The 138,094-nt window shown below is 60.5% G+C and overlaps 2 protein-coding genes and 1 long non-coding RNA gene across 6 annotated transcripts; 2 read left to right on the top strand and 1 right to left on the bottom strand.

Moving 5' to 3' along the window:
• Positions 1 to 7,595: 7,595 nt before the first annotated feature.
• Positions 7,596 to 33,432, bottom strand: ITGB2 (integrin subunit beta 2). The gene is made up of 16 exons (XM_047099819.1): positions 33,291 to 33,432; positions 23,759 to 23,819; positions 23,333 to 23,421; positions 20,594 to 20,774; positions 19,447 to 19,617; positions 18,652 to 18,893; positions 16,982 to 17,137; positions 16,498 to 16,593; positions 14,222 to 14,311; positions 13,282 to 13,422; positions 11,599 to 11,786; positions 11,263 to 11,507; positions 10,753 to 10,972; positions 10,356 to 10,561; positions 8,242 to 8,408; positions 7,596 to 8,083 (listed from the first exon to the last, which is right to left on the bottom strand). The coding sequence occupies exons 2-16, from the start codon at positions 23,814 to 23,816 to the stop codon at positions 8,021 to 8,023; spliced, it is 2,313 nt and encodes a 770-aa protein (XP_046955775.1). The 5' UTR covers positions 23,817 to 23,819; positions 33,291 to 33,432; the 3' UTR covers positions 7,596 to 8,020.
• On the top strand, positions 25,515 to 27,120 carry LOC124526694 (uncharacterized). Its single transcript, XR_006965721.1, has 2 exons — positions 25,515 to 25,961; positions 26,623 to 27,120. It is a non-coding gene; the product is annotated as an uncharacterized LOC124526694 (long non-coding RNA).
• Positions 33,433 to 49,569: 16,137 nt separating the features above from the next.
• On the top strand, positions 49,570 to 86,797 carry SLX9 (SLX9 ribosome biogenesis factor). 4 transcript variants are annotated; one of them, XM_047099806.1, is made up of 6 exons: positions 49,570 to 51,160; positions 58,094 to 58,202; positions 75,002 to 75,070; positions 81,269 to 81,419; positions 84,265 to 84,336; positions 85,498 to 86,797. In XM_047099806.1, the coding sequence occupies exons 2-6, from the start codon at positions 58,106 to 58,108 to the stop codon at positions 85,619 to 85,621; spliced, it is 513 nt and encodes a 170-aa protein (XP_046955762.1). In that variant the 5' UTR covers positions 49,570 to 51,160; positions 58,094 to 58,105; the 3' UTR covers positions 85,622 to 86,797. The 4 variants fall into 4 exon arrangements, with proteins under 4 accessions (XP_046955762.1, XP_046955763.1, XP_046955760.1 ...); XM_047099807.1 differs by having other exon boundaries at positions 49,570 to 50,600; XM_047099804.1 differs by lacking the exon at positions 49,570 to 51,160 and adding an exon at positions 52,184 to 52,394.
• The last annotated feature ends 51,297 nt before the right edge of the window (positions 86,798 to 138,094 follow it).

Consider the following 138,094-nt stretch of genomic DNA (forward strand, 5'->3'; position numbering starts at 1 on the left):
GCCTTCTCGGGAGCCTGCTCGAGGAGGGATACGTACTGCAGGAGGCCGCTCGCTCTGCAGACTGTTTCCGTGACCAAAGTGGAGGAGGACGTGGCTGGTGTCCGGGGAAGCGGGCCATGCACCGCCGTCTCCCCCAGGCCCCGGTGGGGGGGGGGGGAGGGCTCGTGGCGGGGCCCACGGTGGGCCACCCGCCAGCCTGCTGTTCCCGGCCCCCACGCTGTTCTGTTCGCAGGCATGTGGCACTGCTGCCCCACACCTGCCTCGGCGGCAACTCCGGCGAGCTCCGCAGTGTAACGTGAGGATCAAGACCAACGTGTGGCCTGGAAGCTTCCATGCCTCCCCCCCGCCCCGGAATGGGGGGCCCACAGCCCTTAGAGTTTAGCTTGCCCTTAACCTCCAGGGCCGGGGTGCAAGCACTGTTCTCAATCAAAAGAGTAGTTGGTAATTGTGTATTTGTGCCTCCTTCTGTGTGCAAGGACCGAAGGCAGCACCCCATCATCTCTGTCCCGTCATTCCGTCATGGAAAAGCACCCAGAGGGGGTGGATAACTGGCCAAGGTCTCAGGGCTAGAAGAAAGAGGTGCATCAAGGGCTAGCAATGAACCTGGCCAGGTTCTACCTCTATGACACCCCCCCCCCCAGGTACCCAGTCTCTGTGAGCTCACAGCAGTACTGACCATCATGAGATCACAAGATCACACACGGGGAGGACCCACAGCCTCAACGTTAGCTCTTCCCATCTTCCACTTCAGGGCAGACCCAAGTTAGCCTGGGTGCCCATGGTGCTGGTCTTGGTCTGCGGCGCAGAGGATGAAAGGATGAAGACCACGGGCCCGTGACATCGTGTCGATGCCAGCGTTGGATGTTTTAATGAGTATGTCTTCAACTTTGTTCAGACTTTTCATGAAGTGACAAGGATTCCTGTACGGGTAAGGCAGCAAAGGCCCCTTAACTGTAGTAAACTGACCCACTTCTCCTACTGCAAATACCTCCAAATATCTCCACGTGGATCTGCTGTTTAGGTGAACAGACGTTTAAAAGCTCCATTTCCACTGGAAATGGAATAAACACCTACCTGGGTTTAGATATATGGCCCCAGAAACCAACACGTTTTCGTCCTAACAACGCAAACACACAACAAACAATTTAATGATGGTCGAAGGACATTGGACGTTTGTAAACCAAGACCCCGTGGACACTGCTGCATTTGAAACGGCGCCATCAGCACTGGCATGTTTTTTAAGGAGGCGTCACACCCAGCGTGGAGCCCAACATGGGGCTTGAGCTCATGACCCTGAGATCAAGCGTTGAGTGCTCAACCAACAACTGAACGACCCAGGCACCCCAGCAGTAGCATTTTTTTTTAAATACCCAGCAGTAGCATTTTAAAACCCAACTGTGTTCTGCAACATTTCAACAACATGGATGTTCAAAAAATACTTGGCATCTAGAGTCCATTTCCTGTTTTGAAAGCGGGGAGGAAGTGGCAGCGTTACTTCAATTGCATTCAGTTGTCAAAGAGCTTTAAGCTTCCAGGAGAGACTCAAGCAGCATCAGGAGAAGCACGCCCGCGATAACTTTTCAGAGAAATGGAATGACTCCTCTTGGCCACGTGCAATTAAAAGCGTATGACTGGGGCACCCGGGTGGCACAGTCGGTTGAGTCTGCGACTCTTGATCTCAGCTCAGGTCATGATCTCACAGCTCATGGATTCCAGCCCCACATCGGGCTCCGTGCTGATGGCGTGGAGCCTGCTTGGGATTCTGTCTCGCCTTCTCTCTGCCCCTCCCTGGCTCATGTGCACGCGCTCTCAAAACAAATAAATAAACTTAAAAAAAAATTTTAAAAAGAGCGTATGATTTTTCCAAGAAAGATAGCCAAAGAATCAGACCGCACAGTCACAATGGCATCAATTGAGGGGAAGTGATGGTCAAATCCTGCACGACGGGAAAGGCTGTCCTCCAACACCAGACTGGTCATTGGGTGGAATCCAGAGCCATGGTGATTCCACATTTCCAGGGTCCCCACCCTGGAGTTGTGCATATGGGAGTGGCTTGCTGGGCATTTTCACCAGAGTTGTTTTTATTTGTGGTCAGTGTGCCTGCCATCTGATTTTATTTGTCATCAAGAGTACATTCCTCTTGGGGCACCTAGGTAGCTTGGTGGGTTGGACATTTGACTCCTGGTTTTGGCTCAGGTCAAGATCTCATGGTTCCTAAGACTGAGCTGTGTGTTGGGCTCTGTGCTGACAGTGCAGAGCCTGCTTGGGATTCTCTTTCTCCCTCTCTCTCTGCCCCTCCCCAGCTGGTGCTGGTGCACATGCGCATGCTCTCTCTCTCTCTCTTTCAAAAATTAATAAATATTAAAAAAAAGAGTACATTTCTCTTAGTAAGTTAAGGAATTACTTCCAAAAGGCCCTGTAAAAAAAGAGCAAAGCTACTACCTGAAGCAGGTAACACATTAGATCTCTGTGATCAGCTGAGGACACAGGGAGCACTTGAGGGCCTGGGACTTTGGATGGCCTTGGAGGGATCTTAGGAGCTCTTGGATAGGCGGGGGCTCCGAGGGCCTCTGGAGCGGAGGGAGGGATGGACACAGCCCATTTTCCATGGCTGGATCAAGGGATGTTGCCTGGACGCGCGGCGACTCCAGAGAGAGCTACAAGGGGCTCTTACCTGCTTGGGTTTTGGAGCTGGTCCTGGTTCCTGCCGTGTGGGGCCTGGACTGAGGCGTGAGACCCGGAACACTCTGGTCAGCCATCCCCTGTGAGCGGTCTCGATTCTTAAAGTGTTTTTCTGTGTCAGCCTCTCAGGGTCCTCAGAAGCGGGCAGAGGGGGCTCTAGTGACCCTCCACCCGTAATTTGACAAGACAGGAAACAACTTTTTCAAGGCCACGCCGCCAGCCAGAGGCAGGGCTAGACTTGGAGGCGGGGCTTCAACCGAGTCCCCTCCAGCTCCTCTCCATCCCACGGGCACAAGGTGCGAAGTTCTCAAGAGGATCGTTGGAAAACTATTGGGAATATGTCACAACCAGGACAGGGCCTGAGGGCAACCAATTCTACAGTCCGTGTTTCCAGAAACTGCCTCGGGGTATCAGCTCAGGCCTGGCTTCGGCCGGCCCTGCCCGAGAAGGCGCCCAAGCAGGGCTGACCCCTCCCGAGGGGGCCTCCCCGCTGCACACACCTGTATTCCTCGCCCACACACCCCGCCGTTCCGTCCATGATTAGACTCGTCCTCCGGTTTCGCCCAGCGCTTCTCAATCATGCATCAGAAGCGCATGCAGATCATGACAAAGCCAGACTGTTAAGCTCACCGCAGAGCCCCTGACTCAGCAGGTCTACAGCCAGGCCGAGGGTCTGCGTCTCTAACAAATGCGCAGGTGACGTTGGGCCTGCGGTGAGGAAACAGCCTTTGAGAAGCGGGGCTCTGGGTCACCGAGTCTCCACCCGGCCCGCTGCGCACTGACACGGCCGGGGCGCACTTACAGGCCGTGCTGCAGGCGGTCTCCCCCCGCCAGCAATGAAGCCCGAGCCTGAGAGGGACACTGACGTTTGACGCTCCGCAGGTGCAGGCCAGGCTGAGCCCCCTGAGCTGCCAGTGCTGCCAGCATGGACCTTTCTAGTTCCCCCACCTGCCCAAGTAAAGGGTCCCAGGTCATATACAGCAAGAGGCCCTCACACAGTTAGCATTTCCGATAGAAGTCAGGAACCCAAAGCCAGGTGCCCCCCACGGGTGCGGGTCTGTGGCAGGGTGGGGGGTGCCAGGGTCGTGGGGATATATAGGATAGGATCAAAAATTGACATTTGGTCTTAATGTTCCTGGCACAGAGCTCCTAAAACCCTTGGAATTTCCTGGATAGCAAGGGTGATGAAGGTATCTTTTGTTACTTATAACAATCCTTTCAAGTGCATCTGAGTTTCTGTTAAAGAGGGGACTTTTGGAAAGCACCAAAGCCTGGGGACCAACCTTGTGAGCAGAGGCTGGAATTTTCAATCCCACCCCACTGACGGAGGAGAGAGGAGCGGGGAGGGGCTGGAGGTTGGATAGTCACCAGTGGCCAACAAGGTAATCATGCCTGTGTAATGAAGCCTCCATAAAAACCCCAAAGGACTGGGGTTGGGGGAACTTCTGGGTCCGGGACGGTGTGGAGGTGTGGGGAGAGTGGCCCCCAGGATGCAGAAGCCCCACACCCCTCCCCCGTTCCTGGTACACGTCTCTCCATCTGGCTGTTCGTTCACATCCTTTGCAATAAGCCGGTAATCCAGAGCGGGAGCTGTTCTGAGTTCTGTGAACCACCCTAGCAAATTAAATGGATCTCTGATCTGTAGCCAATTACCTGAAGCACAGGTGACAACCTGGCATCGCATCTGAAGGCCGGGAAGCAGTTCCGTGGGACTGAGCCCCTCACCTGTGGCATCTGATGCCACGTCCAGGTATCTGGTATCAGAATCAAGTTCGATTTGTGGGACATGCAAGTCAGTGTCCTCAGAGAACTGAGTCACTCGCTCGATGGTGTGGAAGAAACACCCATGTCAGAGGTGGCCAACCGTCCAGGTTTGCCTGGACTGCATGATTTCCTGGGAGGGAGGACTTTCAGGGTCAAGGCCGGGACATCCCAGGCCCACCGGGATACTTGGTGTGAACAAAAGTGAACAAAACTTGAGAATCTCTAAAAGAAAGAAAGAGAGTTTTCTTTGAGCCCAGGTTAGGACAGCTGTCCGGGAAACACGGTCTTCACAGGGAAGGAAGTGCTCCGGAGAATGAACAGTTTTTACCAGAATTATATGCTTTTTTAAAATGTTTATCCTGAGAGAGCGAGAGCACCTGAGGGAGGGTAGGGCAGAGAGAGAGAGGAGAGGGAGAGAGACACAGAGAGGGAGAGAGAGAATCCCAAGCAGGCTGTGCACTGTCAGCACAGAGCCCGATGTGGGGCTCGATCTCACAAACTGTGGGATCACGATCTGGGCCGAAAGCAAGAGTTGGAGGCTTAACCGATGGAGCCCCCCAGGTGCCCCCACATTTGTATCCTTTTTGACATCCTGTGAAAGCTCGGGAGATCGTAGAGCAGTGTGTAGGCAGGAGTCACAGGTTTTGTCGTAAAGGAACGTGGGGAGCAGGAAAGTTGATCAGTACATCAAGGACGAGATGGTCTTCCTCTAGCGTAGTCATTCCCAGAGCAGGCGCCCGGTGCAGGGGCGGCGGGCTGAAAATCAGGCTCTGGGTCCAAACAGACTTTCCCTACAGTCGAGCTGACTGAGAAAGAAATCTAAACTGCCCCCCCCCTCGTAAATCAGGCCCTTAGAGAAGCCGTGGCTTGCACCCAGGTCATTCTGACACCTTCCCTCTCTTCTCACCCCGTGTTTGCCACCCGCCGCTCTGGACCAGCCACCGACTTGTGTCCGGGAGCCCCGAATTCTGGATCAGCCACCGGCCCGTGTCCGGGAGCCCCAAACTCTGGATCTGGGCTGGTGGGCTTGCTTTGCACAGTTCTGCACTGTTTACCACACAGACCCCCAAGAGCTGGAAGCCGGGCTCACTCCCTGCTCTGAGCCGCCCCCGGAAGGTGGTTGGGGGAGGGCTAGGCCCTACCTGACCTGTGGGGTTAGCAGCGTCCTAGTTTTGAGACAGGTCGCGTGGATGCCAAGACTGATCTGGTGAAGGAGAAACGGCCAAAACACACCCACGGTACACTCTCACGGTATCCCTTCCACTGAAAAGGGATAGAACAAAACCCACTAGATGTCAGCTCATTGAAGTGCATGCATATTCTAGAAACAGACATCAAGTTGCTTAGATAAATGATGGATGGTTTTGGTCTTGAGTCTCAAAGCCGTCTATAAATAGGAAGGTGAAAGAGAACAGTCCCAAAACTGGAAGCTCTTTCTTTTTTTTTTTTTTTTTTTAATTTTTTTTTAACATTTATTTGTTTTGGAGAGACAGAGAGAGGCAGAGCATGAGCAGGGGAGGGGGAGAGAGAGAGAGAGAGAGACAGAATCCAAAGAGGCTCCAGGCTCTGAGCTGTCGGCACAGAGCCTGACACGGGACTCGAACTCACGAACCATGAGATCATGACCTGAGCCAAAGTCGGACCTCAACTGACTGAGTCACCCACGCGCCCCTGGAAGCTCTTTCTTTAAAAGAAAAAAAAGTTTATTTTTGAGAGTGAGAACAAGCAGGGGAAGGGCAGAGACGGGGGGACAGAGGATCTGAAGGGGGTTCTGTGCTGACAGCAGAGAGCCCGATGCGGGTCTCGAACTCGTAAACCATGAGATCATGACCTGAGCCAAAGTCGGATGCTTAACTGACTGAGCCACCCGGGCGCCCCTGGAAGTTAGTTCTTGACAATTTTTCCCATAGACAGGTGTGTACCTTTAGAGTGAGTGGGAACCCCAGCTGGAGGTCTGGGGATGGAGGGGACACAGGGCACCATGAGAGAATTCCAGCCCTGGTTGTAAGAAGGGGAAGTGAGATTGCCACCCAGTGTGTGTAGACACAGTGCACAGGGAAGGCACCCCGAGGAAGGAGAGCAGTTTGGTGGAAAGATGCCCGACGTCCCTCGGATGTGACCGGACTTGAGAGGAAGGACCCCGGGCAGGCAGGCCACGTGTGAGATGGGCTCGACTCACACAGGGGCGCCGTTGAGGTCACAGTGACTGGGCAGGCAGGGCCACCAACATTCATAGGGCGGGGAGCCCGGGGGTGACCACAATTCCATTTTGTTCAACTGGATTTTTAACAGTTCGGAGGAGTAGAATAAAGCCTGGCTCTTTTTTCCCAGGCCCGGAAGGATGTGGCGCCCCTCGTGTGGGAAAAGGCGACTTTGCTATTCTGTTTCAAACGCGCCGTGTGAACAGGGCCGGTCTGGAGTGGGACACGCGATTCTGGCCCATTTCTAGGGGACCTGGATGGGGTGGGCCGTCAGGCGCGGCCTGGGGAAGGGGAGGCGTGCGCCCCGGAGGAGGAGGACGGCTGTCGCCGGGGCTGGCATGAGGCCCGGAGGCACAAACGGGCAGGAGATGCTGGAGCGGCCCGGTGTGGCGTCCACGCCCTGGCGGGAGAGGGGGAGGGGCAGAAGGAACCACCAGCAGCCGAAGGTCAGTGTGCGAGGGGCTCGGCTTCGCGTCTTTAAACCTTGCTCTAAGCTCTGTGTCCTACGCTGCTCCAACCCTGGCCCACACCCAGCCTGCCGACCTGTGCCAACTGGCGGGAACTTACGCGTCCAGGGCACCACCGCTGGGTACCGACGCGCACAGTGATCCCGCGACACCGGGCCGTTTCACTCGGTCGTGTGGCACTGGGCGGGCAGGACTTCCAGGTCAGCCCTGCCCAGCCCGCGAGACACAAACGCTCCTCTCGGCTTGCCTTCCGCTGCCCCACCCCCAGGAGCAGGTGCAGACAGCTGGGGGGGGGGGGTGGTGAGACGCTCATCTCCCAGCTCCCCACACGGCCCCTGAAGGCTTAGGAGGTGGGGCAGGGACAGGGGCAGAGAGGGCCATGGACACAGGCCAGGAGGTGAGGAAGGAGGAAAGAGAACAGACCCCCACAGCACGACCCACAGTCAACTCGTATCCTCCAAGTGTGCACAGAGCCCACAGATAGCCTCTTCTGAGGTTTTATTGTTTCTACACACGTGACTGAAAAACAGTATACTCAATGGGATGGAACCTTATACCCTGAGAAGTTCAAGAATAAATAAATTTGTGCTGCCTTTAATGAGCCCACCACTCTTTTATGCGGGAAAATGTATCTAACCTTGAAAGACCCAAGCAATTCCTTCTTCCAGTCTCTACCGAAAAGGTCAGACACATCAGAAGGGGGAGGCTGTTCCTTCTGATGGGTCCCTGTTGTCACCTGGCCATATCTATTGTTCTGAGAGCAGAAAAAAAACAGTGGATTTTTGGTTAATGGGTGAAATGTTCAAGCATCGTAAGCTGTGTCCGTGGAGGACCCGATGGAGGAGATGTGATTCGGGGGTGGTCCCATCTGGTCGGTTCAGACACCATTGTCTTCACCAAGTGCTCTTAACTCTCAGCAAACTTTGGGTTCATGACTGTCGTGGTGGCGCTCTTGAAAAGGGGGTTGTCCTGGTGGGAAAAGCGACGCGACTCGTCAGTGCAGGAGAAGAAGGAGCCAGGAGTGGGGGTGGCCTTCCCACAGTCCCAGCTCTAAGGATGAGCTTCGGGGACAGGTGGGCAGACGTCACGGGGGCGGGGGGGGCCTGACCCCCAGGACAGCCACTCACATTGTTCCACTGGGACTTGAGCTTCTCCTTCTCAAATCGCCTGTACTCCCTGAGGTCACTCACGTGGGTCAGAGCCTTCCAGATGCCCAGCAGGAGGATGCCGATGAGTACGACCCCCGCCACGATGCCCCCCACGATGGGGGCAACTTGGGGGCCCGTCGCACACTCTGAGGCAAGGGAGAAGTACGCGCTCATGAGTGTCTCAGGCCCCACGTGTGCCCTGCCCCAGGACACGGTCCGGTGCTTAGGGGGACACGGCTTTCCCACCCCTGGGCTCACCATCAAGGCAACAGGTGGGGGAGTGAACCGCAGCCCCAGGCCCCGGCCAGGGAAGGGGCAGGGCAGGGCACAGACCAGGCCCTGCGGTTCCGGACGAAACTTAAAGGCCCCTCGTTTACACGGGAAGAAAGTGGGGCCAGGACGCCAGCCTCCTGAGCCAGCTGCCACCATGGACGGCCGGTGGCCCCGTCACCAGAACCTACTGAGACCGAGTCGGTACTCAGGCAGGTGCGGTGCCTGAGGCCCCCGACACACCCGGTAGCAGAGGTTAGGGAGGAGGACTCGCCTAGTGAAAGCATTCCTGAGGAAACCGACGGCGGCATCCTGGGGCCCCCACCCTCCTCCTCCAGGGCTCTGGGCTGCAGTGTGTCAGGCCTCAGCCCCTGACCCGGGGAACAGGGCCCTTATTTGCCTGACCCTGGGTGCCCGTGTTTTCATGTGCTCCATCATCCTGACCTTTCTAGCGGGCCTCGGCGTCCTACAGAGGTCAAACAACTTGGCCAAGGGTGCACAAAACCACGTGTGACCCAAATCTGCCCATCAAAGAAACCTGGCGAGAGGTGTCCACCCTGGCAGGCCGGAACCCGCAGCCCCAGACTCAGGCTGTGAGCTCCAGGCCACACAGAGGGCCTGAGCCCCACCTGCCCCTCTGGGGTTCCCACCGCGGGGAGGGGAGCTGGGTGCGGGTCTCAGTCCCACCTGGGCACTGACGGATGCGACGTGCCCACCCCTGCTGCATTCGCCTGAGCGCCTCGGCCCCCCAGCCTCTGTCTGTCCCCTCAACCTCTCTGAGCAGGAAAGGAGTGGGGTGCTGAGCGTCTGTGTGCCCTGAATGCCCCTGGGGGCCACCCCAGAACGTACCCCAAGGGGCATCGGGGTCCCTAAGTCCCAACACCCACACGTGCTTTGTCACCGTCACCCAATGTGCCCCCTAAAACCTGACCCGACCCCCACACACCATCCGCTGCTCCCGACCCCGTCCCCGTGCTCCACTCAAGCGCAGGCTCTGTCCCCACGCCCCACCACCTCCACACCTATCCTTGTCAGCGCCTCGGTGCCTGCGTCACGCAGAGGCCCTTTGTGGGTCCGCATCCAAAAATGCAGCTCAGAGTTGTCCCTCACTCTTCTGAAAACTGCCAACAGCCTCTTGGTATGTTTGGAGAGAGACCCAAATGCCTCCCGGGACTCACCGGGGCCCATAAAGACCCAGCGCCAAGGGCCTCTGGCCCCCCAGCCTTCACTTTGGTTTGTGTGGCTGCCCTCATCCTGCGGTCTCAGCTGCAAGGGTCCTCTTCCCAGAGACCTTCTGACCTCTGACCTCTGGGGCACCGCCCCCCTCCCGTCTTTGCACCTCTTGACCCTGACCACAGTCCTGCGCTGTCTCGGGTACTGGCATTTCAGGTGTTGGCCCAGCGTGTCTCCATCCCCTTGGAAGGTGAGACCCCACAAGAACAGGATGGGCGTCCTCGTGTCCTTAGCCATTACTGGGCCAGGGACGGCCCTGGGCTGCAGCGACAGACTGCAGGCAGCGTTTAGAAAGCTGACCCCCTCCAGGGCTGAGATCTCAGCGCGGGGATCTCCAAAAGCCCGCAGGGGTCCTCACACAGCTGTCCCTCGCTCAGTTCTCGGGACCCACAGCTCCAAGCCCCAGTCAGCTGTCAAGTAGGAGGTAACCAGCCTGAGAACCGTCCCCTGGCTCGGAGCACCGCCTCTCAGGTGTCACCGGTGAGGCAGGGAGGGGCCGGTCCAGGAGGACCACAGCTGTGGACACTCGCCAACCCCCCCAGGCCGGCCTTCTAAGTGGGGAGACATTGTGGCCACCCCGGAAGTCTCACCTCGGCTGTCATCCACGTAAATGTCATAGCTGTCCCTGCCAACCCGCTGCCGCAGCGTGTAGGTGATCCAGCAGCCGTCCGCGTCCCGCTCCTTGCACGTGCGCCCCTTTTCCGGGGGCTTGTTCAGCAGGCCCACGTTCCCGCACACCGAGGTACAGTTACTCCCCGAGTGGCTCGGGTCAAATTTCAGGCACTGGGCACACAACCTGCGGAGGAGAGGAGCGTGGGGCTGAGCGCAGGTGCACGAGGACTCAGGCGCCAGGAGGGCCCCCGGGTGGGGGGACACGGGTGAAGGCTTTGGGGAGGAGGAAGGGGCTCCCGGAGGAGTCCGGGGGCAGAGCTGCGGGGACCCGGGAGCCGGAGAGCAGCATGGGTGCAGGCGGGGCGGGGCACTCACAAGTAGCGGCCGCAGGGCGACGGGCAGCCCAGGCACTCCAGGCACAGGGGCGGCTGGTAGCCGGTGTCACACTCACACACGTTGCAGACACAGCGGCCGCGCCCGTTGCACTCAAAGCCGTCGGGGTTCAGGCAGCCCCGGGTGGACCTGTCACACTGGCACGCGGAGCCCTCGAAGCCCGGGTTGCAGGAGCACTTGCCGCAGGAACAGGTGCCCCGCTCTGCAGGACAGCAGCCGAGACTCGGCCCCACCCATCCGGCCCGCACCCGTCCATCCGTCCACCTGTCTGTCCGTACCTGCTTAGCCCCAGGCGGCTGCATGGGGCTCACTGGGTCCTCCCGTCCACGCCCCCCGCTCACCCGGGTCCCCCCCACCCCCCCCCCGGTCCGCCCCTCCCCCTTTCCCCCCTCCCATCCTCGGCCCCGCTTACCTGGCTCTACCCGGGTCCACCCGTCCCTCCGTCCGCGTCCCCGCTCCCCCTCACCCCAGCTCTCCCTCACCCCTGCTCACCCTTGCCCCCGCAGACCAGGCCATCATAGCGCTCGCAGTTGACGTTGTCGCACTCGCAGAAGCGCCCGAAGATACTCTTGTTGGGGATGTCGCTCTGGTGGCACACGCACTGCCCGCACAGGCAGTCCCCCAGCCCCGAGCAGATGAGGGAGTTGTTGTCCCTCCGGCAGCTGCCCTCCAGCTCCTGACTGCTCCGGCCCTGCGTCTGGCATTCACAGTTCTTCCCGATGTAGCCGGCGTCGCACCTGCAGCGGGAGGGGCCCCGGGTCAGGCCCCCTTCTCCCAGAGCTGCGGCCCTGGGCCACACCTGCCCCACACCTGCCTGCACCACTTCACCTGCAGATGCCGCACTCCATGGAGCCCCTGTCACCACAGAGGCCGCGGTTCTGGCTCATGTCCCTGCACGGGCACTCGCACTGGGGAAGGACGTGAACGGTCACCGTGTCTGTGAAGCCCAGGGCCCGGATGACAAAGGATTGCTCATGGATGCACTCTGTGGCCGTGACCTTCACCTGGAAGGTGATCTGCGGTGGAGAAGAGCAGGGCTCAGGCAAGGCCGGGACAGCAGGCTCCCACCCCGCTCCCGTGTCCTCGCCCTCGCCTGGACGTAGGGGTTTGTCCCGGGGCCAGGCCCGAGTAGGCAAGGGGTGTGTGCTTGGTCCCAGGCCTGGAGAGTACCAGCCCTTGTAGGGGCCCTTGCAGGGGCCCCGGAGCCAGAGGATGGAAGAGGGAAGAACACGAGACACCTTGCGATTCTCCAGGACTTGGGACTTGACATGAGAAAAGAGAAAGGGCGTCGGGAGAGCCGGCGTCCGCGGTGCCAGAACGTGGGGGCAGCAGGCCCACCAGAGCCCTGCCAGCCCGTCCCGATCCCTGCGCCCATCCCTTAACCCGAGCTCCTCCTCGCATCCCTTCACCCTAGCCCCGCCCATTCACCCTAGCCCCGCCCATTCCTTCACCCGAGCCCCGCCCATCCTTTCACCCGAGCCCCGCCCAGCCTGCCCTGCCCCCCCCCCCCCGCCCCCCACGCCCATCCCTTCCCGCTTGGACTCGGGCTGGGGCAGGGGGGGGGGGGCTCTCTAGAATTTTTTTATCACACACGTGTTAATAAGGAGATATTTTCTCCTTATGTCTGGTATGCTAGGATGTCAGAATCCCACAGGAGGCCCTAGATCCTGGGTATGGACTTGTGCTCTGACCCCGAATACAGGCCCCGCAGGAACCGGGTGCGACAGCACAAAGCCCCACCACCCTCCCTGCGCGGGCAGCCAGCACAGAGCTCAGGGGGGCACCGGCTTGTCCAAAGCAAGGCACGGCCCAGACCAACTTAAATGAATTGCCACTGGGGCCACGAAGGTAGAGCAGAAATATCAGGAAAAATATATAAGAAGCAATCACCAATCATAAGATTGAATAAATCCCTGTGTGGGTCCACCCAGTGTGAGGGGAGATACTTCAGCAAAAATTTATGTGCGACATTTAGCGAGTAACATATCTGAAGGAATTCCAATGTCACATTTAAAACTGCAATAAAAGCAGTATTTTGCTGAATATTAGTTCACAGCCACAAAAAGGGAAAATTTAATTCTCATGGTCATAATAAATTCAAAATATTATGGAAATAACTTAAATATCAACGTCTTTAATCATCTGTGTTGCCCGTGCTTTAGTATCTTTGCAAAACACACAGCACACAGCGCACATATATACACACACCACACACATATACACACAGCACACACACGCACACACACACACACACACACACACAAATCAGGAAACCGGACCAGACTTGAGGTGTGTGGAAAGGAACTCTGCTCCTTGCTGGACGCACTGCCCAGCATCTTGCCCCAGGGGGCGCTGCCATCCCCTCTGTCCTCCTGCACCCGGGAGCCCTGTGTTGAGCAGTGTGCTGAGGGTGATACCCCCTGCTTGTCCCTGTGCTTGCCCCGTGTGCCTGGGTGCACTCCTAGCTGTCCCTGGGAGAGAACCTTCCCGACAGTCGGAATGGGGCCTCACCGGGACGTTGATCTGGACTCCGTCACAGTCCCCTCTGGGCTGGTCCACCTGTGATACTCCATTACTGCAGAAGGAGTCATAGGTGACTTTCAGGGTGTTGGGGACACTGTTGTGGTCCAGAAAGACCCTGGAGGAGAGTTTCTGCCGGAAAAAACGGCTACAGATTAGGGAGCTTCCTCCCGCTGTCCCCAGGCCCTTCCTGGCCAATGGCTCTGAGGCCTCTCCATTTCTCACCCCTCCCTCCTCCCCCCACATGCCCGCTGAGAGCTGGGGAGGCGCTAGGTCCTGTGCCCCGTGCAGGTGCGAACGAGGTTACCAACGCCATGGCCCCGCGAGAGGCCAGGAGGGCACAGATGGGGACAGACGCAGCCATGAGAACGGGGACTTGACAGTCCCGCCCACCACTGAGTGCCCAGTGCCTGGCACAGGGTAGGAGCTGGGAAACCCACTTAAGGGAGTGGGAGACAGGGACAGAGAGGGAGAGAGAGGAACAGAGTCAGAGTGAGTGAGCGGGGACAGGTGACCGTGCCATCGGTGTGTAGACAGAAACACTGGGCAGCGGCTGGTGCTCAAGAGGTACTGCTCTGGGGGTTAGGGGCTCTGCAAGGGTACATGGAGCACACAGAACCCCCTCGACAGGGCTGTAACTCGACACCCTCATCAGGTGCTCTCGCCACCAGGAACTTTGGCCTACAAGGGGGCTCCGTATCCGGGAGGCGAGGTTCGGGCATGGGACGAGCTGCTCCATCCCCAGGGAGGGCATGGCTGCCCTTCGGGAAGAGCCAGGCTCTTGCCCGTTGCCCGTTGCCCAGGAGGCCTGACGGTGGCCCCAGGGGGCAGGGCACTTCTGTCGGGCCCACCCTTCTGTTGACCTGCAGCAGGGAGGGCGGGGTGCCTGCGACAGCCCCAGGGACCCCGGCTGAGTGCCAGGGGGACTCACATTGTAGGCGTTCTTAATGAGCTGCACCACGTTGCTGGAATCCTCTGACAGCTCCCCCACCGCTGACTTGGGGATGACCTCGGTGAGTTTCTGTTAGGTAAACAGACCACACGGTCGCAGCTGCAGCCCTGGGGCCACGGAAGCCCATGGTTCCGTAACACCCCAGTTTCCTTCTTGCTCATAAAATGGCCCAGAGAGTCCCCCACCAGATATCTTATCGCGTTCAGTTAAGACAGCGTGTGGTCAGTGGCTCAGAAGCTGAGCACTTTCCGATTTCCTCGCTGTAAACACGCCTCCTCGGCCGAGTTCAAGCTCGTGACGTCACTGAACGCAGAGCTGGGAAGAGCGCGCCTCACCGCCGTGAGAGTGTCCCCACCATGCGGCTGTATCAGGCGCAAACAACCAAGGGCACAGAGTCGTAGGACGTGCCAAAACCACCAGGAAGGGATAGGTTCTGAGCATTTTAACGTGTTGATATAATTTAATTTTAATAACGACTGTGTGGGGGCGCCTGGGTGCCACAGTCGGTTAAGTGTCCGACTTCGGCTCAGGTCATGATCTCGCGGTTCGTGAGTTCGGGCCCCTTTTTAGGCTCTGCACTGACAGCGTGGAGCCTGCTTGGGATCCTCTCCCTCGCTGCCCCTCCCCTACTCGTGCTCTCTCTCTCTCTCTCTCTCTCAAAATACATGAATGAACTTAAACATTTTTTTTAAAAAAAAGACTGTTAAGCAGGACTGTAATAATGGGCTCCAGTAGGACCCGGGTCAGCTGGTCCCGTGGCACCTGCACGTGGGCAGCGTGGCGCACCTGGACCGCCCGGACAGCTCTGTGTTCCCTCCTTCCCCTCACACTACCTTTCCCGGAAGATTGCATCATGGCTCGCTTACAGAACTGATGGTTGAGTCACTTCTCTGACCCAACGCCCTCCCGTAACTCCCCGGAGAGACTCCAGTCACCTCCACGGAGCCCACAAGGACTGTCACAGCCTGGCCACCAACGCCCTCTGGCCTCTGCCGCCCTCTCCCCTTCACCCCCGGGGCGGGACCCCACCGTGACTCCGGGAAGCCGGGCTCCTGTCCTCTGACCTGCCTCCACTCTGGTGCGGGTGTACCAAGGACAGTGCCACAAATGCTCTCCTCTCAGGCTCTGGGTCACCTCGATGTCCCTCACCCAGAGCCCCATGAGTCGGGGTCAGGAAACGGGCTCAGATCTGCCAGGGCCCTGTTCGTGCTAGTGGGTTTGGGATTCAAATCTCCTGCTTCAGCTTCTACTCCATCACCACCCTGTCCTGCCCCAATAGCAAATTACTGGGACCTGCTGCGTCTGGTAGGACGGCCTCCAGGTCCCGACCTGCCCATGCTCACGCAGCCAGCACACGTGGGCAATCTTCTGTTACGAAGCCCCCGGCCATCGGCCCTGCGCTGAGCCACTGTCCCTGTGGTCGGGCAGGCTTCCACTGCCCGCCTGCCCCAGGACGGCTCCTAGACACCTGCCCCTCCCCCTCCTCTGTGTCCCCTGCAGGGTCCTGTCCTCCTTTGGAGTCTGGAGAACTGACAGCAGGCGCTGCTGACTCTGCGCCGCCCCCTCCCCAGCGCCCCACGCCTCCCACGGAGGGGGAGGGGCTGGCAGGTGCTCTCCCAGCCCCGCAGAGCTGAGAGGAGGCCAACCCGGCTCAAGCCGGCTGTGTACACACGCAAAACAAACACGGTGCCGGACCGAGGGCAGGAAGGACGGAAGAGAAACTGCCCCAGGAACAGAAAGTTCCCCATGTTCTAGAAGGATGGAACAAGAACAGTAATTCCGTGAAATCAGGACCGACCCAGGGTTCCCAAAGCAGAGAAGGAAGTGTCAGTGTGCGAGAGAGTTGGCTTCTGAGTGGCGGGGCAGCTCTGGCGGGGGGCCCAGGGCTCTGCAGGGTATCCGGGGGTGCTTCCTGGTGAAATCCCGCCGGCCTGAGGTCCTGCACTTGCCCCTATGGCCTGATAAACGCGTGAACCGCTCACGCTCAAACGTATTGGGACATAAAACAAGAAGGAAGCCTCTGATCTGCAGAAAGACTTTCTATGTTGTAGCAAAAATGGAAACATGGTGACTGGATTTCACCAACAGAGAACATCCTTCTTCCTTCCTCCAACCGCACGGAGCCCAGAGTGGGCACCCCCGCCTGCCGTCGCCTGTCGCCCGCCCAAGCGCAGCTCAGCCCGTAGAGACGCAGGGTGCCAGCACCACTCACGTGCCCGTGCCCGCCCTGCTGCTCAGGACCCGATGCCACCGACCTCATAGGTTTTCACCATTCTCCTGGTCACGGCGAAGATGGGCTGGATGTTACTTTCAGCCAGTTTGTGAGCCAGCTGGCCCACCGACGGGTAGTCCTGGTGGGGAGACAGACGCCTGGTCAGCCGGCCCCGGGGGTCAGGACACACCACCAGGCCATCCGGCCGCTCCCACCTGGGGCCCAGAGGCCCAGCCTCCCACCCCCGGACGATTCCACGGCGCAGTCCGATCCACTGCAGGTGAGGGCAAGCTCCTGTGACAGGTGCTGACCTTTCCAGACCAGAGGATGCCCAGCTTCCCCGTGCTGAGGGGCGGTGTGCCCCACGAGGAGCTGTCCCCGCCTGAGGTGTGGCCCCCTTGCGCCAGCCCCCTGGACCCCTAGCGCTGCCTCCCTGCTCCCCTGGGGCGGAGCCCAGGTGGGCCTTCCCTCCCAATCCCCCCCCCCCCGTGCTGCCCACTCCCTCCCAGGACCAGAAGGCCACGTACAAATTCATTGCTCCTTTTGTACATGTTGTCCTCCAGGTGACAGCGGCCATCATTGGGGGTCAGGATGGCGCCCAGCTTCCCGTCACCCGCAAAGTGGAAGCCGTCGTCCGTGGCGAACACCAGCAGCCGAGTGACATTGCGCCAGCCGATTTCCTCCTGAGAACACAGCAGAGTTAGCGGCCTCGGTTTCCCCAGTGGGCAGAGCGCAGCGTGGGGGCTGGAGCCAGGCGGCCCCTCTCACACAGCACCTCCGCCGGCACCGGCCGCGGGGCTCGGGGTCCCCGTGTCCAGGCCGAATTCTAGCACCGTGGCCTGCTCCTGAGGTGTCTGCGGGACAACCTCCCAATGGCCGCGCCCATGCACAGGACGCGGTGGGGGTTCAGACCAGGGACTGGGAAATACCCCACAGGAGGAAAGAAAACACTCACGGAAATGTTTACTACCATGTAAAAACGTGGCAGACACAAAAGATGACAGAACCTGAGGACACGCAAAGGGACAGGGCAAGCCCGGGGACGTTAGCGGCCCGTGTCGTCCACAGGACAGCACGCGGAAATGGAAATGTGCGTCTGGGGTGCAGCAGGAGACACTGGGAGATTGGAATCCTCCGAGTCGAGTTGTGCATTTACATCATGACCAGCAGGCGGGAAGGCCGGGGTCAGCAGGGGGCAGGGGGAGGCCTGCTGGGGCCAGGGACGGCAGACACGGCCACTTAGCGCACATGCCTGGGGACGCCTGGCAGGGGATGCTCCCTCTCCCTGGGTTTGGGGGCGTTCTGGGGAGCAAGGCTGGTCGGGGCCTCCCCTTGGGTGGGGGGTCTGGGGACAGGGGCGGGGCTTCCCCTTGGGTGGAGTCTGGGAACCAGGGCTGGGCGGGGCCTCCCCCTGGGAGGTCTGGGGACCCGGTCTGGGCGGGGCCTCCCTTTGGGTGGGGTCTGGGGATCTGGGCGGGGCCTCCCCTTGGGTGGGCTCTGGGGACACTGGCTGGGCAGGGCCTCCCTTGGTGAGGGTCTGGGGACCGGGGCGGGGCTTCCCCTTGGGTGGAGTCTGGGAACCGGGGCTGGACAGGGCCTCCCCTTGGGGGGTTCTGGGGACCAGGGCTGGCCGGGGCCTCCCCTTGGTGGGTCTGGGGACCAGGGCTGGGCGGGGCCTCCCCTTGGGGGGTTCTGGGGACCAGGGCTGGCCGGGGCCTCCCCTTGGGTGGGCTCTGGGGACACGGGCTGGGCAGGGCCTCCCTTGGTGAGGGTCTGGGGACCGGGGCGGGGCTTCCCCTTGGGTGGAGTCTGGGAACCGGGGCTGGACAGGGCCTCCCCTTGGGGGGTTCTGGGGACCAGGGCTGGCCGGGGCCTCCCCTTGGTGGGTCTGGGGACCAGGGCTGGGCGGGGCCTCCCCTTGGGGGGTTCTGGGGACCAGGGCTGGCCGGGGCCTCACCTTGGTGGGTCTGGGGACCAGGGCTGGACAGGGCCTCCCCTTGTGGGGTTCTGGGGACCAGGGCTGGCCGGGGCCTCCCCTTGGGTGGGCTCTGGGGACACGGGCTGGGCGGGGCCTCCCTTGGTGAGGGTCTGGGGACCGGGGCTGGGGGGGTCTCCCTTTGGGGTTGGTCTGGGGACCCGGGCTGGAAGGGGCCTCCCCTGGGAGGGGTGTGGGGACCCGGGCTGGGCGGGGCCTCACCGGACAAGCTGCGACTTGCATCATGGCGTCCAGACCGCCCTCGGGGGCGTCCAGGTTTCCGGAAATGAGCTGCTTCCCCACCTCGGTCTGGAACTGGTGGGAGTTGTTGGTGAGCTTCAGCACGTGCCTGAAGGCGAACGGCGCCTGGCACTCCTTCTCTTTGTTGGGGCACGGGTTCTTCAGCTTCTCGGGGTGCGTGTTCACGAAGGGGAGCACCGTCTTGTCCACGAAGGAGCCGAAGCCTGAGGGGTGGGCGGGACGAGTGGGGTGGGCAGGAAGCCCGCCCTGGAGCCTCTGTTTTCCTACTGCGCAGCAGGGCACGTGTGCACGAGTGTGATCGTGTACGAGTGTGAGCACGTGCACGCACGGTGTGTGAGCGCATGGGCACGGACGGAGGGTGTGCCCGTGCGTCCCTGCACACGGCTCGGGAGGAGGCAGACGGGGGAGTCAGGCGTCTCCTTTGCCTTACGCACGTGTGTGCCCGAGACTCGCACGTGGCAAGTGAGTTAGTGCAGGTCAGGACGCTGCCGGTTTGCCGGCTTCTGTCTTTGCCCGCGTGACTGCTGTGCGGCCGGCCTACTCTGCTGACTTTTCTTTTTTTTAATGAGTAGCACGGTAGAGGTCAGAAAACAAAGGAGAAGGAAGGAGAGGAGGTGGAGGGCCGGATGGCGTTGACAGCGCCCGGGGGTGGCCCCCGGGGTGGCCTGCGTGGGGCCCTGGCAAGCCCCCCCAGTGCCCTGCCTGGCAGAGGCCCGGGGCAGCAGGGCCGGCCAGGACTGAGGGGGGGAGCCTCACCGATGCGGCCCGACTCGGTGATTTCGTTGAGAGCCCGGAGCAGATCACCCCCCAGCTTCTTGACGTTGATGAGGTCATCCAGCATGGAGTAGGAGAGGTCCATCAGGTAGTACAGGTCGATGGGGTAGCCCTTGGCCCGCCGGAAGGTCACGTTGAAGGCAGCCGCCTGACCTGTCGGTAGGGACGGGGCAGAGAGAAGGCATCTCAGGGGCACTGACCTGCCCCCCACAGGTCCCGAAACGTTCACTATTGCCCCCTTCTCCGTGGCCCATGGACGAGTCACAGGGCGCCCAGCTAGATGGAGCATTCGGACACGTGCACACCGCTGAGCGCTCGTTCATCAGGCGCTGTCGAGATGCACGTCTACCTGGCTGTCCCTGCAAGCCACGCTCTGCGCCCCCAGCATGGGGCAAACCCAGCCATCCCGGTGCAGGCCCCCTTCCCGATCACGTCCCCTCTGGCCCCTGTGTGAGTCACAACACGTTCTCATGCGATTGCCGGCTTATTTGTCCCAGACCTAGGGCGCCCCGTCACATAGCAGATGCTCAATAAATCACCAAAGATCAGGGACGGCGTGACTGAGTTGTCTCTGTCCCGCTTCCAGCCCCCAGCTCCCTGCAGGACTGCCATCACAGAGGTGAGGCTGAGGGACAGACTCCACCCCGTCCTGCCCTGGCCTGTCCACTGCATGGTCCTGCTCCTTCCACCACAGCTACCTTCCCAAAGGGCACTTCTTAGGGCACTGACCGGGTTCTGCGGTCAAGTCAGTTTGAGCAACACTGATTTCAACAGTCATTCGAGTTCCTTGGCTACAGGACTTATCAGAGCCTTTGCTCTGCCAAGAGCACCTGGCATTCTGAGAGTGGGACAGAAGAGTGTTTCCCAGATGGTTGCTTCTCCCTTTTGGAAAGGACGCAGAGCAGAGGCACATAGCCACAGGTGGTGGGTGTGGGGGCTCCCTCCTGCAGGCAGAGGGGATGGGGCCACGGGGGTGCTCAGACTCCATCCTTGGGGTTTCCAACCGTCCTTGGATTCCTGCCCACCTTGCTGTCCGACCTGGCACATGGACACTTGTGCCATCGGTCGGCCCTGGCATCCAGAGCAACCGACACACATGCTACTCGTCTGTGGCCGAGGCCACGCCTACCTGGTCTCAGGTAGAGTGTCACTTTCTGTGGGGACAGCTGCTTCTGGACGCCCTCCTGGTCGTCGTGGGTCTCGGCCAGGCTCCTGGGGTCTATGATGTCGTCAGCTGCACATCCCTTCAATAGCAGCTGCTCCCGGGTGTCGCAGCGAACGGAGTCTGGCTCCCCCAGACCGGTGAAGTTCTGGGGGTGGGACCGGGGGTCAGGAGTCAGGAGGAGGGTGGAGAAAATGTGGGGGCCACACCGTGGGTGCTGCATGAGACTGGCCCTCGGGGTCACTGGAGGAGGCTGACCCGCCTTATTCCCACCTGGGATTCAAGACAGGTGTCCTTGTGGGGGTGGGGTGGGCGGGAGGCTGGGCAGCCGGGGACACCTGCCTTCCAGTGGCCTCTCCGTGGGCCTCCTACGTCCCCCCCGGTCTGGGAACCAGCCGTCTGCCCTCCACTGCCTTCGGCAGCAGAGATGACGGAAGGACCGATGTCTCCAGCCCCAGGCTGGCCCATGGCGGGGTCCCTCAGCAGCCCCAGAGCCGGGAGCACCCGGCCAGGGGTGTCCACCTTCAGCAGCCTTCATCGGAGGCTCTGCCCTGAGAAAAGGCACGTGGCACCCGGGGAGCCCTGGGTCCAGGGCAGTGTCCTCATGACCCCACGAAGACCCCTGGGTTCTGACAGCACGGGGCAGGAGAAGGGCCCGCGTTCGGTGGCACCAAGGGAGGACACGCTAAAGACACGTGTGCGGCTCTCTGCTCCTTTCACAGAAGGAGGCTCAGGAAGGGTAAGGCGGCCACGCGGGAGGCCGGCCAGGTACAGCCGGGGCCACGGAGGGGCCACGAGGGCTGGCGCTTCCTGGGCTGCCCGTCTGTCCCTTTGGAGCTCTGTCGGTGCATGAAGTACTTGAGACATAAAGCGAAATCCACAGGAACAGACAGAGTCCCAAACGTGATCCCCGTGGAAGGAAGCGAGGCCAGCTGTATCCCCAAGGAATGGAACGAGCCCACGAAAGGGAAGGGAGAAATCCAACTGGCTGGCAGAGGTTTCAGCCCCGGGCTGTGGCCGTGCCGCATCCGAGCAGAGAGACCCCACCACACCCCACTTCTCTGTAGGCTGCTGGTGGCCGGGGTGCGGGCTGGCAACTCTGAAGCCGCTGCCCCTGCCTCGTAGGGTTGAGAAAAGGAGGACATGTACTGCAGCTATCCGGAGGCAGGCTTCTCGAGAAAGGGAACCAGAACCTTCAGAGCAATGTCTGATCCCACCCTTGGGGCCAGGAGAGTGCGGCTGGGCCTGGAGCGTCTGGTTGTTCTGGAGTAAGAAAGTGCTCAAAAAAAGTGATGAGGGCACAGGCCAAGGGGGAGGGGGAGGGGGAGGGTCCCAGTGGCCAAATGTGAAACCATTTGAGCCTCAGAATGACGGCGATAGATTGTAAAGCTATTGAATAAAATAAAAATCTACGGGGTCCACACTGATGAGAGAGAAGAGACTGTAGGAGCCGTTGCGGGAGGCCGTGAAGTGGACGCCACCACCTGGCAGCCCTCCAAGTGATAAGTGATTCGTGCCCGAATCACCTACGGGTGCCAACCTGAGCGGGTGTAAGCCTGACGGGGAGCGGAATGTTTCCTGGCCTCGGCGCATCTCCTCACAATTACTTACTAACCGCAAGGAGTGAATAATGACATCATGGCAGAGACGCCGGGCAGTCGCCCCCTCGGCTGGGCGGTCCACACTGGCATCACCAGTGTTGGGACGCGGTGACAGCACGAGTCCCGGGCAGGGCTCCGGCCAAAACGCACGCGCTGGGCCCAATCGGAGGGGAGGCCGGGCAAGCCCACGCTGAGGGCTTGCACACACCTGCTCCCCTGAACTCCGGGGAAATGTCAATGGCGTGATGACGCAGAGCGAGGGGCGCCCTGGATTGGAGGCGACTAGGGGGACAGAACGCCTACGTGCAGAGCGTGACCCTGGGTCACCACACAGACAGAGGGAGATGCCATCGAAGGCATTATTGGAACAACTGGCAAACTTTGTGTAGAGTGTGCAGGGGTGATGAGGTGCCACGGGCAGTGTGGAGACTTGGAAAAGTGTTTTGTGGTTCTCTGAGGGGATGCATTGTGGTTAAGGACCCTTGAAGTATGAAGAATTAAGGGTCCCCCGGGGCGGGAGGGCACGGTCAGGATCCGGGGGTCCCCCAGGGCGGGAGGGCACGGTCAGGAGCTGGCTGGCGGCGTCCCAGGGGAGGCGGATGTGGTCAGGAGCTGAGGGTCCCTCGAGGGAGGGGTTCTCTCTAGGAGGAGGGTGGGCCTGGGACAGGAACTGTCAATTTAGGGACTGTGCCCTGGAGGTCTTGTCATGGGTAAAACATAAAAACGAAAAAACACAGCGGAGGAGTTAAGGTCCCGACACAGAACCGCCCACAACTTCTCCCCTGAGAGCTGTGTCCACTTCCCTGTGTGTCTCCTCGTGGTCTGTGGCCAGGGCTTGTGCCCGGGCAGGGGGCACAGAGCAGGGGTCCGCCTCCCCTGGGGCTGCCCCGGGGTGGGGCCAAGTCTGCCCGTCCCTCTGACAGTCCCGTGCCCCTGGGCTGCGCCTGCCCCCCCCCCCACGTCCCCCAGGAAACAGAGGGGTGGGCGCCCCTGGGTGCCAGCAGCTCCAGAGGCAGAGAGAGGGCGCCCGGCGGGGTGGTGGGAAGGCGGGAAGGGCAGCCAGGCGTGGGGGCCCTCGGCGGGCGCAGCCTAAGGCGGCTCTTACCAGCTTCTGGCACCAGGCACAGCCGGGGCCCGACTCCACGCAGTCCCGGCAGTTGCTGACCTTGAACTTGGTACACTTCTGGCCGAGGGCTGGGGGCAAGATGAGGCGGCTCCGTGAGCGGCGGCGGCCTGCGCTGGCCAACCCCACACGGAGCCACGGGCACTCGGGGCGGCGGAGATGGGTGCGGGTCAGGGGGTGGGTGGGGGAGGAGGGGCAGCCGGAGCACCAGGAGGGGTGGGAGGAAACCAGGCTTCGCGGGAGGGGGAGTGCGGGGGGGACTGAGGCCCGTTCCTGGGCCTTGTTCCCAGGGGCGCCGCCCCTCCAAGGCTGGAACTCGGCCCTGGAGGATGCGGGGGGGGGGGGGCGGGCCCCTTTCTCTCCCCCCTGCCGGCATGGACCGCATGGCCCTGCCTGTGCGGAACTCACCGGACCAGAGGGCGAGCAGACCCACCAGGGTGAGGAGTGGCAAGTGCCGGGGCAGCATGTCCTGGGGAGGGAAGGGGTCTCAGTGACGGGGCCTCGGACCCCAGGCTCTCCAGACTCTCCGGCTGGCTGGCCCACAGACGCGGCGCCCGAGGGCCCTGTGCCTGCTGCCCCGGGGGGGGGCCAGCCCCCGGGAGAGGCCGACGCGGGCCGCGCCTGCTGAGTGCCCGAGGGGGGTTGTGCTGGCAGCAGGAAAGGAGGCCCGAGCGGCGTGGGGCTCACTGCTGAGCCCACCAGCCTCCCGGGAGGAGCAGGGAGTGGGCCTCCCTCCAGGGACGCGTGTGCACGCAGGCGCACACCCGGGACCCCCCCCCCCGATGTACACGTCACACACACTGCGCACCGCACGTGTGAGGCTGCACCCGTGGACGGGGGCTGCGGCCATCGTGTGCCCGAGTCCTCAGTGAACTGAGTGCCGATCTCAGAGCAGAGCCTGGGCTGGCCCGGGGCCTCCTGGCAGCTGCAGAACCAGTATGATGGGAGCACCTGCCGGGAGCCAGCCTAGCCAGCCGCCCCGCTCAGACGCCCCTGCGGGAGGGGAAGTGGGTGCTGTGGAGCCCACTGCTGCCCTGTCCGAGGCCACAGCCCTAGGCCGCCAGCATTCCGTGTTTCCTGACGCACACCTGCCGTCCTTAAACACCCAGCACCTGACGTTCCCAGATGCGAGGTCGTTGGGGCGAGGCTGAGGACGGGTGTTCAGGTCAAGGCGGACCCGGCGCCTTCTAACCCACCGCCCGATGGGCAACACCTCCCTCGCCAGGATGCCACCCTCCCCTGAAGGCGCCCCGGGTTGGGGGCTGCCGGACCCCGGCTGGGCCCAAAGCACCGATGCCCCCCGGCCTCAGAAATCCTCAGCTAGCTGTGGTCTTTCTATCAGACCAAGAAGGCAAACAAGGTGTAGGGGAGCCAGGAATCAGGAGATAGCAGGCAGGAAGGGGGTCGCATTCTACCAGAAGCAAATATCCAGGGGCGCCTGGATGGCTCAGTCGGATGGATGGCGTCCGACTTCGGCTCAGGTCATGATCTCACAGTCTGTGAGTGAGTTCGAGCGCGGCGTCGGGCTCTGTGCTGACGGTTCAGTGCCTAGAGCCTGCCTCGGGTTCTGTGTCTCCTTCTCTCTCTGCCCCTCCCCGGCTCACGCTCTGTCTCTCAAAAATGAATAAACATTAAAAGATCAATACTCCCCACCCAGAATGTCACGTGAAGGCCAGCTCGTCTCCCGAGGGCAGGCCTCTGAGGCCCTGGGGCTCCCTGCCCCCTGACACTGCCTGGTGGTGGCCGGCCAGGAGGGCGACCTCGGGGCCAGCAGAGGCCCTGACCAGGGCCCATGGTCCCTGCCTTGCCTGCTGGGCTCAGATGCGGCCTGTAGGTGGGCCCCCGTTTGCGCCCCTGTAACCCGTGTCTCTGCACCCAGAGGCTCCGGGTGAAGGAGAACCAGCCGGGGCTCCCCTGCTCCCGTGGTGGGGTTCCTGTGTGTATTAGCCCCGTCCAGTCTCAAGTTCCCATCTTTTTGGAGGTGCCCCTGCTCCCTGGTCCCCACCAATATTATGAGCAGGACCCAGAAATGTCAAAACAGAACACTCCATCCTTCCTGTTCAGGGTCAAATTGCAGAAGCCACGTGGCACTGTGGCTTCCTGGGTCATAGCGGTGGCCACATGGGCCCGGGCGGCAGTTTTCAGTTCACTCCGGCCAAGCCCGTTCACGAAAGAAAGCCCCTTGTCTCCCACTGTGGGTGCGTGGGGCTCAGGCGAGGCTGGTCCCAGTTTCCATCTGGCCCCTCCAAAATTCCACAGCTGACCGCCGGTGCAGACCAGCCCGGGGCTGACCTGGCCACCGCCCCAGGCACATTCGGCCTGTGGGTAGCCACCCCCTAAAGAGGCCGCTCCAAGCGGAGGGTGGAGGCCCTCCCCAAGTGCCCAACCATGCCTGCGCTCCCGCAGGGCAAGCCCGTGCCACAGCCCCGAGGAAGGGGCACGTGCTCTCCTGTGGCCACAGACTGAACCCCAAACATTCACAACAACCAGCACGAGAGCTCCTGGGGTCCTCGCATGGGAAACGGAGACCCGAGCAGCGGCAGGATGTAAACCTGGGTTCCCGTTTTCCCGACACACTCCTCCCACAGAGAGGGAGGGAGCCTTGATTACGGTAAGACGGCCCACAGGCTGTGATGTCCTGACATTGACCACAGGAAGCCGGGTGGGGGCTGTGGCTGCCCTCTCTCCACGCGATCCTGGCCTGCAGGAGATGGGGGCGGCCACGGAGGACCCGCGTGTCCCCCAGCCTGGTGGGGTGGGGGCGGGGTGCCCCGACACAGGGTGGCTCTGGACTGCAGCCAGCCCTCCTCTCAGCCTCGGGCGGGTGGGGGCGGGTGGCGGCGGGTGGAGCCCCCTCCCCCCTGGGCCTCAGGGGGCGGGGCTGCGGTGCACCTGCCCGGCAGGCAGGACTGGCCCTCAGAGGCCAGGCCTCGCCTGAGACCAGCATCCTGGAGCCACACAGACCGGGCCCCCTCTGAGCGCAGTCCCGCAGCCTGGCTCCCGCTACAGCACAGGGTGTGGGTGCCCGAGCCCTGATGGCCGCCCTGGCACACTGCCTCGGCTTCCTGTGAGACCGCAGCTCTGGGTGGGGGCAGGCTTGGAGAGCACTCCAGTGCACCCCAGCACCCGGCACCCATGGGCACCCGACTCGTAAGGACCCTGGCTCGGAAGCTGGAGGGCAAGTGGGAGGCCCCGGCTGAGCAGGGCAAGGAGGGGGACCCCAGGCTCCAGGGCCCAGCCAGGAGTCCTGAGGCGTGGGCACCCTGCTCCAGCAGCCCCCAGGCCTCACCTCCCCGGACCCGGACCCGAGCGCGGCCCCTCCGGTGCAAAACCCGAAGTCTAGGCAGCTTGAGCTACCCCAGGCCCTCCACGGCTGTGAGGACTCTGCCCTCGAGGAGGCTGCTGGCACGGCCTGGGTCCAAACTGCAGGAAGTGGTGACTCCCGAGTCACGGGCAGGGTCAGCCCCTCCAGACCCAGAGACCCGGGCCCCGAGGCACCCAGCGGACGCAGCTGACCAGGGTCTCCTTTGGCAAGAGTAAAGCCCTTAACCGCCAGGTGAGAGGGCAGGGAGCATCAGAAGAACAACACGATACATTCCTCCCCAATCTCTCACACACAAACATAACCCATATTTGGTAAAAGACAAGAAAAAGCAGAAACATTAGAAAGAAAAAAACTTCGGGCAGCATGCCGAGGGAGTGCACAGTGTCTGACTCAGGACAGTAAGCTGGTGTCAGATCAGGTTTCCCGTCAAAGAGGAGGCGGAAAACAGGCAAAAAAAGTGTGGGGGTGCCTGTGTGGCTCGGTCGGTTGAGCGTCCCGACTTCGGCTCAGGTCATGATCTCACGGTCCGTGGGTTCGAGCCCCCCGTCGGGCTCTGTGCTGACAGCCTGGAACCTGGAGCCTGCTTCGGATTCTGTGTCTCCCTCTCTCCCTGCCCCTCTCCTACTCGCACACTGTTTCTCTCTCAAAAATAAATAAGCGCTTAAACAATGAAGAAGAAAATCCCTTCGGAAACTTCTCTATCTCTACCCACCCAACTTAAAAGTATATAACCAATTGTTCCTGACGCCCCCAGTACCCCTCTTTCTGCCCACGGTCCTGTGCCCGTGCTTTTTTTTTCAACGTTTATTTATTTTTGGGACAGAGAGAGACAGAGCATGAACGGGGGAGGGGCAGAGAGAGAGGGAGACACAGAATCGGAAACAGGCTCCAGGCTCTGAGCCGTCAGCCCAGAGCCCGACGCGGGGCTCGAACTCACGGAGCGCGAGATCGTGACCTGGCTGAAGTCGGACGCTTAACCGACTGCGCCACCCAGGCGCCCCTGTGCCCGTGCTTTAATAAAACCACCTTCTTGCACAGAAAACGTCTTAAGAATTCTTTCTTGACCGTTCCCTCCCGGCCCACATCACATCAAGAGACGGAGGTTTTGCAAAAGTGCAAACCCTCACGTTAGGCCACTCGAGGTCCCCAGGGCTCACTGGCCATCAGAACGGCTCAGGCCTGTGGGGTCACAAAACCCACTGACCTGGGTTTACGGGCCCGAATCAGGTGATGGAGGGCGGGCGAGGGGGAAGGCTCTGGCGAGGAAGTTCAAAGATGGGAGGCAGCCACCCCCCCCCCCCGCCCCCACGCGGTACTCACCCCCGGAGCCTGCGGACTCAAAGCCGTTTCATGGTGAAAAAGCCCATGTCTACCAGGGATCTGAAACAGGCACCAGCCTTTTTAAACCAAAAGGCAGAGTGTGGATATGGAGTCGCTTCTGCCTTCTATAAAAACACAGAATGGACAGAAGCTGGCTTCCGCGGGGGCGGCTGGAGCCACCACCTGCTGAGCACGGAGGCTCCGGACAGACCCAGGGCACAGAAAGGGCAGTGAGGCCAGAGGACGCAGGGCCCGTATGCTCCCTGGACCCCCAGCCCTACAAAAGTGTCCGCGAGGCACGTCGACCGTTGCCCACCTCACCCTGCGAAGTCTGACGGCACACATTGCAAGGGCCGGTTTCTTGGCATGTGGAAGAAGGCGAGACACCCTCCCACGTATCAACTAGACATTTTAAAGAGCTCAGGGGCGCCTGGCTGGCTCAGTCAGGAGAGCATGCGACTCTTGACCTCAGGGTCGTGAGTTCCAGCCCCACGCTGGCTGCAGAGATTACTTAAATAAATAAAACTTTGGGCACCTGGATGGCTGTCGGTTGAGCGTCCGACTCCGGCTCAGGACGCGATCTCACGGTTCGTGGGTTCGAGCCCTGCATCGAGCTCTGTGCTGACAGCTCAGAGCCTGGAGCCTGCTTCGGATTCTGTGTCTCCCTCTCTCTCTGCCCCTCCCCTGCTCTTGTGCTCTCTCTCTCTCTCTCTCTCTCTTTCTCTCAAAAATAGGGGCGCCTGGGTGGCTCAGTCGGTTGGGCGTCCGACTTCGGCTCAGGTCACGATCTCACGGTCCGTGAGTTCGAGCCCCGCATCGGGCTCTGGGTTGATGGCTCAGAGCCTGGAGCCTGCTTCCGATTCTGTGTCTCCCTCTCTCTCTGCCCCTCCCCCATTCGTGCTCTGTCTCTCTCAGTCTCAAAAATAAATAAACATTAAAAAAAAAAATTAAAAAAAAAATAAATAAACATCAAAAATAAATAAAAAGACATTAAAAAAAGAAATTTTAAAACAATGTGCTAAACACCTCTCAGGTCAGAGAGGAAGTCAAAATGATATTTGCAGACAACATCCTCTGTGCAATTCCACCTCTGTGCGGTGAAAACCCTCTGTGCAGGATGGGACGTGAAAACAGTTGCCTGATGTGCTTTGGTTGCAGGTGAGGACAGGTGCACGTACGGGGACGGAAATGCAGAGGTGGGGGAAAGAGCAGGAAAGCTTTGGTAAGGGAGGCAGGAAATACACAGACGAGGGCAGAAGTCATGAATGGGAAAAGCGAACAAAAAAGCGAAAATCGACAGATAGGACCTGCTTCCTGGGAAAAGGCAACGACCTTGGTATGATGATTGCCAAGCAGCTTGGGGAAGAAGGGTCAAGATGGCAGCAGTGCTGCTGGGGGGGGGGGCGGGGTGACCCTGGCCCGTGGCCCGGGGCTGAGTCAGAGACAGGGAGTGGGTTGCACCCCAGCCTTCAAAGGGGATGAGCAGAAGTGGGGGTTCCCCAGGAAGGGGCCTCCTTCACACCAGAGGCTGCGTAAACTCCGTGGAATTTGGGGACATAAAATGATAACGGAACCAGAAGAGTGTATCTCTGAGTCAGGAAACCTTCTGAGCATAAAACTAAGGAAGGAAATACCAAGAAGACAGACTCAAAACGGGTCATGATCTCACGGTTCATGAGATCAGGCCCCGCGTCGGGTTCTGAACTGACCATGTGGAGCCCACGTGGGATTTTCTCTCTCTCCCTCTTTCTCTCAAGATAAATAAACTTAAAGAGTCAGTGACAAAGAGGCAAATGTCCCAAGAAAGGTGGTGGGCAGTCGTCACAGCCGGCTGACAAACATTTGACAACGTGCGGCTGGCTAGCAGCCAAGTAGCCGACCCAAAGAGCCGGGCTTCCCGTCCACCTGTGCAGCTGGACGACGGCCCGTGAAGGCCGCCCTGTGGGCCCCGCACAGCGGCGAAAGTGGGCAAGCGCCCGTTCAGGGCAACTCAAGGTTCGTGGAAAAAAGAAAAAGTGGATATATCCCAACGGGCCACGTTTCTGTCCGTCTGTGCCGCGCGGGGGACCCGGGCCGGGGGCTCACGCAGAAGCCGGGCTCTGCCGGCTCCCTGACCCCCCCGGGAAGTGGGGTTTGAATTATACATTCGATTGTGGAGTCAGTTGGAGTCTGAACCACCGGTGGCCCTTGTCACGGGTGGGGGGCCTCCTCCGGGGTGCACACAGGTCCCTCCCATCCCCGGAGAGCAGGCGGCATCCTCGGAACAGTCTGCAAGGCCCGTGGTCAGTGTTCCCGTCTCTCGTGAAACCCCCAGGTGATGACCGTAATTTGCCCTGGGCCTCCTGCTGCCGCACAGGGCAGGCCGGCCACGGCCACGGCCACGGCCACGGCCACGACTGTAGGGCAGGGAGCCCCACCCAGGTTTCTACGGAGGCCAGAGGCTGAGCCTTCGGGAAATGCTTTACTCTACCGCCTCGCATCCTGAGCCGCCCCCCCCCCAGCCCTCCCACCCGGTCCTCTCCCCGGCGGAGCTGATCCCTAACCTCACAGAAACCCCACATGGGCCACTGGAGTCAGCACAACCCTCAGTCACCTGGACATCAGGTGCCCACAGAGGGAGACCCTGTGCCTGCCTGGGATGTAGCACCGAGGTGTGGGCTCGGCCGCTGCCACCACGGTCCCCCCGCCTCCCACCCCGCCCCTGGCTGCCCCTCCTCCTCGCCCACTCGGGGTCCCAGGTGCCCCCAAAGGAGGGGAGCCCAGCCGGGGACGGCAGAGCAGGACCCCAGCCCTGGGTTGGGGGAAGAGGACGGGCGCCAGGACGAGGTGAGACCAGGGGACCGAAGGGCGGTGTCGGCCGGGATCCAGGGGGACCCCGGGGGCCAGACGCGGCTCCAGGCCCCCCACTCCCAGGAGGCCTCCGGAGAGGCCCCCAGGAGCCTGGCTGTGGGAGGTTTAGTCACACACCTATGTCTGTCCTCCAAAACTCAGCTCTCACACGACACCTTCACAGCATTCGGCCCGAGCTCGCAGACCTCTGACGGTCTGAGAGAAGCGGTGGACCCCTCAGCAGGAAAATGCACACGTACCACATGCACACCTACACACACCTACACCCCCCCACACCCATGCACACCTACACACATGCACGCTTACAAGCACACACACGGTGCACACCCCCACGCACCCCCACGTCCACACACACCTACACACGCCCATACACACATGCACACTCACACGCAAGCACACACACAACGCACACCTATACACCCACACACGCCCATACACACATGCACACTCACACGCAAGCACACACACAACGCACACCTATACACCCACACACGCCCATACACACATGCACACTCACACGCAAGCACACACACAACGCACACCTATACACCCACACACGCCCATACACACATGCACACTCACACGCAAGCACACACACAACGCACACCTATACACCCACACACGCCCATACACACATGCACACTCACACGCAAGCACACACAACGCACACCTATACACCCACACACGCCCATACACACATGCACACTCACACGCAAGCACACACAACGCACACCTATACACCCACACACGCCCATACACACATGCACACTCACGCAAGCACACACACAACGCACACCTATACACCCACACACGCCCATACACACATGCACACTCACACGCAAGCACACACACAACGCACACCTATACACCCACACATGCCCATACACACATGCACACTCACACGCAAGCACACACAACACACACCTATACACCCACACACGCCCATACACACATGCACACTCACGCAAGCACACACACAATGCACACCTATACACCCACACACGCCCATACACACATGCACACTCACACGCAAGCACACACACAACGCACACCTATACACCCACACACGCCCATACTCACATGCACACTCACACGCAAGCACACACAACGCACACCTATACACCCACACACGCCCATACACACATGCACACTCACACGCAAGCACACACACAACGCACACCTATACACCCACACACGCCCATACACACATGCACACTCACACGCAAGCACACACAACGCACACCTATACACCCACACACGCCCATACACACATGCACACTCACACGCAAGCACACACACAACGCACACCTATACACCCACACATGCCCATACACACATGCACACTCACACGCAAGCACACACAACACACACCTATACACCCACACACGCCCATACACACATGCACACTCACACACAAGTACACACAACGCACACCTACATGCACCCCCACACCCATACACACGTGCACACACACAAGTACACACGTAATGCACACCTACACACACACACACCACCTACACACCCCCATACACACTGCACACTCACACATAAGTACACACCATGCACACCTACACATGCCCAGACACACACGCACACTCACACACAGGTACACACAACGCACACCTACATGCACCCCCACACCCATACACACCTTCATACACACACGCACACTCACACACAAGTACACACACAACGCACACCTGCACACACCCACATACCTACACACGCCCGTACACATATGCACTCACACACAAGTATACACACAACGCGCACCCACATCCCCCACACCTCCACACACCTGACACACAACACACTCTCACATACCTCATGTGCAACACATACACGCCTCACACTCAAATACTTATATAAACACACACATTTGCTCACACAATGCTCTCACACGCACACACGTGTGCACCCTCTCACCCTTCCACAGGCACCCCCGCTCTCGCCCACACTCACCGCACACACCGTGGGAGGAGAGACCACCCCAGCCAGCCTCAGAGGCGTGGGGAGGAGGGTCTCGGGCAGGAAAAGGGAGGTGAGCCGGGGCCCGCCAGCGCTCCCACGGCCCGGCCCCTCCGGGGGGGTCTCGCCTGCCCCCCAGCCTCCTCCAGGCTCCACGGCCTCGCAGCCCCCGTGTCGGGGACTCAGGAAGTGCGTGTGGTTTATCGAGAGCCCCTAGACCCAGCGACCGAGGCCCGGAGCTGTGCCCCGTCCTCCCGCCTGGGTCCTGTCCCCAGTTACAGCCGTCCCCGCCTCTCTGTGGCTCTGACCACGGGGGGCACAGCGCTCCCCCTGGCTGGAGTGGACGAGCCCAGGGTGGGTGGCGGGGACCAGGGCCTCCCCACAGGGTTGGGCCGCTCCCCTGGGGAAGAGCCGCGGGGCCCAACCGGTCCCCCTTTAGGAAAGCGACCCCTGTCCCCCCCCCCCCCGTCCCCTCACCTCGCTGATGCCCTGGCGATCTCAGTGGGGTGTCCCGGCTGGGCAGGGAGGGGGCTCCGCTCTTTACCGGGCTGGGCTGTCGCGCGGCGAAGATGGCCCGCGAGCCCCGACGGCGGTGAGGGCACAGTGCTTCCTGTTCCCACTGCTTTGGAGGAAGTAGTTGCAAGTGGCTGATTGCACCACAGGTGGCCCATCAGACCCCAGCCCTCGAGCTCTGCACGGGCTCCCTGTGGGGGTGTCCCAGGAAGCCGGCCCAAGCCCACTCGCCCTGCCCTGCGCACGCGCCACCGGCGAGGGGCAGCGAGAGGGGGGAGCACGCCGCGGACCAGTGTGGTGGCCCCGAGGGCCCGCCCCTGGGCAAGGCCGTGGCTGTGCCCTGCAGGGACGGAGGACCTCGGGCTCGCACCCAGGGGCAGGGGCCCGGCCCGCAGACTGCACTCACAGGAGAGGCGAGAGGGAGAGGTGCCGGGGACCCGGACCTCGGTCGCGGAAATAAAAATCACGACAGGGACCGAGGAGCAGAATGACAGGGTGAGAGTGAGCCGGTGGGCAGTGCAGGACCGGCGTCGGCACAGAGGCTGGAAGACGGAGACACGCGGTGCCGATGCCCACACCCATCGGAGCCCCAGAGCCCAGGAGCGGCGGCCCGTGGACAGAGAGGGGCACGTGCCAGCGACAGGGGCTCCGGGTCCCGACCAGCCGGGCGAGAGGCCGCTGCGTGCCCTCAGGAGGCTTCTGACGCCCTCGAAGGACAGAACAGAGGGCAAGAAAATGCCACGAGGTGGGGGGCTGGGAGGGGGGACAGCGGGGAGGAGAGGAGACACGAATGGATTAGGTCCCCAAAGAAACGAAACCAGGCATGTTCAGATGAGCCAGGACTCAGACACCTAGCTCCCTACGGTCTGCGCAGAAGACGCTCTCCGTCGAATAAACCCGGCAGGGGTACGCGGTGAGCCCACAGAAGTGAGCAAGGAAATTCGCAGAAATGATGAAGCCTACATAACTACTGGTTTTATAAACAGCGGTGAAAGTATCGACGATCTGAAACAAAAATCCTACGGGACCGGAACGGGAGATCGGGGGGCCACTGCCGCTTCTCACACTCGTCAATGGACAGTTTGATAAGAAATATTTCATGTCATATCTGAGAGCCATCCAAAAGCCTTCTTAAGGGGCACTGGGGAAGCTCAGTCTGCTTGTCCAACTTCGGCTCAGGTCGTGATCTCACGCTCGGTGACTTTGAGCCCTGGAACTGCTTCCGATTCTGTGTCTCCCTCTCTCTCTGCCCCTCCTCCGCTCACGTTCTGTCTCTCTCTGTCTCTCAAAACTAAATAAGTGTCAAAAGAAATCTTTTTTAATGGTCTCAAAAGATACAACTCAAGGCCAAAGCATCCAGTGCTTAAGGAACGATGGGGGCACGGAGTTTGTAATGCACGCAGAAAGCAGTCGCAGGTCTTCCTGTGCTGAACAAAATAGCTGCGAAATACATAGAACGAAACTGACAGATACGTAAGCAGACGCAGCGAACATCTTGAACACACCTGCCTCAGAAATGAACACATGAAACAGAAATGCAAGTCAGGCCTACGGAGGATTTGGGGAATGGAAGCCCTTCTCCCTAATTGACAAACACATCGTGTATTAAGCCACCAAGGAAATCTCAACATTTTCTTTTTAATTTTGAGAGAGAGAGAGAGAGATAGCAGGGGAGGGGCAGAGAGAGAGGCAGAGAGGGAGAGAAGCCCAAGCAGGCTCCACACCAGCAGCGCAGAGCCAGAGGTGGGGCTCGAACCCACGAACCTTGAGATCATGACCTGAACTGAAACCAAGAGTTGGATGCTTAACCGACGAGCCACCCAGATGCCCCAAATCTCAACATGTTCTAAAGCACAGAAGTCACAGGAGGCCAAATTCAGGGACACAGTGTAGGAAAAGAAGATGCAGGGTGCCTGGGTGGCTCAGTCGGTTAAGCGTCCGACTTCGGCTCAGGTCACGATTTCACTGTCCGTGAGTTCAAGCCCCACGTCAGGCTCTGTGCTGACAACTCAGAGCCTGGAGCCTGCTTCCGATTCTGTGTCTTCCTCTCTCTCTGACCCTCTCCCATTCATGCTCTGTCTCTCTCTGTCTCAAAAATAAACATTAAAAAAAATTAAAAAAAAAGAAAAAAAAAAGAAAAGAAGATGCTAACCAGAGGACAGCATCGATGGAAAACGCCGCCCCCTGAGAAACTGGAGGCAAATCCGGTGTGGAATCGGCAGCACGCTGTGGCGGGCTCACGCAGGGAGAGAATAAGCAGCGAGGTAACTATTAATCTGGAGCTGTATGTATCCGCAGGACGCCATTCAAAACCTTGACACTGAGGTTCTTTAACGCACGAGTTGCAGAAGGATGTGTGTGGTGAGATGCAATACACCTGCTCACCAGCCCCTCTGAGGGCCCAGGGGGCAGTGGTCCTGGAATGGAGTGCGGAAGCTTTCAGTTTTATATAGGTTTTTTTTTTTTTTTTGCTTTTAATTGTTTAATGTTTATTTTTGAGAGAGAAAGAGAGACGGAGTGCAAGTGGGGGGAGGGGCAGAGAGAAAGGGAGAGAGACAGACAGACAGACAGACAGAATTAGAAACAGACTCCAGGCTCCGAGCTGGCTCCCAATGCGGGGCTCGAACCCACAGACCGCAAGATCATGACCCAAGCCAAAGTCAGACGCTTCACCGACTCAGCCGCCCAGGTGCCCCAGTTTTATATTTTCGAGAAGAAAAACTACTGGGCAAAGTAAGGCCAAATGTTAAGGTCTGACAGACTCAGATGGTGGGTACGTGGGTGTTGGTGATGCCGGTCTTCACGCTTTTCTGTAGTCTTGAGATATTTCATTTTCTTAAAAAGGAACTGACAGGGAGTGGTTACCCATGAGCTAGAGGAGCCTGTGGGGTAATGGAAATGTGCTAAAATTGAGCTGTGGTGATGATTTCACAACCCCGTAAAGTTGCTAAAATCATCACAGTATACACTTACGATTAGTGAATATTGGTATGTAAATTCTACCCTAATGAAGCTGTAGGAAATAAAACAAAATGGAGAATTATTTAGGAGAGAAAAGCCACCAGCGGCTTCCAGCCCCGGCTGAGACAAAGCAGGCACGCTCCACCCCGTCTCGACCACTCATCGCAGCTAACGCTGTCACACAGGGTAAAATAGAGCAATTTTCCGACAGATTGGGGTGAGAAATCAAAACCTGAGGAAAGGCTGATAGGAGGGGAATGTCCTGCCCCCGCCCAGGACCCCTGGCTTAGCTCAAGGTGTTCTGCACCCCAGAACAACACGGTGCGCGTGGCCAAGAGAAGCCCTCCTCTCTGGCCCCTGGACTGGGAAAGCAGTGCCTTGATGGGTGCAGAGAGGAGGGGAAGATGTCCTGCTTCATTTTCTTCATCTCGGTCTCGCCCCAGAGGCAAACTCCTGCCCAAAACCTGGGCTCCCAGGAAGGTGGGAGCATCAGCTATAACAGCAGAAGCTACTGCTGTCCTCACTGTGGCCCAGAGTGACGCAGGCACAGGACATACGCGGCAGGGGGTGAGGGTCACAACTCCTGCTTGACGGCCAGAGGAGCAGGGAAGGAGGCCTCTGGAGGCCAGAGCACGTGGGCGATAAGAAGGAGGTCAAGAAAGAGATCCCATAAAGCTTTGTATCAAGTTCCAGACTCACCCCTCGGTTGGACATGTGTGGAAAGGCTTTGAGAATTGAGTCATGGTGCAGACCACTCCCAAGGTCGAAGACTGGACCCAGGGGCATGCAAGTGTGAGATGGGTCCAAATAGCACTACAAAGCCTGAGAACTAAACTCATGCGGGAAGCAGAGCCCACAGGAAGTGGGTCTGAATTTGTGCTCTGCCCTAATCAAGCTGACCTGCCAGCGAAAACAAAATGAGCAATGTTGGAGAAGATTGTCATAGGATCCAGAATTAAGCAGTATTGAAAATGTGTAAAATACAATCCGAAAGTACTCAAACAACAATAATAGCAAAGAAAACTGCAAGAACTTGTAAGGTAAAAGATAGTAAACAATGCCAACTCTGAGATGACCACCATGTTGAAATGATCAACTAAAGCATTGAAGTCAACTGCCATAAATATGCTCCATTAAGTAAGGAAAGCACTCTGGAAACAAAAACAAAGGTGAAAATTTTTCAGCAGAGATTTAAAAACTATGAAAAAGAGTAAAATGGGTATTTACGTTTAGAAACACAATAACAGATATAAAAAATTCACCGAATGAGCTTGCTAGGAAAATGGTACCAGACAGAAGGAGAGTGAACTTGAAGACCAGTATGAATGACAAAGAGGAAAAAAGAGATTGGCAAAGACAGAGACCGGACGCCTGCAGGATGCCATCGAGAGTTCCAGCATCTGCATTGTTGGAGTCCCAGAGCGACAGGAGTGAAAGGTTGACAGAAAGAGCATTTGAGGAAATAATGGCTGAAAACCTCCCAAATTTGCTGAAAAATATAAGTTTACAGATTCAAGAAGTCCAGTAAACCTCAAACAGGATAAACTCAAAGAAAACCAAGCCTAAGCACATCACACTCAAACTGCGGAAAACCAAAGATAAAGAGAAAATTCTCAAAACCATGCAGAGAAAAATGACACATTACACGCAGGGGAACAAGTATTGAGTAGCCGTAAATTTCTCACCAGAAACCACAGAGGCAGAAGACAGTGGCACAGAGCTCAAAGGAGAGGGCTGTTAGCCTTGGATTCCACGGCAGCACATTCCCCACGAAAGAGGGAGAGGTAAGGACATTGTCATACAGAGGCAAAGCAAGAAAATTAGTCCCCAGCGGGTAAGCTCTAAAAGCAATCTTAAGACTTCAGAGGGAAATGATACCAGAAATGTGGACATTTAGGAATAAAGACAGAGCAACAGAAATGGGAAATATCTGCGTAAATACAATTTTTGTATTTGGAGGCTACTTTTCTCTTCTTAAGGTCTTTAAAATATGTGGATAAAAATTACAGTTGACTCCTCGGGGCACCTGGGTGGCTCAGTTGGTTGAGCATCTGACTTGCAGTTCATGGGTTCGAGGTTCACGTCAGGCTCTGTGCTGATAGCTCAGAGCCTGGTGCCTGCTTTGGATTCTGGGTCTCCCTCTCTCTAAAGAAAGAAAGAAAGAAAGAAAGAAAGAAAGAAAGAAAGAAAAAAAATTACAGTTGACTCCTGAAAAATGCAGGGGTTCGGGGTGCTGACTGCCACCCCAAAAGTAAAAATCCATGTATGACTTTTGACTTGGTCGATTAAGTCGATTAACACATATTTGTAGGTTATATGTTTCATATACTGTATTCTTACAATAAAGTAAGCCAGAGAAAAGAAAATGTTATTAAGAAAATCATCAGGAAGAGGAAATGCATTTACAGTGCTATACCGTATTGATTCTTAAAATCTGCACGTAGATGGACTCACACCATTCACACTTGTGTTATTCAGTGGCCAGCTGTATAACATTGTCTGGTGAGGGTTCCATGCATGTAAGATACAAATTATGTGACACACCAGCAAAAGGATGGCAGTAAAGGAATCCACATGGTTTTTAAGTTCTACCACATTCCCCCAGATGTGGTAAAATACTAATTTTTGAGTAGATAATGCAGTGTATAAGGCACATATTATAAGTTCTAGAGCAGCCAGTGGAATACTTAGGAAGCCAGCTGATAAATTAAAATGCAAAGCTAGAAACACTCCTACGATCCAAAAGAAAGCAGGAGAAGGAAAGGAAAGTGGAAAACAAAGAGAACAAACAGAAAACAAAAATGTAAACAATAGATCCAAATCCAACCATTCCAATAATTACATTAAGCGTAAATGGCCTAAATAATGATGGCAAGGCCAACAGCAGCAGATAGGGTTTCTGAAACACGTCCCAGCTCTGCCGGCTGTAAGAAACGCACTCTGAGTGTGATGGTGTGGGTGGGGAGAGAAGAAGGGAGGGGGAGCTGTATCATGGAAATGCGAATCGGAAGAAAACGGGAAGGACTATGTGCCTGTCAAGCAAAGTAGACGTCACAGCAGTGAAAACCACCAGTTGTGCGGTGGGGCTTTACTTAACGATAAAGGGTCAACCCGGTGAGATGTAAGGATTGTAAACAGACACACATCTAACACCAGGGCTCACAATACACAAAGAAACGTTAGAGAGCTGAGAGGAAAGGGGTGAACGCCCACTTACAGCTGGAGCTTTCAATGCCCCTCTCAGCGCTCAGTTATAAAAAGCAGACAGGGGTGCCTGGGTGGCTCAGTCAGTGAAGCATCCAGCATTTGACCTCAGCTCAGGTCTTGATCTTAGGGTTGCGAGTTCAAGCCCTGCATTGGGCTCCACGATGGGTGTGAAGCCTACAAAAAAAAAAAAAAAAAAAAAAACAAAGGCAGATAAGTGCAGCGAGCACACAGATCTGAGAACACCATCAGCCAGGACCGAAGACATTCCAGCCAGCAGCCGCGGATGTATGTGTGTCATATTCACCCAGGAGAGCTGTCTCCTGGGCCATAAGACAGATGTGAACACATTGAAGAGAAGTGAAATCGTGCCCAGTATGTTCTCTAGCTGTACTGGAATTAAACCAGAAAATAAGCCAACAGAAAGATTTAGAAAAATCTCCAAAGAAATAACACACTTCTTTTTCTGTTCTTTTTAAGAGAGAGAACACAAGTTGGGGAGAGGGGCAGAGGGAGAGAGAGAGAATCCCGAGCAGGTTCCACGCTCAGCATGGAGCCCAACATGGGGTCAATCCCATGACCCTGTGATCATGACCTGAGCTGAAATCAAGAGTCGGATGCTTACCGACTGAGCCACCCAGGTGCCCAGAAACAACAGACTCCTGAGTAATCTGTGGGTGAAATGGAAGCCTCAAGGTAAGTTAGAAAATATTTTGGGGCACCCGGGTGGCTCAGTCAGTTAAGCGTGCGACTTCGGCTCAGGTCACGGTCTCGCAGTTTGTGAGTTCGAGCCCCACGTCGGGCTCTGTGCTGACAGCTCAGAACCTGGAGCCTGCTTCGGATTCTGTGTCTCCCTCTCTCTCTGCCCCTCCCCCAGTCATGCTCTGTCTCTCTCTGTCTCTCAATAATAAATAAACGTTAAAAAAATTTTTTTCAAAAAAATTAGAAAATATTTTGAATGGAATCAAATGAAATACCACATATCATATCCACAGAATGTAGGTACAGCAGTGCCTCGAGGGAAATTTATGGTATTCGATGCACATGTTAGAAATACAATGACATGGGGCGCCTGGGTGGCTCAGTCGGTTGAGCAACCAATCCTTGATTTTGGCTCAGGTCATGATCCTAGCATTGTGAGATGGGGCCCTGCGTCGGGCTCTGCACTGGGTGTGGAGCCTGCTTAAGATTCTCTCTCTTCCTCTCTCTTTGCTCCTCTCCCCCATTCATGCTCTCTCTGTCTCTTTCAAATTAAAAAAAGAAAAAAAAAAAGAAATTCAACGACATGAACGAATCCCAAGCATTACGCCAAGCGAAGAAAGCCAGGGGGAGGTACAGAAAGCCAGCAAAACAGAGACTCAGCGGGCACTGCGAAGATAACGAGATACTATTTCCCACAAGGGCAAATTTGCAAAAACTGATGAAAGATGGTGAGGTAATGAGAGGCAATGGCACGACGTATTTCCATGTATAACGTACATGTAACGTGCTCGTCTCAGAAGCACCCTTTCCTGACAGCCACAACCGGGACTACAAGGTGTTCGTGTCTTTATGGGGACACGATCGGTATAAAATGTAATTGAATTACATCTGGTGACGGGGAAGTGGCTACATAAACCATGGCGCGTCCAGTCTCCAGCACCGCAGAGCATTTGAGAGCAGGGCCTGGTGCCAGCGACTCCGGCAGGAAAGCGGCAGACGGGGAGTCCTGGGGTTCGTGTGAAGGAGTTTCTCCATTCAGGAATAACAGTGTAAGGGGCGCCCGGGTGGCTCGGTCGGTTAAGCGTCTGACTTCAGCTCGGGTCGTGAGTTCGAGTCCCGCATCGGGCTCCGTGCCGACAGCCCGGAGCCTGTTTTGGATTCTGTGTCTCCCTCTCTCCGCCCCTCCCCCACTTGCCCTCTGTCTCTCTCTCTTTCAGCAATAAACATTAAAAAAAAAAAAAAAAAGAATAACAGTGTGAAACCAAGGACTTGATGACCTAAACCCTGGAGGCCTTTGCGGGGCGCGAGCACAAGAGAGGAGACGAGGCTTTGTATTTTGGAGAAAGCTGAAGCCAGGGATGAGACAACAGAATTCTGGGAATAATCTTCTCCCCTAAATCAGCCAATACATTCCATTTGCAGTCACTTTCACCAAACCTTCCAGTAAGTCAACTTTATCTCCTCAGGTGCTCTTTGAGGACGTGGTGGCTGGCCTAACACTGAGCACACAGCCTGTGCCCTCCAGAATGACACGGTCCAGTTCAGGGACAAGCACGTCACAGTGGTATAAGGCAGAACGAGTAGGGATCTGCCAAAGTGGTCCTGGCATGGGGTTGGGGGCAGGGGACAGTCAAGTGATGTAGAAAGGAGGGAGAGATGAGAGGAAGGATGTTTCCATCCCCTTACTGGCCTGGGCACCCCCAGCCCCACTTCCCACCCAGCAGCATCCCCACGATACACAGCACCAAGAGGACCAGAGGGGGCTCCTTTGTGAGAGTTTGAAGATTAAGAAACGTTTTATTGATGGAGAACGTGAGGCAAAGGGTTCCGGGCTCCTTTTATGGTGAATCCCAGGCAGGGCTGCAGCATTTTAGCTGATGCTGGGAGAAGGTTGGAGGCTCAGGCACCACAGCCCATGATGCTGTGTGGGTGTGATGAGCAAGATGTGAGAACTGGGGCCCACCCATCAGAGGAGGCACCAGAGAAATAACCGCCCAGCACTCAAAAGGCAGAAAGCAAGCTTGGCCCTCGGAGGGTGTCATGATGGCATTCGGGTCAACAGCATGATTGTGACGACTCTTTCCCAGCTCACACCCCCCTATCTTGCACTCCTTTGCCAACTTCCTTCTGGCCCAGCTCTTGCCTTTTCCTGACCTTTCCCCCATCCTTGCTTTTGTTTTCTTTTTAATTTCTTCCCACCAGTAACTTCCTTCTGCAATGTTGATTCAGCTGTTGCTCCTTTTGTGGGGGAGGCAGGGGGTGGAGGAGCCAGCAGAGACAGCTGCAGAGGCTGGAGGCAAGCACGCTCCAGTGGGGGTGGGCAGAACAGAGCGGAAAACAGTGTTTGCCCTCGTAAGTGCTCCAGATAGTTCTCTCACTGGATCTCCCACAGATCCTTACAAACGGGCAAAAAGTCACTCTGCCAGGGCAATGGAGATACTTACTGTAATCCAGGCCACATAGGTGCCGGGGCAGCCAGGTGAGCATAGAAAGTAGGGAAGGTATTTGAGAGGTTAGAGTCATTTCTAGCCACCTACTGTCCTGAATGCTGGCCTAGGTACCCTCATCCCCACTTACCACCCAACTACTACTACCTTCCTGTCAAGCTTCCCTCCATGGGGAAGCATTCCTGGTTTCCTAACCCACCTAAAGGAAGGACAGCTTGAGGCGGCTGCTCAATACTCATCAGAACAGAAAGATTAACCAACAGGCTTGACGCCAAGAACCTGTTGGAGGGCAGAAGAGTTTGGCTCTAAAGTCAAAGGAAATTGAGCCAGGAAAAGTTAAGCAATGACCAACTCTGGGGGAAAACCAGAAAGTTGCATAAAGAAGATGTAATTATAGAATGTCCACTTGGCTCAGCAGTGCACATTTACATGGTTAGAATAATAAAAGTACTGAGCCTGGATGAAAAATGAAACTGTTTATTGTTCTACAGAGATGTGAGGGATGGGCAGGGGTGTGAGGAGCTAACATCCTCATCACCACAACAGGCCATAATGCCTTCCCAGGCCCCTAGAATCTAATTTCTCCTTTCACTATAAATACCAGGCTGACCTATGGGGCTCCAGTAGGTCAAAGGGGCCACCAAGCCCTAACCCAGGTCGCAGGGTCATTCCTCTCCTATGATGTTTATCAAATTGCCATTTCCTGTTCAGTTTATGGTTTCTACCAATGCCAAGTATAGCCAGTTGTGGACATCTTTAGTAGCGTGTGCCCACCGAAAGTCTGTGCTGCCTTTGTCAAAGCAACTTTGCACCTTCTGACCCTATGTTAATTGACTCAGTTTTCATGATTGCCTTCTAAGCTCCTCTTGCCCCAGGGGCCTAGTTTGGGGGCATGGATGCTGAGCTAAGAGAGCAGTTTTCACTTGGGGTCCGACAGACAAGCCACTGGGAGTGGTAGTAGTCTCTCAACACTCAATCCCTTTCCTTCTCTGGGTCTCAGTTTCCTTCACCCCTTCCCTTCATTGTGAGGACAAATGAAGACATGTGAAAGCATCCCACAAAGGGCCAGGCACACACAGCAGGTGCCCAATAAATGTAAAGTAGCAAATCATAAAAAGATGACAGAGACAAGTTCCCAGCGATATGGAGCTTCCAATACAATTATAGCAGGTTTTTTTGTTGTTTTTTTTGTTTTGGTTTTTGGTGTTTTTTTTTGAGGGGAGTGTCTATATCTGAAATTTTTTCTTGTTGAATTTTCTGCTTCTACCTTTTAACTTTTGAACCTGGGGGGAAACAATTTGCTTTTTCTGCATTGGTTTCTTTGCATGTAATAGAGAGGAATTAAATTCTTTCCTCCATTTCCTCCTGGACATGCAGTGCAAATGAGAACCTGGCTTCCCTGAATGTTGAGAGCACGAAGGAAGAATACAGAGGAAGGCACGGCCACCGAGAAGGTGACTTTCAGGGCAGGCTGAGATTTTGGAGGAACACGTGAGAAACTTTCTCACCTCTTTCTAGCCAGGCTCCCTGGGAAGGTTTCTAGCAGGCTCACTTTCTTTTATTTTTTTCTAAAAGCTATTTTATTTATTTTGTGGGGGGGGGAGAGAGAGAGAGAGAGAGAGAGAGAGAGAGAGAGAGAGAGAGAATCCCAAGCAGGCTCCGCACTGTCAGTGCAGAACCCAACGCGGGGCTTGAACTCATGAACCACGAAGGCTCAACTGACTGAGCCACCCAGGCACAGCACACCAGAAAGCTTCCATTTCCCTCTGCCACCAGGACTTCATGCGTTAGCCAAATGTAATGACCTGTCTCATCCCTGAACTCACCTGTGTTATCTCTCCTGAATGGTCAGTTCTGAAGCCCTCCCTACCTGCCCCTGCATTTCCCATCCTAACGGGTCCAACCCGAATGCCGTCTCCCCCACAAACGTGTCATGTCAGTTGTGTAGAGGTGAGGGACAAGGACCCGGTGGCTGCCTAGCTGTGTGGCTGGGTGACAAGCGGCCCCTTCTGGCCCTAGGCCCCTTGCTGGCCAGTGAGGATGGTGATCACTGGCCTTACATCCCTGGGTGAGTTCCAGGCCAGTGGGGACACAGAACAGCGCCTGGCCCCGAGAAGGTGACTGAGGAGCAGGTCCTGCCTGACTTTGGTTTTGCTGGTCGCACGGCTGCAGCAGAAGCTCGATCCCTGTGGCATCCGAGCAGCCACAGACCATCTGTATGTAAATGAGCTTAGCTGCACCCAAAAACAGGCAGAACCCTGCTCTAGACCAGTGACTCTCTGGGGACAGAGGACAGTGGGTGGGAGAGGAGGGACTACACCCAGGACCTGGAAATCCCGGCCTAGGTGCTCGGCTGGGTGCCTGTCAGGAATGCAGACCCACTGGTCGGCACCCAGCCTGCTGGATTCAGATCCTGGCCTGGGGTGGGGCCCGCGTGTCCCACTAACACACACTGTGGTGGTCTGATCATCAGCAGGGGACACAGCCCAGACCGGACTCTGAGCCTCAGGCCCCCACCAGGTCTGCACCCAGAAGGCACTTGGTGCTGGGGAGGAGGCTGACGAGAACATCAGAGCGGGGGTGGGGGGGGGTATGGGGGACAGAACCGGGAGCACCTGAAGCTGAAGTGAACCCTAGGGGTCTTTTTTCTCTCTGAAGAAAGCTTCTCCCCTGGCCTCTCGCACTGGTTTCCAGTTTCCTCCTCTTCCACAGGGGAGAATGAGGCATCTCAAGTGGCTCCCCAACTCCCCCACACCCCAGAGGTGGTGATCCATTGTGTGCCTGCCCCACCTGGGTCCACATCACCCTTGCGGGCATCCGGCTGGGGCTGGGAGCCTCTTTCCCAGTCTCCATTGGGAGCACTCCAATGAAGTGCTCCATTTCTGTCCACCTGCTTCCCGTCCCTCCGCTTTGGTTGTGGGCCCCAGTCGAGAGCCCAGAAGGACCTGTCCGGAAAGATCTCACCCTTCTTCACCTGGGGAGACCTTGCAGGCTGGGGAGCAGTCTTCTTCCTCCTTCCTGTTCTGTCCCTCAAGGGAATAGCGGCACCTCTCCCTCGTGGGGCCCCCGGGTCAGTCTTGCTTCTGGAGGCCGCCGGGCAGGGGAGCAGTGGTGGCCCACATGCCTGGGCTCTGGGAAGCCTGGGCTGCAGTCCCGGGTCCCCGCGGGGCTGGTGGCTGCATGGCCGTCGCCCAGTTCCTGAAAGGTGTCTTTTCTATCTGTACAGTGGGGGTGAAGGGTCCGCCTCTCAGGACGCTGAGATGAAGTACCTGAAGCTCTCAGAAGAGCCTGGAAAGATGGGGGCAGGGCAGGTGTCAGGGCCAGGTGCCCAGCCCACTGGGGGCTGATGAATGACAGACAGTAGGAGAGAGGGAGATCTCATTCTGGCAAGGCACCCAGGAGCTGGCTGAGTGGGGTGACAGTGAGGTGGAGCAGGGGGAGGGAACACTGGCACTGACCCAGGTGTGACCCCATCCCCGAGGGGAATTGCCCGCTGAAGGTCACATGGGCTGCAGGCCGGCCGGGCGGAGCCCCTAGGCTGTGTGCTGCATGGCACCAGGGAGACCTAACCCTTTCCGCACTTGAGCAACAATGAAAATTCCAAGTCAGGGGCGCCTGGGTGGCTCAGTCGGTTGGGCGGCTGACTTGGGCTCAGGTCATGATCTCGCGGTCCACGAGTTCGAGCCCCGCGTCGGGCTCTGGGCTGACGGCTCAGAGCCTGGAGCCTGTTTCGGATTCTGTGTTTCCCTCTCTCTGACCCTCCCCCGTTCATGCTCTGTCTCTCTCTGTCTCAAAAAAATAAATAAAACGTTAAAAAAAAAATTAAAAAAAAAAAAAGAAAATTCCAAGTCAAAAAAGGCAAGACCCAGAGAGCCACCGGAAAAGGCGGCAGGAGGAACCTCTGGGCAAGGGGATCAAAGGGATTTTAACTGTTTAAAATAGTTTTCTCTATTTTCTAAATTGTTTACAACAGCCACGTATTAATTTTACAACCAGAAAAGACTATTAAGTGTAAATTACGTTACTCAGACCATGAAACAAAGGCAGAGAACCTAGCGGCTGCCTAGGCCGGGGAGGGGGAAGGAGAGAGGGTGGAAGGAGAAGCCAGAACCCGAGCTGGAGGGTTTGGGGCGCGGGGCCCTGGGGCCGCCCCCGGAGGGCCTGGGCGGCACTGCTTCCCCTCGGGGCAGAGCAGAGCAGAGCAGAGCGGGCCTGGAAATCGCGCCTTCCCTGGGCCTCTTCCTCCCGCCCCCTCCATCACCACTTCCTGCACTCGACCCCGGCATCACGCAGTGAGTCGGACACATTTTTGCCCAAAGCGTTTCCAAATTCGGGAACTCCACGGCCCCAGCCTGTTTGAGCTTCCTGTGGCGTTCCTGGGCGCGGTTCCCACCCCGGGAAGCTGCGCCCACTGGCGCCCAGGTCGGGGACCTGCCGCGCCGTCCAGGAGCCAAGGGGAGGCGCCAGTGCCCCACTCCCGGAAATTCGTCTGGTTATGGAGATGCTCAGACGACAAACGGCCCCGCAGAGATTCAAACCGGCCATTTTAACTCCAGAGGTCCCTGAAGCAAAGCCAAAGGTCACGGGGTGGAGGCCACCACGAACCCAGCTCTCTGCTCTCCGCCCAGCGTGTCAGGTGCCCACCCGCCTGGGGCCAGGGTCGCCAGGACGGAGTCACCTCTGTCGGGCAGTACGACCGAGGGGCAGCTGTGCACGAGTGCCGACGTGACCCCCGTCGCCCTGACGCAGCCACCCTCCGGCCGTGCCCCCTGGGTCTCCAGGAAGGGCCTCTCGGGGAACCAGGCCAGGCAGACGACGGCGGGACTCAGAGCCTGCCTTAGTCTTCCAATTTGTAGCCGGTGGATCCAGCCCACCGTGCGCAGAGCGGGGTACGTCTCAGCCGCCCGCCCTGCAGCAGGGTGTCCCATGCTAGTCCCCGATGCTAGGAAGGGTCCCGAAGATGGAGGAGGGGGAAAGGGAGCTGCCCTCTCAGCCCGTCACCCCAAGCACCCAGGTCGGGCAGGAAGGGCCGGGGTCAGACGCGGGGTTTTGCCCCTGCCAAGCCCACCCCCGACACCAAGAGTCCCCACGCCCCAACCTGAGCTGAGAAGCAGGACGTGTTTGCCGCCTATCTTCTATGGGCCACTGGAATCTACGGAGTGCGCTGCGGGCAGGTGCTTCCTGGGGCCCTGCCGGTCTCCTCAAGAACCCTACGCTGGCAGCCCCATTGTAGAGATGGGTAAACAGGCTCAGACGTTCCTGATGCGAAACTGTCGGGGGGGGGGGGGTCGCCTGGGTGGCTCAGTTGTTGAGCGTCTGACCTCGGCGCAGGTCATGATCTCATGGGTCGTGAGTTCAAGCCCCACATTGGGCCCCCTGCTGTCAGCGCAGAGCCCGCTTCAGATCCTCTGTCCCCTGCTCTCTGCCCCTCCCCCACTCATGCGCACTGTCTCTCAAAAAGAAATAAAACATTAAAAAAAAAGAAAATGTTGGGGTCAAGGAAGAATTCTTGAGGTGTCTTCGGTGCAAAAAAAGGTAGTTTTTTTAAAGCACGGGGACAGGACCCGTGGGCAGGAAGAGCTGCACTGGGGCTGTGAGGGGTGACTGATCATATACTTTCAAGTTGGGAGGGGGTCAGGGACAGGGTAGTCTCTACGGATTTGGAAGCAAGGTGTCAGGACCTTGAGGGGCTTGCTGCTGTTAGGAAAAGGTCATTTACTGTCTAGTAAAACCTTACTCAGGAGACCCTTCAGATGTATACCAGGGGCCATATGCTTGGAGGAAGATGGCTAACCTATACCTTTGGCAGGTGTGTGTGTGTGCGTGTGTGTGTGCATGTGTGTGTGTGTGTGTGTGTGTGTGTTAGAGATAAAGGAAGTTTCCAAGGGGTTTTTACAGGATCCTGGAGGTTGGGCTAATGTCAAACTAAGGTTGCCTTTTACCCCAGCAAAGAATTAACATAGAGGCATCTAAGCTCCCAGAGGGAGGTCACTCTGCCCGTCCAAGTACTTGTCAATGGCTCGAAGTTATAAGGAAGTTTAATTTTCTTCTTTAGCCTTTGTTCTCCACATCAGTGCCTACCTTGCCTAAGTCACTCCGATGCCTGGCCACCTCCCTGGGTGCGTGCGACCCGGATCTTCCTTTCCTGAGTGAGGCCCCAGCATCCTGAGACACCCCCCTCCCCAATCCGGCCAGGCAGGGCTGAAGGGAGCCGAGTGCACGGGGAGAGGAGCTGGAGGACCTGGTTGGCGGGGCGGGGCGCTGCCGCCGGGAGGCTGGTGGCCACCCCCGTGACCACCCCAGGAAGGACGTCCTGACCCTGGGCACGTGGCGAGGGCAGGGTTAGGAGTCCATGTCCCGGGGCCGTGACTGCGCGCGCCAAGCTGCAAGGGGCCGCTCTCAGCGCAGCTTCCGGGGGTCTGGGAAACCGGCTGCTTCGTCAGGAAGTCCCTCCGCGAGGGCCCGGGGGACACCGAAGAGCGGCGGGGCTGCCTGCACCTCCCGAGGGCCCCCCCACCGGCCCCGGCGCCCCGAGGTCTTGAGGCCGCTGCCCAAGGGCGGGTCCTGGGGAAGCGCGTCCCCGCAGCCCCGCGTCTGCGCCCGGCGGCCAGCCCAGCTCCGCCCGGAAACCCCGACGCCCCGCGAGCGCCCTCAGGCGACGAAAGAACGAGTCGGCGAGGAAGCAGAGACTCCGGGTCCCGCAGGGAGGGGGCGGGCGGAGACGCGGCTGAGCCGTGGGAAGGGCGGAGCGGCGGGGAGGGCGGGCCAGGGTGGCCTCTGAGCGGAGGTCGCGGCCTGGGGGCCCCTCTGGGGAGGTAGGGGTGCTGCAAGCAGAGACGGAGAGCAGGGCTAGAGGCAGGGGCCCCGGGGTGGGGGTGGGGGACTTGGGGTAGAGAGAAGGGGGCTGTTGGGTTGAATGTGGCAGGGAGAGGGGGAGCCAGAGAGGATGACACCTCGCTTTTTGGCTCGGGCAGCTGCGTGGGTAGCGTTCGTTGGAAGGCAGATATACTGCTGCGGCAGGGACAGATTGGGCTCAGAAGCAAGAATTCGGTTTTGAGATTTTCACTACGTTTTCAGGTGGAGATGGAGAGATCCAGCTGCAGATGGCAATGTCAGGATAGCAGGATAGGGTGTGGAAAGCACGAATAGGACGAGGGCATCCAGAGGGACCAAGGGACAGATGGAGAGAGAAGGGGCCCCAGGACTTTCAAAGACTCCCAACTGATTCATTTTGTTGGACTTTGTTTTCCCTTTATCGAGAAAGCTTGCATTGCACAGAAGAGGCAAAAAGCAAACCCTAAAATTGAAGCTGTCCCTCAGGCCTTGAGCTGGCCGGGTGCTAAGATCACCACTGGGTTAGACAAGGGACTGTGTCCCTGGAGCCGGGAGCCAAACCTTGGCCTCCCTGCCTCCCAACGGCTCAGGAGAGGAGGCGGGTTGGATGTAGAGGATACCGGTGGGTTAGCGATTAGGTCATCAATGCCGGAACCCTTAGAACGGAGCTCCTGCTGCAACGTTCCCTCCCTCCCTGCACGGACTGCCAAGCGGCACGATCCTCCGGGTGCCCGCTGAGTTTCATCTGTGCCGATGCACTCTTATCAATGAGCTCATCTTTGCATTCGCATGACCTCAGTAATCACCTCTGCACTCTCGTATTATATCACGGCACGGCTGTGGACCTGCACTGTGGCACGGCACCAGAGAACAAGGCTTCTCTCGTGACGCCCTCTGAAAGAAGTCGTAGGTGCTGCCGGATGGGTATGGACTGGGTTGTGGGTGCCACCTTCTCCGCATTCTAGAAAGCCATCTGCGGGGCTGACTGACACCCACTGCATCCAGAAGTACAACCAGTGCTGTTCACAGCCGGGCAAGAGGTTCTAGCTAAAGGAAGCTCGGTTCTCCTTTAGACCAGCCTGGTCTGGCAGATGCTGGTCAGACATCCACGCTGGCCACTGGGCAGGTAATAGCAGGACGGCTTTTACAGAGTGGGGAACGCCAAGCCTGAGAAGGGCTTCTGGGGTTTCTTCCAGTGACACATTTCTCTGTGGCTTCAGACTGGGTCCGTGCTGTGAAGTCACCCCTGTGTGTTCTGGTCTGATGTCTCTGAGGTGCCTTCTTCATCTACAAATGGCCTCATTCACTGTTGGAACGTTCTGGAGCTGGATAGGTTGGCTCCCGCATGGCGTGGCCAGAGACCACCCTGAACGGGACCTGCTATCAACCCAAGTAGGACGTGTCCACTTGCCACGGTTTTGCCTTTTCTAGAGTATCATATCCTCAGTAAAGCCTGGAATATATAAGTGGATATGAATTCCAGCTGGTTATGTGGCCTTGAGTAAATCACAGATGTTGTCATCTTGGCCTTAAGCGGCCCATGTGGTCATGTGTCCAACCCTCGCTGCGTGAATACCTCTGTGTCCTTCCTGAGAAATGGCACCTAGCTTTGCCTACAGCAAAATCCTCTCCGAAATCCATTTCGTGTGGGCGGATTTCCACCGGGCTCCTGGACAGGGTTGAGTGGTGAGTGTGAGCACCCAGGACCTTCTCAGTGTTGGGGGGGAAAAGGGGGGAGACAGAGTGTGGCCACTGCTCTGGCTGAGTCTGGACTCCTGTGTGGCCCCATCCATAGCCTGGTTTGTGCTATACTTTGCTCTAGATTCGTCGGCTTTGTGTCTCCAACAGCACAGTGGGCTCCTTGAGGATGGGTGTCACACCCACCCAGAGGTTGTTTTCCTGAATGCACCGTCCGGGTTGGATACGTGGGAGCCCCTGAGCTCAGAAAGCAGATGGTGCCTGTCAGAAGGGCAGGACTCACTCAGGTCCTGCAGGTCCTGGTCCCGGAGCTTCCCAGCCTGCGATCTGGCGTCGCTTTGCATTTAAATGGTCGAGTTACACCAGTCTCAAGGAATCGTTCTGGGGAGTAAATGAAACCATGTAGAAAAAGGTGAACACGAAATAAATGTTCAATTAGAGTTAATTAACTTAATTAAGTTAATCAAAGTTAATTAAGACAAATGGACTAGCTCAATCAAGGGTTGTCGGGGTGCCCTTAGATTCAACCATATTCCCTCTCAGTTCCCAACTTTAGTCCCCCCTCCCTCCCCTCGCCCTGTCCTGACTCTCATTTTGCTCCCACGGTGCTTTTGAAGGGCACAAGGGCTGTGTAGCAAACACACTCATGTATTTTTTTTTTAATGTTTATTTACTTATTTTTGAGAGAGAGCGTGGGCAGAGAGAGGGAGAGAGAATCCCAAGCAGCTGTCAGTACAAAGCCTGGGGCTCGATCCCACAAACCGGGAGATCATGACCTGAGCAGAAAGCAAGAGTCCCACACTGAAGAGACTGAGTCAGGCACCCCAACACACTGGTGTATTTTCAACGTGCTTGGTCCCCGACCCGGCGGTACCCGTCATTCTCCCAGGTGCTAGCGAGGCCGCCTGGATTCCCGCGAATGCCCACACCTGCCCCGGGCGCATGCGCGGCGCCGGCGGGGAGAGCGCGGATCTCCGCCTCCCGGCTCCGGTTTCCGCCCGGTCGGGGGCGCGCGGGACCAGCTTCCGGCCGGCGGTGCGGCGCGCGCAGACGGTTTCCGGCCGGCCGGGGGTGTCGCGGGAGCATGGGGAAAGTGAGGGGGCTGCGGGCCCGGGTGCACCAGGCGGCGGTGAGGCCCGCGGGGCCGGCGGCGCCCGGCCCCGCGCCCCCGGCCCGGGAGGCGGCCCCCGCGCAGGCTTCGGCCGGCGGAGTCGGGGCGAAGGTGAGTGGCCTCCGCGGACCCCGGGGCGGTGTGGCTGAGCACCGAGGTCCGAGGGGACCCTGCGGCGGGCACGCCCATCGTACCCGGCCCTGCGCGGCCCCCTCCCTCGCTCAGTGATGTTTTCGGGGTTCGTCCGGGTTCTAGCCCGCTCGCCTCGGCGCTTCCTCCTGCGGGTGGTGGTGGGCCGGCCGACCACGTGTTGTAACGTGGGCGGGCCCGCGGGCGCGTGCACGCGCTTAGCCCGCCGCCTGGAAGTGGGGGGCTGGCGGGGCCGAGGAGCGGAATGCGAGCGCGAACAGCCTGGTTTGCTCTTCCCTACGGCCCTGACCTCCGTTCCGACCAGGGACGCTCAGCTGCTGAGGACGGAGCTGCCGTTTTAATACGCGGTCTGGCCCTTACGAACACCGTGTTGGAATAACACCGTGTCATTCACGTGTCCTAAAACTCGCTCCTGTGAAGTGACCCGTTCAGTGGGCGTTCTTTAGTGTTAGGTTCACAACGTAGTTCGGTGGTCCCTACACATTTCAGAACATTTTCATCACCCCAGAAAGAAACCCTGTACTTATTTTTTTAATGTTTGTGTATTTAAAGTTTATTTTTGAGAGAGAGAGAAAAAGCGCAAGTGGGGGAGGGGCAGAGAGAGACTCAAGCAGGCTCTGCATTGTCAGCACAGAGCCCCATGCGGGGCTCCAACTGGAACCGTGACCTCGAGACCTGCGCCGAAGTCTCAGGCTGGACCGACGGAGCCCCCCAGGCGCCCCTAGAAATCCTTACTTACTATCAATCATTCTGACCACCACGAGTCCACTTCCTGTCTGCCTGCGGCTAGCTGTTTGTGTCCAAAATCCGTTTTGTGTGCGTGGGTGTCCACGGGGCTCCTGGGCGGGGTTGACACGTGAATGCTGGCGCCCAGGGCCGGTGTCGGTGTCGGGGAGGAGAATGTGGCCGCTGCCCTGGCTGAGTCTGGACTCCTGAGCGGCCGCTGCGGGTGGCATCCGTTGTGTGCAGGTTTGACCGCGCTGACTTTTCGGATATGGTGCAGTACCGGCTGTGGCCTTGTGTGTCTGGCTTCTTTCGGGTAGTTTTTTCTGAGGCTCATCCTTGTTTCTAGAGCAGTCGTGTTTACGTTTCATTCTTCTTATGGGTGAAAACACTCCATTGTACGGTTGCTACTCTGCCACACCACGTTATCTTCATCGTTCCCAAGTTGGTGGAAAGGTGGTTTCTAATTTTGGGCCATCGTGGACGATACTGCTGTGGACATTGGGAGTGGAATTGCTGGCTCGTATGGAACTTTGTGTTTAACACAGTGGCTGCCCCGTTTTACATTCTCTTCAGTAACATATGAGGGTTTCACTTTCTCTGAATCCTTACCAATACTTGTTATTGGCCATGTTTTTGATTACGGCCATTCTGATGGACGCGAGGTGGTGTTTCATGGTTCTGACTTGCATTTCCCTAAGGGCCAATAATGTGGATCATCTTTTCATGAGCTTGTTGTCTATTTGTGGATCTTTTTTTGGAGAAATGTCTGTTCAAGTCCTTTGCCCATTTTGAAATCGTGTGTTTTGTTGTTGAGTTGTGAGAGTTCTTTCTATATTCTGGATGCTAAACACCTACCAGATATATGTGGTTTGCGTATTTTTTTTTTTCTAGTTCTGTGAGGTGGTGTCTTTTTTTATTTTCTTTTTTGGTATTATCCTTGGAAGCACAAGTTTTCATTTTTTATAAGGTCCAGTTTCTTTTCTTTTGTTGCTCGTGCTTTTGGTATTGTGAAAAGTCAACTGAGGGGCTCGCGGAGCACCGCAGACAAGATTGCATGGGGACTGGGGGAGGTTAAGCAGAGTTTGGTCATGAAGAGAACCTTTGTCACTTCATGTCCTTTAGCAATTGATGTGGGGCTTATGATATAGGTGTTTCTGTCTCTTCGGTGCAGAGAAAGGTAGGACCTTCATGCTGTGTAACTCCCTCCCTCTCACCCCCTTGCTGTGCTGTTCCTGTTCTGCAGGCTGTGTCTGTACGTGTTACAACCCGACCTTAGGTTCTTACAGTTATCTTTTGTAATTAGCTATATGTTTACCTGTAACAGGCTTCTTGTTTTGTTTTGGATTATTGTCTGGTAACGTTCCTTTTCAGCGTAAAACACTTCCTTAATGTTTCTCAGAAGGCAGGTCCGCTAGCGACAGATGGTCTTGGCTTCAGTTTCTGTGGGATTCTCTTTATTTTACGTTCATTTTTGAAAGATGGTTTTGCTGGATGTGAGATTCTTGGCTGACTTTCGTCTTTCCGCACATTGAAATGTGATCCCACATGTTCTGGTCTCCATTGTGTGTGAGGTCAGCTGTCCGTCGTATTGGGGTTCCCTGTGGGTCGGGGGTCCTTGTTCATCTTACTCCTTTCAGGTGGTTCTCGTTGCCTGTAAACAGGACTGACGTGTCTCAGTGTAGTTCTCTTCGTACTTACTCTGTGTGGAGTTTCTTTATCCTACTCGGAGTCTTTGAGCTTCTTGCGCGTATCAGTTAGTGTTTTCCTCAAATTCGGCAAGTTTTCAGCTATTACTTCTTTGGATATTCTTCTGCCTCTCTGTCTCTCTGGTACTTACTGGGGACACCCGTAGGCATGAGTATGGTGCTCGAAGACCATTCGTTTTCCTGCGAGGCTGTTTCTCTTCGTTTTTCTGTAAGGCCTCTTCTTTCGTATTTCCTTTCGTAGGGCTCTGTCCTTTTTCTCTGTGTCCTTCCGTTTCTTGTTGGCTGAGTTGTGGTGGGGGCGCGGTGGGGGTACGGAAATGCTTTCTTCCTCCAGCTGGGATAGGAGAGGCTGTCCACCTGCAAGGTCTAAGGTCAAGTCTGTCTCTTCCCATTGGGCCTGCAAGTTGACCTTGAGTAGGGCTGCAGCTCCCCCTGCTGGTCCCCTGACTCCCTTTATTAATCTTCCTAGTGATGTATGGTAGCACTGGGCGGGGGGAGGGGGGTGTTGCCTGGTCCTTTTACTTGTTTGTTGGCCTGGCTCTGAACTATGTGAGGTCTGCGTGCAGCCTCTCATCTCTCCATGCTTTTTTGTTTTTATCTTTTAGCCTGACCAGGTGGGTTTGTCTGAGCCACTTACTGGTCCAAGATTGTGCTTGAGGCCCCGTGTCCCCTTAGGTGTTTGCTTCTTACCACTGGATGTACGTATGTGGCTCCGGGCTGCGGTCACAGTTCAGGGAGTTTCCATTTTTGATCCGCTTCCCAGCAGGGACTAGCGGCTTGGAGACTCGCTGTGATACTCCTGGCCCCACACAGCCTTGAGCTTCATGCAGCCTCCAGCTGCCGCCGCTGGGAGTCGCCCCTGGGCCACAGCGGCTTGTTGGTGAGCCAGCGTCTGCTCGGAGGCTGCGCCTGGGCCCCCTTGCCGGTCGGCCGCTGCCCCGTGTTGTGTTTGGTTTGGGGAACACTTTCTCGTGTGCCCCGTACGGTTCTGATTGCCCTTGAGGGGCAGCCTAGACCTCCGGCGTTGACCGTTACCCACAGGGCACTTGCCTCTCTTTCTGATGTGGCCTCTGCTGTGTGCTTACCTTGTCGCTGCTGGTGTTTTGGAGCTACGGAGCACCCCCACCGTCTGCCTGGATCTCCGGTGTTTTCAACGACGCCCTAGACTTGTGAGTCCCCACAGTCCATTCCAGATAAAGTCCCGCCTCTGGCAGGACCTCTGTGCCCACATGAGGAGGGGGGCAGGGACAGCCTCAGCTTCTCCCTGTTGACACCCCTCTCTACAAGTGGGCGCCGGAGGTGGTCCCTCGTCGTCTTCTTGGCTTGTTAGTACCTGTGGCCTAGAGAAGCTGGGATGAGGGGTGAGAATTGCTGTTCTCAGCCTCAGGTGGTGCTTCTGTCCAACAGGTGGGGGCGGGGCGGGAGAAGGGATCCCCACCGTCTGGCTCACCTTGGACTAGTGCCTGTGGCACAAGGTGGGGGGATTGTTGGCAGCTGGGAGCTGGGGAGCCAGGAGTAGAGCTCCCGAGGGAGTTTCTGTAAGGCGGGGGTGGATAACAGGGCATAGCTCTTAAGCCATAGATTCTGTTCTTTTTTTTTTTTTTTTAATCTTTGTTTATTTTGAGAGAGAGCAGGATGGGGGGTAGGGGGGGAGGCGGGGTAGAGAGAGGGAGAGAGAATCACAGGCAGACTCCATGCTCAGCACAGAGCCTGACATGGGGCTCGATCCCACGACCCTGAGATCATGACCTGAGCCGAAATCAAGAGCTGGATGCCTAAGTCACTGAGCCACCCGGGCGCCCCAATAAATTCTTTCTGTTCTTGATGAGACTTTTAGTTTTCTTCAGTTAAATGGTTGTTGGGGGACAGTCTGCCACACCCCTCTCCCTGCCCATCTGGCAGAGGTTCCGTATAGCCCTGGCTCTTAATCCCTGTGCCGGCCAGGCCAGGTGGGATTCTCACGGTGGGCAAAATCCTCCTGAGCTCAGGACACAGCCAAAGTTCAAGGGAAACAGCCCACCGTGAGCGAGAGTCGGCATCAGAATTAGATGCCGTGAGGGCAGAAAATGGAATTATCAGATGGAGACTGTGAAATAAGTACGTTCAAAGTGTAGAAGTAAGAGAAGTGAGGAAAGAAAACGTCGAGACTAGGCAGACGAGAAGAAAGAAGCCACAGATGGCACTTGTAGAACGAAGGGTATCGCTGTTGAGCTCTCACACGGAGTAGGTGGACGACTAGTTCCTAGCCACGTGACGACACTGTGGTCCTCCGAAGACGGTTAACAACGCAGCATCGACACCTGTCGTGTTGAGCCCCGAAACCTTGAAGCAGTGGATGTGGAGTACCCCTGTGAACGGGGTCTGAACGGCTGTGCAGAAAGACGCGGGGATTGGCCGTGTGCACACTAACGTGGGCGGCCCAGCGTGCACCCTGCCCCTAGTCTCCTGTGGCTCCTCCTTGGCGGGAGGACTCTGCCGCGCTGGCCTTCCCTGCTTGGTGCTCCCAGCCGCTCCTAGGCTCCAGCGTTGCCCCTGTGAGCTTTCTGTCTCTTATTTACTGACTTTCCCTCCCACCCTGAGAACTCCCGAGGAGCGAGTCTGGGCTTCTCTCGCAGGTGTTCTGTGCGAGCTCCGGGCTGCAGGCCACGCCCACACCTTGGGCCAGTTTCTGCCTCACCCCAGTCCTGTCTTGGTCTGTGGCTCCCCTGGGGGTCAGTGCTCCAGTCCCTCTGGGGTCCCTGTCCTGGAGCTGGACCCGAAATGAGTCAGGTGGGCCTGGGAGGTGGGCTCAGCAGAGTGTGACTGGCAGTGACTGGGAGGGTTTTGAAGTCTCCGTGTGGGGCTGATCTTGTGTCGGAAGCTGACCTTGGGGGGAGACGATTGAGGGGGAGCAGTGGCTGTGAAATGGGGGAGAGTGCTATGGAAGAATGAGGTGGCACAGGTTCGGAAGGGAATCTGCTTCCCGTCCCAGTGCTTCTGAACGTGGAGCTCGTGTTTCTAGTCGCTGCCAGTCCCGAGTCTGAGACGGTCTGCACACCAAGAGCCAAGCCTATTTGGTGGTTTGAGGGGGGCGGGAAGATGTGCTGCCTTAGGGCCCCAGGGTCTGAGCAGGAGCTGGCCCAGCCTTGCTCTTCTGAAGGCCCCCCGAGGGCTCCCCCTGCTTTGTGTCCGGCCTTACGTTTGCATTCTGGAGCCACAGGGAAGTCTCACGTCTTCTTTCCTTCTTAGGAATGGGCTTTCATGAACACTGATGTTTTTGCCGGGACCAAGATAGACCCCAGTGCCTTGGTGCAGAAGCTGGACCCAGACACGAGGAGCGTTGCTTCCATCAGGAGAGGTGAGAATGTGCGGCTAAGGTCTGGGTGTTTGTAGCACTGTGCCAGGCTGGGTTTAATGTGCTCACGTGTGGGCTGGGGCAAATTTCAGGTTAACCTATACGTTGCTTGTTTTTTATTTATATATTTATTATTTTTTATTAAAAGTTTTTTTATTTTTTTAATTTTTAAACTTTTATTTTTTTTAATGTTTATTTTTGAGAGGGACAGAGACAGAATGCGAGTGGGTTGGGACAGAGAGAGAGGGAGACACAGAATCCGAAACAGGCTCCAGGCTCTGAGCTGTCAGCACAGAGCCCGACGTGGGACTCGAACTCACTAGCTGCGAAATCATGACCCCAGCTGAAGTCAGACGCTCAACCGACTGAGCCACCCAGGCGCCCCTAAAATTTTTTTTTAATGTTTGTTTACTTTTGAGAGAGAGAGTGCGAGCAGGGAAGGGGCGGAAAGAGAGGGAGAGAGAGAGGATCCCAAGCAGGCTCCACACTGTCATCGTGGAGCTCGAACTCCGGAACCGTGAAATCATGATTCGAGCCAAGGTCAGGCGTCGGATGCTTAACTGGCTGAGCCATCCAGGTGCCCCGTCTTCAGGAGTTTTTTTAAATTGAAGTTACTCTTCCAGAGCTGACAGATGTCTTCCCCCGCATGCCACCCTGTGGCCTCTCCTCCAGCCTGTCCCACCTCCCCCAGTGGTTGTGAAGCTGTCGGCCTTCTGCCCTGGGATGGGCTCTGCCCGTTTGGTCGTATTGGTCTGGGCCGGCATGCCGCCTGCCTCTTGGGGCACTGGGTCTCTCCCTGCACAGGCCGAGCGCTCTGCCGAGTGGGCGGGCGGCCAGGCGGGGGACGGGGCTGCTTGGCCTACGCTCTCACCTTCTCGTTTGCTCCACCCGGTGGTCCTTGTGAGTGAGTGTCGTGTTTGTGGCTGCATAGCTGTGGCTGTGTGCAGCCCAAGGTAGCAGAGGCTCAGCCTGGAGTGACCGAGCCCGGACAGATGTGTTGTCTGATGATGAGCGCCAGGCTCTTGCCACTTGCCGTGGCCCTTTGACGTCTCCCCTCCACCCAGAGGCGTGGCGAAAAGCAGCCGTGGAACGTGTGGCTTTTGTTCCTGTGGCAGCTGACCGACATCTCGGCGGGAGCCGTGTCCACTGAGGTGCAGGGCACACAGATTCCTACTTCCCTGAGAGGTGGGCGCTGCAGGGGAGAGGTCAGCCGGGCTGTCTGTGGGCACGGGGACCCCGAGTCCTGCGCCTGCTCCCGGCCTGCCTGTAGCGGGGTCTCTGTGAGGGGCCGGCCCCAGGTGGAGACCCAGGGCAGAGAGTGGGAGAAGCCGTCTGTGCGCCTGTGCCTGAAGGTTCAGAGGGAGTAGTGGGGACGGAGCGTTAGTGCAGGTGTAGACCGGCACGGGACCCTGATGATCCGCATCGTTGGCTGCTGGATTTTGTTTTTTTTTTTTTTTTTCAACGTTTTTTATTTATTTTTGGGACAGAGAGAGACAGAGCATGAACGGGGGAGGGGCAGAGAGAGAGGGAGACACAGAATCGGAAGCAGGCTCCAGGCTCCGAGCCGTCAGCCCAGAGCCTGACGCGGGGCTCGAACTCACGGACCGCGAGATCGTGACCTGGCTGAAGTCGGACGCTTAACCGCCTGCGCCACCCAGGCGCCCCGGCTGCTGGATTTTGGAGCATCTGTTCACTTGGTCTGTCAGGTGAGCGTGGCATTTGCCGGGCAGGCGTGCCCCGCGGCCTGCCTAGGAGTCGCGTGGGGCTCCGTTAGCCGTGCCGGCCAGGCAGCGCTCCCGTGTCTGAGGGGCCGGCGCACCTTGTCCCCTTCACGGATGGTGCAGGCTGGGGGGGGTGTGACAGTGTAGGGGCTGGACTCTCCCTTTGCTGAGCTCAGATGATGTGGCCCCACCTGGGAGTGGGGTGACGGCAGGGCCTCCCTCTGGCACTGCTGGCCCGGTTCCCTGCAGGGCACGGTCTGCTGCCCTCTCTCCCCACTTCTCTCCTCCCTCCCCTCTCCGCCTCTCCTGCACAGGGAGACCGGCTGAGGCTGAGTTCCCACCTTAGGGGTATCCACAGCCAGCACCAGCGGCCCTGAGACCCCACCCAGCCCTGTTGAACCTGGTTTTCATCACTCTCCAGTGCATACCGGCCAGTAGCCTAGTGGCTCCCGCTTGGCCTTTATAGGAGCTCAGAAGCCCCTCCCATCTTTTCTGGTCTCCTCTTGAAGATCCTGGATCCCAGACTGGTCCTCCTGGTTACTGGCTATGTATGGCCAAGTCCCTGCCATCTCCTCGTTGGGTCCTAGCAGCCACTGCAGTCCTGTGGGGGCCTCCGTGGGAGCCCCTGCCGCGGCAGCACCTTGGTGTGTTAGCTGACCTGCCGGCAGATCTGGGACCTTGCACTCACTGAGCAAGTCTTCTGCTCAGCAGATAGAACTCGGTTACCTCTTGCCTTTGCACTGAGTCTGAGGGCTTTTTAGAACATTCCGGACCACCGTAGGTGGCATTGGCTGCTCAGGGAGCACGGCCACCCAGAAAGAGCAAGATGTTACTTTCAGCAAAGGGAACGCTAGAAGTCTGGGTGATGGGGACCTGAAAACCATAAGGGAGGTGGCCAGGAGGAGGGGAGGAGAGAAGGAAGGAAAGTACTTTGTTTTCTTTATGAGCTGGGCAGTCAGTCGTGGTCACAAGAAGAGACGAGAGCAGCTCAGGAAAGATTGTGCTGTACTATCAGGTCCTGGAGACGGGGACACGGCACCCAGGGCCACACGGGTGGATGCACCAGCGTGGTTAGGATTGTGTTATACTCTCAGGTCCTGGAGACGGGGACACGGCACCCAGGGCCACGTGGGCAGACGCGCCAGTGTGGTTAGGAGGCTGAAGATGGGAATTGGCTAGCCCCCAGCCGGAAAGGTGTTTTTTTAGGATATCAAAATGTCCTAAAAACGTACAGAAAATTAAACATTTACAGAAGGAGAGGGCCTGGACTGTGGGTGTGGGGCTCAGAGCATGGGGTGTGTTGGGCAGAGCCGTGAGGGCCTCGGGGGGAGGCAGGGGTCCTGGGGACCCTGAGATGGGCAGGTAGCTTGGGGCGGGGCTGCTGAGGGTTCCGAGCGTGGGCTCCGGAGCCTGGAGAGCTGGCAGCTCTCAGCGGGGGCACTGGGTCTGCTCTGGGCCTCGGTTGCTTATCTGCAGACGGGACATGTGGTACTGTTTTTGTCCTGTTTGGCCTGTTTTGGTGAAGGTGGGTTAGCGGGCGGGAGGTGTTAGCAGCCCGGACACCCTGCTTGGTTTTAGTCCGTGCCCGGCTCAACGCTGCAGAAGGCACAGCTCCTCCCTGCTGGCCCGCGGTGTCCGGCCGCCTCTGGTGACAGGTGGCGGTGTTCCAGCCTCTCCCCACCGCGCCTCCCTCTTTGCCAGCGGCTCTTCCATCTTGGCCTGGGTCACCTCGCCTCCCCACCGGCCGGTGCCCTGGGTCCCACGGGGAGACGATGGGCCGCGTGGCTCCCCTGGTGTGAGCTGGGGCTGCTGGCCCGGGGCAGGTGCAGGTCCTGTGGAAGGTGGCATCTGAGGACTCAGCTGCGGCTCAGTCACCTGCTGGGTCGTGAGGCCGAGGGTGTCTGTCGGCCTGGATTAGCGTGGACGCGTCTCTCCCACGAGTCCTCACCCTGAGCTGAGTCACAAATAGAACTGCTGTCTGCCTCTGGCCATGAGGCCACCCCGTGCAGGGGTGTGTGGTCCGGAGGCGGCCGAGCCTGCTCAGGGAGGAGCCCTGGCCTGCTTGTAGGTCCGTCCCCTGGCGCGGACAGATGCCTGTTGTACGTCCCCACCACGTGCACGCCTGTGGCCCCCCCCTTGCCCCACATGCACACCCGTGCTCCTCCTCCCCTTGTGCGGACTTGTGCTCACACACAAGGGGCCTGTTTGGCCCCGTGGGTGCTTTGCTGGTGGCGTCTTTCCTGTTTGTACGTAGAGCCTTTGGGAGCCCTGCTGGCCGGGGAGCCGAGTCTGTCCCTCCTTGGGCCCACCTTCCATTCCAGGCAGGGGTGCTGAGCTCCCTGTGGGGGACCCCCTGGGCTCTGTGTGGTGGCCTGTGGCCCCTGTGGCGCCCCGTGGGGGCAGGAGGATGTGGTGTAGAGCCACAGGCCACCCCTAGTTCCTGCTGCAGCCACCCCCCCATCCCCCATCCCCGGGGGAACTCGGCTCTGCCCTGGGGGTCGGGGTCTGTGGGCTCGTGGGTCTGGGTGTGAAGTGGCTTCGAAGCTCCTCTGCATCCATCTTTGAGGGCCCAGGGCAGGTCTGGGGTGAGCGTCCAGCTCCCGCGTCCTTCCCTGGCACGGGACACCCTGTGCCCTTCCTGTTTCTAGCCGTGTCGTTCTCTGTGCTGCAAAGTCGCAGGAGACAAGTGCAGTGTGTTCTCACACAAGCACCCAGGGTGTCGGGCCAGTACTCGGTCCGGGGCCTGAGCCGGGCAGTGCCGGCCCCGGGACTCAAGCCCAGCGAGGCAGGCAGGCTGGGGCAGGCCTGGAGGAGGATGGGCCTGGCCAGGGCTGTGGGAGGGGAGAATGTCAGCATCACTGCCGAGCACGGTGGACACGCTGGGCCGGCGCGCAGGCTGCCAGGAGGCACTCTGGGGGCTGACGAGGCTGTGGCGGGAGAGGGTAGGGAGGTGGCGCTGGGACCAGGCCGGCCCCGGGCTGCGGTGGAGGGACGTTGCTGCGGGGACCCCCGGAGCGGGGGAAGCCCACACGGAGCACGTGTGCCCGTCCTCTTCATCTTCCGGCTCCGTGGCTGCAGTGCTGTGACCTTGGCTTTCAGTTGGGAGCAGGTGCAGGCGTGAAGCCTGTTCACCAGAGGGCGGCAGAGCTGCGTCTCTTTTCAGGCCAAGCCCGGATTCCGAGAGGCCGGTCCTGCCGCGGGGCGAGGAGCTCCCAGCGCGGATTCCCAGGGCTTTCCAGGCGCCGTCTTCAGGGAGTTTGTAAAGCTCCCCCTCCGAAGACTTTTCACTCCTTCTCTAGTGTGAGGGAGGGTGTGACAAAACCCACCCGGAAAGTTTCATCGCTTCTCCCTGCGCCACCTCGAACGTGAAACGTGCAAGAAGAGGGGGTTCTTGCTCTCTGGGCCTGGGCCCAGGCCAGGAACGTGGGGGCCTTGCTGGTGGCCGCCTGGGGACTGCTTTGGCTGAGGGGGTGTCTGGTTCCCCCGTGGCCTTCGTGCCGTCTTGAAGCCCACAGTGGAGGCACCCCGGAGCTCTTCAGTAGGCGGTGCATGCTGTCCGCCCGTTGGAGGTGGCTGCAGGCTGCTGGCTGTGAGCCCCTTTGCTGTCACCTAGGCCTTTCTTTGGTTCCTTGTTGGGGGTGTAGGCCCTGGGCGGGAGCGCCTCCACCCACCCCAGGGAGTGCGCCCACTGCCTTCAGGGGCGTCCTGACCTGCAGGGCCCGAAGGTCTGTGCACGGAGCAGGCGGACGACTGGGAGGCACGGTCTTCTGCTCTGGGCCTGCTGGCTGCTGGAGGGTGGCTGGCCCGCAGTCTCACGTGGTGGGGCAGGAAGGGGCCCCCTGTCGGCTGTTCTCGCCTCCGTCTGCCTCCAGCCTGTTCTTTTTAACAACAGGAAGCAGGGAAGGGCGAGGTCAAGGAGGTGGCCTGGAAGGGCCCTCCCCGATGGTCTTGAGAGGGCCTGGGTGCGAGGCCTTGGGGCACGGGGCCTGCTTCCTGCTCCCTCTGTCGTCAGGGATTTGGGAGGAGGAGCGTGGGTGTACTTTGTCCTTCCTCCCCACTTTGGGACAAGCCAAGGCCGCTTCATTTCTGGTACCTTCTTCCCGTCTCTGGACGGGCTCTTCATGGGAGGCCAGCCACGGGAGGACGTGGCCGATGCCCGTGGGCGGCGTGGCCTGGCCGTGCGAGGACTTGTGTGCGCAGTGTGTGCTGAGAGGGATGAGGTGCCGAGGAGTGGGGGGCACAGCAGCACCCCAGAGTGGCCGCAGCTCGTCCTCCGCCCATCCGGCTCCTGTGCTTGGGGAACGCGGCTGTGTCAGGCTGAGCAGCGAGAGCCTCCGTGCCCGTCCCACCCACCCTGAGCACCGTGGGGGCTGAGATCGTGCAGGTGGGGGGCCTGGTGCTTGGAGGTGTCTCTGTTGGGCCAGAGCAGGGTAGGCGTAGTGTGGTGAGCGTCTGCTGAACGCCGAAGCCCGCCAGGCACGGGCTCAGTGAGCAGCGGGCAGGCCCCGGCCAGACCCTGGGAGGCTGGAGCGACCCTCCTGCCAGGGTTCTCCCTGCCCAGCTCCAGGCCGTCTCTTGGGGTCCCTCTCTCAGAGCCTCAGCCCGAGCCCTTCCTCCCGATGTTGCCCAGCACTGGTGATCCAAATGCCAGCAGGGCTGCCCAGCCCACGTGGGACACCCCCGGCATGCCTGGGCTCCAAGGGTCAGCGTGAGCCGCGGCAGGGTATAGGCCCCGCCGGTCACGACTCTCACCGGGTCCAGGGCCCGGAGGATGGTCACAGCCCCTCTGAGCAAGGAGCCCCTGCACCCTCCCATGAGCGGTCTCTGGCTTGGCTCGGGGTAGACTCAGGTAAGTCAGCGCGCAGCTGTGTCCACCCCCAGCACAACGAAGAGGGACCGTTGCAGTGAACCGGGCAGCTACCCTGCAGGACTGAGGTCCGAGGTCCCGCCTGTCCGTGGGAAAGAGGACCAGGACCGAGGGGCCACACCCCACTCCACAGCCAGGCCACGAGGAGCCACGCTGCAGGGCCTTGGTGTGCCTGCTGGCTGAGGGCCCAGGTCTAGTCTGGGTCAGCCGCAAGCCCCGGGGGCGCTTGCACACGGCACTGGTGAGGGGCGGTGCCTGCACTTGCCTGGGACCCTCGATAGCTCTGTACTCGTCCCACCCCGACCGGCACCGAGCTGCTTCCTGTGGAAGGAGCAGTGCTGGCGTGAGGACCCGCCCGTGTCGGATGCTCTTTGTCGTACTGGGGGATCGGGGGGCGGGGGGGCTGAGCTCTTCCAGCCCGGGAGCTGTGGATTGCTGTCCTCTTAGCCTGGCGTTCTCGTGGGTGGGCGTGCGGTGGGCGTGCTGCGGGGTCGGCCTGCTGTGGCCCACGGCCGGCCCTGCCCGGGAGCGTTTCCGCACGGCCTCCGGTCGGTGTTGGCGGTTTTCTCCGTCTAGTGAGCCGTCTGTAGCGCCGGAGCGTTTGTCCCGGGCAGCACGTGCTTCGGAAACTCCCTCTGCCGTCTCGGCACGTGGTCAGGAGCCAGTCTGCCGGGTCCCATCCTGCCCGCCGCTTTCTCGCTGGTGGCCGGAGGCCGTCTGCGACTGGCTCCCTCGTCTGCAAGAGGGGCTGCTGGGGGACCCTGTGAGTTCATCCTTGCGGAGCTCTGATGGCAGAGCGTGGCCCCCGCAGGTGACAAGGAGGCTCATGGCGACCCCGCCTCCTCTCTCCTGGAGCCTGTGGTGGTGGCGCCCGTTGGCAGCGTGGCGGGCTGAGTGTTCATCAGACCGAAGTAGCCTGTTGGATTGAACCTCCTTAGGACTTCGTAGACGTGTGGGCGGCTGGTGGGGTGCAGCCGTCTCGGGGGCCAGCATCTTGCTGCAGCGGACCTCTCCACGCACCGGAGGCGGGGCAATGAGAGGTGGGGGGAGAAAGCAGATCTGGGCCCGCTCTGGGATCTGAGGGGAGCAGGAGGGGCCGGGCTGTGGATGGCGCTCCTTCGTCCTGTTCTTCGAGCCGTTGGCTCCACGGAAGCCGGGCCGACGCGTGAACGGACGCCCCGAGTCCACGCCGAGCGTCCGCGCCGAGCCCTGGCCGAGGGTTGGAAGGTAGGGGCTGGCTTCCCCCTGAAACTGCTTTTGTGAAAGGTAGCGCTTCGTGATCGGAAAAGTACCGTGTATTACAGGAAAGACTCAAGTCTACATCTGCCGCCAGGGACCGCTGTCCCTCTGTCCCCGTGTGGGGTGTTGCATTTGTGACCTCCCTGAGTGACCTCCCCATGCACACAGACTGACTTGGTTAGAGCTGATGTTGGCTGGCCCATTTCAGGAAGGGGCCAGCGGGCCCCTCGGCCGAGCTTGCCTCGCTGCTCTTTGTCCGGACAGGGTCCCCACCTCGCGGGGCAGGCTTCCTGGGGGAATGTCCATCTGGGGATGGTCCTGGGTGCCCCCTGTGAGGCTGGCGGGATGCCTTTGTCCGGTTGTCCGCACACAAGCCGGGGGCCTTCCTGGCCACGCAGAGAGGCGGCCAGCCTGTGTGGAGGGATGGTGCCCCTCGGGGCTGTCTGCCGTGGGCGTGGGGATTTCTGGAATTGTGTCCTGGGGCTCTTTGTCAGCAGAGTTGGGCCCAGTAGCAGGCAGGTCCTTGGGTGCTCCTGAGAGCCTTCGCTCCTCTCCCGCCACTCCAGAACCTTCCTTCCGAGGAGGGCCGCTGTCTTTACGGTGCTGTCCACCAGCGGTGGTCTTTGGACCCGATTGGGCGCGTGGGGTTGTATGGCCGTGTGGGGATCATTGGGTCACGAAGGGTGCCGCTCCCCCTGGGGTACGGCTGTGTCAGCTGTTTCTAACCCCGGCCCTCTGGACGCGGTGGCAGGGAGCTATTTAAGGTTCTCGGCGCCTTTCTGCTGCACGTGGAGCCCGACAGCAGCCCCCGCCGTGGCCGTGTGCTGTCACTCGTGTCCTTGGTGGCTGCGAGGAGGCCATTCCTTACATGGTCCTGCGCTATCGGGGCTCAGTGCCCGCGGGCCCGGCAGCCACCTCCCTTTGGGCACCTGCACCCTGTCTGCGGTTTTCCATGGCCCACCGCAGGGTGCTCCGCAAAATCTGTGAGGTGGCGCCTCCTGGCCTCTTCCCAGTTGATGGGTCCTCACGTCCCTACCGCTCAGAGGGAGGCCCTGTCGCATAAACGTGGGACGGCTGAACCTGAGCGTGGCCTGCGCTTGTCTGTCTGCCCGTGACTTTCCCCCCGACCGCTGTGCGGGCTTGGTGGTGGCCGCGGTCAGGGAGGGCGCGTGCGGTCTCTGGCGGGGAGCCCTCAGCAGGGCCTGTCCTCGCCCCACTTCAGGATCATGCCGGTGCCTGGTACACCGTGGAGGGGAGGCCAGAGCATGTTGCGTGCACGCTGCTTGGGTGGCCCTCGGGGCAGCTCGCCCGATGTCCCCTTTCTTCAGCCCCTGCCCGAGGGAGACTGACCTCGGCCTGAGCGTCCCAGGGCGGAGGCACCGCCTGGCACAGGTTGGACTGTAGGGGTGCTGTCTGTAGGCCTCCTTCCCTGAGAGAAAGGGGCCCGTGGCTGTGAGCTGTTTGCCTCCATACTTGGAATCCAGCCGTCCTGCTCACTGTCCCTCTGGCGCCTTGTTCTCTGGAGGGTTTCCCCCACCTGGTTCCTCCTGCCTGGAGGAGGTGGCCTGGAGTTGGTGATGGACATGGGCCAGCTTGGCAGAGGTGAAGGGTTGCGGGAGAGCAGCCAGGAGGTACTCTGGTCATGCCGGGGGTGGGACAGTCTGCCCCGAGGAGAGCACGGCAAGACAGCCCCAGCCCCTCTGCCCCTGGGTCCCGGTCCCGCCCGGCGGGCTGGCGGGGCCCCCTTTGCGGCTGCAGAACCGAAACCAGCGGCTGCCCATCGGTCTTCAGTTCTGAAAGCAGGGACAGCCAGGTTATCCTGTGTCTTCACGTTAGAAGTTGGTCCTAAGGGTGTTGAATCTGCCCTTTTGACGCACACAACGGTTTGTGGCCTCTGGGAGTTCATCACCGGAGAGGTTTTTCATTAACAAAAAGGGTGCTTTAGCAGTAAAACTTGGTGGGTGTGTTTTTGTAAATATGTTGACGCGGCCTCTTTGGTTAATAATGTTGCCACTCTTCTCCCCACACGTTGTCTCTGATTAGAGTAATTTGTCCCCAATTTTTTTTGGTATCTTTGCTGTTTTTTTTTTTTTTAAAGTCTGTCTCCTTATGGGGGTGCAGTGTAAGTCATGAAGAAGAGAGAGAAAGGAAGGGGAGGAAATCTAGCCGCACCATCCATAGGTGACCACCTGCCCCAGCCTTGCCGTGGTGCGGAGCACGGGCCTTCCCTGCGTGGCTGCATCTCTGGCCGCCTGGTGCTGGGCCAGTCCCGTCCCTCTGGGAGAGCCCACGGCGCTCGCCCAGCAGTGGCTCCCTTCCTAGAGTAGGTGTCACGCCACTGCCCTCCCTAGTGGGTTGGGAGCGTGGCACACGCTAGTGTGGAGACTCAGTGCGGGGACTCCCCGCAGCCGTCCCCACCGCAGGCTTTGTTCCCACCCCGTGTGCGCGCATGGCCGGCCCTGGCCCCTCACTTCCCTGAGTGCCGGGCATGGTTGCCCATCAGCACGAGGTGACCTCGTTCCTCTGCAAGGCTGTTGGGGTTGTCATGTGAGGGGATGTCGGGTCCCCCATCTTTGTGGATGCCGGTGAATGTCTCTGTAGACAAAAATGTAGCAGTGGAATTGCTGAGTCAGATGCACAGATGTTTAAAAAACAGTGAACAGTTTTGGGAGCTAGATGGCCCCTTTGCTCCCGGGTCTGCATCCCAAGGCCCTGCGTGTGGCCCCAGGTGTTGGTGCTGCCTCGGACTGGGGTGACTGGGGATCGGACACAAGGAGCCTATAAAACAGTGAACGTCAATAGACGTCGCCTCATGGCTTTCTCAAGACGCTCTCCCGTGGGAGCTCCTGCTTGGCACCTGAGTGGGCCTCTGCCTCCGGTTGGAGCCGGCTGGTGCTGACCTAAGTCTCTGCTCACGTGAAGGGGGAGCAGTGGGGCAGGTTTGTAAACCGTGCGCTTCCTTAGAAGTTCCATTAACCATGTTTCCGTATAAGCAGCCTTTTCCTGCACGTTATTTTTTAGGCTGTTTGTTTTTGTTATTGATTCAGGAGAGGTATTTACATAGGAAGGAAGAGGCCTGTTTTGTTATGTATAGGTGTCCCCTGTCAGTCATGCTTTTTGAGTTTGTTCACATAACTTGTTGCAGAAGTTTTTAATTTGTATGTAGTCAAATCGGTGTTTTCTTTGTGTTTTGTACTCATTTGTGTTTTTTGCAGTACTTTTATGGTTTTGTTTTTTATTTATATATCTAATCAGGACCTTATTTTGATGTATGGAAGGACGGGACTGATTCCCACTTTATTTCCCCCAAATCTGTGTCTTAGGTGTGGTGGGAGTGTCGGTGTCCCGAGATGGCCTTGTCCACGGGGTTAGTCTCACCGACCTGCCTCGGAAGCGGTTCCGACACCTGCAGCTGCCTGTGCCCGAGCGTTTGCGCACGTTCATTGGTGCCGTGAGAATAGCTTCTTGATGTCATTTACAGGAAAACTAATTACGTATTGACTCTCCTCCCAATTCCATGAGAGCAGAAGCCCTGTGATAACGCATCAACCGTGTCCTCCCCGGACTCAACACCAGGAGCCCAGGGCCCGTCTTCCGCACGTCCCGCACGGGCAGCAGGCTGTGTCGGAGGCGGGCCACTGGGGTGCAGGCATGTGGGCGTGGCTGGGCCGGCCACACGGGTTCCTCGCTGAGCTCTGTTGACTTTGTATTTGGCCCCCACGAGGCCGGTGTGCCGCAGAGGTGGTTCCCCTCTTACAGACGAGGAGACTGCTGTGTCGCTCCCCCGAAGAGCCGTGTCTCGCCAGAGGAGGGTGCGTCTTACCGTCAGCCTTTCCCGTCAGAGCAGCCCGTCCCTGTGTTTGTGCCCGCGCTTTCTCTCCGGGACTCCCGCAGTCATGGTGTCTGTACCTGAGGTTGCTGCCTTGAGGCTGGGGAGGCGACCCCCCTGGCCAGGAGGCCTCCTGTGCTCAGCATGGCTGGTGGGTTGGTTTTTAGGTTCCGGAGAATTGCTCCGAGCCTTGGGATGGGTGTGAACTGCTCACTGGGTCCCGGGGACACCCTGGGCCAACCAGGCCTCCCAAGCCTTGGTGTTCCCGGCACCTGCCGGAGTGAGCTCGGGTGGGCACTCGGGCTGGGGCGACGTGCCCCAGAGTGTGCGGTTGTTGTCCCTTTGTCACGCGTCAGAAATGCTGCTGGACACCCCTCCCCCTTGGAGAGGCAGCTGTAGCATTGACTCTGGCGGGGGTGGTTCTGGAGGTCAAGGCACACCCAGGATCGTGGCTCTGGAAGGGACTGGGGCCCAGGTTTGCATGCGGTACTTTTAACCCCCCTACTGGACACCAGAGAGGCTGGCGTGATTGCACCCAGCCCCATTTTCCCGAGGCTGGTGTTTCTGCCGTCGTGGGTCACACAGAGCTTCTGCACGGAGAAGGCGACTGGAGGTTTGGTCTGCTTAATCCGTCACGAGGATCAGAACCGGGGCCACCCATGCCCACGCCGCACTCGGGCCTGTTGGCCTTGGTACGGCACGTGCTCGTTGGCCTCTCTTCGTGTGGTTCAGGGCAGGCCCTGCCCCTGGACCTCAGCGTCTCCCTCAGTGAAACAGCACAGCCGTAGGGCCTCACCCTCTAACCTCCGCCGGCACAGGAGTGAGGCTGACAGAGGTGAGGTGGGGGTAACGTGAGCCAGAGCAGAGCAGACCTCGGGGGGCTCTCTGGGGCTCTATCTGGAGCAGGAGTTCCTAGGGGGTGTGAACTGGTGCCCCGGGTCGCTGGCCCCTGTGGCAGAGGCCTTGTCAGTGTGTCCTTAAGGAGAACCCAGTTTGGCAATGCCGTGGGGCCACCGTTGGCCTGACTGGGATTCCCGTCCGCCTGGAAGAGGTGTCCTTACCCAGAGGGGTGAGGGCGGCCTGTCCAGCGTTGAGCCCAGGGGATCCCGGTGTGGGGCCGTGGCAGGGGCTTGGTGCTAGGACTGGAGAGAGGTGAGGGCTTCAGGGGTTAGTGGACCGGACAGGCCACCTCTGTGTCCCCCTGGGCATCCTCTGACCCATCTCAGCCCGTTTTCCTGGGGTGTGTCCCCCACGGACCGTGGTGCCAGCGTTCAGGGGCGTCCCCTTTCACAGCTGTTGGCTCAGGCCCCGGGGACACTCTGATGGGCAGACACCAACCGCAGGGACCTGGGCGCAGGGGTCAGAGCCGCTGCCGGAGAGGGTGCGTCTGGGGTTTGCCGTAAGTGACCGAGGTGGGTGGGAGTGGGGGCAGCTGGAGTGCTCGTGGTTCTCCGCAGTGTCCCTCCCCTGCGTGTGTTTGAGAATCTCCGTTAACAAGGCTGGCACGGAGCCAGGTCCCCGCCCCTGTCAGGACCTCTCTTCCTATAGTCCCGAGAGACACCCTCCAAGGTGGCCTCCGCTCCAGCTCCGACCGCGTCCAGGGACCCCGAGGTGCACCTGGGCAGCCGTCTTGCCTCGCCCGGTCTCGGGCTCTGGCTGCGCAGTCAGCCCTGACGCCCCAGATCCCACCTTCTCTGTGAAGCCTGTGCTTTCGCGGCTTCTCCTCGGGGCCCGTCCGCCTGGCCCACCGGCCCCCGTGCCCGCCCTCTTATCGGTCTCTTTCCAGGCTGTAGCCTCAGTGCAGAACGCGGACTTTGCCCGGTCCTTGGGGGTTTGGGCTTCTGGAACCCTCCGGATGCCCTGGGTGGGGGGGCCCGGCGGGGACACTGAGGTGAGCAGGGCTTGTGGCGCCTGTCCCAGTGCCTGCCGCCCGTGCCCAGTGTGGCGGCATCTGTGTCCCTCCTGGGCGTGTGGGGCCCTCTGCCAGTGCTTCCGGGTGGCTTCTGTGGGACCTCACTGCCCACGCGCTCGGCCATCTCACAGGGCCCGTGTGTCTGGTTCCCGTTTCCCCGGTGCGTGGGGACGGGCTGCCGGGCGGAGGCTCCCGGGGCAGAGCAGGGTGGGGGCCCCGATGCAGCGTGGCCACGAGTCAGTCAGTCCTCCCTGGTCGTAGACTTGTTTTTACTTCCAAGTTATTTCAAATTATAGCAAGTTGTAGGAGCGTGGGGAAGGTGTCTCCCTGAGCCTTTGAGGGCGAGCTGCCTACACGCCCCGCCGTCAGATGCTTCCCTGGGAGGCCGCCCTCTTGCCTTCGCCTGTTGGAGTGCGGGTCACTTGGCCTCCGCTGCCCAGGCTCCTGCCCCAAACAGATGCCCCCTGACCCCACAGTGGGCACCGTCATCACCCCGTTTGTGGCTCGACATGGCAGTGGGACGTGTGGACCTCTTACCCCCCACCCTCAGAGGCCCCTGACGCCTGCACGAGGCTGCACGGATGCCCTCCCTGCCTCGCATCAGGCTCGCGCCTGGCGGCCGGACCCCATGGCGGGTACGGTGCCGGGCGCAACACGGGTGGGGGCTGCTGGTTGGAGCAGTGTTGGTCCTGGGCGCCCACACCGTGCAGCCCCTCTGTTCACCCTCTCACACCCACCCCATTCTGAGCTGCTGAGGGTGACTGACAAGTCACAGGGCCTCTGCTCCCCAGGGGAGTGAGGGGTCAGGGCAGTGAAGAGAAAAGTAGGTCAGCTCCGGCACGTCCGGGAGTTTCGACACAAGGCCACGGCGTGCAGGGTCTTAGTCTTGGGGAAGGGATTAAATTCTCCCGGGAGTCTCGGGCTACGGGGTTTGTGCACGTTCCCGAGGTGACCAGTCTGTCTGACGGCTGCACCTCCTTCCTCCAGACGGAGCTTGTTTCTGGACTGCTGTGGCAGTGGCATCGGGGATCTGCTGTCATTGCAGGAAAATCTGCGGGGAGTGGCGATAAATTGGGAGATGTGCGTGTCCCACAGCACGGGCCCCGTGTGGAACAGGCCCCGGGCTCCGCCGCGTTGTCCCTGGGGAGGCCTGTGGAGGCCAAAGCTGTGGAGCCAGCCTGGAGGCCGCTCTGTGTTTAGAGCAGGCCCGAGGCAGAGACCCTGGCTGCAGCGCGGGGCGTTGCCTGGCCCGGCGCCCTCCAGCCCACGTTCCCACACGCCACAGCCCTGCCGTGGGGCAGAGAGCCGGCAGACCGCGTCCTCTCTGCTCCCGGAGCCTGGCAGTGGCGCTTTGCTGCTGCCCCCAGGTCAGGCAGCCCTCCCCTCCCTGGTCGGAAGAGTTTCAAAAGGGCGACAACGGTCTCTCAGGCTTTGTGTCGTAAATCTACGGATCGGATCGTGCCGAGAGTTACCTGCTCTCCGCCCCACCGTTCGCTCGAGGATGCGATGCGGAGGCTGAGGGGCTCTGTACCCAGTGAGAGGTCCCTCCTCTGGGGGGTGTCTTGTGGCCCGGGTGAAGTCCCGGCCCCGCCCATTTCCTGCCCTTAGAGAAGGAAGGGCCTGGAGAAGGGGAGTCCCGGCCCCGCCTGACGCGCCAGCAGGCACATCCTCGGGGCTACACGTGGCTTCTGCCGACACGGGCTGGCCATCTTCGTCTAGCTGGGAGTCCACGTCTGGTCAGCGTGGCACAGGCCCCAGTGGCGTCAGCTCTGCCACCACCCGCCCCCCCCCGCCCCCGCATGTAGCTTTGGGGGCAGGGGCTCCTCTGTCTTGCCCCCATCCCGTCCACCTGCCGAGGAGGAGAGGGCCTCCCTGGGGTCAGCAAGACGGACCCGGGAAGCCTCGTGTCCTGCATCCAGGGCTGTGTGTGATTTCTGAGCTCTCTGCGAAGCTTCACCTGTGCCCATGTGGCTCAGGGTTTATTCCAGTCTTGTGTCTCCGGGACCCTCCAGGACTGTGGTCCCCAGGGTGCTGGCCCGATGGGCTCAGCTGTCACACTCCCTTCCAGTAACACTCATAGTTCTGTGAGCGTTCCTCTGAGCCTGGGTTTTCTGTCCTGTGAAACGGGGCCAGTTCGTAGGGTTGCTGCCAGAGATGTGCCCTAAGGGGCAGCAGGTTTCTTCAGGCAATTAGTGAAGGAGTGTCACAGCTCTGCCCCCTTCCTTCGTGGGCCGTCCTGCCACCGCCTCGGCGCCTGGCAACTCCAGGGCTGGCTCCGCAGCTCCTGGGGGGTGTGGGCAGGCGGGCCTCCCGCACGGCTGGTGGTGGCAACGCGGTGCTTTGCGTTGTTCCCGAGAAGGAGGCCGCGTGGGTGGCTCCGACGGCTGGAGCAGACACCGCACCCAGGCCGCCCAGACGCCGAGCACCTACTCCTTCGCGGTGTGGAGGTTGAGATGCTGGGAGGGCTGGCTCCCCCCGGGACCCCTGTCCTGGGCGCACAGACGGCCATCTTTCTCGAGTCTTCTCGTCATCGTCCCTGTGCTTGTCTGTGTCCTGATCTCCTAGGAGGACACCAGGCACGTTGGGCTGGGGTCACCCTACCTTCTCCCTCAGTCGCCTCATTAAAGATGTGTCTTCAAATACAGGTGCATTCTGAGGTCCTGGGGATTAAGACTTGAACACGTGAATTTGGAGGACACAGTGTAGCCCACAGAAAGGGGATGTGCAGGCCCTCCTGGGGGACGAGGGAGGGGAGGCCAGGCTGGGCGATGTCTTCATGCGGTGGGACAGCCGGCAGGCCCGGAGCTGGGGGAGCAGGAGCGAGTGCAGGGCAGGGGACAGCTGGCCCCCAGAGGAGGCGCCGTGTGAAGAGAAGTGGGTTTTTCTCATTACGGTGGCTGGATTTGGTGACAAGATGTGGGACCACCTCTTGCCTAGACTGGACTCCCCTGAGACCCCTTGGCTTTGAGCAGCGCCTGTGCGGAGAAATTCCAGACATTGGGGCCCGTGCGGCTCGGGGGCACAGGCTTCTGCCTAGCCAGAAAGCGCGTGTCTGCTCGTGAGCTGCGTGGCATCTCTGGGCCTCACGGCCACATGGTGGCCCGTCCTGGAGGCCATCCCGGAGTCAGGGCGGGAGGGTTCGCTGGTGAGGCCCGCCTGCGGGCCTCAGAGGGACACTGCTACAGGGCTCCCTCCCGACAGGCGCTCCACTCACCCCATGTGCTCTGTCCCCAGGTGCGGATGCCCGGGCCATTTTGCCCAAGAAGGAGAAGCTGAAGCTGAGGCGTGAGAGGTGGCTGCAGAGTAAGTACCTCCCTCGCCTCCCGGCTTGACGCCCCCCCAGACGGTCCCCGTCCTCCCCGCACCTGCCGCTCTGGGCTCCTCGCGGCGTCGGCTCGTCGGCTCGTCAGCACGCACGCGATCCTGCGTGTCGTGAGTGTGTCACCTCAGAGCCACTCAGGGTGTCCGTGAGGTCACCTTCCTGCCAGTGGTGACCTTCCGGACTTTTCTGCGGGCCGCGGCCGCGCGGTCCTTCCCTCTGAGGGCCTCCAGCGGCCGCCTCGCCGCACCCGGTGCCTCTCTGCCCACCAGTCGCCTTTTGGAAGACGGGGTTATTTTTCGTGATGCCGAGCGCTCACTGATGCTCTCCTGAAGGTTTTCTTGTGAGGATTGCTCTGCAGTTTGTTTCTTATCGCACCTTTTGAGTATGATTCTGTTGACTTTTGAAAATAATTGGTGCTACCCTGTGTATTCTCTCGTGGGTAAAGTTAGTTTTCGTTGGAAGTATCGTTTGTTTATTTTGAGAGAGAGCGCGCACGTGTCTGGACACACACGTGCGCGGGGGAGGGGCAGAGAGAGAGAAGCAGAGCAGGGCGGAGCCTGAAGTGGGGCTTGGACCCTTGACCCTGGGATCAGGGCTTGAGCCGAAATCAAGAGTTGGATGCTTAGCAGCCTGAGCCACGCAGGCGCCCCTCCTTGAAGGTTTTAAAGAAAATACGCTTCTTAAGTTTTCTAGAGAAATTTGCCTGTTTCTCCCACAGTTATTTTACTTTTTGGTCACTTTGGGGAAGTTCCTTAAGGAAGTGATTCATTCATTGATTTTCTTTGTCACGGTTCCTGGCACGGAGACGTACAGAATATCCTCTGTGTGCCAGATTTGGAAAACTGATAGACGGTGGCCACTGGGACCCTGCACGTGTCTGGGCTGCAGCGTTGAGCTGATGTTTACAATTTTCTTCCCGTGCTGGTCGGTGTCTTTGTCTCACTGCTTGGGTCAGTCTTGGCCACCTGTAGTTTCCCGTAAAACATCTTCTCTAATCCGATCTCTGCCCTCACCAGCAAAGGGCTGCGGGCCCCTCGTCATCAGAGCCCCTGTTCGCTGTCCTGTGTTTGCACCCGTCTTCCAACTCTTCCGTCCCGGGAGTCAGTTCCTGTATTCGCTTGTTACTTCTACTTTCTCTGGGTCTGAATTCTCAGTTTCTGTTGTTTTAACACGCTGTTCTTTCTTTCTTTGAGTTTGAGTTGCTTAGCTCGTTTGTCTTACAGTTTTGTTCAGGAACGGTGGGCTGTGGTGGTGCCCACGTCACCCCACTCGGTCTTACCTAGTATTCTGTCATGAAAAATGTCACGCAAGAGCAGGGGGAATGTTACGGGGAAACCTGAAACCACCACCTCAGTTTTACGTGGACACTCTTCTTTCCCACGTCTGCTCGTCTGTACGTTTCTGTCCGTCTGTCCACCACCCGCATTCTGTGCACATTCCTGAGTGGCAGACGTCAGCACACTTTCTCCCAAATAGTTCTACGGTTCAGCGTCTGTTGATGGTTTTTCATTTTTATTTTGAGGTGAAATTGGGTGCAGTGAAGTGCCAGGCAGCGATCTGTGACCAATGCGCACACGTGTGCAACCAGAGTCCCTTTGAGACACAGAAGGCCACCGTCACTGGCGAGTCCCCGTGCGCCTTCCCACGCAGTCCCCTCGCTCCGCATTCTCGACTACCCTGCAGGTGACCCCTGTCTCATTTCTTTTGAGTCTCACTAGATTTTACTGCTCTAGGCTTCACGTACGTGGAATCTCGTAGGACGTACTCTCTTCGTGTCTGGGTTTCTTTGCTTCACGTGGTGTTTTTGAGAGTCCTCTCTGCTGAGCGCAGCTATGGCCCGTGCCCTTCTGTCGCCGAGAAGGATTTCTTTATCTGGATGTACTCTTTGCTACCCACTTTCCTACGGACGGACACCTGGTCTTTTTCTCTTTTTAGCTACCGTGAAAAAGGCTGTGAACATTCTTCACAGGTCTTTTTGTGGAATATGTTTTCATTTCTCTGGGATGAGTAGTCGGGAATGGAACGCAGGGTCATAGGGCAGGTGTATGTTTAGTTTAATAAGCAGCTGCCAGACGTTTCCTGGAGTGGTTGTACACTTACGCTCCCACCAGCCGCGGAGGCGCGTTCCGCCTGCGCCACGGCTCTGCCAGGGCGCGGCGGCGTCCGAGTGCCAGGCAGGGTGTCAGCCGCTCCTCGTGGCGTTGGCGCTCGTTACCGCCACCGGGCGTTTCACCGGCCGCTCCTGCTTGCACGGCATGTCCGGTCGTGTGTGGTTTCGTGAGGCTCTTTGCCTTCTGTTCCTGAGCTCCAAGAATTGTTCTTAGTCCGGGAGGCCAGCCCTGGGTCATGTACACGTGTTGCAGATTTTCTTCCAGACTGTGACTTTCCTGTTCATTCTCCTGACAAGTTTATTGATTTGAGAGACAGACCGTGCGAGTGGGGGAGGGGCAGAGAGAGAGAGAGAGAGAGAGAGAGAGAGAGAGAATGAATCCCACGCAGGCTCCACGTTACTCGAACCCACCAAACAGTGAGGTCGTGACCTGAGCCAAAATCGAGTCGGACGCTTAACCGACTGAGCCATCCAGGCGCCCCAATGATTTAAAAATTTTTATTTTAGAGAGAGAGCGTTCATGCGAGGGGCAGAGAGAGAGGGAATCTCAAGCAGGCTCCACTCGGCGCGGAGCCCAGTGCGGAGCTCGATCCCATGACCCTGAGTGATCTGAGCCAAAACCAAGGGGCGGATGCTCAACCGACTGAGCCACCCAGGTGCCCCATCAGGCTAGTTTTATTTTATTTTTTTAAATTTATTTTTTTTTTTCAACGTTTATTTATTTTTTTTGGGACAGAGAGAGACAGAGCATGAACAGGGGAGGGGCAGAGAGAGAGGGAGACACAGAATCGGAAACAGGCTCCGGGCTCTGAGCCATCAGCCCAGAGCCTGACGCGGGGCTCGAACTCACGGACCGCGAGATCGTGACCTGGCTGAAGTCGGACGCTTAACCGACTGCGCCACCCAGGCGCCCCCAGGCTAGTTTTAAATTAAACCATTTAGGATAAGGGAGTGACAGTCTCTGGGAACCTTCCAGAGCCAGCCAGGGGGGAGCGGTAGGGGCAGGAGGAGCCTCCTACGTACCCCCAAAACACTCAGAACTTGCTGCTCTAGACCACGTAGTTGGTAGGATGGACCTTTCCCTGTCCCTCTTTGCCTATGAGTGGGCCGGCCGTGAGACTGTTCCTGGGGGACAGGCATCGGCGTGTGGTCTGTCAGCTCCAGCACCCCCACAAGGGTTTACTTGGAGAGAAGTCCGCCAAGGGGGCTATCTCCAGCCTAGGTACAAAGATGTCGGAGCCCGTGAGGGGAGGGGAGGCCCCGACCCGCCTGCCTGGAAGGAAGAAGGGTGGCTTCGACGCCAGAAGAGGGCCTGGCAGGGTCCTGGCCTCGGAGGACACCCCGGGGGGGCACCTCTGCCTCCCTCCCTGTGCAGCCCCGTCTCCCGACGGGAGCGACCCTGGGGCTCAGCGCAGAAGCAGGGGAGAGCCGGCTGGGCGGGGACCGTGGGGACGGCGGCGAGGTCGCCCCTGCCGAGAGCTGCCGGCCCGGAGCGCCTGTGCTGAGCCGGTTGGCACGGAACTGACACCCCCTTAAATTCACTGTTCTCACTCCCTGAGCCCCCGGGCTGGAATGAAAGGGCACCCAAATCTGAGGATAAGGTAATGTTTCAGCCCCACGTGAAAAAGTTACAGAGCTGTTTCGGTAACACGGGCAGAGCCGAAGACCGCATTCACTGCCAAGTTCCACACGGGGGTAACCGCCGGCTGGTGGTGCAAGATTAAAGTCGCACACCTTTTTGTATTTACCTGGGGGGGGTGTGTGTGTTCGTGCGTGTGTATGTGCGTGCACGCGTGCACATCAGTGCCTGGCGCCTGTGTTTTCTGGCTTTACGTTTCTGTTTGTCTTATTTGTCGTGTTTCATTGTTGCTTAGTTTTTGGGACAGCAGGTGGAAGGCTGCCCTTCACACCTGCCCGGTGACGCCACACTGTTGGGATTTCTGTCACTTCACAGTTTGCTTCACTGTCCAGGAGGCCCACTGTCTTGTTGCTTGTTCTTCTAAAAAACGTTTTGGCTACTCTTACCATTCAGTTCTTTTAAAAACGAGATTTGGGGGTGCCTGGGTTGCTCAGTTGGTTGAGCATCCGACTCCTGATTTTGGCTCAGGTCGTGATCTCCTGGTTGAGATCAAGCCCTGCATTGGGCTCCACGCTGAGCCTGCTTGGGATTTTCTGTCTCTCTCTGCCCCTCAACTGTTTGTGTGAGTGTGCACACCTGCTCTCTCTCTGTCTCTCTTAAAATTAAAAAAAAAAAAAAAATCTAGGGGGCGCCTGAGTGGCTCAGTCGGTTGGGCGTCCGACTTTGGCTCAGGTCCGACTTCGGCTCATGGCTCGTGAGTTCAAGCCCCATGTCGGGCTCTGTGCTGACAGCTTGGGGCCTGGAGCCTGCTTTGGATTCTGTGTCTCCCTCTCTCTCTGCCCCTAACCCACTTGCATTCTGTCTCTGTCTGTCTCAAAAATAAATAAACATTAAAAAAAAATTTTTTTTTTAAATAAGATTTGGAATTAGTTTGGTGGGTTGATTGGGCTGGCCGAGCTCTGCCCTATGGGTTCTCACTGTCGCCCACCCTCCCTAGATGCTGAACTGCCCATGACGGATTGGTGTGGGGCTTCTGATGTTTTGCCAGAGAATATGAGGTTTCTGGTAGATAATCTCCTGCCAAATTAGAGAATGTCCTTCCGTTCATGGCTCTATTATAACTTTTACGGTGAGCGGATAGTGAGTTCTTCTTTGTTTAATTTAATAAAAACTTTTTAATGTTTATTTTTGAGAAAAAGGGAGAGAGTGAGCGGAGGAGGAGCAGAGAGAGAGGGAGACACAGAATCGGAAGTGGGCTCCAGGCTCCGAGCTGCCCGCACAGAGCCCGACGCGGGGCTTGAACCCACACGCTGCGAGATCATGACCTGAGCTGAAGTCGGACGCTTAACCGACTGAGCCGCCCAGGTGTCCCCAGGATAGTAAATTCTTGCGTCTTCCTTTTGGCATTTCTTATAGCGATGGTGGCCTTTCTGTTGAGGCAGACCGCTGCAGACCCCCTGGCAGACGTCCCTGCATCGAATCACCCTTGTGCGCCTCGGACACGCTCCAGCTAGTTAACACGTGTTACTAATTTAAAGCACTTCCACTTGGATTTGCTAACGTCTGTGCAGCCGTGTGTAGGTGTCTTCCCCGGAACCTCGGGCCTGTGCTTTGCTGCCCTCGGTCCCGGCGCCGGTCTGTCAGCACGCCCGCCCTGGCCTTTGCAGCTGTCCTAGGATGTTTGCCTCCCGGAGAAGCGGCGCCTGGTTTGATGGGACCTCAATAAATTGTTTATCCTCTCCCTGGCAGGATGGGAAGTACCGACCTGTCCCCTTGTGATCCTGACGGTCCGGAGCGTTGAGGGGCGGCCATCCTTGTCCCCCGGAGCCCAGCTCTTCGGGGCAGGGAGAGCAGCCTCACTCCCCAGGGCCCCCTGGGCTCGCTGGGACCCTGGTTGGGGGCAGCTTGCGTGTCTCTGACTTTGGAGCAGGCGGGGTGGGCTCTTCAGAGCTGGCCCCGGACAGCCGAGGGACTTTGGGGTGCGCGGCGCTGCCCTGGTGCCGTGGGCTCGGAGGGGGCCGGCTCCTGTGTCTGTGGATGGAGCCTCCCTTAGTGCTTGTCCCTGGTAGGTGGGTGCTTGCAGTTTCTAGAAACGACTTCTGTGCAGAGGCTTCCTGGGGCCCCACAATATCAACTCCCCTACGTGGGGACGCACTTCCTCCCCCCCGGTCCCAGGAGGCACTTGGAGAGCACAGGAGATGTGGCCCCGCCGTAGGTGACTCACTGTTTAAATCCTTGTCCGTTTGCCCGCTTCTGACCGCACATCCCTGCTCCTGCCCCCAAAAGGCGCAGGCCGCCGTGCTAGTGTCCCTTTTCAGAAGGAGAAGACCTCCGTGCCTGCAGCTCAGTCTCGTCATTCTGCCATTAGGAAGTGTGCCTCTGTGACGGGGTGCCGGCCTGCCCCCGGGCTCCCGGGGTGCCGGCAGGAAGGAAGCTGCCCGTCCTTCATTCTCTGCTTCTCTCACTGACCTCACGTCTCCTCTTCCCCAGAGATCGAAGCCATAAAGCTGGCCGAGCAGAAGCGCAAGGCAGAGCGGAGACGGAGGGCCACGGTGGTGGTGGGGGACCTGCAGCCCCTGAAGGACGCCCTCCCTGAGCTGCTGGAGCTGGAGGCCGGTGGCCGGCGGCCGCCTTCTGCAGGGTGAGCGTCTGTGTGCGGCTGCCTCGGGAACTTGAGGCTGCGAGGCCGGGCCGGGGGCCAGAGCGGGAGAAGAAATGGCGGAGGGGAGGGGTAGGCAGGCAAAGGCCCCAGAGGGGCCTGGCCCGGTTGTTGATGCAGAAACGCTTGCTTCCACGGACCCAGCCGCGAGGTCAGCAGGTGGTGGGGCCTCCCTTGGCCGGCACGTCGAGGAGGGGCGCCTGCCGGCCGTTTGGGCCTCAGAACGGCTTCGCCGGGAGGGCTGCTGCATGGGGTGGGGGGTGTCCCTCCTGTACCGCTGCTGGGCTCTATTCCCCGTGTGCCCTCTGCTTCGCTCCCCAGAGACGCAGCCTGGCACCGTGCCCCCTGCCTCTGGTACCCCGTCCGAGACGCACACGTCCCGGTAGCGCTTCCTGCCGCCCTGCTGTGCGTGCTCTAGAGAAGCCGGTCCCTCTGCCGTCCCCTCCCCGCTCACAGGCTTGAGGGCGGGGGGGCGTCAGGCCGTGTGCTCAGGGCCGCTCGGCTGCAGAGCCGGAAGCTCCCAGGCCACCTGCTGGGATGGAAGCACCTAGAGCATTCGGTCCGGCAAGGAGTCGGGTGGCCATCACCCCCGCAGCCGCAAGCTTTGCCTTGGGTCCCTGTACTCCCTCCCGCCCGGTTGTGCCTGGCCGGGAGCCCCCAGCCCCATCTCGCCAAGAGCAGGCCCAGCCCATCAGCATTCATCACAGGAAGTGTCCGGGCCTCTTCCTGGTCTTCCGTGGCCGGATTCCTCGGAGCTCGGGAGGAGGCCGTGCTGCGGGGGTTAGGTCCCCCCGGTGGGTGACTTCAGAGGGTGTGGACGGCACAGATGGCTCCGTGACTGCTCTTGTCCCCACCCTCTGGGCAAGTCCCAGAGTCCGGGTCGGACAGGACGTGGTGTGGGGATGGCCTTGGCACCCTGGACACCCAGACCTGAACTCAGGGGTCCCCAGGCACCCACTGGGACACCCTGACCGAGGCCCCGGGCCACTCCAAGCTTGTTCCACATCCGTGATGTGGCCTCCCGGGGCGATGGCGGCAGGGAGCCCGGGGCTCGGGGCTTTTGGAGCATGCCTGCCCCTGGCCGTGTCCCAGCCTCCATCCGCGTGGGCGCCACAGAGGGCTCCTGACACGAGCCAGCACGCGGACGGTCGACAGTCCTGCTGCTCCTTGGGAAGGTTAGCTTCTCTAGAAATCAGTCCTCTGGGCAAGAGAGTGTCAGGTGAAGGTCGTCTTTTCCGTTCTGACGAACCGGGTGGGGAGCCCCTTGCAGCCGAGCCACCGGGCCAGCGGGCACAGGGGCGAGGCCGCCCATCCGCGGGACTCCGTCGGGGCCGGGTGGCCTTGGCCACGTCTTGAGGCTGCTGCCGCCGCTACCCCGGAGCGGCCCCTGGCTGGTGGCTGCTGCTGGAGAGCTGGCTAGAGGCGGCAGCACGGCTCCCCTGGCCGCCCCCCCCCCCCCCCCCCGGCGGACTCGGGTTCGCCCGCCGGGCTGTGGGTTTACGCAGGAGTCTGCGTGTTCCCACCGGCGTCGTTTGGTGTTTCTTCCACACACTTGGTTTCCGAGGCCCCTGGGGGCCGGGCGTGCCCTGTGGGCTCACCCGTGGCAGGGGAGTGACAGCGGTGAGGGTGGACGTGCCGGGGGTCACCCGCCTTGGGACTGCGGGCCTGGCTACCCGGAGTTTGCCAGGAAAGCATTTGCCTGTTTGACAGGGAAACTGAGGCTTCAGGGCTACAGTGGTTTTCCCAAGGTTTGTGCTGGGTCAGCTGATGTCCAGAGCCACTGCCTCCAGTGCTGGTGAGGCTGGGGTCACCTGTGCGGGTACCTGAGCAGCGAGCCAGGCTGTGTGCTCTGAGCTGCACAGCATTCCCGCGGGGGGTGGGCGTGGTCTCAGTCCAGCCACCATCTGCCCTGCTCGGTCTGCAGCCAGAACCAAGCTCGGAGGCCACGAGTGAGTGTCTGCCCTTCTGTGAGCTCTCTGCCTTGGTCATTTCAAAGCAGACCAAGGCCCGGACCTGTCTGGACAGAGGGGACAGGACTGAGGGGTTGGCTGGGTTTGTGCTGGGGTGTTGGCTCTGCTCACCCCGATGGCCTTGGGGATTCACCCTGTCTGCCTTTGTCCGCAGGACGGGAGCCTCCCCCCGGGAGCTGCTTACCGGGGTCCTAGCCGTGCCCTGAGGCTCGGTGACCATCTTGGCCTCCCACCTTGCTGGGGGGGGTCACCTGGCCCACGGGCACCGAGGGGACTCCCAGATGTGTCTCTGCTGGCAGAGCTGGAGGGCTGTGGGAAGCATCAGTGGATTTTACCATTTTACAGACGGGGGGGTGGCCCAAGGCCTGGGATGCCAGCCCGTTCTGCGAGGGGTCTGCTCCCGGGTGAATGCAGGGTCAGCAGCGAGAGGAGCAGAGCCGAGGTGGCCTGGGGCGGAGGGTGACTCGGGAAAGCCTGGCCGTAGACTCGGAGTCTGGGACGGGCCCTTGGGGATGCACGTGGCCGCCTTGGCGGCCCTGCCTGAGAGCGGGCACTCGAGTCAGCGTGAGTGAGAGGAGAGGCGGGTGCAGGTGCTCTCTTAGGCTCAGGAGACAGGTCTTTCATTCATATTTTATCAGAAAACATGAATAAAGAATGAGGCCTTCTGGTCTAGAGGCTAAATTTAGGTGTTGGCTCCGGGCTCTGGTTTTCTCGCCCTTCTTGCCGCCCGCCACGTAGACGTGTCTCTTGGTACCGGCTCCCTAGGGAGATGGGCTGCGCTGGGTCTTGTGGGGAGTCCCACGGTGAGAAGGGGTCCAGGGTCCCCGCGCTGACCTGCTTCTCTGTGTCCCCAACAGGGTGAGGGTGAGCAGGAGGCCCCGGCCCGCCGAGTTGAGCCGCATGAGTGCTGCGCAGAGGCTCCAGCTCCTGTGAGTAGGGCCCACCCCCAAATGGGGCTCCGCCGCTCCCACCCCTCTCCTCCCGTCATGCCCCCCGTGCTGTCCGGTGTCCGGCCCGGGTCCGCTCGGGCACCGCGGACCGCTTGGCGTGCAGCAGCCTGTTTCCAGCTGGGCTGGGAGCCCCTTCCGTGGGCAGCAAAGGGAGCGGAAGCTACCAGAACCAGCACTGCCAGCCTTTAGGGGGTCCCCGTTGGAGCCCAGGGCCCCCGGCCATCCCGGGCATTGGGAGCGGACACCTGGCTTGGGCAGTCAGTCCAGAGGGGGCGGTCTCCCTGACAACAGCCAGGAAGGCACCTTGAGGTTTGGCCTTGCTTGTCCTGCCCCCACCTGCCCTAGGCCGGGCGGCCCCTGCTGCGACACATCCCCCCCTGCCCAGACTGCTTCTGGAACTGCCATCCTGAGGTTTCGGACCGGGTCCCCTTAGTTTCCGTGCAGAGGTGACGTCCCCCAGGGGTGCCCACCAGACTTGAGCTGGCCCTGGCGCATCTGAGAGGGGCTGGCTGGGCTCAAGAGACCGGCGGGGGGCGAGAGCGGCAGCCACCACCTGGACTCGGGGGGCCCCGGACCCCCACCCCCGGAGGAAGCCGTCCCGTCTCCCATCGCACCTCTGTCGCCACAGTGCCCTCTGCGAGAAGGGCTGGTCTCGGGCTGGCGGGTGCGGAGCTCCCGCCCCTCCGTGACTGCGGATTCAGCAGAGCTGCGGGGAGGGGGAGGGCGCCTCTTATGTAAGGCCGCCTGTGCAGGCCGCGGGCAGGCTCTGCCTCCCCACGTTTGTCAGCTTCCTCCTGCTTTGAGTCGCAGCTCCCCACGAAGGCTGGGATGGGGGCCCAGAGCCCACTCCCTGGAGGAGGGGCCGGTGTCCCGGACCCATGGGCACGTACAGTCCCTCCTAGTGCCGCCTCCCCCCCCCCCCCCCCCCCCCCCCCGCCACCTCCCCGTGGTGACCCTTAGGCCCCAGGTGCTCTGTCCCGGGGTAACCCCCGGCCTGGCCCGCCCGCTCCAGTGTCCAGCCCCGCCCGAGGTGCCTGAGTATGGGGTGGCTGAGGGGAGGCGGTGCCGCCGCCCGTCCCTAGCACCCCACACCGAGGTGTGTGGGGGTTCGCTGACCCGCTCTGATCTCCGTTCTTTCAGCGAGGAAGAAAGGGCCCGGTTTCAGGAGCTGCTGGCCAGTCCGTCCTACAGGGCCGGCCCCCTGCTGGCCATCGGGCAGCAGCTGGCCCAGCAGATGCAGCTGCACGGCGGCGGCCAGCTCTGACCCGGTCCGGAGGCGTGCCGTGAGCCCCGAGGACCCGCCCCTGCCGTCATCGCCTTGGACCCGGCGGCAGTGCCCACCGTGAGGATGAGCTGCGGCGTGACCTCGGGCAGTGGGCCTGCGGGCTTCCTTCCAGGCTGCTCTTGGGCTTTTCTGGGCCGGCCGACCGGGATGGCACGACCTACCGCCCGGCAGGCGTCAGGATCCCGAGACGCAGCCACGTTGTTCCGTGCTTCGGGGGCGCTTGCCGCCCTCCCGGTTCCCGGGGGCTCGGATGGAACATCTCCTGTCTGCTTCTCCCGTTTTGTCTCTGTGCCGCTCCCCCGGCCCTCTCCCCGCTGTGGCCCCGAGCCCAGGTTGCTCCCCTCCACCTGCTCTTGTGGTTAAGGGGAGCAGGGCCGCTGCTGTCTGTCCGCCTGGACGCGGGGCACAGGCCTGGTCCCGCCCTGCGGCGGCTGACCCGACAGCAGGATGGGTATTTATTGTGAGAAGCCTGGGGTTTGGAGGCCGGACTGTGGGAAATCAGACTTAAACCCTTGATTCGAGGATGTGGAGGGGGCTGCTTTTCTGGCCAGAGGCCCCGAGCTCGTGGATGTGTGGCTCAGAGGCCTGGGCCCCCGCGGCGGCAGCTCTGGGCCCAGGACGGGGCCTGGGTACCAGCACCCCTCACAGGCGGGCGACAGCCTGGGCGTGCTGCCTCTGCGTCCGGGCGCCAGGCCAGTCTGGGCCCTGTGGCTGATCTGTCCCTGACCTCTAGTGGCGTGGCCGCCGTGCTCACGACACACAGACACCTCAGCAGTGTCCGCCGAGCCTGTCCGGGAACGGATGGCTGAATGGAATCGGATCCTGGACCCCTTCTCTGCACAAGAGCACACGGTGTGGACACATCACAGGGACGGGACACAGAAGGGACAGATAAGACCACAGAGGCTGCAGGTGGCAGCCGAGTCCCCTCAGCCAGAGGTCAGCGTGGCCATGTCGCCAGGACCGCCAGGTCCTAAGGGACGGTACGGTCTTGTTCTCAGCACAGAACCCAGTTCTCCATAAGTGAGACAAGCTGTTTACAAAGTGGTATTTGTGACAAACTCGTTTCTGCAATAAAATCACTGCTGGGAAAAAGAGTGGGGCACTGGCCACCCGGGAGATGGTGCGGATGCCTGGGCGTTTCCCCATCACGCCTTTCTGTGTTGTCTGCGTTTGGTGACAGTGGCCGCAAGGCTCGTCTTACGTGTTGTCTGAGGAGAAAATCTTCCTGGTCCCGCAGCAAGTCCCGTCTGACCACGACTGGGCCTGCTGGCCCCCTCGTGCCCTTATCAGGCCCTCCCCCTCGGCCGCTCTGAGAGCACGAGCTGTGGCTAAGGGAGAGGCCGGAGGGAGGCTGGGTGGGCTCCCCGTGAGGAGGTGAGGTCCGTACGCTGCCCCTTCCGCCGACCTCAGGACTCACCCCAAGGAAATGGGCTGAGAAACCTCAAACGTGTGGGGACAACCCCCCGTCCCAAGCAGAGTACCGGACCCCAATGACGGCTGCTGCTCAGATGATCTGGGGCTCGTGGGGTTGGAAACGGGAGCTCCGGTCCTGCAGGCGCCCCCCTGGGTGTGCCCCTCTGGGTGTGGCCGGATGCCTGGCCTGAGCGGGACGGGAAGCTTCCAGCCACCACTCTGCCATGTGTTGCAATGGGCGTGAGTTACTGGGTGGTGAGTTTAGGTGGAGACACGGAATAGACCACTACTGTTTGTGCATCTTAAACCCTGTGCGCTTCGGGCGCGTGGGCCGACGGCTCTGGGACCTGCCTTCAGGGCCCTCGCGGAGTGCTGGCTGGGGACTGCGTCCTTAACTAGGCGCACCGTGGGCCCCACAGAGCTGGCCGGTGTCCCTACCCCCCGTGCCTATTGTCCAGGTGCACAGCACCAGAACCAGTGGGGGAGGGGACAGAGAACATGCCGCCGAAGCACAGTGCCAGGCTGGAGCAATGAGCCCGTTGTAGGCCTTGTCCCTCTGAGTCCAAGGGCTCCTCTCCAAGCCCCTGACTGTCCCTTTTCCCTGATGGGCCCTGCCTGCCCTGTCCCCAGGCTCACCTCTGAAGCTTTCCCTGGTGAGGAGGCCAAGGGACCGTTACCTCCCCTGGCCCCCAGCCAGAAATCTTCAAGACCCCCTTTTGTACTCCCGTGACCCACCTGGATCTGCCTTCCCCATTAAACACCCCCCTCTTCCTCTTCCCTTCTCGTTGCTACAGTTGCTGTCCCATTCTTTTGGTGGACATGTGTATCAGTTACCAACTGCTGTGATCGCCGAATAACGAACATTCCCCAAACACTTACAGCCGGGTGTTTTCCCCACAAGTCTGGGCCAGGCTGGACTCTTGCCTGAGGCACCCGCTGAATTTGTTTCCTAGGTAACAGATTACCAGACACGTGACTTCAAGCTCCAGAAGCCTATTCTCTCCTGGGAGGCTGGAAGTCGGGTCGGTGCCGGCAGGGCCATGCTGCTCCAGAGACCTCCACGTGGGGGGACGTCTTTGCCTTTTCCAGTGTCTGCGGTTTGCCAGTGACTCCGGCGTCTCTAGGCTGGTGGCCGCCCAGGGACTCTCCTTGTCTCTGCCTTCACTTGCACCCGTGGGTCGGGGCCCACCCTCCTCCAGAATGATCTCAGCTTAATTAACTCATTGCACAGATTCCATTTCCAAATACAGTTACGTTCTGAGGCTCCAGGAAGACGTGAATCTGTGGAGGTGCACTCCGCCAGGAGGCTGGTCTGGGCACCAGGGTTCTCAGAACCCCCAGCTGAATAGAGGGTGCACGTCCAGAGTCCCAACACCGCTCGTGAGGTGGGGCGGGGGAGCGCTGGGCGTGGGGAGACTGGGGCGGGGTGTTGACACAGGAGAGGGGACAGCAGAGCTCTGAGCAGGAGCTGTGTGCGGGCTGGGCTTCCTTATGTGGTGGAGAGGGTCCCCCTCCACGCCACGCTAACCCACGCCACCCTGCGTTCTCCCTTCCTGCACGTGCCCTGCCCCGTGTTTCCCCCTCGTGTTCTCTGTGCTTTCTTTCCCGGGGATCGAAACTCCAGGGCAGCGTTTGCTCTGACCGCTTGGGTCGGCGGCACCCGGGGTTGCGCAGCCTGGTGGCAGCACATCGGATGAATGAATGTCTGAGTGGGTGCGTGAGGGGCAGGACGCGGTGGGCCTGTGTGGGCCCAGGTGACTAAGCCCAGCGTCTCCACTTGGTGTCCAGCTGGTGGGGGTGGTTCCTCGGGACCCCGACTCACAAGTGCCCGCAGCACATCCCCTCCGTGTCCCTCACTGTGCCTTCTTTGCAACCCTGCTGGCCTGCTCCGGGGCGGGGGGCGGTGAGGAGGAAGGGGTCGGTGTGAATGCGTGGCCCCCAGGGTCTGTGAGACCGCCGCAAGCAGGCCGCCAGGGCCGGCTCCTACTCGGGTCATTCTCGGGTACATGGATCGCTGGACTGCAGATTGCTGGGCCCTGTCTACAGGGAGCGTGTCAGGATGGGCCGGGGCGCCGTCTGCAAGGAGCTCGCCAGGATGGGCCCGGGTCTGGTCCTGGGCAGACGGTGACGCATGAGCCTGACGCCAGCCCCGAAGCCTCTCTGCCAGCTTGCGTGCGGTCGCAGGCCTCGGTGGTGCTTTGGGGCCTTTGTCTTGGGCACGGAAGGGCGTCGGTGCTGGCAGCCTCTGCCGGGGTGGTGAGTCAGGTGCCGGCAGCCGTGCCTGTCAGGGTCCTGTGTTGCCTGGAAGTCAGGTGTTTAGCAAACTGCTTTTGGAACGTTCTTGGCGCAGCCATGGCACCCGTGACGGCCGCCTGGGCTGATGTCACTGTGCTGCGATGTGGGGGCTTAGCCCCTGCTTGGCCCCAGTGGGTTGGTGGCCGCCACCCCGTGACCCGGGCTTTCCAGGGTGCTGCCGTCGCCGCGTGTCTCCAGGCTATCGGGAGAGCTGGCTGGCTTGTGGAGATAGCAAGACGCCAGCCTTCCGGCCCTTTCTCTGATGTCGCGTTCCCCGGGGCAGCGAGTCTCCTGCTTCTGGACCCCGGGCCCTCGGCCTACGTGAACAGCGTCCTTGTTTTGAAGTCAGACTCCGTCAACTGCATTTTCTTCTAAAGGCCCTAAAATAACATAGGGTAAAGTGATAATTAGACACGTGTTCCTGACGTTGGCTTGTGTTTCTCAAGGCTCTGCTGAGATCGGGAAATGTCATTTGCCGGGTCCTTGGGAGAAAATCAGAGATTACTGGTGTCTGAATTCAGATGTGTCTTCTGGTTGCTCCTGGGCCAAGAGTCTGCAGGGCCTCTTGCCAGGCCTTGTCCCTTCTTGTTCCTCTGGTCACAGGCAAGCTGAGCCCTGACTCGGACCTCCTCTGCAGAGGGAAACTGAGGCCCGGAGAGGGCAGCGACCCCGTGGTTGGGGCTGCAGCTGGAGCTGGGGTATCCGCTGCTTGTCCTGCTGAGGCAGATGTCCTCAGAATGCAGAGCTCCTGCCACCCCGGGACCCCACCCCTGCCTCTGCCCTCTGCCCTCAGTTCGGGTTCAGTTCCCAAGCACAGGGCTCGGGTGCCCTGGGAGGGACAGCGCCCTGCTCCCTGCTCTGGTGTCTGGGTTTCTTACACAGCGGTAATTATTCCCATCTCTGGTCCCACCTCCGGTCTCCTAGGTTGGGAGCGGACTCTAATTACGTAACGGTGTTTGATTAGAGAATCTGCCCTGGTCAGCTCTCGGGCTCTGGGCTCCTGTGTGAACAGCCTTTCCACTGCCTTCTGCAGACGCCTCCCGGGCCCTGGCCTGCTGACCCAGGTGCCACCCAACATACTGATGAGCCCCGTGTCCTCTGGCCTGCCACCTGGCGGGGTTCACCCCCAGCTCTCATTCACCCCGCCGGCCCTTCTGCCCGAGTCTGTGGGCAGTTCCCCACACCGGCACACAGGAAGCTTAGTCTGCTGGGGATGGGCACTGTCCGCTGTAAGCTCCGTGGGGTCCCTGGGGCCACCGGAGGTCTCCAGGGGAGGGGCTGGCTGCCTTCCAAGCAGTGGGAACACTTGGGGAGGGGACGGTGGCAAGTGTGAGTGAGGAGGGGATGTGAGTTCAGCTGGCGGGAGCTGACACCCTCCTGACACTCTCTGTCAAGACACAGGTGCCGGGTCCACTAGCTTGGTGGCCCCTCTGTGCTCGGGGGTGACAGGAGGGGGGAGTCTTCCTCCTGTGTGAGTGCCTTGGGGAGAGGCGTGTAGGGAAGGGGAGGGGTGTGCAGGGGAGGGATGTGTTTGGGAGGGGTTGGTTGTCTTGAGGTTCTAGAATTTGCTACAGTCTGCCCTCTGTCCCCAAAGATCCAGGTCCCCCTGTGCCCCTAGACCCACGAGGCCACCGCAGGGCAGCACCAGCCAGAGGCTGAGCCCTCCTAAGTGCCGTGACCCGGGCTGGGCACTGAGTGGAGCTCCTGTGCCCTGGGGGCACTTGCCTCACCTGTCCCAAGGCCTGGGTTGTGGTGGTGGGACGGACCTGGGACACTTGAGGACTTCTATTGAAAGGGGGGAGTGGAGGCCGGGACCAGTCAGACCTCGTCCCTGGATGGTTGTAAGTGCCCGGAGGAGTGGTTGGCCAGCTGTCCAGTCCTCTCAAGCCCCTCTCTCCACACCCCTGTCCCTTCCTGGAGCCGGCTGGAACCTGGAGGTGGCTGTCCTTCCTGACAGCACAGGCCTGGGTGGGGGCTTCTCTTGGGACACAGGGCTGGGCTAGGGCCGCACATATTGGGCAGGCCTAACCCTGGGAGCACGTGGGATCCCCTTTTCTGGAAGAGAGTAGGGCTGCCTGGGGAGGACCCCAGCAGGGAGGGGGCTGCTTAGGGGACCGCCCAGCTACAAGGCTCCCGCTTTAGATGTCAGGGCACTGCTGTCTTCCTGCGTGTGGGCCAGAAGCTGTCGGAGGACCCTGCGGTTCTGGCCCCGCTCGGACAAGGGTCCTGACTGGTGCGTGACGTTGGCTGGGGCTGAGGGGCGGTCACGGTGCTGACCTGACGGCCCTGACCCTGCTGCAGGGCCATGTGCCCCAAACTCCTCAGTGTTCCCCTGGGGTGGGGGGAGGCGAGTTCAGATTTGGACCCCAGGCAGGACTGGGACACCTCTTTCCACCCAGGAGATGCTGCTGCTACTGACCAGGGACACGTCCTGTGGGCGACCCGGGCAGGGGCATCGGCCTGCGAGACCTGGGGAGGTCCTCACCCTAGCCCCACTCGGGGGCCTGGCCATCGTCTGGAAAAACGTGGCTGCTGTGGGGTGTGTGTGGGACTGTGTGCACACGTGTGTGTACATGCATGTATGTGTGTGCACGTGTGTGAGGACTGGTGCCTCTGTTCACGCGTGCTCACGTGTGCACGCGTGTGTATACGCACATGTATATGTGTGTGCGGATTACGTGCTTTTAGGCGCAAACTCAGAGCTCGTCTGTATGTGTTCGCTGTGATGTGCGTCACTTCCTGGGCTCAAGAGCCGTAGCATTCCTAATTCTGGAACACATTTATCAAGAAGAGGTGAATTTCACTGAATTCCTTCTTGGCTTCTGTTGAGAAAGTCATGTGTTTTGTTATTTTGTGGTTATTTTTCCTGCGGGGGTGGGGGGGTGGCGAGCAGAGTGATTAATTTTCCTCATGCTGCCGGCTTTGCATTCCTGGGGTCACGTGCTTGGCTCGGGCTGTGTTTTGGTTGCTGGGGTTTTACTGAGCAGCCAGGGGCCGAGAGGGGCGGCGCGACCTCTGAACCGTGAGGTTTCCCCGCGGGTCTCGAGGAAGGTTTCCATGGGGTCTCCGAGCTTCAGCTCTCTGGACCGGGCAGGGGTGGCAGCGGGAGAGGCACGTGTGTTCTCTCCACCCCCCTGCCTTTGCCCTGGCCTGAGCCCGTGGCCCCCCGAGGCTGGACCCCCCCTGCCTGCCCTGCTCCCACCGGTGGTGCCCAGCTCCCTGCAGTCCCCTCCGGGCTCCCGCAGCCTGGGTGACGGCCCGGTCCCGCCCTCCTCCTGGGGACGGGGTCCTGAGGTTCTGCGCCGGAGGCCACATCGGGCCCAGCGGGACCCCGGCCTGTTCGGCCCCTCGGATGTCCTGGTCCCAACCTTCCAGAAGGAGCAGGTGCTGTGCTGAGGCCACCACCCCTGTCTGGGGTCCTGATGTGGGTGTGTCCTTCACAGCCCCTAACGGACAGGCCCGCCCCTCCTACCTGGCCCTTGAAGCCTGCCAACGTCTCCTCGTCCTCTGTGAGCAAACCTGCTTCATGGGGGGGCGTGTCGCCGCTATGGCAGATGGCAGATGCCCAGGTGTCCCTCCCCCGCCGGGACAGACATGAACCTGTCATGTGCTCAGAGCCCTCCTGGCGTCCTTCGTGCTTTCCTCAGCCTTGACTGTCAACTGTGTTCAAAAGGTGTGCTCGGGAGAGGAGGGCCAGGGAGGGAGAGTCGGTGGGGGGGGCCGGGCAGCCCCGGGACGGGGATGCTGACGGGCCCACGGAGGAGGGTGTGCCTGTGGCCTCCTCCGGGGGAGGCCCAGGGACCAGGTGGGTGGCCGGCTCTCAGAAGGAAGCCTGGGCGCACACGTTGGCCATGTGGGCTCTGCCAGGAGCACCCCCCTGCAGGGACGCCCCTGCCGCAGAGCACGGCCCAGCCCGAAGCCCGGGGCACTGTGGCGGGCGCACCCTGTCCGAACCCGGTCCTGCCTCTCCCCAGCTTGGCAGTGGGCCCGCGCCCCCTGCCCCTGGAGTTGGGCACAGTCTGGGACTCGATGTGGCCTCGGGAGCACACGCGACTTTGGGGGACGCTCCCAGAGTCCGCGCATGGTGTGCCGTTCTGGTATGACGGGCGTGGCTGCAGACGGGGGCCTGTCCGGCAGCCTGGGTCCCCGTGTACAGGCCACAGGGACCGGAGCCCTGGGCCCGACCCGCGATGGTGGCGGAAGGTGCTGGCTCTTCTGTCCCGTGGCCGGTACGCCTGCCGTCTGGGTCCTGCCGAGAGGACCAAAGGAGGGACGCGGGGAGTGGTGCTCGATGGCTCCTGGGGTCGGGAGACGACGCTGCAAGTGCCGGGAAAGGACAGGTGTGTGTGTGGCAGCGAGACGTGTACGACAGGCCAGACGCACACACAGCCAGCCCTCCCGCGGCCACTTCTCTCAGGCGCAGCGGGGCTGGCGGGAACCGGCCCAGTTGTGCCGTGACGGACCTTGGAGCCCGAGAGCAGGCAACACCGCCTGAGCGCCCATCTGGAAAAGAGGCGCACAGAACACAGTGAAGCCTCCAGAAGGCAGCCAGAGGTGCACTCGGAGGACAGCTGACCGCCCTGAATGGTTCAACACAATCGAGAGACCGGTAAAAACGATACGTGAAGTAACATTCAGTTCTAGACTGTGGAGAAGGGAAGGAAGACGGAGCGGGAGGAAGCAGGAGGGACACGGGAACCATGAGAACAGGAGTGGCCAGTCTGCTGAACGGGAAACAACAGGACAGAGAGATGGAGTCCAAGAACGTCCCCCGAGGGGAATCTGGGGGATCCTCTGTGAGCCGAGTGGCCGTCAGGAAAGTGAGCCCCCCCTGTGCTGTCAGGTCAGCCCCTCCAGTGACCGTGGTGACCCGGCCTGTGCCTCACTCAGCCCTCTCCTCCCCCCTCCTCCGGCCTCCACTACCGTGGTGACAGGCCCTGCAGGGGTCCTTCCTGGTTACACTGCTCTCAGTGGCCTCTGTGTGATGGCCGCAGGAACTCTGGCGGCCCCTTCCCCTCCTCTCCTTCCCCTCCATCCCTGCCCTGCCTCTCCCCTCCCCCTCCTGTCCCCGCTGCCCTCTCCCCCATCCCCCTTCCGCTGAGACTGGGGGTGCACCAGCCGGGACCTCTCTGGTCCCTGAGATGCTGCTGGGGCCACACAGTGGGGCACCTGTTTCTTGCCCTCTGCCCTTTCTACCAAGGAGAAGGATTCTGAACTGAGCCACGGGGAGCTGGGCTCCCAGGGTGGTACAGGAGGTCAAGGGCCCTGGCTGTCCCAAAGGGATCATCTTTCATGGCTAAGTGATCTCATGGCAACCTGGGAAGACAGCCAGAGCCCCTGACATCTGAGCGTGGGAATGTTCGAGGAGCCAGAGTGGGGCCTGTGGACCAGGAAGGTGCCTCTGCACCCCTGTTCAGGGCCAGCTGGTGGGGGTCTGAGGCCAGGGCCTGGTGCCCAAGAGCACCCAGCTCAGCCACGCCAGGGGAGTCCTGTCCAGGAGAACTGATCCCAGACTCAGCTCTCTAGGGGCCTCGGGAGTCTGGGCCACACAGCAGCCCCCTAGACCAAGACCCCCGACGCCGAAGGAAACAGCGCATCTCTCTTCCCGCCCAACGCCCGGAGCTGGGTTGCTCAGCCACGTCCCCTTCCTGGAGAGAAAGCAGGGGCCCTGTGGAGTTGCCGGGGGGATGCTGGCGGAGGGACCCCCGTGCGTGCACGCGGCCCCTCTCCCAGCTGGACGCGAGCAAGGCCCGCCTTCACTCTGCCCCGCTGGAGGCCGTCAGCAGAAAGACCAGCAGCCACTCGGAACGGAGGCAGAGCCGTGTGGGTGGAAATAGCAAGACGGCCGCGAAACAGGACTTGGCCTCGTGATAACATTTGCGTTTTGTCTCCACTGTGCTCACCTAAGAAAATGTGAGCGTGGCCTCGGGCCAGCCGCGCTGCGCGCTCCACGGGCCTCTGTGAGCATCTCGGCTGCCGCTCTCAAGCAGGCCTCCTGGGCCCCGAGCAGTGGAGGCCGCGGCTACGCCCGCTCTTGGGGTCTCGGGGTCTTCCGTCGGCTGGGAAGGGGGCCATCATCCCCGGCCGCTCTTTGCAGCCGTGGCCGTGGCCGTTGGTAAGGGGGATAGGGCGGTCCGCTCCCCGGGCGGGTGCCAGGCTCCGGGCCTCGACTGGGCAGGGCTTAGCTCACGGAGCCCTCCCAACCCCCCCAAAGTAGGTGCCATTGTGGCCCTGCACCGCAGAGGGGGAAACTGAGGCAGGCAAGGCTGGATCTCCTCACCCGCGAGCAGAGCCCGAGGCCCGAGTCACCGGCTCCCCAGAGCCAGCGTGAGATGGCCCCCTCACCTCCACCTCCCTGTGTCACCCCTCCCGCCCGGCTCGGTGGTTCTACGAGACACAGGCCCTGGGCCCACCCGGTGGAGGCCAGCCAGACGCTTCCCACGGCCTGCTGTCCGCCTGCCGTCCACCCCCTGTCCTGAGCCCCAGCTCTGCCAGGCTGCGGCCCGGCAGCGCCTGGTTACCCCTCGCCCCTGGCCAGCCCCTCCTGGTCACCACTGTCCCCTGGCCGGCCGCTCCCCATTTCTTTCCCTCCCCAAGCCCGCGGAGGTCCTCACCCATGTCTCTGGGGCTTCATCCTGGCCTCACTCGTTCCCTTGCCCCACCCCCACCCCAAACTGCCCCCGCACCTCTCCTGGGACTCAAGGACGTTTTCGTGGAACCTAGCCCTACCTGGAACCCGCGCGGGCTATGTGAGCTCCCGCCCTCCCGCCCTGCCCCCCGCATCCATCTTGTCCCCACACCTGTCTCATCCCTGACACCTGTCCCAGCCCCAGTGAGTATGTCAGGTGCCTACACCCAGGCAGCCACCACGCCTCCTGCCTGCTGGTGGGCCCTGGGTGCCCGCAGCCTCTGACTGGGAGCCCAGGGCGGAGTCTGTTTAATCAGATGGTGTTTCCGTGAGCCAAACGACAAACAGGCTTTCCGGAAGCAGCGGGAATAGCCCGTCTCCCAGGAGGGAAGGGAAACCGGAGGCTGCTTGAGGCCATCCAGGTGCTGGGGCCCAAGCCCGGCAGCTGCCATTTGGGGAGCAGCTCTGCACGTGCAAAGGCCCCGTGGGTGGCAGCCTGTGTGCTGGGGGCTGTCGTGTGGGTGCCTGGGGTCTAACTGGCCAGGCCTGGGACAGGTAGGGATGGGGTGCATCCAGGGCCCTGCAGGCTCTGGTGGGGACAGGGCTCCCCTTGCCCGAGGCTCGGCCTCTGTCTCAGGCATCTGTGCCCCAAAGCAGCTCATTCGAGGAGAGACTGCTCCATTGTCCCTCCGGGCCCAGGTCCTGGAGTGGGGGTGAGGTGGCCTTGTCCCCTCAGAAACGGGTCTGTGGCCTCCTCCCCGGACCTGGCCTCGCGGCAGGGAAGGGCCAGTGGCCTCCAGGAGTGTCCTGGCCTGAGCCCTGACAGGACTCAACGTGGGACACGGTGGCCCTGCAGGAGGCAGGGGGGTTCTGTGCCCGTGCCCCGCTTTGCTGCTCCTGGGAGCGTGTGCTCCCGCCGTGGAACAGGAGCTGCGGGGCCGATGAGCCGGCACACAGCCAGAGCTGAGGAGGGGCCCCGGCTGCACCCCTGCCGTCCCAGCTCTTCCTGGACCTTCAGGGCCTCTGTCTGTCCTGCATGGAGTCAGGTAGCAGCTCTGCGGGGCAGAGGCCTGGGGGCAGGGGCCTGGGCATCAGCCTGTCTCCTTCCTGCCCCGGCCTCGAGCTGAGTCCGTCCCGCACCGTGGGGAAGGAGGGGACGGTCGGGGCCCCAGCCCCCAGCTGCACGCAGGCCACCCAGCCCTGAGGTCCTGATCCTCTGGGGCTTGGGTGGGGCGGAAATCCAGGTCTGAACCCCTCTTCCAGGTGATTCTCACATGCAGGGGGTCACAGACACCTTGGCCAAGGTGCAGGGGAGGGAAAGGCCCCCAAGCTGTGCTCCCGGGGCAGGCTGTACTGGTGGCCCCCGTGGGCGGTGGGGTCCGTGGCCAGTGCCTCCCACCCCCTGTGTCAGCCCTCCGCTTCCTCATCCATCGGCCTCTGCTGGAGCCCTGTCAGCCAGGCGCCGTCTGTGACGCGGGTGGTGGCTTGCCGTGTAGCTTGGGGCCTGCTGGAGAAACACTGTCATTTTCAGGGTGCGATTTCAGCTTCGTTGGGGACCCCACCAGGCGCCTGCTGCTGGAGCCTCCCTCCCTGCATTTCTCCCCCAGGCCAGGGAACCAGGGGGCCACCTGCTCCCCAAGGGACCAAGGAGCAGGGGATGGGCTGTGAGCAGCGCTGGCCGAGCCCGGGCTGGGCAGTGGGACGATAACTGGACGAAACCTCGCGGAGAGACCCGGGGCCCTGGTCCCGCAGGCCTCCCCTGGCTCAGCAGTGGCCCCTGGGAGGCCGTGGGGGTGCTCCCACAGGACGCACCAGCAACCCTAGCTGCCCGCCCAGGGCTGGGGACGTCGGGAACTGGCCTTGGCCCGCCGTGGACCCCTCCCTCCTGCCGTACTCTGTCCTCACCTGCAGGACCCGGGCCACCCCCGGGAGGGGCGGCCGGGGTAGCAGACGCCCCGGCTCCAGCCGGGCAGCAGGGGCCTGGCCTGTCTGGTGGGCATCTCCCCGCGAGCTGGGCGGGCCCGGCCTCCAGAGAGAAGCGGGGCTCTGGGGCTGGTGTAGGTGGGCCCTGTTCCTGCACAGCCCCCCGAGACGGGGCCGTGACAGGGCAGGGCCTGACCTCATCCCGGTCTTTCAAGACTCCTGGATAGCCTCGTGCCTTCTCAGGATGTGGGGGCCGCCGGCCCCTCCTGCTGCCCCTCGCCTGGTCCCCTCAGCCTCTGTAGGGGTGGGAGCTGCAGGGGCCGAGGGGGACTCAGGAGGGCCAGGTCGCTCTGGAAGGAGTGTTTGGGGACGTCCCTCTCACTCTGGCCTCAGTGTCCCTAATCTCTGTGGCTGGACCACTTGCCCCTGCAGCTTCCCCAGCGCCTACGCTCTGCCATCTACGATGTCCCAAGGGCCTTGCTGGGTCCTCCTGCCCGAGGTGGGGTGCTCCCGCCTCAGAATCGGGGTGTGCAGCTCCTGTGCTGGGTTGTAAGAGGCCGGGGGCTCCTCAGAGAAGGGTTGGGTTTAGTGCCTGCACAACACTGTCCCCTGAGGGAACGGGGACGCGAATGTGGGATTCGAGGGGCCGTCTGAGGACGTGGCCGGCCGCTAAATGGGGCAAGAAACAGCACCTCAGGGGGTTTCTCCCCGTTTAGTGTGATGACAGTGCTGTCTCCTGCCGTTCTGGTCCCAGGCTGCCTCCGCTCGGGCCGTCGTAACAGGTTCCCACCGGCCGAGTCAACGGAAAGGTGCGATTCTGCCAGTGCCCCCCGAAGGCTGCACCCCCGGGTCACGGCAGGCGGGGCCGGCTCCTCCCGGGACCTCTCCCGGGCGTGTGGACGCCGTCCTCCTCGTGACCTCACGTGGCCGTCTGTGTGTGTGTGTGTGTGTGTGTGTGTGTGTCCTCACCCCTCTTCTCACAGGGACGCCGGTCAGTTTGCCCCAGGGTTGCTCTAGTGACCTTGCTTTGCCTTAATTATCTCTTTCATGGCACTATGTCCAGATGCAGTCACGTTCTGGGGCTCGGGGGTCGGGCCTTCAGCATGTGCTTCGAGGGGACACAGCTGAGCCCGTCACAGGGCGTTAGCCTCCTAGAATTTGAGGTGCTCTGGCTGCTGGCATCTTTGGGCTCCAGGGGTGCCCGGGGGTCATGCCTGGGTGGAGACTGAGCCCCTGGTCTGAGGACGGCCGGGCGGTCAGAGGACCCTCCACGGTGGGCCCCTCCTGGGCACTGCGGGCCCCCCCGTGGGGCCCCCGTCCGCTCCCTCTGCCCTCCTGTCTGTGGGGAGAGCCGCGTCCTCTGTGGGGCCTGCCCGGCCCCATGGGCCTCACAGCTGCCGCGTCATCAGGGTCCCCTCGGCCTGGGGTGGGGCCGTGGCGCTCTGTCGCCTGCACCAGGCAGCCCGCCTGGAGGCCCCTGCCTCCTGCATCCGGCCCACGCTGCTGGGGAGAATCCCACCTCCGATTGTCCCCCCCGAGACTTCGTTCCAGGGCTTGGTATTCGCTGCCGCTTCGCCCCTCCTCCGCTGGTGGAATGGGGGTGCTGTCCAGCCTGGAGCCGAGGGACGTCACCAAGACACAGCACTACGTGTGGGAAGGTGACAAAGGAACCCGTATGAGGAGGCCAGATGCTGCCTGACCCTCCCTGTGCTGTTACACTCTTCAGCTACCCCACCCGAAGTCAGCCTTATGAGCTCTGGGTGCATGATAGCTACTAAAGGGGGAGGGGGTTCTTTGGCCAAAGAAGCTGGGGAGATAGGCAAGGTTGAAGATTGACTTGCAGCAGGACTTATCAGAGCCTTTGATGGGCTGCGTGAACTCTGACCCTCCAGAAGGGGGCAGGGTGGCGGAATTCCCAAGCCAGTGAGTGTTTTACTTTTCACGGAAGGTCTCACGGGATCCGTGTCTTACGACGCCTTATGAACCCATCTGAGAACGCTGCTTAGAACAGCCCACACCAGGAAATGCAGGTGTAACGAGTGCAGACTTTAGGATAAAACCTACAGGCTCCCTCACCTCCACCTTCTGGGAGCCTTCTCTGCTCAGCCTCTCACCCGCAGAAGGGTCCTTGCGTCCCGGAAGCAGCCCGTCTGCCCTCAGGGCGTGCCGCCCGGCCAGCGCATCCTGGGGGGGGGGGTGTCCTGTGAGGCTGTTCCTGGGCTTGGTTCATTTTGACACAAGGGAGGGTGCTGTTTACTTTCCCTTTCACCCTGAAAACCTCAAATGCTTTTTTTCTTTTAAAAAGTAGGATCTTGGGGCGCCTGGGTGGCTCTGACTTCAGCTCAGGTCATGATCTCACGGTTCGTGGGTTCGAGCCTCTGCTCTAACTCCTGTCAGCGCAGAGCCTGCTCTGGATCGTCTGTCTCCCTCTTTCTCTGCCCCTCCTCCCCCGTCTGAAAAATAAAACTTAAAAAAATTTTGTAAAAGATTTCACGCCATTTCCTTACTGGTCAGAACGTGGGCATCCTGGGCCGGGCTCGAGGGACCTGCGGCCCTGGGGGCCCCACCTCTTCCACGCTGTGCAGCCCTGTGGGGCAGAGTCCAGACCTCACGGGGCTGGCCTCTCTGCCCGGGCAGCAGAGTCCTGGAGGTCCCCACGAGGAGCCGGGGGGGGGGGGCGGGCTGTGCAGGGCTCCCCAGCGCTCCCTCCTTCCGGGCATTTCCTGGTGGCCGTGGTGCTGCTGTGGGCCTGGCTGGGCAGGTGAAATGAGGGAGCGAACTGGTGGCAGTAAGGGCTGCCGGGTTCTGTGTCCTGTTGCCTCCGTGTCTCGGGCAGGCCTGCTCTGCCACCAGGTCCCCAGCAGGCAGGGGTGTGCGGGGGAGGGGCCGTGGCCCCAAGCCTCCTGTGCTTCCCAAACCCCAGTGAGTTAAGCTGCACCTGCCTTGTGGTTTTGGGGGTCTTTGGACGGACGCGGCCTGGACCTGCGTCCAGTGTCCTCTTTCTCCAAACGTTCTCGCGGGTCCATCGCGAGTGTTCTCCAGGCCAGGACACCTTCCGGTTTTTCCACGGTGTTTGCAAACGTTGCAGCAGCAAGCAGGTCTTTGCTGGGATGCTCTCCAAGCCGTTTATTCTCCCCAGGCAGCCACAGCTGCTTCCTTGTGAGGCTGCAGAGAAAGCAGGGACCCCTGAGCGTCCTGCTTGCCTGGACCGGTCCTGCAGGCAGTGGGGGGCAGGCCCACGGGGGGGGGGGTTGCTGGAGGCCGGTGTGGCACCGCCACCGCGATGCCACGGGCCCTGATCCCGGGAGTGCGTGCCCGTCCTCCCCCCCAGTTCTCTGCGGGAAACCGCGGGAGAGGCAGACGCATGAGCTCAGGTGCAGACTCCGGGCCGCCCTGAGATGTCTCCTTATGAGACGATTGCCTTCCAAGTTTGTGGTTCTCTAAGTATGTGGTTGTTGTTATTTTAGACAGAGAGCACGTGAGCAGGGGGGCGGGGGGGGCAGGAGCAGAGGGGAGAGAGAGAGAGAGAGAGAGGGTCCATGCTCAGTGCAGAGCCCAACAGAGGGCTCGACCTCACGACCCTGGGATCACGACCTGAGCTGAAATCAAGAGTCAGTTGCTCAGCTGACTGAACCCCCAGGCGCCCCTGTGGTTCTCCAAATATGTTATTATTATTATTTATTATTATTAGAGAGCATGTGAGCAGGTTTGGGGGAGGGGGACGAGGAGCAGAGAGAGAGGGAGACTCCCAAGCAGGCTCCACGATCAGTGTAGAGTCTGATGTGGGGCTCAATCCCACTGTAATGAAGAGTTGAAATCAAGAGTCAGACGTCAGCTGACTGAGGCCCGCAGGCGCTGTGTTTCTCCAAATATAAAGCAATTCTCTGGCCCCACTGGCGTAACTTGTCTGCAGGCAGGCTGGTGGTGATTTGGCAGTTTTCTCTGGGAAAACCCTGGGCACCGATTTCATGTTTGTACACATCCAGGGTTCATTCTGGTGATCTTCCCCAAAGAGACTTCTGCCCTGATAACGAGGGAACTAGACATTGAGAGACCCCGGGTGGTAGGAAAACCCACCCGGGCTGTCCGCTCCCATCGTGTCCAACGGCAGGGCAGACACACGTCCCCTCGAGGCCAGACACAAGCCCAGGGGCCTGCGGTGCCTTGCTGCCTTCCCAGTTCTGGCGCTGTGCCCCAGCACCGGCGAGCAGCAGGGACAAGTGAGTCACTGCTCAGGGCCTAGCGGCGCTTTTGCAAGATGCCCGAGGAATTGGCGGAAAGACTGAGAGCCAATATGGAAGATGAAGGCCGGGGAAGGTGTCTCAGTACAGAAGTTTGAGAAGTCTTTCTCTTTCCCGTACAACCATAGTCATCCGTTTAAAAGATACAAAAATCTGGGTATTAGGCTGGAAAATGCTCGCAAAAGGTGTGTTCGCTTCCTGATTTCTGGAATCTGTGAATATCCCCCTCTGCAACCGAGGCTGTGAGCAAAGGAAGGATTTTAAAGTAAGGAGGTGGTTCTGATCGTCCGGCTGGGCCCTGAGGCGGCCGCGGGCGTCCTTGTAGAGAGGCGGGAGACCTGGTTGACACTCGGAGGGGACACGGGAGGGACAGCCCTCGGCCTGGCGCCCCTCCTGTGCCTTCCACGGGCTGGGGGCCCATCGGGGACGCAGGGAGGGCGCTGCAGGCTCACCTGAGCACCACTTCTTTGGGGGCCCTGGTGGGCGGCCAGATGTCCTACCTGAACCTCACTCCCGGAAGCTCTTTGCTCGGGTGATTCCGGGTGGAACGTGGGGGCGGGGGCGGGGAGGAGGACAAGGTCGGGAGCAAGGTCAGATCTCGTCTCCTGCCTTCGCCTGCCTTTCTGGACCTGACAACAGCAGCGGGTGCCCGCTGCGGGTGTGACCCAGCGGACGGGCCAGAGCACCTGCCACACTGGGGTTGTGGGTCCCGCCTCAGCAGGTGGGTGCTCGGGGCCTCGGTGTCCAGCGAGGCTCCCTTGAAGGCTGAAGGAGGGCACCTGGTGACCGCGTGCACCGAAGCCGCCACAATGTCTTGGCTCAGGCCTGTTCAGAAGCTCCCGCTGTGACTCCCTCCCGCATCCTCCGTGCGGACCCCCAGCCAGCAGAGCCCTGGGCTCGGCAGTGATGTGGGTCGCCTCCCGGGCATCTACCCAGGCGAATGGGAAGCTTCTGTTGACAGCCACTTTACGTGGTCACCAAAACCCAGAAAGAACTCAGATGCCTTTGGACAGGTGAGCAGACCAGCAGACCCGAGGGGCCATCGTCCCGCGGGGTCAGACAGGGATGAAGAGGGGCGGGCTAGTATTCCCATAACGCGGGCGGATCTTAGATGCAGGTTCCCGGCAAGAGAAGCGTGACCCAAAGGCTAGGACATGGGGAAAGGCACACCTCCGGTGATGGCGAGGTCTTGTCGCTGCTGCCGGCCGGCGCTCCGGCTGAGCCTGAATCCCGTGTGGATGAAACCCAGGCACGCCAGGGGCTGCAGCGCGGGCCCCGGAGCTGCTCCCACTCGGCCTGGCACTCGCGCAACAGTGGCCAGCATACCAGGCACATGCCCGATGTCACCGTCACGGCCCCCCGGTGCCTGTGGGGACCGCCCACCGTTCTGCCCTCGGGGCCTTGGCCACCTTCGTGGCATCCCTGTCGTGTTGGTGGTGCTGCCCGGGTGACCTGCACGCACAGGTGACAGCGGGGAACTCAGGCGGTCTGCGAGGCAGGTGTTGGCGAGCACAGACGAAGGAGCCACGGCTGAGAGCACCAGGGAGACGGGAGGGCCCCTAAGGTCATCCCATCCACAAGGCCGTGGCTCTCCCCGGTTCCCACCCTGCCCCACAAAGGGGGGCAAAAGAAGGTGGCCCCGGATGCAGCCAAGGGAAAGAGGGGGTCGAGTTGACGGCTCTCCTGAAAGCGGGGATCCAGGGAAGGCTGGCCTTGTGCAGGTGCCATGGAGGTTCCCCCGTGGTGGCCCGTGCAAGGGGCAGGACGCCTGGCAAGTCGGCGGGTCAGTCCCCGAGGCCGCTGCTCTGTGCCGAACCGTGGTCTCCAGCCCCGGGTTTGGCGGCTCAGCCGGATGCTGCTGCACGTGGGAACCTAGGAGTGTCGCTGCACAGGAATGAAAGTAGGAATCGCATCCGTCTGGTCGGGCGTGTGCTCCCTGCGTGTCTCTGGAATCCGTCTGGTCGGTCCGTGCTCCCTGGGTGTCTCTGGATCCGTCAGGTTGCCCTGTGCTCCCGGGGTGTCTCTGGAATCCATCTGTTTGGCGTGTTCCTTGGGTGTCTCTGGAGTCTCTTGGGTCGGCTCACGCTCCCTGGTTGTCTCTGGAATCCGTCTGGTCGGTCCGTGCTCCCTGGGTGTCTCTGGAATCCGTCTGGTCGGTCCGTGCTCCCTGGGTGTCTCTGGATCCGTCAGGTTGCCCTGTGCTCCCGGGGTGTCTCTGGAATCCATCTGTTTGGCGTGTTCCTTGGGTGTCTCTGGAGTCTCTTGGGTCGGCTCACGCTCCCTGGTTGTCTCTGGAATCTGTCTGGTCGGTCCGTGCTCCCTGGGTGTCTCTGGAATCCATCTGGTCGGCGTGCTCCCTGGGTGTCTCTGGAATCCATCAGGTTGTCCCCTGCTCCCTGGGTGTCTGGAGTCCATCTGGTGGCGTGCTCCCTGGGTGTCTCTGGAATCCGTCTGGTCGGTCCGTGCTCCCGGGGTGTCTCTGGAATCCATCTGTTTGGCGTGTTCCTTGGGTGTCTCTGGAGTCTCTTGGGTCGGCTCACGCTCCCTGGTTGTCTCTGGAATCCATCTGGTCGGCGTGCTCCCTGGGTGTCTCTGGAATCCGTCTGGTCGGTCCGTGCTCCCGGGGTGTCTCTGGAATCCATCTGTTTGGCGTGTTCCTTGGGTGTCTCTGGAGTCTCTTGGGTCGGCTCACGCTCCCTGGTTGTCTCTGGAATCCATCTGGTCGGCGTGCTCCCTGGGTGTCTCTGGAATCCGTCAGGTTGCCCTGTGCTCCCTGGTTGTCTCTGGAATCCATCTGTTTGGCGTGTTCCTTGGGTGTCTCTGGAGTCTCTTGGTCGGCTCACGCTCCCTGGTTGTCTCTGGAATCCATCTGGTCGGCGTGCTCCCTGGGTGTCTCTGGAATCCGTCAGGTTGCCCTGTGCTCCTTGGGTGTCTCTGGAATCCATCTGTTTGGCGTGTTCCTTGGGTGTCTCTGGAGTCTCTTGGGTCGGCTCACGCTCCCTGGTTGTCTCTGGAATCCATCTGGTCGGTCCGTGCTCCCTGGGTGTCTCTGGAATCCGTCTGGTCGGTCCGTGCTCCTGGGGTGTCTCTGGAATCCATCTGTTTGGCGTGTTCCTTGGGTGTCTCTGGAGTCTCTTGGGTCGGCTCACGCTCCCTGGTTGTCTCTGGAATCCGTCTGGTCGGCTCACGCTCCCTGGGTGTCTCTGGAATCCGTCAGGTTGCCCTGTGCTCCCTGGTTGTCTCTGGAATCCATCTGTTTGGCGTGTTCCTTGGGTGTCTCTGGAGTCTCTTGGGTCGGCTCACGCTCCCTGGTTGTCTCTGGAATCCATCTGGTCGGCTCACGCTCCCTGGGTGTCTCTGGAATCCGTCTGGTCGGTCCGTGCTCCCGGGGTGTCTCTGGAATCCATCTGTTTGGCGTGTTCCTTGGGTGTCTCTGGAGTCTCTTGGGTCGGCTCACGCTCCCTGGTTGTCTCTGGAATCCATCTGGTCGGCGTGCTCCCTGGGTGTCTCTGGAATCCGTCTGGTCGGTCCGTGCTCCCTGGGTGTCTCTGGAATCCATCTGTTTGGCGTGTTCCTTGGGTGTCTCTGGAGTCTCTTGGGTCGGCTCACGCTCCCTGGTTGTCTCTGGAATCCGTCTGGTCGGTCCGTGCTCCCGGGGTGTCTCTGGAATCCATCTGGTCGGCGTGCTCCCTGGGTGTCTCTGGAATCCGTCAGGTTGTCCCCTGCTCCCTGGGTGTCTGGAGTCCATCTGGTGGCGTGCTCCCTGGGTGTCTCTGGACACACGCAGGGACCCCAGCCTGCTCCGGTGTGCCCTGGGGGGAGCAGCAGGGCGGTAAGTTATTGCCACGGACCAAAGTCCTCTTGGGTCCCTCTAGCCACACGCATTGCAGGGTTGGTTCGGTGTAGTGAGGAACCATGTCAACTGGGAACCGCGTGGCCCTACTGTTTAAGAATCAGAGGGGCGCCTGGGTGGCTCAGTTGGTTAAGCGTCCGACTCGGCTCAGATCGTGCTCTCTCGGTTTGTGGGTTCGAGCCCCGCGTCGGGCTCTGGGCTGACAGCTTGCTCAGAGCCTGAAGCCTGTTCCAGATTCTGTCCCACTTTCTCTCTGCTCCTCCCCTGCTCACATTCTGTCTCTGTCTCTCTCTACAATAAATAAATGTGAAAAAAAAAAGTGCAGCAATCTGCAGTGTCGCGTTTCCCGTGAGCGGGAGCTGGAGCTTGGACCCAAGGCTGAGTCTGCCCAGCAGGGAGAGCCCGGGTGGTACAGGGTCGGGAGGTCACCTGGCACACCTCACCCACCACACCGCACCGTAAACACGACATCCTTAAAATTACGGCACGCGTGAGCAGATTAGGCCTCGCAGGAGAAGACTGGAAGGCGGCCAAAGCCAGAAACTGCTGCGGCTCGATGCAGGGCTCTCTTGGCACAGGGCCTCCAGGGTCAGGGTAGGGCTGGGTGCTCCGTGAGAGCCGCAGCGGGGAGAGCGGCTCTGGGGCCCCTTGTGCCCCCGGGCGCACACGGCCTGGGCACGCAGCGGATTCATCTCCAGCGGTGGGCACACTCCCGTCCCCTGGGCCCCGGGAGCACCGTCCATGTGGACTGGCATTGCCGTGACTGCGTCATAGTTACCAGCTTTGGAAGAAACCCTTACAGAATTTTTAAACATTGAGATCTAATTCACACGTCTTGAATTTACCGTTTTCAAGTGTAGTTCAGCACCATTTAGTACACAGGCGCTGTAGTGCAGCCATCACCTCTGTCTCGTTCCAGAACTTTCTCCTCACCCCAGAGGAAGCCCGCAGCCATCAGCCCTCTCCTGCTCCCTCCTCCAGCAAGCTCTGACAGCCAGGAATCTACTCTCTGCCTCTGTGGATTTCCCTATTCTGGACTTTTCGTTTGAACGGACTCACGGAGAACGTGATGTCTGTGTCTGGCTTATGTCACTTAGCATCAAGTTCCCGAGGCTCATCCGGCCCTTTTCACGGCTGGGTAATATTCCAGCACCCGGACGGCCTGCACGGCCTTCGTCCACACTCATCAGGCGATGGGACTGGGTGTTGAAACCTTTGGAGCGTGTGAATACTGCTGCAGCGAGCATCACGTGCACGCCCGTGTGCACGTGTGTTTTCACGGTCCTGGGTCCACACGCGGCTCACACCCGGCTGAGGTCACGGATGAAAACACACGTGGGCAGTCTTACATCCACCTCTGTGGTTGCCTCCCGCCCCTCTCCTTCCTCACGATGATTCCGGTGACCTTCCGGGGTCTCTTGGGGCTGCCTCTGCCGTTCCGCCTAGGGCTCGGGCAGGCTGGCCCGTGATGATGCGCTCAGATTTTGTTCTTGTTCGTGTCGTTAACATTGAAAAATTTTATGTGTTTGTAAATTGTTATAAAGTTATTTCGTTCATGTGTCCTAATTTCACCCTCCTTTCTGAAGGACAGCCTGAGTGTGGTTGACGTCCGTGGACGTGGCTCTGAGGCCCCGACGGGACGCCCGCTCTCCCCCGGCCCTTGTGGGGCCTCTCTGTCTTTCACGCCACGCAGTTCGCTTAAGGTGTGTCCGTGGAGAAGCGTTTCAGGCTTTCTGACCTGGAGTTTGTTGAGCTTCTACAGAGTGTACATTAATGGTGTTCATCAAATTTGCCAAGTTTTGGGCCATTATTTTTTCAAATATTTTGTGTCCAGTTCTCACCTTCCCCTGTTTCTGGGACTCCACTCTGCCAGTGTGCTTACCGGTGCCCGTGGGGCTGAGGCACCACTCTGTGTTCTCCATGCTCTTCAGTTCTCCCCTGTGCTCTCTGTGCTCCCCTGTCTCCATGCTCCCCCCTGCTTCCCGGTGCTCCCTGTGCCCTCTGTGCCCCCTGTGCTCCCCTGTGCTCCCGCATGCTCCCCTGTGCTTTCTGTGCTCCCCCGTGCTCTCCGGTGCTCCCTGTGCCCTCTGTGCCCCCTGTGCTCCTCTGTGCTCCCACGTGCTCCCCTGTGCTTTCCGTGCTCCTCCGTGCTCCCCAGTGCTCCCTGTGCCCTCTGTGCCCCCTGTGCTCCTCTGTGCTCCCACGTGCTCCCCTGTGCTTTCCGTGCTCCTCCGTGCTCTCCGGTGCTCCCTGTGCCCTCTGTGCCCCCTGTGCTCCCCTGTGCCCCCTGTGCTCCCCTGTGCTCCCGCATGCTCCCCTGTGCTTTCTGTGCTCCCCCGTGCTCTCCGGTGCTCCCTGTGCCCTCTGTGCCCCCTGTGCTCCTCTGTGCTGTCACGTGCTCCCCTGTGCTTTCCGTGCTCCTCCGTGCTCCTCGGTGCTCCCTGTGCCCTCTGTGCCCCCTGTGCTCCTCTGTGCTCCCGCATGCTCCCCTGTGCTTTCTGTGCTCCCCCGTGCTCCTCAGTGCTCCTTGTGCCCTCTGTGCCCCCTGTGCTCCTCTGTGCTCCCACGTGCTCCCCTGTGCTTTCCGTGCTCCTCCGTGCTCTCCGGTGCTCCCTGTGCCCTCTGTGCCCCCTGTGCTCCTCTGTGCTCCCACGTGCTCCCCTGTGCTTTCCGTGCTCCTCTGTGCTCCCCAGTGCTCCCTGTGCCCTCTGTGCCCCCTGTGCTCCTCTGTGCTACCGCGTGCTCCCCTGTGCTTTCCGTGCTCCTCTGTGCTCCCCGGTGCTCCCTGTGCCCTCTGTGCCCCCTGTGCTCCCACGTGCTCCCCTGTGCTCTTCATGTTCCCCTGTGCTCTCTGCGCTCCCCTGTCTCCATGCTCCCCCCTGCTCCCCGGTGCTCCCTGTGCCCTCTGTGCCCCCTGTGCTCCTCTGTGCTCCCACGTGCTCCCCTGTGCTTTCCGTGCTCCCCCGTGCTCTCCGGTGCTCCCTGTGCCCTCTGTGCCCCCTGTGCTCCTCTGTGCCCCCTGTGCTCCCCTGTGCTCCCGCATGCTCCCCTGTGCTTTCTGTGCTCCCCGGTGCTCCCTGTGCCCTCTGTGCCCCCTGTGCTCCTCTGTGCTCCCACGTGCTCCCCTGTGCTTTCCGTGCTCCTCCGTGCTCCCCGGTGCTCCCTGTGCCCTCTGTGCCCCCTGTGCTCCCACGTGCTCCCACGTGCTCCCCTGTGCTTTCCGTGCTCCTCCGTGCTCCCCGGTGCTCCCTGTGCCCTCTGTGCCCCCTGTGCTCCTCTGTGCTCCCACGTGCTCCCCTGTGCTTTCTGTGCTCCTCCGTGCTCCCCGGTGCTCCCTGTGCCCTCTGTGCCCCCTGTGCTCCTCTGTGCTCCCACGTGCTCCCCTGTGCTTTCCGTGCTCCTCCGTGCTCCCCAGTGCTCCCTGTGCCCTCTGTGCCCCCTGTGCTCCTCTGTGCTCCCACGTGCTCCCCTGTGCTTTCCGTGCTCCTCCGTGCTCCCCAGTGCTCCCTGTGCCCTCTGTGCCCCCTGTGCTCCTCTGTGCTCCCACGTGCTCCCCTGTGCTTTCCGTGCTCCTCCGTGCTCCCCGGTGCTCCCTGTGCCCTCTGTGCCCCCTGTGCTCCCACGTGCTCCCCTGTGCTCTTCATGTTCCCCTGTGCTCTCCGTGCTCCTTTGTGCTCCTTCGTGTTCCTTTGTGCTCCCCATGCTCCGCTGTGCTCCCCATGCCTCCCCCATACTCCCCCATGCACTTGTCCCCCCTAGATGCAGTGGCCCCCTGGCCCTCTCTCCTGGCTGCCAACAGCGGGAGTGTTTCCTGGCAGGTATTGAATTTCCCGGGATTTCCGCAGTTCCCTTTGCATCGGCTTGCCGATCTTCCCTATTTGCTGACGCGTTGTTCTCAGACTTCCTGGCAGCTCGTTAGACGTGGTTTCCTTCAGTTCTCTGCACACGCTTACAACAGCTGGTTTACGGTCGTGGACGTGGGTGTGCGTGGGCTGCTCCAGGGGCGGGCCTGTTGAGTGCCATCTCCCCGCGTGTGGGGCATCGTCTCTGCTGGCTCTGCGTGTCTCTGTTCTGGATGTTTAAAATGACGCGTCGTGGGGGCTCTGGAAATCACGTCCTCCCCCCACCCCTCTGTCTCTGCAGTTTCGTTGCTGTTGTTTGCGTCGCGATCTGATGAAGGAGTGTGGGGTCCTGTGTCCTCTGTCGCGAGTAGCCACGGAAGTCTGTTCGGCTGGCCTGGTGGGAGTGAGGTCTTCCCAAATTCTAGGAACCGGCGCGTGCCCCGGTCTCGGCCAAGGGGCTCTGCGCGCGTTGGGCGTACCCGCCGCTCTCGGGCCGTGGACACCGAGGCCAGCGAGCAGGGGCTCCCCAGGTCTGCAGGCAGCGCACGCGTAGCCCCGGGCACATGCACGGCCTTACGGATTCCGGGACTACGTTGGAGCTTTCGGATGTCCCTGTGGACCTCTCGTGCCCCAGCTTTCCTTTGAGGCTTGTTTGTTCGTCTAGTTTTCGCCCCAGCCGTTATCTGCTGCCTCAGGCAGCTGCGGTGTTAAACATTTGCCTCCGATTTTTTGCCTCTCAACACATTCCCTCGGAGAGATGGCTGCTCCTACGGGCAGAGCTCCGGGTCACGTCAGATGAAGACAGCCTCGAAAGCGGGGTCTCGAGGGAGCTACCGGACAGGCCGGATAACGACACTTCTCTGGGAGGGGGCTCTGAGGGAGCTCCGGCTGCATTCTGTCCCCTCCAGGGGCCGCCAGGCCGCTGGCTTTCCAGGTTACCATGGAGACGGGGTGGGCAACGGGCGTAGGGCAGGCGAAAGTGCCACAGAGGTCACGGGTCCGGCCGAGACTCAGGTGTTTGTCTTGAATAAACTTCCCACACTGCAAGTCGTCGGTTAATTTCCAGAGGCCTGGAAAAGTTGATGCTGACCGTTTTCGCCAGTGTCCTCGTGGCTTTTACGGGTAAGAGGCTTTTCGGATGGCCTCGTTCTGCCGTTTTATTGATGTCATTATTCAGAATTTTCAAAACAGCCTGATGAAGTTTCCAAACGATAAACTACGCACAGCTTGACAGGCTGTGATGCGCGTGTCACACGCGACCGCCACGGTGGCCACGGCAGTGACCCCCCCCCCCCGTTCTCCCGGTCTCCCCGTGCCCACCCTCGAGCCCGCCCTCCGCCCTCTGCACAGACCCCCATCTCCAGGCAACCGCTGACCTGCTTCCTGTCACCGTGGATTAGTTTGCGTTTTCTCCAGGCTTACGTAAGCGGGATCAGTCTGTCGCAGGGCAGCGTTGTTTTCGGATTCCTCTGCGTTGCCACGCGAGGCAGGGTTTCGTCCCGGCTAACTGCCGACCGGGGTTCCCCGGTAAGGAGCCCGTGGCTGGTTTCAGCCTGCCCTGTCGATGGCGCCGGGGCTTTTTACAAATAAAGCTGCCGTGGACGCTTACGCACAAGGCTTTGTGTGGATGTGCACTCTCCTGCCTCTGGGAGAGTCGCGTGGCTGGATCGTATGGAAGGTGTACGCTCAGTTTGAGAAGAAATTGTTTTCAGAGGTGGCTGAGCCACGTTTTGTTCCCACCAGCAGCGTAGAACCGGTTCACAGCCTCGCCAACACCTGACGTGGTCGGTCCTTTCAGTGTTAGCCTTTCTGTCGGCGGGGTCTCACCGTGGGCTTAATTTTCCTGACGACCAGCGGTGTTGAGCGTTTCTTCCGTGTTCTGGATCACTCTCTGTCTACCGCCTTTGCTGAATTGTCTGCTCAAACCCTTCAGCTGTTTTCAAAGGGGTGCGTTTCTTACTATTGAGTTTCGGGAGTTCTTTATATATTCCGGATACGACTCTGATATCAGACACACAGATGGCAGGTGTTTCCTCCCCGTCTGCGGCTGCTCCTTTAATTCTCTTCGTCGTGTCTTTTAAAAAGCAGGTATTTTAAAGTTTGATGAAATCCGGTGTTGTTGATTTGTTCTTTCCCAGACCGTCCTTTTGGTTTTGAATTTAAGAAATCCTTTCCTAACCCAAAGTGGTAAAGATTTTCTTCTATGTTTTCTTACGTAGGGGTCTCGTAGTTTAGGTTTTGCACGTGGACGGACCATGTGGGTGTTGGTTCGCCGGCGATCCCTTGTAAGCTTGATCGCTAGTCTGTGGCTCAGGGGTTACAGACAACGCTCGTCCCCCCCCACCCCACATGGCTAGCCAGTTTCCTACACCATTTGTTAAAAAGACTATTTTCTCTGCTGAACTGCCTTTGCATTTTTTGTCAGAACTCAGTCGTCTGTGTGCGTGGGTCTGTTTCTGGACTTTATATAATTCTTTGCGATCCTAGGGGGAAAGCGTTCGGTCTCACCGATAAGAACAGTGTCAGCTGTGGGTTTTCGTAGGTGCCCTTTACCAAGTGGAGGAAGTCCTCTTCTGTTTTGGTTTGCCCGGTTTTTATCAGAATGGATGTTGGCTTTTTACCAAGTGCTTTCTCTGTGTCTATTGAGATAATCCTGTGGTTTTTCTTTTGCTTTGATAATTTGGTGGTGAATTACATCGATTGGATTTTGAATGTAAACCGACCTTGAGTTCGTGTGCTCCACCCCACTCAGTTATGGTGCATTAGTATTTTGAATTTACCGTTGGATTTAATTTAATAAACTTTTTAAGAATTTTTCATCTGTGTTCGTGAGAGATATGTGTATTTTTTTTCTTGTGATATCTTGTCTGATTCTGTATCAGGATAACACCGGCCTCGCAGAATGACTTGGGAATAATTCTTTTCTTTTCACTGTTATGAGAGAGCTTACTGCTATCCGTTCTTCCTGAACCGTCTGCTAGAATTCCCCGACTGAAGCTGTCCAGGCTGAGTTTTCTCTGTGGGAAGGTTTTTAACCACAGATCCAACGTGCTCATCAGTGCTGTGCCACGTACTCGGGGCACCTGTGCATCTCCCTGCGGCTCTCCCCTCTCTGGTGTCCACCCTGCGTGCTGCGGCCACCTCGGTCCCTGTGGATGCTCACACTCTCAGCTCAGGATGTCCCCTGGGCTCGCCCTGGGTCCCCCTCGCTGCTGGACAGCCTGGAAACTTGGTCGCCTCACCTGGTCTACCTCCCGCTTCATGGGCACCGCGGCTCAGTGTTGCCTTGCGTCCAGCACCTTGAACACCCCAGTTTTGTGTGTTTTGTGTTCGGGTTGTTTCTGGCGGAAGGTAAATTTGGGTCCTGTAGTCTGTCTTGGCTGGAAGTGGAAGTCTACCCTATGGGTTTTTTTTTTTTTTAACTTGTTTTTTACATTTATTTTTGAGAGAGACAGAGAGCCCGCGCATGGCAGTGGGGGAGGGGCAGAGAAAGAGGGAGACGCAGAATCGGAAGCGGGCTCCAGGCTCTGAGCCGTCAGCACAGAGCCTCATGTGGGGCTTGAACCCGCGAACTGCGAGATCGTGGCCTGAGCCGAAGTCGGACGCTTAACTGATTGAGCCACCCAGGGACCCCTACCCTATGGGTTTTTTGCTGGAAAGAAATGCGTGTTTATTGTAGGAGATCTAGAAGATGCAGAGGTACATGAAGAAAAAAGAGTCGCAGATAATGTCATGCCTGGTGTCCTTAATACAGTGTATTTCCTTGTCCTGCCGCGCTCCCTCCGGCGGAGGGGCGCCTGGGGCCTGCGGCGGACTCTGAGCGGCCAGCGCGGGTGCGCCCTCCCCTGCTGCTGTCCGTGAGCCCCCCATCCTGCCCAGGACCTGGCGCCGGGGAGCCCGGGGGGAGCCTGGGCTCGCTCCCGGCGCTTTGGGAAAAGCCGCCAGCAGGGCTGGGATGCTGCGACGCCTGGGTCCACAGCGTCCTGGGGGAGCAGAGTCTCTTGAATGAATGTTGCAGCAGGAGGTGTTCCGCCCCTTCCCCTGAAAGCAGGTCTAGAAGTGGCATTTCTGGGTCAAAGCGCGTGTGCATCACAGGCTCAGGCATTCGGCCGAGTCTCCCTCCGGGAAGGTGGTCACGTTTACCGTCTAACTGTTTACAACAACAGACAGCAGAGCGGCGCTTGGATTCCAGAGGCCGTGTGGGGTTTCCGGCTGGTCGTGACCTTGTCGGGCCCCCTGGACGGCACTCCCGGGGCATCTTCCGCTCCCTGCGGCCTGTGAGCACCCGTTTCCTCGTCACCCCCTCCCTAGTCCAGGCTTAGCCTGGACACCACTCCTCCTCCCTTGGACGTAGGCGCCTCCTGGCCGGCCCCTCTCGTGTCCACGGCTTCCGGCCAGAACCTCGGTGGAGGCAACGGGGTTGCTGAGTGGTGGTCCCGACCCACACCTGCGGCCGGACTGGGGACTTGGCCTCCCCCCGGGAGGGACACTTGGTCCACAGCCCCACCCGACCCTGGGCGCTGACCCGACACCAAACCCTGAGCCCAGCGCTGCTCTGAGGTTGAAGCTTCCCTGTGTGGACAACAAAGACGGAGAGGGGTCTGAGGTCCCCAGGCCTGTGTCTGTAAAAGGGACCTGTGTCTGTACAGCTGTGCCCACGGCTCACGTGACAGTGGGCCAGAGGGAGACGGTGGTGCAGACACAGACGGGCGGCCGGCCGAGGGGGTGGGAGACCCACGGCCGGAGCCTTGGTGTCGTCGGGTCTGTGCTGTCCCTCGGGACACGGGGCTTTGTCAGCCCTGCTTGTCGGGGGCCACCTGTACACGGCTTATTTTCGGGGACGCGCCCTCGGGTACGTGAGGTGTCGGTGCTGGTGGCCGAGATGAAGCAGAGCCCACTCGAGCCTGCCCTGCCTGGCCGGACCCAGACCCCAGTCCCCCTCGCGGTGGGCAGCTCGGGTCTGGGGGGCGCCCTCCCTGCAGGCCGAGCGGGACCCTTCGGCGATCCCCGCCGGGCACAGTGCGCCCTCATCCTCGGTGGTGCGGAGGGTCAAGATGGGGCGACCTCCAGACCCCCGAAGCCAGGACGCGACAGCAGCAGGCGGGAGAACTCGCACCCAGCACGCGGAGCCCCGGGCTGCCCCTGTGGGACCCGGCTGTGCCCGTGGGCTCCTTGCTCTCGGGCCATCCCCTCCTGCCCCCAGCGCCGGGTGGCCCGGCCTGTGCTCCTGCCGTCCTCTGGTGGGGACCCCGAACCCCTGTTCTCACGGGCGGGCCTGGTGATAAATAGGGAAACCAGGGCAATGTGATGGCGGGACCGAAGGAGACGGAAACGGGTGCAGGGTATAGAGAGTGGCCGGCGGGGCTGAGGGAGCAGAGCCCCGGCCGGGTGAGGAGCCACGCCGGGGGAGAATGTTCCGGACAGGAGGGGCAGAGGTGTGCGGGGCCGGGGCGTGGGGGTGACACTGGAGGGCTCGTCAGCTCCCCCTTAGCGACGCGGTGCCTCCGTGTGGTTTGAAAGGCTCCTCCGGCGACCAGTCAAGAGCCCACAAATCTGCTCGTGATTTTCCCTGACCTCGTGCAGAACGGTCTACGGTAATGAGAGCGGAGCCTCCCCTGGGTGGTCCGGTCAGCACGAAGCCCCGTGCACCGCCAGTGACCCCTGCAAAGGGCAGCGGTGCGGGGGAGGGGGGAAGACCCACCCCCCTCCCGCCCCTGGCGGCCCCCGCCCGGCTCCCCCGAACTTCCCGGTCCCGGCCGTTGTGGCTGCGTGGCCGTCTGAGAAGAGTCCTCTGTTACTGGACGGGGGAGAGAAGGGAGGGGATCACTGTCCTGTGTGTGGGGTCGTGGCCCAGCCTGCCCTGCCCAAGTGACCCCTGACCTTGGTTCGCAGACCTGGGGGAGGGTTTTCTAATCCCCCCCCGCCCCCCGACACAACTGGGGAGTCAGGCGGGCCAGCCACACGACTGCCTGTGTGACACTCTGAAGGGCGAGGCCACATGTGGACACAGAGGTCTCGGGCGGGGGGCGGGGTGGGGGTTGCCGGGCAGAGCTGTGTGTCTGGACCTGGGTGTGGGTTACACGCTGTGTTAGGTTTGTGAAAACTCCACGGGAGTCCACTTCCGGTCCCTGAGGCTGGAAGCAGATTGTGGCACTTTGGAGGGGGGGGGAGGCTCCAACTCCGCGGGCCGGGCCCCTGCCCGCACAGAGTGCTGTACCTAGAACACATCTTTTCTTTGCCATCGTGTTGGCCGGCTGCGTGGACACGGCATGTCTCCTAGGACTCAGCGGACAGACCCCCGGCCACCCTCCCTGGGGAGGCCCTGAGGCCTGGCGTCTGGGGGGTGGCTCACAGGCTTGGCCTTCTTCACCCAACGGCCCCACTCGGGTCTGGACCCCATGACAGCCGGTGGACAAGCCCGTCCCCCGCAAGCCGTCCCGGAGGCAGGCGGGGGGCCGGGGGACAAGCTGTGTTAGCAGGTTGCTGCGACGACACGCGTTCTCCATCAAATTAAGTATTTCTACCCATTTGCTTGATGGATATTTGATGAGAGGAATTCAAAACTTAACTGTAAGCAGTGGGTCTGGTTTAGAGTGAATTATCCATCAGGAAACAGGCAAAACATCCCAAGAGATCAATCCTTGGCAACTGAGTTTCTATTTTTCTAAAAGGATCGCTAAATGCTGGCTGGCGGGAGTCGCGAGGAGCCACCGAGGTGCTCCTGGGAGGGGCTAGAGCAGGTGCCCGCGGCCGGTTTCGGGGTGACTGCCCGTTGAATGGTGGGGCCCTGGGTAGAGGCGGTGTGTGCCCCTGGGCACGTTTCCGGTGACGGACAAGAGGACTTTTCACCGCCGGGCCCGTCAGGGTCGGGATGACGCATCTCGGCAGCTGAGGGGCCGCGGGGAGGGCGCGTGAAGAGAGCCCCCCAGGCTCAGGTGGGACAGACGGGCCTGGCCAGGTGACTCGGGGAGGCCCCGGGCTCACCACCGGTGGCGACGGGGACCTTTGTGAAGACCCTTGGCCTTGGCTGGAGGCCTGGGGAGATGACCCATTAGTGGGCGAGCCCCCCGGGGCCTGCAGGCCACGCACCGCCGGCCGGGGGCAAGGCCGGGGCTTTGCACCAGGAGGACGCCCCGTTCCCGCTGCTTCTGCTGTCGGGGGCGGGGGCGGGAATGCGTCCCGTCGTGTTATTAATAGCGTTGCCCCCACTGCTGGCAGAGTTCACGTCTGCTCCTCTCAGAGGCTTGAGAAAGTACAGATCGGCGAAAGGAAGACGGCAGATCTGGCTCTGGTATTCCAGCCGCTCGGACGAAGTCGCGGCTGCTGTTTACTGTGTCGGGTGGCATTTCAGATATGTCTGGGACCACACTATTTCTGTCGCTTTGCACTCTGCTTTCTCGCTGCGTGACCGGGTATCTGTGCCCGTCCCCCCGAGGCTCGCCGTTGCGACCGGACGCTCCGCGTTCTGTCTGTGCCCATGCCTCCCGGGCCAGACACGCGGTCTTTCTCGATTTGCACGCTGAATGACGCAGGGATGGGCACCCGTGGGGGCCTCATGCTTTCATGTGTGCAGTGCCTAACTGGGGACCCGTGGGGCTGACCCCGCTCCTGCTCCGGCTTGGCGTCTCCCCCCGGTCAGGGACTGGGTGGGGGGCTGTCCTGTGGCCCAAGCCGAGCCATCAGATCCGCCCCAGGGAAAGGGAGGTGGGTCCTGCTCTGTTCCCGGGGCTTGCAAGCCAGGGTCACCTCCGGCCCCCACGTGAAGATCCAGGCTGGGTATGAGGGGACCGTGGCCTGGTGACCCACCCTGGCTCCTGGCTTAGCTGGACTCCTTAGCTGGAGTCCCCATCCGGGTCATGAGCCGGTGACTCTTGTCTGCTCGTCTGCCGTGGTGGGAGACCCACCGGAGACTGGGCCTGGGTCTGGAGGGAGCGGTGAGGCAGGCGAGCCTGGGCGGGGCAAGGGCAGCAGGGGAGCGCGCCGTCTGCCTCGTCCGGGGCGGGAGGGTGCGTCGCCCGCTTCCCAGAACCTTCCGGTCCGGCTCCTGTGGCTGCAGGGAGAAGACAGGGCTGTTCCGGGAGATGCCCCGCCAGCTGGGAAAGGAGCCGCTCGGCCCCAGACTAAGGCTGGGGGCGAAGCCCAGGCCCAGGCCGTGCTGCCGGGAGGGCCGTTTGCGGGGCCCCTCGTCTGAGGCTCAGCCGGCTGGACAGGGGCGACAGCAGCCGGGGGGGGGGGGCGGGCAGGGGCCCTCGCCAAGGCTGTCCGTGGCCGACACGGTGGTGGCTGGAGGCCGGGGCCAGCCAGAGACCCGCCAGGTGGCTCTGACACAAAAATGTAAGGAAAGGAAAAGCCAGCGAAGACCCACCCCGTCCAGAAGCTGGCGGGTGTTGCGTGCGGCCCCGGGCCTGCCCGAGGGTCCCCGCGCCAGGCGGGCCCGGGGACGTCTGTCCTGCGCTGGCTGCTCAGGCGGCCTGTCAGCAGACGCTCCCGGCAGCGTCCCCCTGGGAGGTGGGTCTGGACGTGGAAGGCTGCAGCACCCCACCCCGGGTCTCTGTGCCGCCCCGTGTGGGCACCGCAGGGCCACAGTCAGCGGCGGGACCGGGGAGGCAGAGCGGTCCTTATCTGCTTCCTCGAGGCCCTCAGCGCCTGGCGGCTGGAATCTCTCAGCCCCGCCCGCCCTCGAACGTTCCCAGACATGCTCGGGGGGCCCCCCGAGCTCCTGGCATCCGGCGTCCCGGCTGGGAAGCTGCCCGTGGCCGGCTCCCACGCGCCCAGCTCGCCGCTGCTGGGGCTCAGGCACTGCCGTCGGTCACCGCTCTGTTTTTGTGGGCAGCACACCCAGGGGCTCCGTTCCCACACTGTCCCCCGGGCCGGCAAGCTCACCTCACATCCCTCTGTCCGCCTCCTGCCTCCCTCTGCCGCTCATGGACCCCAGCGACTGCCTTGGGCCCGGCCTGGTAATCCGGGAGCACCTCTCTTCTGAGGTCGGCTGTCGGCAGCCTCCCTCCACCTTTTTCTGTAAGCGAACAGGCCCACAGGTTGTAGGGGTCAGGACGTGGGCATCTTTGGGACCTCCAGTGGGCTCTCCCACGTGCCCCGGCACCGCACCGGGACTGTGGACTGCCACCTTTAGGACCTGGCAGAGGGCACTGGCCATGGAGAGAGGGCCCAGCCTGGTGGGTGAGGGGAGGGCCGTCAACAAGAGCCCAGAGGCTGCACCTGCTCCCCCCCAGATCACCTGGATGCTTGTCGACGATGCAGGTGATTCTTGGTGTCGGGAAGTCAACAGTGAGGAGCCGGGCTTCTCAAACGTAACTCTCAGGTCTCCTGGGGGCAGCGCGGTTCTGGAGCCGTGGGCCGAGGACACAGCAGGTAGCAAAGTGTGGCCAGAAAGGTGGGCGGGCTAGAACCCTCCCCGGGGTGTGTAGGGCACAGCAGGGACTCGACCTCAAGCCCAGCCAACGGTTCAGCCAGGTGAGCACAAGCAGACGGGCTTAGGGAACCCGGGACGCACCGAGCCCCCACGTCCCACACCACAGTTCCCAGGGATGGGACAAGGACGGGCCCTGGAAACCACCTAACGGGCACATTGATCAGTGACTCCATCTCCACATGCAAATCTGGAACCTTCCCCACTACATCACCCGTCCGAGGCCAGCGGCTCTCCCCTCCGCCCTGGTCTCCCTGCCCTGCCCTGGCACCCACGGCAGCCCCGTCCTGGATACAACAGCCGGGTGCCCTTCTCCTCCCAGGAGAGTTCGGGCCCACGGGACCTCACCCCACCCCTGCCACACTCCTGCCACTAAGTCCCCGCATCACCTTCCCCGGTCAGATCTGTTCGGGGCCGGCCTGTCCTCTAGCTGTCTGCTCACCTGTGACCCCATGGGGGCTCCCCCCCCCCACATATAGCACAGACCCCACAGCGGCTTCCTCCGTACACTCCCCCGCCCCCCCGGCCCCAGATAGACCGGGCCCACGTGCTGGGGTCTGTGCATCCCGCAGTCGCTGGACGGACACGGGAACCCACTCACCCACCCTTCACAGGGGGAGGGACCCCGTCTCTCTCCTCCTGTCCCCCATTCTGTTTTCCAGGGGGAGGGGAGCACGGGGGACCTGGGGCACGGCTGGCAAGGCCCTGCGAGCGCCCTCACATGTCCAGGCAGCTTTCCTGGGGCTCACGTGGGGATCTCACTTGTCCTTTCAAAACTGACTACAAAGCCACCGTGATCAAAGCAGTGTGGTCCTGACGTAGGACAGACATGCAGACCGATGGAATAGAACCCAGAACCCAGAACCCAGAACCCGGAAACAAACGCTCAAACGTACGGTCATTTCACCTGCGAGGGCGCCAGACCGTTCACTGGGGAAGGACAGTCCCTCAATCACTGGCGCTGGAAGACTGGACATCCACGCGCAAGAGGATGAAACGGGGGCCTCCGCTGACACACACTGTAACGCGGTCCGGATCAGGGACCCGAGCGTAAGACCCCAGTCGCTCCTGGCGGAGACCTGGCCGTCGTCTCTTGGACGTGGCTCCAGAGGCAGAGGGACAGAAGGAAGTTCGGTGAGCTGGAGTGCGTGGTCCCCGGCGCTCGCCCAGCTGGACACGGGCCTCTGCCTCCCCCTCCGGCAGACAGGTACGCGTTCTCCCCTGCCACGGAGGGGCCAGGGGCCGGCTGGGCCCCCGACCGTCTCTCTGCTGACTCTCTGCACCTAGGCTGAGCCCAAGATACCCTCCCCGTGGCTAAGCCCACGCCGCCGAAATGGCACCGCCCCAAGACCGTGCAGCACCCAGCGGTGTGAGCACTTGTGCGTGCCCCTCGTTGGCAGGTGCGGGAATCTGGGAGCTCGGCCTGGAGTTGCAGCTCTCCGGGGAGGGGTGAGGCTGTGTTCGGAGGCAGCAGGCGGGTGGGGGCAAGGAATCCACACACACCCTCACTTCACCTTCCCTGCACGACCCTGTGCGGAGGGGACCCGCCCTGAGGTCAGCCCCACAGGCACCAGACTCCCCTGCCGAACATCCGGGTAGGGCGGAGGACGGAAGGGGGGCCAGACACCCCTTAGAATCTTGTTCCTGCATCCGGTAACCCGTGGGCCCGGCTGCCGTTCTGTCTCTGGGGGTGCCTCGCGGTTCCCGGGGCCTGTCCCCGGAGCAGGACGGGCGGAGGAGAGCTCCGCGCGGGGCACCGGGCCACAGACACCAGCTCAGGAGGACACCGTGGAAACTGGTGCCCGAGAAGCTTCCTGGCCGCCGGCTCCGCGAGCTCCCCTGTGCGTCGCCCGCGGCTGCTTTGGGCTGCAAACACGTGAACGAGAAGCTTCGAGAGACCTCACGGCCCACAGAGCCCAAGACGTCGAGGTTCTGGCGCTCGGAGGAAAGTCTCCACACCCGGGGTTAAAGCCGTTTCCGCAGCAAGCACACCCCGCCTCGCGTGGCTCCGGGGTCGCGCGGTCGGGGCAGCTGCGGGTCACGGCCCGGCCTGGCACCGAAGGGGCCGGAACCGCGTGGGCAGCCTTCGCCGCGCCTCGGCCTTCACCGCCGCGGGGGCCGATGGCAGAGCCGGGCCTCCGCGCTCCCCGTGGCCGTGCAGGCGGCCTGGGGAGGAAGAACGCCCGCCCCAGAAAGGAGCTGTGGTCGAAACGCTTTATTTGTGGAATGATCTTTGTCTGGATTTACCCCTTTCTTTTGGGGGGTGTTTTTCCCCCACGGTATTTTATTTTATTTTATTTTATTTTTAGAGAGAGGAAGAGACAGAGAGGGAGAGAGAGGGAGAATCCCAAGCAGGCACCATGCTCAGCAGGGAGCCCGACATGGGGCTCGATCCCATGCCCCGGGGATCACCATCTGAGCTGAAATCAAGAGTCACGGGCTTAACCCACCGGACCACCCGGGCGTCCTCCCCCGCTTTCTGATTCAGATATTTCAAAATGGGGCCATTTGGGGTCCAAAATGCCTCCTGCCTCACAGCCCTCCTCGCCACCCTTCCCAGCTTCTCACCAAAATACCAGCAAAGACTCAAAAAGCTGAGTTCCAGATGGATAAAAGATTTATTTTTGGGGCGCCTGGGTGGCGCAGTCGGTTAAGCGTCCGACTTCAGCCAGGTCACGATCTCGCGGTCCGGGAGTTCGAGCCCCGCGTCGGGCTCTGGGCTGATGGCTCGGAGCCTGGACCCTGTTTCCGATTCTGTGTCTCCCTCTCTCTCTGCACCTCCCCCGTTCATGCTCTGTCTCTCTCTGTCCCAAAAATAAATAAAAAAAAAAAACATTGAAAAAAAAAATTAAAAAAAAAAAGATTTATTTTTAAAACAAAATGATTAAAATATGAGGAATAAATGAAGACGATGTTTATTTTCTCTCAAAGTGAAGGAGTGCTCTCTAAGCATATCTCAGAGGCAGAAACGATAGGGATTAAGAATTAAATTAAGAAGTAAAATTTTTTGCGCCACAAAAAAACGGTTCATGAGCAAAACAGAATGGCACATGACTTTGGGGAGGACGGGAGTTTTAGCCTTTATGACACGTAATATGAAGGTGTCGGCAACACTGTGAACTATAAGGAGACGATTCAGGTGACCCAGAGAAAGACCGGTACCTTCCGTGGGCTGACCTTGTCAGACGCCCCCACCCCATGCCCAGGCTTCACCTGCACCTCTTTTAGGGCCTGCACTCTGCCCCTTCCTGGCTGGCGTGCCACAAAAAAATACACGTACTATATATATATATATATAAAGTTCCCGATTTATTAAGTGAAGAAAGTGGACTGTGAAGCAGTATGTAGGGTAGGGACCGGTGTCCGTAACTAGGCAGACGCTGACAGGTGCAATTTTTGCCCAGGAAAACCTCCGGGAAAGGAGAGAGCACACTTCCAGCTCCCGTTACCTGGGAGTGGTGGAGGGTTGTGTTACTTTCTTTGCCTGCCTATGATTCCTCATTTTCCGGAGATAAGTCTGCACTAGTTATCTTATCAGGAAGAGCCGGCGCTGCCTTCTGCTCGGGGCCGGCGAGTGCGGGGCTGCGCTCGGTGGGGCCCAGACACAGGTGTCTCCGCGAGGCCGCTGTGACCCTCTGACCGCCCAGCCCGGGGCCCCAAGGCACCCCGCTCCCAACGGCCCAGGCGTGTCCCGCGCTCCCCGGGGGCCACTGCGCCTCAGCCCTGGGTCATCTCTCTGCTGGGCCCTGGCTTAGGTGACTTCCACGTGGCCTCACCCTCTGGGCGGGCTAGCCCCAGCTCCTGTCCCCCAGGTGCTAACCTCGGCCGGCCGGCGCAGGGTGCCTTTTTCCTCTTGGTCCCACAAAGTCCCAGGGAAGGTGCTCATTGGTGGGGACTGAGTCACATGCTCATCCTGAGCCAATCACGGCGGTGGGGCTGGAGTCGAGGTGCCCTGATTGGCCAGGCTGGGTCCCTTTGAGAGGGGAGGCGGGTCCGCCTAAAGGAATACACAGGTAAGAGTGGGGAGGGGCCCAGTGGGCACCGGGTGTTGGGACTTAGGAGAGGGGCTTGCATGTCCCACCCTGGGGAAGGGCCTGCTGCGTGCTGGCCCTGAGCAGGCCCAGCCTGTGAGGAGGGCCCTCCATGGATGGACAGGTGACGGCCAGCAGGTGCAGAGCTGAGCCCAGGTCACATGTGGTCTGGCCTCTGCCTGCCCCCCGCCCCCCACCCAACCCAGGAGCCTCAGGTCAAAGGCAGGGAGAGGGAGGCTCTGGGCAGCGGGGTGCAGGAACCCCCCCAGCCAAGGTCGGGCTTGGAAAGGGGGAGGACCCCGTGCCCGGGTCCCGGGGGTCTAGCTGATGCCCAGGAACAGCGAGGTCGAGCTGTGACAGGGCCAGGAGGCACTTCCCACCAACACAGCAAGGGAGCCAGAGTCCATGCTGAGGGGACGCTGGGAGGCCAGTGTCGGGGGGAGCCACGAATCTCCGTCCCCCGCACCCCTTCCCTAGGCCTGCCGGCCCTGGGATCACCTGGGCCCCCTGAGCCCAGCCACACAGGGCCGGGGGCGGCAGAAAGAGGCCGGAAATGGCCAAACCACAGCCCTCAGCCTGCGCCAGCCTAGGCGTGGTGGCCCTGGACTCACAGGACACTGGGGACAAGGCGGCAAGGACGAGTGGCAGCCGGACTAGCGGGGGCCGGTGCGCGGGAGCCTCCGGGCCCAGCCTGGCCGCGTGTCCTCCCGGGGCTTGAGCAGAAGCCAGAGGAGAGAGTGCCCTCCGCCCTCTGCCCTCGGCTGGGGTTGCCCGCCTGGGCGTGTGGCCCTGGGGCCATGCGGGCCTGCAGAGCGGACAGGGTGGCGTCCTCCTCAGGGAACAGAGGGAGGGACGAAGGCCGTAAGCACTCCTTGAGGTGCCGGTCAACAGGAAGCCCCGAGAGAGTCCTGCTGCGACGATCACCTGGCCGCCCCTTGCCTGCGACAGCACCTGCAGATTTCTCAGGCCGTGAGGCCCTGCCCGCGACACTAGCCCGCCGAGTGGTGGGGAGAGGGCGTGACGCAAGAGCCCTGCTCTGCTCACCCGGTCACCTCTCAGCAAACAGCTGGTCCTTTGGTCTCCTTGTCTCTGCCCATGACACCAGGTTACTCCTGACTCGCTGGGCCTCTCGGGAACAGAATGGCCGAGGGGGGCCCCTGTCCCCACCAAGTGGGACTCAGGGCCACGCCTCCAAACGCCGGGAGGTGGGGGCGGGGACGAGAACACCCCACAGCAGACCTGAAGAGACATTTTGTGGAGCCAAGCTGGCCTTCCGGGATGCGCACGCCTCTTGTTCTCACGCGGCTCCCGGGAGCATCGCTGATTCCACCGGCCCCACCCTGGGCGTCGTGCAGAGGTCGTCTGCCCGCCGCCGGAGGCACCGCCCGCCGTCCCTCACCCCGCCCCAGGTCCGGGCAGGGGAGCCCCCTTGCGCGCACGGAGGACTTCTACTGGCAGCCGGGGACTTGGCTCCCCGCCCGTCCCTCCCACGCAGCAGGAACGCTCCAGAAAACATGCACAGTGTTTCCACAGACGCTGTGGCCGCCTGGCGGGTGAGAAATGAGCGCTCGGAGGCCGAGCCCACGGTGTGTGCAGGTGCCTGGTGGGCTGAGGTGGGACGAGGGTGTGTGCCGGGTGGAGGACTTGAACCTGAGCCGGGCCGGCGCCCCACGTGGAGGAGGACGAAGCCCGGGGGGGGGGGGCCCTGGGGAGGAGCAGCCCAGTGGGGGGCCCTGCCCAGCAGGGGCCCGCACTCTCCGCGGAAGGATGAGCTGCCACAGCGCCGCGCGTCCCGCCACCCCGGCCGGTCTCTAACGTGGGCCCGGCCGGAGGAGGACGCCTCTCCCTTGAGATCTGTGAGCGCCAGCTGACCTTCCAGGCCCTCACCCCACAGTCGCGGTCCCTGCGGGGGCCAGAGCCGAGAATTTTGACTGGAGTGGTTTTGGGCAGACAGTGGCGGTGGGAAAACCCAAGCTCCGGCTGACTTCCAGGGCCCCCCACGCACACACGGTCTAAGACACACGAGCCCGTGGCAGATGATCACAAGCCACAGGGGCAACAAGGCACCACGTGAGAGCCAGAGAAACCACGGGGAGCACAGCCCGACTCGCACATCCTCCCGTGATGGGACTTTCAGAGCAGACTATCCGATAAGTTAGGTGACCTAAGTAAGTTAGAGGGGAGGCCACCTTGGAAATAAGGAGCCTGTGACTGCAAAAGCGTGATCGAGCCAAACTAAAAGCAACCAAATAGAATTTCTAAAAATGAAAAATAAAACAAATGGAAACACAGCTTTTAAAATATAGGTTCGGTAATCAACGGATTGATTCAGCGATAGGTATCGCTGAAGAGGGGACCAGTGAGGACAGGCCTGAAGAAATGATCTCTTAATTCAGCAGAAACAAAAGCATGGAAAACATGAAGGGTCCATGCTTACGAGCAGAGAAAGTGGCCAATGTGTATAGTTGGACCCCAAAGAAGTAGACCGTCTAAGGCATCACACGTGTCAGCCAGGATCTACCTGGAAGAGGACACACGGGGGCACCCGGAGGGCTGAGTCTTGCTCCGACCTTGGTGAGCCAAGTGGGCAGGTTCCGAGACCCGAGGTTCAGGCGTGAGGGGACGTTGTCGGGGGCGGGGTGGCAGAGGACAGAACCATGTGATGTTTGGAGACAGCGAGAAGGGGGCGGAAAGGAACCAGGGAAAGGGAGACACGTAAGAAGCGTAAAGCAAACGCACAGTGGGGATCGGCGACACCCTGAGTGGACCGTGAGGGTGACGGGCAGAAGGGACAAGGCTCTGTCACCCTGACCAGGACCGGAGGGCCAGGGGGAGCCCAGGAGGCAGGATGGCAGAGGTCCAGGGGCTACGGTGGGGAGGCTGTCACGAGGCTGTCAAACTGGACACGACTGTGGAAAAATAACATGTAACAAAGCAGATCAAGAAGAAATAACCCGAGAAATCCTATACACGTAAGTTAAATTGAATCAGGAGATAAAACCATTCAAAGCTTTTCCCCGGCATTTAAGAAAGTATTAAGAAATAATTCTAATCTAGAAGAGATTATTTCAGAGTACACGGGAAGATTTTTTTAAAAGCCTGTGTCGTCTATCAGACCTTTTGTTGAGCCGAAGGGTAGAGGACACACAGTGTCACGTTGGCTTCAGGTGTAGGCAGCGACTTGGCGAGTCTGTCCCTTTTGCGAAGTCCCCCAGCGTGTCTTAATGGTGGCCTCTGGCAAGCGCTCCTTTGAACAGCCGTCGCCACTGTTCTTAGCAACGTTGTGCCGTCCAGGAAAGGTGCATAGGAAAGGCTGGAAAAGAAATGAGTGGCTTAAAGGTAGAGTTTTCATCTTCTCACCGAAAAGCCAGCGTGCCAGGGCTGGGACTGGGACGCCATCTTGCAGAAGACCATCGTCAAGACTTGGTTGCTAACTCGGTCTAAGAGGGCTGCCTGAGCGCCAGCCACCACATCTGTATTCCAGCCGATGGGAGAAAGGTGCCTGCTGTCTGGACATTACTTGAGAGGCACATCGGCCACTTCCACGTGCACCCCTCTGGCCAGAGCGTGTCGTCACCGTGATTCCGGTTGGCCATGAGTCCGGAACAAATAGAGAATGGGTCCAGGGACCGGAGACGAGCACTCAGGACTGAGGGGAGAGCCCAGGCGGGGGGGCACACCGGTGGCCCAGGCCACTAGAGGTTGTCCGCCCTGCCGGGAGCCGTGCCCCACTGTCCGCAGCCTGCCCGGGCGCCAGCCCCCGGGGGAGACCAGGAAAGGAGGCCAGGGCGGCCGTGGCGGGGACAGAGCTGGTGGGGGAGGACTGCGGCCCGGGACGCGAGCCGCCCGTGACCTTGCCCGGGTCAGCGTTACCCGCAGAGAAAGCGCTCGGAGCGGCTGTTCGGCCGCGGATCCGTGGGCCGGCGGGAGGACTTGCAGCGCAGGCTGTCTGCTCTGTTAGGACCTCAGCGAGCGTATTTTTAGCTCGAGGTCTCGGGAGCCGACTGTGCGGCCTCCGAGCCTGACAGGTGCTGTCAGAGCCCAGGCGCCGGCTGCCGGCCCCACAGGGAGGCCGAAACCCAAGGTCTGTCGGGTCCCCCGGGCCGGGGGCGTCGTAGCCACGGCACGGCCGTCCCGGTGGAGGCTGGCATCGCCCGGAGGCGGGGGGCGCCTGGTGTGTGTGCTGCGGCAGAGCGGAGGGGCACGGAGATGCCACGCGGGGACACGGCTGGGGGTGGGGAGGGCTGGGCTGGGAGTGTGGCCCGACACCCTGGCGGCAAGCAGCTTCCCAGGCCCTGTTTGAGGCGTACGGCTGGGGGCGGGGGCAGCACGGGCCCTGAACCCTTGCCAGGCGGCCCCGCGGCCCTGGTGTCCCGCCGGGGCCTGGCTCCGAGGTGGTGGCCGGGGCGAGGTCTGGGAGGGGCGCTGGGCTTCCCCAGCTAGGGTTCCCTAGAACTCACTTCCTGCAGGAAGGCCCCAGCCTTGCAGATCCCTCACCGAGGTCATCTCGGAGACTAGAGTGGCCGGGAGGGGTGTGTGCCCTCGGCCGGTGGATGGGACCGTCCTCAGCGCCACTGCACGCACGGGCTTCGAGGGGCCTCTGCAGGCTGGGCCAGCGAGGGGTGCGAGCGTCCGGCTCAGGGGACCTGTGACAGGGAACGCACTGCCCCGCGGGCCCCCTCCGAGCAGGGCTGGCCCCTCCTGGGTCTTCTGGAAGGGGTCACGGGCACCACCAGCCCCACAAGTAAGCGGGATACGGGACCGAGGGCCCAAAGCCCAGAATGTTACAACAAGACCAGATGTGCAGACGGTCGGGTCACGCGGGGCACGTGCGCGTCTGCCGGACAGGAGGGCTGGGCGAGCCCGCCAGTGCCGGACCCCTGCCCCCGCCCCCGCTGCCTCCCCCTGTGGCCAGGATGCCAGCCTCCCGGGGGGCTCGGGGTAGCCCCTTCCTTGCACGCGTGGGTGCAGGAGACCGGGACCCACAGTAGGCCGCCCAGGGCCCGGGACTGTGGGTCCCCCAGGCGTGTGTTCCAGAATCCCCCGGCACCCTTTCAGCGTCAGGGTGTCCTGCCCCCCGAGGGCCTATTGGTCTAGGGGGTGGGGCCTGGACACGGCCTTTGTTGAAGACCCCGGGGTTGAGCCTTTCCCACGTGGGTAAGACCCGCTCAGCTGTGACTTTCCTGGAGTCCTTGCCCATAAGGGCAGGTCAGCACCTCATGTCTTCCTGGGGAAGGGAGCCCCCTGCTTATCCTGCCCGGATAGCAGTGATGCCCGGGTGGGAGGGGGCGCTGCGTGTGTGGGGGGGTGCCCCCCTCCCGAGGTCTAGGCGGGGCCTCCTCCCAGGCCTGCACTCAGCTCTGGGGCCTGACCCTGGCCGCCCCGGGCCCCCAGCTCCATCCTGTCTGTGGACTGTGTCCCCTCCCGCGCCAGCGGGGGCCCCGGTGGCCTCCAGCCCCCCCGAGCTGGGGTGCGCCGTGTGCATGCTGAGTCTGGGCCGACGTTCTCTGGGGCTGCCGCAGCAGAAACCCGGGACTCGCCTCCGGAGGCGGGACGTCCCGTGTCCGCGCACCGTGGGCCACGGTCCCTCTGGCGGCTCTGGGCGGGGACTCTTCCCGCCCCCTGCAAGGCCGGGTGGCCCCTGCCTGCTGGCCTCGTGTCTGCCAGCTTCGCGTCCCCCTCCGTGTGGCCCCTCCCTCACGTCGTCCTCTCTTACGGGGACGCCCCTCCGTGGACTCAGGGCCCCAAGATGACCCGAGATGACTGTCTCAGGACTGTCAATTCAGTCACATCCGCAGAGACCCTGTTTCCACACGCGCAGGCTCCGGGCTGTAGGACACGGGCACGTCTTTCGGGGGCCACCGTTCAACCCGCTCCGGGGGGGTGTTGAGCTGGCACCTCTGTAGGGTGGGGGACCGGGGGCGGCCACTGGCGGGTGCATCTGGGCGCCCCTGCCCCACTCGGAACGTGTCGGTCAATGAGCCCGGAGCCCCTTGCGGCACTGCCCCCTCAGGGAGCCGCTGTGGCCTCCTCGCCGCCTCTCCCACCTTCCATCAGAGCCCAGCACAGCTGGGACCTCGTCCCTGACCCTCCGCCTCAGAGGGTTCCGTCCCCTGGCCGAGGACAGGGTGGGAGGGAAGAGGCCTTCACCCTCACCGAGCAGCGGCGTGGGACCCCCACACGAGGGGCCCCGACCTCCAGACAGGCTGTACGTAGGGCGTGCGCTGACGTCCCGGCGTTGGGACTCCCGTTGAAAGTAGGGTCCACGACTGACCGCCAGGTCCAGGCCCCCCAGCCTGTCACCCGCCCCCGTTGGGGCTGAGCTGGGCGTGGTCCCCGTGGCAGGACGCCAAGAGTGACCCGGGCCCCTCCCTCCCCCAGGAGGGGAGTCTGCCTCCGTCTCCCCATCCCCTCCGTCCCTACGAGTGTCATGAGGCCTCGGACGGGCAGGAAGCCCTGGCGTGACCTCTCAGAACCTGGAACTAATGGACGGGCTGCAGGAGGGCAGCGTGCAGGGCGTCCCGGCAAGGGGTAGCAGATGGCGGGCGCGTGCGGGTCTGGGAGCCTCTGCCCCATTTGAAACAGTTAAGTGAGTGCAGAGCAAAGTCAAAGGGAAAAGTTCAGCGTACAAATAAACACACTTTCCGGCTCAGTACGCAAAGCGTAGTATCTTACGAGGACGCCAGAGCACGAGGGGTACTCGCCAAGCGACTTTGGAAGCACAGTGTCCCCAAAAGTGCCGTGCGCGTCTCCGCCTCTCCCCAGGCGTGCATCTCCAGCTGCCGAGGACAGTTAAAAACTGTTTCGAGTTTCGGTATCTGAATCGCCGAAGCTTCTCATGCTCTGGGGAGCGTCGCGTCCCCGGGAGCCTGTTGACTGCAGGTTCTGAGCGTGGTCTGGGGCGGGCAGGTCTGAGCAGCTCCGGGTGCCGGTGCCGCCCCCCCTCCCGCCGCCCCCCCCCCTCCCGCCAGCAGCAGGGTCCGTGTCCCGGTCCCCTTCCTGCTCGGCAGGCGTGGGGAGGTCGTGCGGAGACTACAGGGAGAGATCGGGGTGTGGGTGGGAGAAGCCTCCGGTGGCGTGGAGGGCAAGCAGGGGTGAGGTCGGCGCTGGGAGTGCTGGGGCTCAGGCAGCAAATCCGGGGAAGTCCAGGAAGATGCAGCAAATCACACACCCCGTCACTAGGTTCGTTTTCTTTCTGGCCCCTTGCCTTCCCGGTCGTGAGCCCACGACGTGCGCATCGCACGTTCCCGGTTTAGTTAAGTTTCTGTCTCCGAGCCGGGTCCCGCCTCGGCGGGGGCACCTGCAGGGCTGGAGCTGAGCGTCCCCCGGGATCGGTGGCCCCGGGAGAGGAGGGGACAGGACAAGAGCTGTTTCTCTGAACCCCTAAGGCAGCTGACGAGCGGGGCTCCTTGAGTGTCCCCCGAACTCTGGAAGAAGCTCACGGGAGCACCGGACGCGGGAACCCGCGGCCTGGCTCTGTCAGCCACGGAGCTCGGGGGTCAGACGTTGGAGGTCAGGGCTGGACCGAGTCCTTGTTGCTGGACATCGGGGGCTCCGTTGTGCCGCTGGGTTGGGGGAGCGGATGGGAAGCAAAGGCCACAGCGGTGCAGGAGGGGCGGCCCCCCCCCCCCCCCCCCCCCCCCCCGTCTGGGGTCTTGGCCCCAGGCCGGCCCTGGCCCCGGCCGGGCTCCTGGCAGGCGAGCGAGACGCATCAGGACTCACTTGGCTCTTGCTGGAAGAACTTGCTGTCTGCAGGGAGGAGGGAAGGAAGGGGCAGAAGCAGGGGGCCGACACCTGGGCCCTCCTCGGGGGGGCCCCTCTGGGAGACAGCCCGGCCGGCCGGGCCCCGGTCCTCAGCTCCTGCCGGCGGGGGCTCCCCAGTCCCTCCTGGGGCCCCCCGCCCCCAGCCCACAGGGCACACGGTCACCCCAGCCCCCAGCCGGGCGGGAGCCAGAGCAGGGAAGCAGAGATCCTTCCTTTGTTCATCACTTTCCGACGAAACCTCTCTTTGGCCTGGAAAGTAGGCCGAGGCCCGGCGAGCGTGGGGGGTGCCTGGACCCTCACACAGGCTGCGCGGGGCCGCCACCGGGAGAGGCGGGCTGCCCGGCTGGCAGTGTTCTCTCTTCTGACTCACACAGATATTTATAGCGGAAGCGAGGCGCGCCAAGGCCCGGCTCCGATGAGAGTCGGGAGTGCGCACGTCTGGGGGCCTCGGCCCATCTGTCCCCTTTGCCTGCTCGGGGTCTTGGCGGTCACCGAGCGCAGGACAGTGCTGCGCCTTCCCGCTGCCCATCCCACACGGCGCACTCGGCCGCCGCTGTCCCGAGAGTCCGCCGGCCTGGGGGAGGCGGGTCGGGGTCAGGTGCCCGTGCTGCCCGCCCAGGACGAGGGCGTGGGGCGCGTCGCGTCTGCACCAGGGTCATGGGTGAATCGTCCTCACTCCCCCTTCCGGGCACATGGGGCAGGGGCTGTCGCCCCTCCACGCACGGTCACTGGGTGTCCCCTGGGCCCGGAGGGAGGAGTCTGTCCGGGGGAGAGAGGGCCTGGGCACCCCTGGCGGGGGCCCTGGTGTGGTGGGGACGAAAGGAAGTGGGCTGCTCTTGGGACAGCCGCCCCTTCGTGAGGCTGCCCCCTTCCCCCCCAACCCCCAAGACCACCCTGCACCCTTGTCCCTTCCGTTCCAAATGACATCCGGCATATGGCCTCTCTTGGGAGGGGGTGGCAGTGACAGATGATGCCCAAGACCCCCCCTCCCCCAGAGAAATGCCTCTCACGTCCCCAAGTCCCGAAGGGGAAATTCAAGACCCACAAGTAAAGGGCAAAGAGAGGGCTAAAACGCCCGGTTCTTGGGGACATCGGAGCCTGCGCCGGGAGAGGGGGCCCGGCCTTGCCGCAGCTCAACAGGTCAGTGGCCGGCAGCCAAGAGAGGACCCCAGACTCCTGTGCCAGCGCCGGAGTCTGTCCCCACGGGCCCTTCCGGTCTGAAGACTGAGGACGCGAGCCTGCTCTAACTTGGGGAGGGGCCCTGCTCCCGACTTTGCTCTCCCGTGTGCCAGCCACCTACTACATCCCAGGGCGCGGCCCCTCTGACCACAGGCACCTCCTGACATCTGTGTTTCAGTCCTGGGGGGATTTCTGAGCTCCCCAGATTCCTGGTTCGTTTTTCTGGGGTGGCCAGGCCGCCCTTTGCTGTTTTCGCTGTTTCAGAGCTGACGACCCTATTTCTCTCCAAGACCCTGTCCCACCCAGGGCGACTTCTGCCCCTGCCACGGGCACTCGCTTTATAGACCCAAGGTCCCCTCCGGTGACCTCTCTCCAGCACCTGCTGGGCTGGGGGAGGGGCTGTGGGTGGGACCCCTCCCGCCTCCTGGCCCCCTGCCTTACCAGAGTTTGACACCCGGGGCCTCTACCAAACTCCTCTGCACCCGGAGTGGGAGGAATTATGGGGTGGTCAAGCCCCCTCTAGGCTGTGCGTGTATTCTAGAAACTCCGAGCAATTTCTCCCGTGGGCCACGCGCCTCCTGCTCCCACGTGACTGTTCCTTGTGATTTTAGCAAGACCTGGGATGGGGGAAGGGTGGCAGTGGGAGACTGCCCTTGCCCGCGGTGAGCCCGAGCGCCCACCTCCACACGCCCACCGTGGCGCCCTCGGCACCTTCACCACGCGCGCAGGAGCGTCTGAGTTCTGGGGCTTGCGGTGACTGCCGAGGCCCCTGGGCCGGGAGTCGGGTCAAGGCCTGGCCTGCCTGACGCCCGAGCCGAGAGGGCCCCCTCTGCTGACGTGCTGTGGCCTGCCTCTGAGGACCCGGTGCGGAAACGCGTGTGACGGGAGAGGCCGGGTTTAGCAGGGGTCACGGCCGCGCGGGGCCAGCCCCGCACGTCTGTTTGGGAGCACAGTGATTTATTTTCCTGTCTGAACCTTGCTTTGCAGTGGGATCTGCAGCCACGAAAGTTCTTGGCCAGGACATCCGTGTCTTAGGAAATGTTGGGTTGCACTTTTATTTTTAGCTTTAGGAATGCGATGCTTGATATTATTTGGGTTTTTTAAGATGGGCCAACTTTAAGATGAGAACTATGTCCCTTCACCCCATGCCAATCCCAGAACACTCCTGTCGAAGTGCCACATGGAAAACACAAGCCGTCCTGTGCTCTGTCCCTACAGGGAGATTTCTACTGAAGGTCCCTGTTGTGCCTGGGGCCCCGTGTCACTGGCCCAGGCCCACAGGCTCCAGAAAACAAACAGCTCTCCAGTCTGGGGCAGGACCCGGGTTCTCGGGCTGGAGGACAGGGGCCTCTCTGTGAGTGGCGACCAGCTCCCACCCCAGGTGACAGGCTGCAGGGAAGCCGCCCCGCGCGAGCCGTCGGCTGAGCACACAGCAGGCAGGCTGCTTTTGGCCCCTGAGTTTCCCTGGGGTTTTCAGTGTGCATGTCAGGGGGCACTTCTCTCCGTGGCACAGTTACAGCCCAGGAGAAGGCTGGTGTTACAGCCTTGGCCTCAAGTGGAGCCTTCCAGACCTGTCACAGGGGTCCCTGTTGCGATAATGGCTGCAGAGCTGGGACCGGGTGCCGTGATTTCACACCCAGACCCTGCGTTCAGCTGCCCTCACTTCCTCCGTCTGAGAGGCCCAGCCCGCCCCCATTCACGCCAGCTCATGTTTCAGTGTTCGTCATTTCTAAGCACAGCATGTGGCAGGGCGTGGCCTCCGACAGGGAGACCTGGGTCTGAATCTTGGTTGTTCACAATGACCGTCCTGGACGAGTCACATGCACGCCCCAGGCTCAACTCCTGCTGGGAGAGGAGAAACCTGGATGACGTGTCAGGAAACACGGCGGACGTCCAACCAGGCCCCTCTCTCCTGCCTGGACAGCAGGGTACGACCGAGTCTGCACGGAAATGCTTGCGTCTCCCAGGCCAGGTGTTTGGAAACAGAAGGTGCCTCCCTTGACTCGCAGCCTGTTTCGGGGCCCCACCCCATCTGGCTTGTGCACCCTCGGGCCCCCGGCCTGGGCACCAGCTCTCGTCCCTGTTGCCGTGTCTCCCTCCTGCCATTGCCCGGGTGCTGCAAGGGCACGAAACACTCCCGGGAAAATCCAATCCCAATGGCCGGGATGTGCGGGGTCTCTCTGAATTGCACGTCCTGGGGTCCTGAAGTTAGGGACTGAAAGGACAGCAGGCACCGAGAGACGCGCCTGCGATGGGGCAGAGGGTCTGCGGCAGGGCCCAGGCCAGTCCTGGCACCGATCGGGGTGTGGCAGTCGGCCCCGTGGTCCCAGGCAGAGGGATCCTCAAGTTGGGGGGCACCACGTCCGGGGGGTAAGCGCTCTCGGCGGAGTTGGTGCCAGCGTATCTCTTCTAGGTTCTGAATCGAGGCCCGGAGCTATAACAGCTTCACTGCCCCCATTGCACAGGGATTGTTTTTAATGGGAAGCTCAAAGGCTTCTCCAACATTAAGGGGAGTATGCCAGTCACATCGGGCTCACAGAGGCCAGCCGACCCTTGGTGACGCCCCAGGAGAGCAACACGGCCACGGCTGCCGGTCGCCGGGGACAGGAGACCCGGTGGGCTGGACAGGGAGGGGCTTCCCAGGCCCCGGCCCCCGCCCTGCAGAAACCATGGCCTCTCCAAGACCCAGTGTGCCTGTCCATTGTCCCTGTCAGGATGCCACATTTTTCTCTGAGCCCCCAAGCACAGCACACAGGAAGGCTCCTAAAATGTTGGTTCAGTTGAGTATGTGCTAGGCTTAGCGAGGGTGCAGGTGAACCTTTGTCGCCCTGAAGTGGCCCACAGGGTGCAGAATCTGACTCCACTGAGGGGGTCCCCCCGCTGCTGTTTGGGGAGGCAGGAGAACAGCAGGTTGCTGCCCCGGGCACGGGGTGGTTTGCAAGGTGCCAGACATGTTTGTCTCCATTCGCAACAAGCTGTCCAGCCATGAGCACCCTGGGGAGCTGGCGGGGCCCCTCTCGGTCTCACGGGGGCTTTGAAAGTCAGCTGGTCCATTGGGGGGTGGGATTCGCTCTGGGGTCTTCTCTCTTCTTCCCATTTCTCTGGGGTTTCCACAGTTTCTACATCATTTTTATAATTTAGAAAACTAATTTTTAAACGTCTGGAGTAATTTTGAAAACTAGGCATCTGTGTTGCCAGCCTTGCTCCGGAAGGCTCTATGGCGCTCTGGTGACACATCCCCTCCTCCAGGGTCCTGCTGGGGGGTGCTGGGTCTGAACTGCAACCTGTCCCCACCGTGGGTCATATGTCATACCACGGCCATGTGCTCCCCTCCAAGTCTGCCTGGGCCCCCCCCCCCTTGCTCTGGCGAGACTCATCTTGGGGATTTCCTGTCCCAAACCTGGAACAGCCATTTCTCCAGGAAGTCCTGGTTTCTTGGAGTGAGAAATGGTCTTTAGAGACCACAACTTGGGAGGCGCTAAACTAGTTTGCTGTTGTTTCTAAGCTTTGTCGGTGGACAGATTTAGGAAATATGCATAGTTTAGAAAATATGTATTTATTTATTCTGGGAGAAGAGGGGGGGAAGGGGCAGAAAGAGAGATAGAGAGAGAGACAGAATCCCAAGCAGGCTCTGCACTGTTAGTGCAAAGCCTGATTCGGGGCTCGAACTCACAAACTGTGAGATCATGACCTGAGTTGAAATATAGAGTTGGGTGCTTAACCGACTGAGCCACCCGGGCGTCCTGCAAATATGCATATTTTTAAGAGGAAAAAAGCATGAGTATTTGCTGCTATTTATTCAGGTTTTTATTAAGGAGTTTTGACTTCTCTTTATTGACTTTGTATGGGCTTCTTTGGGGCCAACACTGACCCAGAAGGGACCAGGGCAGAGTACCCGGAGAGGCCACCTCACGCCAGAGCCTGCGTGGGCCCCGTGACCCGGCACTGGGGGCGGGGGCGACCCTGGAGGCTGGCTCTTCTCCACTTGTGGAGGCTGCTTGGTGCATCCACAACAGGTGACTCAGGAGATTTCCAATAGCCTGTGACTTGCTCCCTGGGGCAAAGAGCATCCCGCATCTCTTGTCCACTCACTCATCCCTTGTATCTATTCCTTCCTCCCCCGTGGCCTTCCCTGCCCCCTCCCCCCCCCCACTGTGTTTCTCAGCTGCCTCTCTTAGCCCCGCAGACGCTGGGTCTCAGGTCACAGCCTTTGCTCACTTGGGCTGTTCGATGTCTATCTGTAGAGCTCCTGCTGGACAGGTCAGCCACCTAGGTGTCCCTAGGGATATGGCAGTGAGGTCAGGGCCTCTGTGGCTTACAGTCTGAGGGACAAGCACAGCAAACCATACCTCAAATCAGCTGGCTGGTGGCAGGTGGCAGGTTCTGCTGGGCCAGTGCGGGAGGTGGGGGCCACCGGCCGGGCCGAGGGGACACTGGGCACTGCAGAGGGTGGACCTTGCTAGTATCTGGGAACCGTCCTTCTGCTGAGAGGAGCATGGCCCTGGGGAGAGGCGCGGGGTAGGGGGACATCCAGGGGTCCAGAGGATGATGGCTTCCGGGGGAGCCACGGAGCAGGTGCAGGGGAGGTTGTGGGTCCGGGGCACTCTACAGGTGGAGGGGAAGAGCAGCGGAGGTTACGTGCAGGGCTCCAAGGGTGTGTGGCCCTGAGCTGACAGGGACACAGGGCAGAAAGTTTCTGGGAGGAAGAGGCAGAGTGATCAGGGATGAGCTCAGACCCCCAACACACCTTTCCCACAGCCTCCCCTGCCCAGCCCCCCCCCCACAGCCCTCCCAACACAGCCCCCACACAGCTTCCCAATATGCCCCCAACAGCCCCTGATGGTCCCCACACAGCCTCGGGCGCCATAGTTAGAAATGGGGTTCAGGTCCTCATACTTGGTGTGTCAGAGCTGGAAGATTCCGGAAGCCGCAGTTACTGGAAGAGGCCCCTGGAGATACCACACCCACAGCAGCAACAGAACTCTGGAAACAAGGAGGAACTGGAGAACATCAGAGTCCTTGAGATTTGGAATGCAATTTTCAAAATCAAAACTCAGTGGAAAGGCCAGAAGAGGAAGAAGAAGAAGTTTCTAAAATGCAGAGAAAATAGACAAAGACGTGGTTTTATGAGGGAAACATTAAGAAGTCTGGAGGCTTAATCCGGGTACTCCAAAACCCACCTGATGGAAGTTCCAGGATGAGAAACCTAAAATTCAGGGAAAGAAATACTAACAACGTTAGTATAAAGAAGTTTCCCGGGGCTGAATAAAGACAGATGGAAAGGCCGAGTGTCCTGCACAGGGTGAAGGACAAGGCACCCACACTGGATACACCTGCTTAAGTTTTCAAGTATTAAGCATGTAGAGAAGATTCTGGAAGTTTGGCAGGGGGGAAAGAAGAAGCTGTCTACAAAAGAAGAGAATCGCATTGGCATCAGTGCTGCTCGTGTTAGGTTTCTGTGGAAGGGGCTTCAGGCTTCTGATAATAGTGATTCAGAACCTAGAATTCTATACCCAGCCAAACAGTCCAGCATGGCTGACAGCGAAGAGAGCTGCGTTCGGACCCGCAAGAGCTCAGAACACGCACTTCCCGTCTGAAACGACATTTGAAAGAGAGAGGAAGACCTGGGGTCTGGAAGAAAGTGGCCGCACACCAAGAGCGCAGACAGTGAGTGGGGTTGACGGACGTGGCCCCGGTCCACACGGCTACCTTCCGGGGGAGGCAGGAGTCACAGGTCCCTGTGAGGACAGGTGGCGCCCTTTCAACAACAGAGTAATTCAGGAGCGGGATGGGCTGGGGTGAAGACACGTATTTCTGTCATCAGGAGGAAAGAAATGCAGTTAGAAATTC

Source organism: Lynx rufus, unplaced genomic scaffold (assembly GCF_022079265.1).
Source record: "Lynx rufus isolate CCGP_SWC_20201006 ecotype Redwood Valley unplaced genomic scaffold, mLynRuf1.p SCAF_5, whole genome shotgun sequence".
In the NCBI taxonomy this organism is placed as follows: domain Eukaryota; kingdom Metazoa; phylum Chordata; class Mammalia; order Carnivora; family Felidae; genus Lynx; species Lynx rufus.

Coding starts and splice junctions, on each gene's coding strand:
- SLX9 (XM_047099804.1), top strand. CDS start 52,257: ATGGGGAAAGTGAGGGGGCTGCGGGCCCGGGTGCACCAGGCGGCGGTG. Junction 52,395..58,093: donor CCGGCGGAGTCGGGGCGAAG/GTGAGTGGCCTC, acceptor TTTCCTTCTTAG/GAATGGGCTTTCATGAACAC. Junction 58,203..75,001: donor CGTTGCTTCCATCAGGAGAG/GTGAGAATGTGC, acceptor CTCTGTCCCCAG/GTGCGGATGCCCGGGCCATT.
- ITGB2 (XM_047099819.1), bottom strand. CDS start 23,816: ATGCTGCCCCGGCACTTGCCACTCCTCACCCTGGTGGGTCTGCTCGCC. Junction 20,775..23,332: donor GTGCCTGGTGCCAGAAGCTG/GTAAGAGCCGCC, acceptor TCCCACCCCCAG/AACTTCACCGGTCTGGGGGA. Junction 11,508..11,598: donor ATGGAGTGCGGCATCTGCAG/GTGAAGTGGTGC, acceptor CTCCCGCTGCAG/GTGCGACGCCGGCTACATCG.